The 137,799-nt window shown below is 54.2% G+C and overlaps 6 protein-coding genes across 11 annotated transcripts in view; 5 read left to right on the top strand and 1 right to left on the bottom strand.

Moving 5' to 3' along the window:
* Positions 1 to 4,047, bottom strand: part of LOC100339326 (chymotrypsin-like elastase family member 3B) — a 5,955-nt gene extending 1,908 nt beyond the window's left edge. Inside the window, exons 1-4 of the mRNA XM_051858211.3 lie at positions 3,989 to 4,047; positions 2,693 to 2,778; positions 1,432 to 1,529; positions 1,174 to 1,302 (exon numbers count right to left, since the gene is read on the bottom strand). Of these exons, the coding sequence (XP_051714171.3) occupies positions 1,174 to 1,302; positions 1,432 to 1,529; positions 2,693 to 2,778; positions 3,989 to 4,028 (353 nt within the window). The 5' untranslated portion in view covers positions 4,029 to 4,047. The remainder of the gene's footprint in view (positions 1 to 1,173; positions 1,303 to 1,431; positions 1,530 to 2,692; positions 2,779 to 3,988) is intronic.
* An 8,190-nt stretch (positions 4,048 to 12,237) lies between these two features.
* On the top strand, positions 12,238 to 18,850 carry LOC100339081 (chymotrypsin-like elastase family member 3B). Its single transcript, XM_051858210.3, has 8 exons — positions 12,238 to 12,296; positions 13,503 to 13,588; positions 15,269 to 15,366; positions 15,496 to 15,624; positions 16,910 to 17,046; positions 17,247 to 17,389; positions 17,971 to 18,123; positions 18,774 to 18,850. Exons 1-8 carry the CDS (start codon positions 12,257 to 12,259, stop codon positions 18,804 to 18,806), a joined length of 819 nt encoding a protein of 272 aa, XP_051714170.3. The 5' UTR covers positions 12,238 to 12,256; the 3' UTR covers positions 18,807 to 18,850.
* Positions 18,851 to 43,544: 24,694 nt separating this feature from the next.
* Positions 43,545 to 49,947, top strand: LOC100338830 (chymotrypsin-like elastase family member 3B). The gene is made up of 8 exons (XM_070077018.2): positions 43,545 to 43,602; positions 44,843 to 44,925; positions 46,349 to 46,446; positions 46,576 to 46,701; positions 48,063 to 48,199; positions 48,376 to 48,518; positions 49,076 to 49,228; positions 49,866 to 49,947. The coding sequence occupies exons 1-8, from the start codon at positions 43,563 to 43,565 to the stop codon at positions 49,881 to 49,883; spliced, it is 798 nt and encodes a 265-aa protein (XP_069933119.1). The 5' UTR covers positions 43,545 to 43,562; the 3' UTR covers positions 49,884 to 49,947.
* Positions 49,948 to 88,987: 39,040 nt separating this feature from the next.
* On the top strand, positions 88,988 to 94,659 carry LOC108177618 (chymotrypsin-like elastase family member 3B). 5 transcript variants are annotated; one of them, XM_089299198.1, is made up of 8 exons: positions 88,988 to 89,043; positions 90,285 to 90,370; positions 90,953 to 91,050; positions 91,178 to 91,306; positions 92,666 to 92,802; positions 93,009 to 93,148; positions 93,746 to 93,864; positions 94,512 to 94,659. In XM_089299198.1, exons 1-8 carry the CDS (start codon positions 89,004 to 89,006, stop codon positions 94,642 to 94,644), a joined length of 882 nt encoding a protein of 293 aa, XP_089155324.1. In that variant the 5' UTR covers positions 88,988 to 89,003; the 3' UTR covers positions 94,645 to 94,659. The 5 variants fall into 5 exon arrangements, with proteins under 5 accessions (XP_089155324.1, XP_089155323.1, XP_089155326.1 ...); XM_089299197.1 differs by having other exon boundaries at positions 93,006 to 93,148; XM_089299200.1 differs by having other exon boundaries at positions 93,712 to 93,864; positions 94,512 to 94,583.
* A 14,139-nt stretch (positions 94,660 to 108,798) lies between these two features.
* LOC149125811 (chymotrypsin-like elastase family member 3B) lies at positions 108,799 to 114,817 on the top strand. Of its 2 annotated transcripts, none has more exons than XM_089299202.1 (8): positions 108,799 to 108,855; positions 110,095 to 110,180; positions 111,152 to 111,249; positions 111,377 to 111,505; positions 112,884 to 113,020; positions 113,221 to 113,363; positions 113,942 to 114,094; positions 114,731 to 114,817. In XM_089299202.1, the coding sequence occupies exons 1-8, from the start codon at positions 108,816 to 108,818 to the stop codon at positions 114,746 to 114,748; spliced, it is 804 nt and encodes a 267-aa protein (XP_089155328.1). In that variant the 5' UTR covers positions 108,799 to 108,815; the 3' UTR covers positions 114,749 to 114,817. The 2 variants fall into 2 exon arrangements, with proteins under 2 accessions (XP_089155328.1, XP_089155329.1); XM_089299203.1 differs by having other exon boundaries at positions 108,799 to 108,979.
* Positions 114,818 to 131,498: 16,681 nt separating this feature from the next.
* On the top strand, positions 131,499 to 137,518 carry LOC149125810 (chymotrypsin-like elastase family member 3B). The gene is made up of 8 exons (XM_089299196.1): positions 131,499 to 131,555; positions 132,795 to 132,880; positions 133,853 to 133,950; positions 134,078 to 134,206; positions 135,585 to 135,721; positions 135,922 to 136,064; positions 136,643 to 136,795; positions 137,432 to 137,518. The coding sequence occupies exons 1-8, from the start codon at positions 131,516 to 131,518 to the stop codon at positions 137,447 to 137,449; spliced, it is 804 nt and encodes a 267-aa protein (XP_089155322.1). The 5' UTR covers positions 131,499 to 131,515; the 3' UTR covers positions 137,450 to 137,518.
* Positions 137,519 to 137,799: the final 281 nt, after the last annotated feature.

Here is a 137,799-nt window from a genome sequence, read left to right as displayed (position 1 = left end):
CTGTGCCTTTGTGCCCCAGATCCCTGCGATGGTACAGCAGCCATCAGAGCACCCTGAACCCTTAGGCCCCCACCAGCCCTTGGCCTCCATCATTTTCCCTGTGTGCACCTGCGGTCCTCACACGGCAGGGGCATCTAACACCCTGGAGTCTTATGAGGCACTGCTCGGGTGGGCACACTGGGTAAGACTACGTCCCCATACAGTGCCTGGGTTCAGGTCCCATTCTAGCTTCCTGCTCATGTGCCCCCTGGAACGTAGGTGATGTTCAAGTCCCTGGATTCCTGCCTCTCACGGGGAGACCCAGGTAGAGTTCTAGGATCCTGACGTGGGCCCGGCCCAGGTCTGGTTCTGGCACACATTGCTGCCTTGCTAATAAATAAGTACAAAAGGCTTAAAGCCAACCATGTGTCCCGAAGCTTTCTGTGGTCTGTCTGAGGCCTGAAGTCTGACATTCTAACAGGGTCCCAGGGGAAGCTCCTGCCACTGCCTCTCAGACCACACCTTGGGCACCACGGCTCTGCTGCTGTCACTCGGGACATTTCACCTGGGTCTCCCTGGTCTCCCTATGTCCCCAGGAGCCCCGCCAGGACAGGCCGTGGTCCCCATCACGGTGGCCCCTCCCTCCTGCACTGTTCCCCAGGGTTCTGCCCCCTCCTGTGCTCCTCTCACAGAAGAGGCGGAGCCACCCGGACACAGGGCTGAGCACACAGGTGAGGCTGATCGAGGCCTCCCCGCCCGTCACCACCACTAGGAAGCCCTGCTGCAGGTCACCCTCTCACCCAGGGGAAACTGAAGCCCAGGCAGGGCCGTGACACCCAGGCCACTCAGGGAGTGACTGCCAGAGCCTGACTCTCCACCCAGTGCTCCTCCTTCATCCGAAAGGCCGGGACCCAGCTGTTCCGGATGGACCTGTGCTGACCACAGGAATCCTTGGACTTGCGGAAGGTGCCCGAGGGTTCCTGGGCTCCAGAGCCACAGAGCCCAGCAGCTGTGGGGGCTTCCTGCCTCTCCCTGGCCCTGCTGTCCCCTCTGCAGGGAGGGAGGTTGGTGCTGAAGGTCTCAGTGTGTGGGGGCTGGCCCTAGGTTGCTACGCTCCCCATTGTCCCTGGGAGTCCCTGGCGGTCACTGAGGGATGAGCACAGGAGCCCGGGCCCCGGCTGGGAGCTCACTCACCCGCAGCTGAGACAGCTGGAGTTCCATTGTGGGTGCACGTAGGTAGCAGCGACACTGATGACCTGCTCGGGTCCCTCCGTCACTGTCCGGTCGTGCTCGCCCAGCACCACCCTGTATTTCCGGGAGCTCCTGGCAGGGGAAGGAGGTCATCTGAGCATGGCTGCTTGCCTGTCCCAGCCACCTGCTGGCCTGGGCGGCCTGGGTCCCTCCGCACAGGGCAAAGACCAGGGCAGGCATGGGGACAGCAGGGAAACTCACGAGATGCAGTGGCCGGCAGTGAGAACCCAGTCAGGGTCGATGAGGCTCCCACCGCAGGTGAAGGACCAGCCCCCACTCACCTCGTACTCCAACAGGGCCTGGGGTGGGAGAGAAACCGTCTAGGATTCCTAGCCCCACAGTTAGGATAGCTGTCTAGGGCGTGCACTGCACAACTCAAGGAGCCCCATTCACACTCGAAGCCCTCTGAGTTGGCAGTGCACAACCTGCACAGGGCTGGCCGTGATCCCACCCCTCTTCCACTGGGTCACTGACTCTCCAGTCGCCCACCCCAGGGCCTGTGACCTCCGAGGACTCCAACGTCTGCCCTCTGGGGCCTCCCTGAGCCTCTGTTTCATGAGAGCCCCAAGACCCGCTGGCCTCTCTGACCCCCCGTTCTGCACCTCATCCCTGCAGGCCTCTCGGGTCCCCTGGGGCTCCACTCCCCCGAGTCCTCTCCTCCCGTCCCATCTTCTGCACAGGCAGGGTTTCCCAATCTCCCTGGAGAGCAGGTTGACAGCTATGGCCCCCGGCCCCGTGTGCCCATGGTCTGTGCTGGACGTAAGCGTTCACGCACGCAGGCCGTTCGCGCACACACGGACGGTCTCTGGCTGCTTTCCTGCTGTGATGGCGGGGCTGAGTCCCTGCTGGAGAAACCACGTAGCCCACAAGGCTGCAGCACCCGCTCTCTGTCCCTCACAGAACACGCCTGCTGACCCTGCGCACGGAACCTTCTGGGCTATGGAGCGGTTCTCTGTCTCTGCTGTCCACAGTGGGAACCACTGGCCCCAGGTGGCTCTAGAACACTTGGAATGTGGCTGGCACTGAAGGACTGAAAGTGCATTATTTGATTTGATTAATTTGCTTTTGCATATCCCCGTGTGGCTATGGCAGCTCTGCTCCACAGCACAGCAAGCTTTTGGCTCGGTGCCGCCTCCTCGGCCCTGGTGAGACTCCCCACTCCACCTGCTCCTGACCTTAGGGCCCTGTCCTGTGATCCGAGGCTCTGACAATCAGTGCCCAGCTCTGCCTGCCTCAATTCCTCTGCTCCTACACCAACCCCTTGAGAGAAGCCTTCCCTGGCCCCTGCAAACACCCTTGTGAGATTCGTAGATGGAACTGGAAAACAGCAGGTGAAGCCGACTGCCCAGCGCTCCCAGTTCTGGGCAGCTAAGAGGAGACAGGGAAGGGGGCCATGAGCCCAGGACCGGCGCCTGCAGTCAGCGCCCAGGGTGGGAGTCAGTACTGTTGGCGCTGCTCTCACCTGCCAGGGCCAGCTGTAGGGTTCTGCTTCCTCGCCATTGACCACGCGGCTGGAGGGGTTGTAGAAAGGTAGGGCAGAGCCCGAGGCTGGAGAGGAGAGGAGGGGCATCAGCGAGCCACGGGGCCCCAGCAGGAAGGAGGGCAGGCCCCACCCAGCTGTGCACAAACGGGCTGTGTGACCCCATGCAAGGCGCTTTCCCTCTCTGACCCTCAGTAGCCGCCTATGAACAGTGAGGTCTGGGGATTTTGTCACTAACTACGGTGCCTGGAGCCCCGTGAGCCCTCATGATGGTGGCTACGTCACAGCGCGAGTGAGCATTGCGTGCACACTTGGTGCTGTGGTTTTGGGGCCCCGTGAATCGCCCTCATCAGAACTGGTGTTGCCCGGCTTGCAGTTTGGCTCTGTGATCTGTGTCCACTCCAGTGCGGACCACCAGGGCCAGCAGTAGGACCAAGGACTTGCGTCCTGTGACCCTGTGGCTCCCAACTCAGCCCAGTGGGACCCTGGCTGTGGCAGGCATCTGGGGAGTGAACCGGAGGATAGGCGATACCTGTGGGTCCGTCTGCCCCCTGCACTTTGGAAATAAAATGCTAAGTAGCATAAGCACAGTTTTGGTTTTTTAGTTTTAAGAATGGAGGTTTTGAAGTAAGACTTCCTGGGTTCAAAGCACAGCCCAGCCCCTGGTTGTAGGATGCACTACGTTCCTTCTCTGAGGGTCAGTTTCTCCATCTGTGAAATGGGAACAAGAATAGCACTGACCTCATGGAGCTGGATGAGAACTGCATGGGGTCATAGGAGACGAAGGACTTAGCATTCTGCCTGGCATCCAGTAAGCACTCGGTAAATGTTAACTATCACCATGGCTGTCAGTCAGGGGAGGCTGCTCAGAGGAGGTGGCCCTGAGCTGCAGTGTAACAAGGCAGAGAGGCCAGGAAAGGCTGGGCGGGGACGTGTGAGTGGGGGATTGGAGGGGTCAGCAGAGGTTTGGAAATGCCACCCCACCCAGTCTAAGCACAGAGCCAGACTCTTCACCATGAGGCTGTGTTCACTGCCCCTACTGAGGACACCTGCCCCAGCCCTGGGTGCTGCTCCCAGTCCTCCTGAGCTGCTTCATCCCCTGCTCCGCTCCCCCCTCCTCCCCAGCACCAAGCTAAAGCCCCCACTGCTGTGCCCCAGGTGTGAGCTGAGACCCCTCCTGTGGGGGCAGGGTCTGGGACCACGGGCCCAGGGTGGGGAGCAGATCTCAGGGCTCCTGGCCCAGGCAGCGCAGGGCACAGACGCGGGCTGGGTTCTTACCAAGGGCCACCAGCAGGAGGGCGCTCAGCAGCCGGAGCATCGTGAGTGTGGGGAGAGAGGACGAGCGACAGAGCCCGCGTTCTAATATAGGGCGAGGCAGGCAGGGGGCTGGACTGGGCCCCTTCCCAGCACAGCTGGTGGGACACCAGGTCTCTCCCATGTCCAAGGCCACAGTCCCCAGCCCTGCAGATGGAGGAATCACAGCCAGTGGGAGAACGCCCTGTTCCCCGCCCCATGTGGCTGCACAGGTGGCACTGGGAGCCCAGTGATAACAGGGACCAGCATGGAAAGTTGGCATCAGCACGCGCCACTTCCTTCCGGAAAGGACTCAGGTGCTAGACCTCGCAGCCCCGGGCTCACGGCCGCTGTGCCGCCTCCGGCTCCGGGCCCTCGGGCACGGCTTCTCCTCATCTCAGCTTTCCCTCCCACAGTGGGAGCAACGTTGTCTCCACCTCCTGATGAGACCTTGCTGAGCACCTGCTCTCCACGGGTCAGGCTCTGCTCTGGGGGCTGCAGCCGGGCACCTACTGGGCCCCGACCTCCAGAAGTTGAGTCGAGTTGGGGAGTCCACAGCGAATCGATAGAAATTCCTGAACGCTGTGCCCGGCAGTAGGTCAGGTTCCACAGAGCAGACGAAGCAGCAGTGGCTGGCGGGAGTGGAGTGACTCACTCGGGGGAGGCAGAGACGGTGACACTGGACTGAGGGGCAGTGCGTGGCTGTGCACTCAAGGGAATGTGCACAGCGGTGAAGGTGCCATGTGCAACACCCCAAGCCCATCCGGGGGCGCCTGGGCCCGAGTCCGCTCTCTGTTCTGGGTCCAGCTCCCTGCTGGTGTGTGCCTTAGGAGACAGGACGCGATGGCTCAGGTCCTGGGTCCTGGCTCAGTGCCAGCCGTTGTGAGTATTTCTTGCATGAACCAGTCAAGAGAAGCGCTCCTTCTCTCTCTGCCCCTCAAAATCAAACTAAAACTCTGAAGAAGATTTACGTGCACTTGCGTTCTGGTGTACACCGTGGGCGAAGCTGTGGCCTATGATGTCAGCAACCTGGATGAGTACTGATTTGAGCCCCAGCTGCTGTCTTCCAATCAAGTTCCCTGTTAACGCACCTGGCGAGGCAGCAGAAGGTGGTTTAAGTGCCTGGGTGCCTGCACCCCCATGGGAGACCAGGGTGGGTTTCCCGACTCTGGATTTCAGCCTGACCCAGCCTCAGCCATTGTGGCCATTTGGGGAATCAACCAGTGGGTGGAAGATCTCTCTCTCTCTACTTCTTTTTTTTTTCCCTCTCTCTCCCTCTCTGACTCCTTCTCCCTCCCTCTCTTTTCTTCCTTTCAAACATATAAATAGATCTTTTTTTTATTTGAAAGTCTGAGTTATACAGAATGAGAAGGAGAGGCAGAGAGAAAGAGAGAGAGAGAGAGAAGTCTTCCATCTGCTGGTTCACTCCCCAGATGGCTGCAATGGCTGGAGCTGCGCTGATCCGAAGCCAGGAGCCAGGAGCTTTTTCTAGGTCTCCCACCTGGGTGCAGGTGCCCAAGGACTTGGGCCATCCTCCACTGCTTTCCTAGGTCACAGCAGAGAGCTGGATTGGAAGTGGAGCTTCCGGGACTCAAACTGGCGCCCATATGGGATTGCGGTGCTGCATGTGGCAGCTTTGCCCGCTATGCCACAGCACCAGCCTCCTAAATAGTTCTTTTATAACCTTTTTATTTATTTATTTTTTACTTCAAAGGCAGAGTGACAGAGATGGAGAAATGCTCCATGGGCTGGGTCCCTCCAAAACTGGCTGCGTCACCCAGGGCTGGTCCAGGCGCTCACAGGGTTTATCGGCGGCAGCGCACTCGCCCCATGGACGCTGTGCTCTGCGGGATCTGCTTGGCAGGTGTTTTAGGAAGTGCCCTTGGGAACCCGAGTGCTCCCAGCAGCCACTGCACAGCGGCCTTCCTGGACCGTGGCGCTGCACCACAGTGCTGGCTCTCTTTTATCTATTTCAAAATATTCATTGAATAATTGTTAGCCACAGCTGCCCTAGGTGCTAGAGGACATTAGAAGTTTTTCCTCCCCCCTCCCCAGCTTCTTCACTGTACACACCATTAACCTTCCTCTCGCCTCTCAACCCTTCCCAGCCTCTTGTGCCCAATTCTCCACTCTGCTTCCATAAAATCAGCTATTCCGTGTGAAGGGAGAATGTGCAGTTTGTCTGTGTGTGTCTGGCTTATTTCCCTTCACATCGTGACTTCCAGGGGCACCTGTGTGGCTGCACAGTGTAGCACACTCGGGCAGACTCTCCTGAAGGCCTGGGAGCACCCACAGGATGACGGCGGCCCAGGAGAGAGCACGGCAGTGCTGACTCAGCGCTTCATGTCTCTTGGCCTCCTCTCCTCAGTCCCAGGCCCCTTGCCCTCTCTGTGGTATCCGCCTCCAATCTGGGAGTCCAGACCCAAACCCACAGCGAAGGAGCAGCTGAGCCAGAGAAGCTGAGCAACCTGGGGCTGTTGACCAGAGAGACCAACCTTTCTGGTTCTTTCTGTTCAGCTAAGTGGGTCCTGCCTCCCTTGATGCCCCCCGGGTTGGGGTGATCTCTTTCTCACTCTGTCCCTCTCTCTGTGTCTTCTGGATGTCAAAGAAATAAATAAGCAGATCTTAAAATGAAGGCAGCAGTGGCATGCAGTAGAAAGGGTCCTGGGCTGACTTTGGAGTTGCAGGTTCTGGTTTCATCTGTGCCTCTGAACAACTCTGCATCCCCGAGCAAGCCACAGCCCTGCACTGGGCCACACGGCCAGTCTCTAGCAGCTTTCCAAGTGCCAGAATTCAACTGAATCCTTTTCATTTCTTCAGCCCACACATGCACTGAGCATCCTTTAGGCCCCTCTATTTTCGTGTCTGGTTTCCCCACCAGCAGCCCTGGAGGCCCTGGAGGGGAGGGGCTGTCGCCTCATCCCTGTCTCCCAGGACCCAGCACAGCCCTGGCACATCATGGGCCCAGTGAATGAAGCCCGAGGGATTGGGGGTCTGTAGTTGAGGGTCCTGCTCTGGAGTCTGGCATCGCCCCAGGACTGAAGGATCAGCGGCTCAGAGGCCTCAGCCTCCTGCCCCAGAGACCCCGTCCAAGCCTGGCCACAGCCCTGACCACTGACCACCAGGAGTAGACCCGAAGGCAGGAGGCCTCCCTGGACCTTGGCCCGGGGCCAGGCCTCTCCTAGATATTCACTGAGATCTTGGACCAAGAGGCTGAAGCCCACCCCTCTTGCCCAGTGAGACAGAGCTCAGCTGCCTAGCAACCAGGGCCTCCTCTGCCCCCTAAAAACACCAGGGACAGGTTCACAAGTGCCAAGCAACCTGCTGGGGCCGGGAGGCCAGCTGGGGCCGGGCAACCTGGGCTGTTCCCATCTCTGCTTCTGCAAGGCTGGTAATGGGTGGGCTCCTTTCTCCAGGTCCTGCTTCTGCAAGGCTGGGTAGTGGGGGGCTCCCTTCTCCAGGTCCTGCCTCTGCAAGGCTGGGTAGTGGGGGGCTCCCTTCTCCAGGTCCTGGCCTCTGCTGCTTCCTCCCATTCCATAATTAGGCTTTCTGTGAGGCTTAAAACAAGAAGGTCTCATACGAATTCCCTCTCCCAGCACATTCAAGGACATCAGAAGCTAGCTCAGCTTCCAGACACAGTCCAAGCTGCCTAAACCCCTGCAGCTCCTCTCCCTCCTTTCCTGGGAACAGCATCTCCGATCTCTGTCTGTCTTTGCTGTGCATGTTCATCCTAAACTTCTCAGGGCCGGCACACAGCACAGCGATGACTTGCATGCACGGAAATGTCAGAGGTATTATGGCTTGATGCGGGGTGCATCATCTAGCATTTGCTTTCTTCCAGTCCATATTGACAGGCGGAGTTCAAGTCAGTTGCGTCATCATCACAATTCAGATTGTATAATACAAACATACCATGATTCATTAATTCTATGATAGACATTTATGATCCTCGTTGTGTTTGGTTAATTCAAGCAGCACAGAGATCTGTCTACGTCACACCATGAAGGAAGTGAAGAGGACTGCTAAGGGAGATGACCTCACTGACCAGTGGTGTTCATTCCCCGTGATGCCCATGTTCTAACCCTGGGTTGGGCTGAACAACTTGACAGTGGGAGAGAGCAATCACTGGCCCTCACTGCTCAGTGTTTTCTCTGGCTCAAGTCCTTTGCCAAGTGCTTACTCTGCTTGAATTTTCATAAGAGCCCTGTGAGGGAGGGATTGGTGTTACTACAGCTTAAGAAACTGAGGCTGGAGGCTGGTGCTGTGGCGTAGCGAGTAAAGCCGCCGCCTGCATATGGGTGCCAGTTCCAGTCCCGGCTGCTCCACTTCTGATCCAGCTCTCTGCTATGGCTTGGGAAAGCAGTAGAAGGTGGCCCAAGTCCTTGGGTCCTTGTACCTACATGGAAGACCCAGAAGAAGCTCCTGGCTCCTGGCTTTGGATCAGCGCAGCTCAGACAGTTGTGGCCGTCTGACAACCTCTGGCAGATGCTATTGGAGCCCACTGGGGAGTGAACCAGCAGATGGAGGACCTCTCTCTCTCTCTCTCTCTCTCTCTGCCTCTCTTTCTTTGTGTAACTCAGACTTTCAAATAAATAAGTAAATATTAAAAAAAAAAGAAACTGAGGCTAGGGGCCAGCGCTGTGGTGCAGCAGGTTAAAGCCCTGGCCTGAAGCACTGGCATCCCACATGGGCGCTGGTTCTGGCCCCAGCTGCTCCTTTTTGGATCCAGCTCTCTGCTATGGCCTGGGAAAGCAGTAGAAGGTGGTGCAAGTCCTTGGGCCCCTGCACTCACATTGGAGATCCGGAAGAAGCTCCTGGCTCCTGGCTTTGGATCAACGCATCTCCGTCTGTTGCAACCATCTAGGGGGTAAATCAGCGTACAGAAGACCTCTCTCTCTCTGTCTCTCTCTCTCTCTCTGTCTCTCTCTCTGTCTCCCTCTCTCTAACTCTCTTTCAAATAAATAAAATAAATCTAAAAAAAAAAAAAAAAAAGAAACTGAGGCTAGGTTAGATAGCCTTCCGAGGCCACATGAGTCTGGTTGAGCCGGAATTCAGACAAAACCAGAGTCAGGCTCCCCTGGCCGTAATTCACCTGGCGCCTTGGGCTGCAACAGCATCCGTCAGAGGTTTTGGGAGCAAACGGCAGGAAGAACCGATTCCAACGAGGGCTTGCTGCAGGTAGTGCCAGTCCTAACGGGCTGAGAAATACTGAGAGCTGCAGCAGGTACAGGAGAGGCATCGGGAGGAGAGGCACGGAGGCTGGCAGGTGCAGCTTTCTCGCCTGCTTCACTCACTGGCCCCTTCATCCCTCCTGCCACGGGACTTCCTGGCATTTCTGTTTTCAACTGTCCCTGCCCCCACTCTGTCTGCTGGCCACCTTTTTTTCACATTGCCTCTCTTTTTACAGAATTTGTTTTCATGTGTCCAAAGCCCAGAGTTTTATCCTGGTCTCCCACGTGGATGTCAGGGGTCCAACAACTTGAGCCGCCATCCACAGCCTCCCATGCACACTGACAATGAGTCATCTGGTGGCAGAGGAGCCAGGACTTGAACCAGGCACCAGTACTGGGCAGGATATCGTAAGCTGGCATCTTAACCAGTGTGCCAAATGCCTGCTCTGCCTTCTTACGTCGGGCTCTCTCCTCTCGCTTTCTTTCACTCATCCTTCTTCAGTTGTTCATTATCCTATCACTTATTCATCAACTGATCATTCCACATATCTACTAATTTATCATCCATTTGTTTAACATGAACCAGGCTCCATCTCTGTGCCAGGGCACTGGAGCCCGAGAGAGGCAATGGCTAGAATTGGCAGTGAGTGCATCCACCACACTCAACCGACCCCTAGGAACCGTCGCTGACACCTGTCTGCCCAGTCTGAGAAAGCCTGCAGAGTTACAGAAAGAAAGGGAGAGACAGAGAGTGAGGTCTTCCATCCACTGGCCGATCTGAAGCCAGGAGTCAGGAGCTTCTTCCAGGTCTCCCACACAGGTGCCTGGACCCAAGCACCTGGGCCATCTTCTCCTGCTTTCCCAGGCCATAGCAGAGAGCTAGATCAGAAGTGAAGCTGCCGGGACTTGAACCAGCACCCATATGGGATGCTGGCACTGCAGGTGGTGGCTTTACCCACTGTGCCACAGTGCCAGCCCTGGGAATATTTATTTTTAAATCATTTTACTCTACATATACCATAGCAGCATTTAAGGTGGCAGAAGAGCCCCCAAGTTAAAGACCAGTGATGTGAGGAAAACCTGCGAAGGTTGTTGTGACTTGGGGAGAGCAGTCCCGCGGGAACACGGGGCAGCTGCAGCCACCCACCTAAGCGCACGGTCCGGGAGTGGGCGCGGGGAAGGCCACTGCGCAGTGGCTGCTGGGAGCACTCGGGTTCCCAAGGGCGCTTCCTAAAACACCTGCCAAGCAGATCCCGCACGATACAGCGTCCGTGGGGCGAGTGCGCTGCCGCCGATAAACCCTGTGAGCGCCTGGACCAGCCCTGGGTGACGCAGCAGGTTTTGGAGGGACCCAGCCCATGGAGAATTTCTCCATCTCTGTCACTCTGCCTTTGAAGTAAAAAAAATGCTTATGAAAGAACTATTTAGGAGGCCGGGGCTGTGGCATAGCGAGCTAAACTGCCACCTGCAGTGCTGGCATCCCATATGGGCACCAGTTCGAGTCGTAGCTGTTCTACTTCGAATCCAGCTCTCTGCTATGCCCTGAGAAGGCAGTGGAGGATGGCTCAAGTCCTTGGGCCCTGTACCCACCCGGGAGACCTAGAAGAAGCTCCTGGCTCCTGGCTTCGGATCACCATAGCTCCAGCCATTGTGACCAACTGGGGAGTGAACCAGCAGATGGAAGATCTCTCCCACGCGCACGCGCTCTCTCTTTCTCTCTGCCTCTCCTTCTCATTCTGTATAACTCAGACTTTCAAATAAAAAAAGATCTATTTATATGTTTGAAAGGAAGAAAAGAGAGGGAGGGAGAAGGAGTCAGAGAGGGAGAGAGAGGGAAAAAAAAGGAAGTAGAGAGAGAGAGATCTTCCACCTACTGGTTGATTCCCCAAATGGCCACAATGGCTGAGGCTGGGTCAGGCTGAAATCCAGAGTCGGGAAACCCACCCTGGTCTCCCATGGGGGTGCAGGCACCCAGGCACTTACACCACCTTCTGCTGCCTCGCCAGGTGCGTTAACAGGGAACTTGATTGGAAGACAGCAGCTGGGGCTCAAATCAGTACTCATCCAGGTTGCTGACATCATAGGCCACAGCTTCGCCCACGGTGTACACCAGAACGCAAGTGCACGTAAATCTTCTTCAGAGTTTTAGTTTGATTTTGAGGGGCAGAGAGAGAAGGAGCGCTTCCCTTGACTGGTTCATACGAGAAATACTCACAACGGCTGGCACTGAGCCAGGACCCAGGACCTGTCTCCTGTCTCTCGCGTCCTGTCTCCTAAGGCACACACCAGCAGGGAGCTGGACCCAGAACAGAGAGCGGGCTCGGGCCCAGGTGCCCCCGGATGGGTCGGGGAGGGGGGTTGCACGTGGCACCTTCACCGCTGTGCACATTCCCTTGAGTGCACAGCCACGCACTGCCCCTCAGTCCAGTGTCACCGTCCCTGCCTCCCCCGAGTGAGTCACTCCACTCCCGCCAGCCACTGCTGCTTCGTCTGCTCTGTGGAACCTGACCTACTGCCGGGCACAGCGTTCAGGAATTTCTATCGATTCGCTGTGGACTCCCCAACTCGACTCAACTTCTGGAGGTCGGGGCCCAGTAGGTGCCGGCTGCAGCCCCCAGAGCAGAGCCTGACCCGTGGAGAGCAGGTGCTCAGCAAGGTCTCATCAGGAGGTGGAGACAACGTTGCTCCCACTGGGGGAGGGAAAGCTGAGATGAGGAGAAGCCGTGCCCGAGGGCCCGGAGCCGGAGGCGGCACAGCGGCCGTGAGCCCGGGGCTGCGAGGTCCAGCACCTGAGTCCTTTCCGGAAGGAAGTGGCGCGTGCTGATGCCAACTTTCCATGCTGGTCCCTGTTATCACTGGGCTCCCAGTGCCACCTGTGCGGCCACGTGGGGCAGGGAACAGGGCGTTCTCCCACTGGCTGTGATTCCTCCATCTGCTGGGCATGGGGGCTGTGGCCTTGGACATGGGAGAGACCTGGTGTCCCACCACCTGTGCTGGGAAGGGGCCCAGTCCAGCCCCCTGCCTGCCTCGCCCTATATTAGAACGCGGGCTCTGTCGCTCGTCCTCTCTCTCCGCACTCACGATGCTCCGGCTGCTGAGCGCCCTCCTGCTGGTGGCCCTTGGTAAGAACGCAGCCCGCGTCTGTGCCCTGCGCTGCCTGGGCCAGGAGCCCTGAGATCTGCTCCCCACCCTGGTCCCGGGGTCCCAGCCCCTGCTCCACAGGAGGGGTCTCAGCTCACACCTGGGGCACAGCAGTGGGGGCTTTAGCTTGGTGCAGGGGAGGAGGGGGGAGCGGAGCAGGGGATGGAGCAGCTCAGGAGGACTGGGAGCAGCACCCAGGGCTGGGGCGGGCGTCCCTGGTGGGGGCAGTGAACACAGCCTCATGGTGAAGAGTCTGGCTCTGTGCTTAGCTGGGTGGGGTGGCATTTCCAAACCTCTGCTGACCCTCCAATCCCCCACTCACACGTCCCCGCCCAGCCTTTCCTGGCCTCTCTGCCTTGTTACACTGCAGCTCAGGGCCACCTCCTCTGAGCAGCCTCCCTGACTGACAGCCATGGTGATAGTTAACATTTACCGAGTGCTTACTGGATGCCAGGCAGAATGCTAAGTCCTTCGTCTCCTATGACCCCATGCAGTTCTCATCCAGCTCCATGAGGTCAGTGCTATTCTTGTTCCCATTTCACAGATGGAGAAACTGACCCTCAGAGAAGGAACGTAGTGCATCCTACAACCAGGGGCTGGGCTGTGCTTTGAACCCAGGAAGTCTTACTTCAAAACCTTCATTCTTAAAACTAAAAAACCAAAACTGTGCTTATGCTACTTAGCATTTTATTTCCAAAGTGCAGGGGGCAGACGGAACGACAGATATCGCCTATCCTCAGGGTCACTCCCCAGATGCCTGCTACAGCCAGGGTCCGACTGGGCTGAGTTGGGAGCCACAGGGTCACAGGACGCAAGTCCTTGGGCCTCACTGCTGGCCCTGGTGGTCTGCACTGGAGAGACACAGAGCACAGTGCCAAACTGCAACCCGGGCAACACCAGTTCTGATGAGGGAGATTCACGGGGCCCCAAAACCACAGCACCCAGTGTGCACACAATGCTCACACGCGCTGTGACGTAGCCGCCATCATGAGGGCTCACGGGGCTCCAGGCACCATAGTTAGTGACAAAATCCCCAGACCGCACTGTTCATAGGCGGCTACTGAGGGTCAGAGAAGGAAAGGGGATGGCACGGGGTCACACAGCCCATTTGTGCACAGCTGGGTGGGGCCTGCCCTCCTTCCTGCTGGGGCCCCATGGCTCGCTGATGCCCCTCCTCTCCTCTCCAGCCTCGGGCTCTGCCCTGCCTTTCTACAACCCCTCCAGCCGCGTGGTCAACGGCGAGGAAGCAGAAGCCCACAGCTGGCCCCCACAGGTGAGAGCAGCTCCAACAGTACTGACTCCCACCCTGGGCGCTGACTGCAGGCGCCCGTCCTGGGCCCATGGCCCCCTTCCCTGTCTCCTCTTAGCTGCCCAGGACTGGAAGCTGTGGGGAGCAACTCGGACTAGACTAAGTTACTGGAATTAAGACTTATTCTATGCATCTGCTCTCCCACAATATGGCGCTGAGAAGGGAGAAACAGCTTCTACACAGCTGCCTCCAGTTCAACCAATAAACTGTAGGACCTGCTCCTGATTGGAGGAGAGCAGCATACTCGGCATGTGGGTAGCAGAGTTGGGATTGGTGGAAGAGGACTATAAAGGAGGAGAGAGACAACATGCACCAGGAACATCTAAGGGGAACATCTATCTGAAGGAACACCTGTGCAGCCCCCGAGAGAGCCGGCCGGCGGTGTGCCGCTCCCCGCTCCCCCGCGGAAGTGGGGAAAGTGGCTAGGGGGAACCGCCCTTCCACGGAGGTGGAAGGGACAGTAGCCAACCCGGGAAGAACCAGCAGCAAACCCGGGGAGGGCCGAGCAGACAAAAGAACAGCGCAGGGTCCTGTGTCCTTCCTCCACGAAGACGGGGAGCGAAGGGAGCCCTGGACAGTCGGCTTCACCTGCTGTTTTCCAGTTCCATCTACGAATCTCACAAGGGTGTTTGCAGATAAAAAGCAAGATCAGGGGCCGGGGAAGGCTTATCTCAAGGGGTTGGTGTAGGAGCAGAGGAATTCAGGCAGGCAGAGCTGGGGCACTGATTGTCAGAGCCTCAGATCACAGGACAGGGCCCTAAGGTCAGGAGCAGGTGGAGTGGGGAGTCTCACCAGGGCCGAGGAGGTGGCACCGAGCCCAAAGCTTGCAGTGCTGTGGTGCAGAGCTGCCATAGCCACACGGGGATGTGCAAATGTGAATTAATCAAATCAAATAATGCACTTTCAGTCCTTCAGTGCCAGCCACATTCCAAGTGTTCTAGAGCCACCTGGGCCAGTGGTTCCGACTGTGGATAGCAGAGAGGAGAACTGCTCCATAGCCCAGAACGTTCCGTGGGCAGGGTCAGCAGGCATGTTCTGTGAGGGAGCAGAGAGCAGGTGCTGCAGTCTTGTGGGCCACGTGGTTTCTCCAGCAGGGACTCAGCTCCGCCATCGCAGCAGGAAAGCAGCCAGAGACCATCCATGTGTGTGCGAGCAGCCTGTGTGCGTGAACGCTTCCGTCCAGCACAGACCATGGGCGCCCTGGGCCGGGGGCCATAGCTGTCAATCTTGGTCTCCAGGGAGATCGGGAAACCCTGCATGTGCAGGAACGGGAAGGGAGGAGAGGAGTCAGGGGGAGTGGAGCTCCCAGGGGACCCGAGAGGCCTGCAGAGCTGAGGTGCAGAATGGGGGGTCTGAGAGGCCAGAGGCTCTAGGGGTTCTCAGGAGACAGAGGTTCAGGGAGGCCCCAGAGGGCAGAGAATGTTGGAGTCCGCGGAGGTCACAGGCCCTGGGGTGGGCAACTGGAGAGCCACAGTGACCCAGTGGAAGAGGGATGGGATCACGGCCAGCCCTGTGCAGGTTGTGCACTGCCAACTCAGAGGGGCTTCGTGTGTGAATGGGGCTCCTTGAGTTGTGCAGTGCACGCCCTAGACAGCTATCCTAATGTGGGGCTAGGAATCCTAGACGGTTTCTCTCCCACCCCAGGCCCTGTTGGAGTACCAGGCGAGTGGGGGCTGGTCCTTCACCTGCGGCGGGAGCCTCATCGACCCTGACTGGGTTCTCACTGCCGGCCACTGCATCTCGTGAGTTTCCCTGCTGTCCCCATGCCTGCCCTGGTCTTTGCCCTGTGCGGAGGGACCCAGGCCACCCAGGCCAGCAGGTGGCTGGGACAGGCAGGCAGCCATGCTCAGATGACCTCCTTCCCCTGCCAGGAGCTCCCGGAAATACAGGGTGGTGCTGGGCGAGCACGGCCGGACAGTGACGGAGGGACCCGAGCAGGTCATCAGTGTCGCTGCTACCTTCGTGCACCCACAATGGAACTCCAGCTGTCTCAGCTGCGGGTGAGTGAGCTCCCAGCCGGGGCCCGGGCTCCTGTGCTCCTGCCTCTGTGACCTACAGGGGACTCCCAGGGACAGCGGTGGGGGGGGCAGTGAGCAGCCCGGGCCAATCCCCACAAACTTGTCAGATCCTTAGGGACCCTCAGCACCAACCTCCCTCCTTGCAGAGGTGACAGCAGGGCCAGGGAGAGGCAGGAAGCCACCCATGAGTGCTGGGATCTGTGGCTCTGGAGCCCAGGACCCCTCAGGCACCTGCCCCAAGTCCAAGGATTCCTGTGGTCCGCATTGGTCCATCCGGAGCAGCTGGGTCCTGGCCTTGGGGTTGAAGGAGGAGCACTGGGTGGAGAGTCAGTCCCTGGCAGTCACTCCCTGAGTGGCCTGGGTGTCACGGCCCTGCCTGGGCCTCAGTTTCCCCTTGGTCAGAAGGTGACCTGCAGCAGGGCTTCCTGGAGGTGGTGACGGGCGGGGAGGCTCCGCTCAGCCTCACTGTGTGCTCAACCGTGTGTCTGGGTGGCTCTGCCTTTTCTGAGAGAGGAGCACAGGAGGGGGCGGAACCCTGGGGACCAGTGCAGGAGGGAGGGGCCACCATGATGGGGACCACGGCCTGTCCTGGCGGGGCTCCTGGGGACATAGGGAGACCAGGGAGACCCAGGCGAAATGTCCCGAGTGACAGCAGCAGAGCCGTGGTGCCCAAGGTGTGGTCTGAGGGGCAGTGGCACCAGCTTCCCCTGGGACCCTGTTAGAGGGTCAGACCTCAGGCCTCAGACAGACCACAGAAAGCTTCGGGACACATGGTTGGGTTTAAGCCTTTTGTACTTATTTATTAGCAAGGCAGCAATGTGTGCAGGAGCCATGCCTGGGCCGGGCCCACGTCAGGATCCTAGAACTCTACCTGGGTCTCCCCGTGAGAGGCAGGAATCCAGGAACTTGAACATCACCTACGTTCCAGGGGGCACATGAGCAGGAAGCTAGAATGGGACCTGAACCCAGGCACTGTATGGGGACGTAGTCTTACCCAGTGTGCCCACCCGAGCAGTGCCTCATAAGACTCCAGGGTGTTAGATGCCCCTGCCGTGTGAGGACCGCAGGTGCACGCAAGGACAATGATGGAGGCCAAGAGCTGGTGGGGGCCTAGGGGACCAGGGTGCTTTGATGGCTGGTGTACCATCGCAGGGATCTGGGGCACAAAGGCACAGCCGGGGCCTCCAGAGCTGAACACCTGGAGCACAGGCCGGGGAGGAGTCTGTGCTCCGAGGACCAGGCTCCCTGTGACTCCTCCCTCCCACAGCAATGACATCGCCCTCCTCAAGCTGTCTCACAGCGCCGAACTGACACCTGAAGTCCAGCCCATCTGCCCCCCTCCCCGCGGCTACATCCTGCCCCACGGGACCAAATGCTACGTCATCGGCTGGGGATGTCTCTCCAGTATGTGATGATAGAGACAGTGGCAGAAAGACAGGGCTGGGGGCCAAGGCCGGGGGTGCAGAGGGGCACGGAGCTCGAGGATGGCAGTACTGGAGGGAGGGATGTCCCCACCTGTGCAGGAGAGCTGGGTGCCTCAGTGTCCCACCTCTGGGGGCCCTGCCCTAACCCAAGCACCCCCTCTCTGCTCTCTGTCCCCGTAGCCGGTGGGCAAACGGCCAACAAGCTCCAGCAGGCACTGCTGCCCGTGGTGGACTACGCACACTGCTCCCAGAAGGACTGGTGGGGCTCCTCCGTGAAGGAGACCATGGTGTGCGCCGGCGGCGGGGACAGCTCTGCCTGCAACGTGAGTCCCCTTGCACCGTCCCTGGTGGGCACGGTCCAGGGGTCCCTCTTCTGTCTCCTTGGCGGTGGGGGAGGGGTCTTTCCTGCTGCCTCCAGTCAGGCCCCTGGACAGGCAGGACATGTGGGAGGTCAGTGCCGTGCAGACAGCCCTGACCCTGACCCTGGCCCTGGCTCCAGGCTCACCTGACCTGGGGTGGCCACTGTCCTTCCTGGTGCTCAGGTGGCCCCAGCAGCACTGCAGGGGGCACTGGCACCAGGACCTCCCAAGTCACCCACGCCATGTTCTGAAGGGACCCTGAGCCCCTGTGTCAGAGGCGCACGTGAATGCCACGTCCATGAGTGACTGCGCCACCGGCAGTGGGAGCCGGCGTCTCCCGGGGCTTCCTCTCTGCAGGTGTGGGGCTGAGGTCAGCTCTGTCCCAGCTCATCCCCAGCAGCTCCTGTGGGACAGACCCTGCTCCCGGCTCAGAGGAGGCCTGAGGCTCAGAGGTCAACACTGAGGGTGTGGTTGCAATCCCCAAGTTCAGGATCCATTCCTGACCCTCAGACATGGCTCAACCTTGTCCCCTCTGACTGCTGCAGGGTGACTCTGGGGGACCCCTCATCTGTTCTGGAGTGAACTGCAAATGGGAGGTCTACGGTGTGGTCAGCTTTGGTTCCTCCCTCGGTTGCAACACCCTCAAGAAGCCCATGGTGTTCACCCGAGTGTCGGCCTTCATTGACTGGATTATTGGGGTGAGCACGGGGCACCTGTTAGGTCTGCAGGGTGGGGGCTGTCCTGAGAGGGGCTGGGGCACAGGGAGGAGGGGCAGATCCTGGGAGGGGCTACAGGGGTCCAGCGAGGACAGTGGGGGAGGGGCCTTGGGGACATGGCAGAGGGCAGGGGGAATGAGCTCTGCCCTGTGTGGCCCCAGGAATCCGCAGGCTTTGGGTGGAGTTTGCACCTCCTGACTCAGGAGGGCTTCTCAGGGGTGTGCTCTGGTCGGGTCCTTACTTGTCACAGAGCACAGAGGGCCACGGCGCCCCCTGCTGGGGGAGACGGGAAGTGAGGAATAATGGTGAAGGCTGTGAGAGCCAGGGGAAGCTGAGCCCCTTAGTGTCATCTGGGGACAGCTGGTCAGAGAGGGTCAGTGTTGTCCATGGTGACTGCAGTGAGCACCGTATAGACTGGGTAGATGAGCACCAGGACTGGGCTGGGGCCTTGGTTATGGTTGAATCAGGACCCCACAGGGTGAGTGCTGGGATCACCACTCCCATTAGAGAGGGCAAGTCACTCCCCCAGGGCCACACAGAGTGAGTGGGGGCTGGGAGCTGCTCCAGTTCCATTGACTCCAGAACCTGTGACCCTCACTCCACTGTTCTGTCCCCTCCCTGTCTTTTTCCAGATCATTGGTGGCTACCCCAGATGCCTGTGCTGACCCCACGTCCTGTGTAAAGAATAAAGAGCTCTCTCAAGTCCCGAGTGGATCTGTGTCCGTCAGTGACTTTCCCTGGCCGGGTCCTAAATCTGAGAGCTGATTTGCAGAGGACACCAGAGCCCCCTCTCCTGGGAGGACCAGAACCACACGAGGCCCTGGGAGAAGAAGGAGCATGATGGGAAAGTGAGCCAGTCCCAGTAAAGCTGGGACAAGTAGGTCACCCCAGGATCGAGCCCACAGAGATCAGTGGCTTCTCCATGCAGGCACAAACACAGTGACACCTGCAGAGAAGCTGAGCCTACACCCTCTCTGGAGGCTTGCAATTAAATGAGGAGGACCAGGACTTCCCTGTGTCCACTGACTGGCAGGAAAAGGAGGGCTTGGTCACTCTTCATTCACTATCATTCATTCCTTATTTCAGAGGAGGTCTCCACGAAAGAGGGACAGGTGGGTCCTGTTCTGAGCTGCTTCATTATTTAAAGAGGAATGAGCATGGCAGACGCGTTCAGGATGCAGTGCCTCGGTGCCTGTCCATGGCATGCTGGGAGCTGTAGTCCTCTGGAGCAGGACAAGCAAGGGGGCGCCCTGGCCGTGGAGGGAGGAGACGCACACAGGGCAGGGACACGTGCAGGGCTGCACATGGGTCAGAGCCCAGCACGTGGTCATGGAGGTCAGCACGAGCTCTGATGAGCAATCTGACCTCTAAAACCAGTCGCTGGGCAGGCAAAACACAGACACAGCCCAGTCCCTGCCGTTCCAGTTCTTCCCAAACACCACAGAATTCTTACATGACCCCAGCAAAGCTGGCGCTCAATCTGTTTCAATATTCGTGTGTTGCATTGTTCCCTTTCCTCGCAAGCTATATGTTTTGCATGTGGTCTTTGCTGCAATGATCCAGAAGATGGAAGATTTCTTTCTCTCTCTGTCACTCTGCCTTTCAAATTAGTTGCTGCTTGCAGCACTGGCTCCTCTGTTGGAGCCCCAGTTCAAGTCCTAGCAACTCTGCTTCCATATGGCTCCGTTCTGATGGGCCTGGGAATACAGTGGAGGAGGCACAGGTGTGTGGGCCCCTGCCAGCCATGTGGGAGACCAGGAAGGCATTCCAGGCTCCTGGCTTCTGCCTGGCCCGGCCCTGGCTGGTATGGCCATTTGAGGAATGTTTTTCAAATAAATAAGTCAATCTTTAACAACGACGACGCACGCATGCTTTCATGGAAGCGTGTACTTAGCCTCTTGAGTAAAACATCCATTTTGTACATCAGATTACCTTAGTTTGGCATCATGGGGAGGACAGGTGGGAGTTCTAGAATCATGCAAACATTGGTCATTCTGCCCAAGGCAGACACACAATACCGATGACAAGTAACTGGCTGGATTGTAAGAGCTGAGTTTGGGGCTGGCGCTGTGGCTCAGTGGGTTGACTCCACAGCCTGCGGTGCCAGCATCCCATGTGGGCACCAGTTCTGGTCTTGACTGCTTTACTTCCCATGTAGCTCCCTGCCGATGTGCCCGGGAGGGCAACAGAGGGTGGTCCGGGTGCTTGGGCCCCTGCACCTGCGTGGGGGAGGCTCTTGGATCCTGGCTTTGGATTGATTCAGCTCTAGCCATCGCGGCCATTTGGGGAGTGAACCAGCGGATGGAAGACCTCTCTCTGTCTCTACCTCTCTCTGTAACTCTGACTTTCAAGTAAATATAGGGTGGATCTTTAAAAAAAAGCTGAGTTTCTGGGTTTCCACTTCTTCCTGAGGGTCAGAGAAGGCTTTTTGGAGAGTTTTTCGAAACAGTTGCAGGATAAGGAGAAATGCGGTGCCCAGGTAATCCCCATTGGACCTCCATGTAGCCTCACGTGAGTGGTGGGAAGTGTTGTGACCCATTTTCGCCACACATGGGCAGCAGAGAGTAAGGAAATCTTGCCTAAACAATTGCCAACAATTTTATCAACATTTCAATTTTCCTTTAAAACATCTACAAGTCTCAACAGTTCAAACCTTTAAAATAACATCTAGTCAATAACTTAATTGGGGGTTGGTGCTGTGGTGTAGCAGGTAAAGCTACCACTTGCAGTGACGGCATGCCATATGGGCGCTGGTTTGAGTCTCGGCTGCTCCACTTCCGATCCAGCTCTCTGCTATGGCCTGGGAAAGCAGTAAAAGATGGCCCAAGTCCTTGGGCCCCTGCACCCATATGAGAGACCCGAAAGAAGCTCCTGGCTCCTGGCTTCGGATCAGCACAGCTCCTGCCTTTGTGGCCAATTGGGGAGTGAAACAATGGATGGAAGACCTCTCTCTCTTTCTGCTTCTCCTTCTCTCTCTGTGTTCCTCTGACTTTCAAATAAAGAAATAAGTCTTAAAAAAAAAAAAAGAAAATGTATGAACAATTAAATTCAACAGACATGGCCTGAGCAAATGCTCATGTTCTGTGTCAGGGTGGGGACAAACTAAGCCAAGCCCACAGAGCAACCAGGAGGCTGGCTCCCCTCCACAAGGAATCCTGACTCTGCTTGGTGTCTACTGCAGGCCCGGAGTGATGTGAGCCTAGAAGCTGGGTCACGCTGGGGCAGGGTTGTTGGAGCTCTCCATGGTTGTCACTCATGAGTGAAGCAGGAAGGGATTCCTGCCAAAAGTGAATCCGTCAGGGCCTGGTGTGGGGCTCAGCGGGTTGATCTGCCACCCGTGATGCCCTCATCCCTTGATGGGTCACTGGTGCCAGTCCTGGCTTCTCTGCCTTAGATCCAGCTTCCCTGAATACTGCCAACAGATCACGGCCCAAGCACTTCAGCCCCTGCCCTCATGGGAGAGACCAGGGTTGAGTGCCTGGCCCCTGTGTCTGACCAGGCTCAGATCTGGCCACTGTGGCCGTTTGTGAGTAACACAGTGGGTGGAAGATTCTCTGTCTCTCTCTCCCTGCTCTCTGTAATACGTAAATATGTAAATCTCTGTTTTTAAAGTGAATCTGTAAGAACTTCTGCCAGTGAACACCAGGGACACAGTGCTGAGAATCTGAAATCAGAGACTGCCAAAGACTGCTCTCAGATCTCAGATCCAATGAGTGAGAGCAGGACATCCCACTCTGATCTTCGACTTGGTTCCAGCTTTGAAGCCCCCTGTACTGCCCCTCAAGAGCAGAGCTTCGGACAGGAGATTCTGAACACATTCATCCATACTCATCTGTCATTGGGTGTCCGAGGAGACAGAATTACAAGTCCAACTCTTAGCCCAACCCAGATGTTGACTCTTTTTTTTCAATTTTTTGACAGGCAGAGTGGACAGTGAGAGAGAGAGACAGAGAGAAAAGTCTTCCTTTACCGTTGGTTCACCCTCCAGTGGCCGCTGAGGCTAGCACGCTGTGGTGGGCACACCACGCTGATCCGATGGCAGGAGCCAGGTGTTTCTCCTGGTCTCCCATGGGATGCAGGGCCCAAGCACTTGGGCCATCCTCCACTGCACTCCCTGGCCACAGCAGAGAGCTGGCCTGGAAGAGGGGCAACCGGGACAGAATCCAGCACCCCAACTGGGACTAGAACCTGGGATGCCGGCACCGCAGGCGGAGGATTAGCCTATTGAGCCACGGCGCTGGCCCAGATGTTGACTCTTCACACACATCCAGGCTTGCTTTGAGCCTAACAACACTGCTTCAGTTCAATGTCACCTAAATTCCCTCTGTAAGTCCTCTGGTAATTAATCCTGTTTCTTCCCCCTCTTCGATGAGCACCCCACATTGGGAGGGGGTGCTGTCTCCCTTGCTGGTTGTCCATAAACACAACTTAAACCACAGCTATGTCCTTGGTGGTCTTCATCAGATGGGCTTCATCAAAAATTTCAAGACTTCACTGTTCATTCACTAGTTGAGTCACTCAACAAGTGTTCTCCCAGCTTATGCTCAGTTGTAAGTGCTGGGGACACAGCGACAGGACAGAAAGCTCCTTGGCCTTCTTAAACCTGCCTCTCATGGAGGAAAGAAAGTGGGGGTGGGCGTGTGGCACCACCACTTAGATGCCGCGTGGGATGTGTGCCCAAGCTGTGCTCCTGAGTCCAGCCTCCTGGGGTGAGGACTCAAGTAGCCGTGTCCCAGCCACCCTAGGGGAGAGCTGGCTGAGCTCCTGGCTCCTGGCGCTGACCTGGCCCAGCTCTAGCTGTTGCAGGCATTTGGGCCAGTGAATCAGTGGATGGGCGGGCTCTCTCTGTCCCTATCTCTGTCTTTCACTGGGTTCTACTCTGTCTTTCAAATAAAGAAAAGACAAAAAGTGAATAGATACCACTGAGCATCTCCTAGCTACGGGAAAACTTTGGGCACAGCAGGTGATGCTCTTCTGAAATGAGTGGAATCCCTAGGCAGACAAATGGAGAAGGAAGCGGAATGAAGTTTTATGAGGGCAACTTATACTCGGGGTTCCACACCTGGTGTGGCAGGCGTTCTAGGCACGTCTACAGCAAGGCTATGGCACATAGAATGGTAGAAGAGGGAGAGTTTTAAATCATGATAAAATTGAGGAGCCATGGGCTAGCATTTGTTGTAGAAACATTTCTGTATTACTTTTCAGGAATAGCCCCTTAGGCATCATGTTAAGCTTGTTGACTGTCAGCCGGGCTTGGGACAACACTTAAATGTTATGGCTGTGGGGACGCTGTCTCTAATGGACGAGATAGAAAATAAACAGGTGTAGCCCTGTGTCTCCTACTGCAGGGATTTGTGCTGAGAGATGGCACCAGTGAGGCTGGTAGTTGTTTTTTTGTTAGTTACAAAATGAAAACAAGGGAAGGGAAGATGCCTTTATTATGGTTACAGCGGCACAGTGGGTACAGGAGCTGCCTGCAGTGCCGACACCCAACATGGGCTCCAGTTCAAGTCCCAGCTGCTCCGTTTCCGATCCAGCTCCAGGAAAGCAGCAGAAGTTGGCCCAAGTGCTTGGGCCCCTGCTACCCAGTAAGAATCATGGATGGGTGTCCAGGGTCCTGGAAATCCCAATCTCTCTCTCTCTCAGATAAATAAAATAATCTTTAAAACATGAGGTTTTAATTTACCTCAAATGATCTTACATAGAAACATCTAAACTGAGTCCTGTAACACTCGAGGTGCTCTGGGGCCCGTAGTGCTGTCTCCCCGCTCTAGAAGTTTTCTCTGTATTCCAAAGTTGCGAGAGCTGCCTGGAAGTCCCTGATTCGTGAGACCCTGCCTGTCCTGTCACAGCAAGGCAAGCCAAGAATGAGAGAGGAGGTGTAAGGCGGGAGCCTAGGTGTATGGGTGAGTAGGGAAGGGTGCAGGTTGCTCTGGGAGGAAGGGGTAGGGCCTGGGCCAGGAGTCCTTTTTCTTGAACTCCCAGGTGGAAGTGTTCTAGGTTACAGCCCAGCAGTGGCCGTGTGGACACAGGGCCCATCTCCCCTGCCCCAAGGACATCAGCTCTGGAGCCATCACACAGCAATTTGGCTTTGCCATTTATCTCAATCCTGCAGCCCATCCAATCTGGGGACGCCAGTGGAAATGATGGGGGGAGGAGCCACAGAGGGGTTCTCCCTAAGGGCCCCTTCCCATTCCAGGTAAGAAAATGGGAACAGGACGCCTGAATCATGTCTGTGCTTCCCCCTCCTGGCTGTGCCATTTAACCTGTGTGTCCAGCCTCAGACCGCGTGGTGCGACGGACAGCTCTGTTCTTAGCCATCAGGCGGCAGTGCCTAGGGTGGAAGGTTGTGGGGAGCAACTGGGAGCAACTCGGACTAGACTAAGTTACTGGAATTAAGACTTATTCTATGCATCTGCTCTCCCACAATATGGCGCTGGGAGAGGAGGAAAAAGCTTCTACACAGCTGCCTCCAGTTCAACCAATAAGCAGCAGGAGCTGACTCTGATTGGAGGAGAGCAGCATACTCGGTTTGTGGGTAGCAGAGTTGGGATTGGTGGAAGAGGACTATAAAGGAGAGAGACAACATGCACCAGGAACATCTAAGGGGAACATCTATCTGAAGTAACACCTGTGCAGCCCCCGAGAGAGCCGGCCGGCGGTGTGCCGCTCCCCCGCGGAAGTGGGGAAAGTGGCAGGGGGAACCGCCCTTCCACGGAGGTGGAAGGGTCGGTAGCCAACCCGGGAAGAACCAGCAGCAAACCCGGGGAGGGCCGAGCAGACCAAAGAACAGCGCAGGGTCCTGTGTCGTTCCTCCACGAAGAGGGGGAGCGACAGAAGGTCTTGGGGAAGAGGCGCACAGGGCTAAGAGTCAGCCTCCTGGACAGATTGTATCAATCCCCAAGGATGTCCGCTCACTGCTATCTAAGCACACTTAGGTCTGTGGCCATACCACCCTGAACGTGCCTGATCTCATCTAAGCACACTTAGGCAGGGACTACAGAACAGACAGTGCCCCCTGCCTCATCCTGAGGGTGGCATGGGGCGCCGTGCAGGACCACCAAGTCCAGGCAGCAGCCAGCCAGCCCTCTCTTTCATCTGAGTGCTGCCAAGGCCCAAGGGTGCAAATTCAACGTGTGAGTGCCTGGAGAAACTCAATGTCAACGTCTTCTCCATCCAGTTTATAGTTGGAGAAAACTGTCTCCCAGAATCTAAAAAGCTACCTAGGCTCTTCCCAAGGCTCAATAACGTCGCAAGGATGGGGGCTTAGGATGAATGAAAAAGCATTGATGGGTAAAGTCAAAGAACGGGGGTCACCCCAGCGCCTAGAGAGAGCAGCAGTCTCCTTTCCCTTCCCACCCCGTCAGCTGCTCCTTCGCTTCTGTGCCGTACGTGACTTCTGCTTGGGGCACGCCTCTTGAGTACGTGCCTGGCCTACCAAGAGGTGGCTTAGCCACTGAGCCACAATGTACGCTCCTTATTTGATTTTTACAATGAAGACAACAACTCACCCTGACAGGGCTGCTGTAACATACGCAAAATAATTATTATAGTATCAGAAAAGTATGCAGTCGTGTTTCCATCATCACAAGATATGGACCATTTCCATCCTATGGGAAATCCTTCTCCCTCCTCCTTGGTCGTAATCTCCTATTCTCTCCTCCAGCTCCTGGCAATCAAAGATCTATTTTCTGGGCCAGTGTGGTTCAGCAAAGTAAGCCACCAGTTAGGACACCAGCATTGCAGATCAGAGTGCTTGTTCAGGCCTGGCTGCTCCACTTTAAAAGCAGTATGTGATGGCAGAGAGTTTGGGTTCCTGCTACCCACACAGGAGACCCAGATGGAGTTCCTTGCTCCAGACTTTGACCTAAGGCAGTCCCGGCTGTCAGGCTTTGGGGGAGTGAACCGGCAAACGGAAGGTCTCTTTCCCTGTCTTTCCCTGTCTCTCTGTCACTCTGCCTTTAAAATGTATAAATAAGGGCTGGCACTGTGGTATAGCAGGTAAAGCCACTGCCCACAGTGCCCATATCCCATGTGGGCTCCGGTTCAAGTCCCAGCTGCCCCACTTCTGTTTCAGCTCTCTGCTATGGCCTGAGAAGGCAGCAGAAGATGGCCCACATGCTTGGGCCCCTGCACCCACATGGGAGACCCAGAAGAAATTCCTGGCTCCTGGTTTCGGATCAGCCCAGCTCCAGCCATTGCAGCTATTTGGGGAGTGAACCGGCATATGGAAGACCTCCCTCTGCCTCTGCCTGTCTGTAACTCTGCCATTCAAATAAATTAATTAAATCTTTAAAAAAAAAAAAAAAAAAGAGCGCGTGCTCGGGGATAGTATCCCTCTCTGGCTCCATGGCAGGGGTGAGCATCCTACCCAGGCGCTTCACTGCTACCCAAGTCCCCCGCCGCTAATGCGGCTAAGCACCAGCCGTTGTGACCATTTGAGAAGTGAATCAACAGATGGAAGATCTCTGTCTCTGGGCCTTTGAAATAATTATTTTAAAGTACATGTTTTTTTATAACTGAAAATAACATTTCTTATGTTCATTTGATACAGAAAAAAAATGAAAAAAAAAAAACCTCAAAATGGCCCCGCTATCTCACTGCCCAGGTCATTTTCCCCCAAAGGTTTATTATTTACTCATTTAAATGAGTGACAGAGACAGAGAGAGAGAGAGAGAGAGAGATCTTCTGTCTGCTGGTTTACACCCCAAATGGTAGCAACGGCGAGGGCTGGGTCAGGCCAAAGCCAGGAGATTCCTCCAGGTCTCCCTCATGCGTGCAGGGGCCCAAGCACTTGGGCCTTCTTCTGCTGCTTTACCAGGCCATCAGCAGGGAGCTGGATTGGAAATGAAGCAGCCAGGGCATGAACCACACCCACATGGGATGCCAGCACCGTAGGCAGCAGCTCTACCTGCTATGCTACAACTCTAGCCCAGGACTCTTTTTTAAAGTGAAAGAAATATCACACATGGAAAGAAAACTCCAACAGTACAGAAGGAAAAACTAAGGCTTGTTAACCATTATAATCATTTTCTTATGAATCCTTGTAGAAAAATATGAATTAGACACATGTGAATAGATATATTCCTTTTTTCTTTACACAGACATATTTTATACATTTTAGTATATAATATTTCATTGCCCAAGAAGTGTTAGAAGCCTTTTGCTATCCAGAGAGTTTTACTTTATTATAAAAAGTTTATCATCTCCTGTGTGCCTCTATCCAGTCTTACACCTCGGAGGAAGAGGTGAAAGTTAGAGGACACGAGGGTGGCATCAAACCTCTGGGGGATGAATGAGGTTAGAGAGGTGAGCGACGGCCAGGGCTCCACAGCCACGTCCTGAAACTGCCCCCGTCTCCCAACAACCCCAAGGTCCTTCACCGTTAAGGGAAATTCACACGTGAGATTCTGTTGGCTCCGCGCTCTCCCGCCCGGAAGTGGGGCACACTGGGCTGGGAAGTGGAAGAACACTCAGGACCCGCAGGTCGATGAGACAGACTTTACTCCACAGGCCGCAACAGCCGTGGAGTCAGCAAGCGTTGGCCTCCTGACACGCAGGATTTACACACTAGTGGCCGTCAGTCACGGAGTGACATTACATAGCAGAAGGTGCGTCACCTTACTGCGCCCACTGACCAGACAGTGTGCGTCAGCCCTCAGGTCTCCCCTGCTGCCACGGGGCACAGATAAGAGAACATGGCCACGTGAGACTTGCATGAGACTTCACACTTAGTGTTCAACCTGCTTGTCTGGATTGCCGCCTTGTTGTCCCCGCAGTTGACCCCTTAAACAGGTTGGTTTCTTTGGGCCCGTAGGGTAGCTCCTTGGACCCTCACGCCACAGCAGCAGTAACAGGAACAACAGCAAACCGCCAACCCACCGATGTACAAGATGTCAAGCAAGGGTAATTAGAATCCGTGGCCAGTGGAGAGCGTGTTGCCCGCTCCTCTCCTGGAGAGTCACAGGCTTGCACCCCAGCGCCCACCTCTGTGAGGGCCCACGTGACGTGATGTTGACGCTCAGGCACGAATGTACAGCATCCTACATGGAAGGTCGCACAGGTGTATCCTGGGCTGCAGTTAGGATGCCCAAGGCCACACGGTCTTGGAGAACCACCTCTGCATCTCATTGTCTCATCTTCTTCAAGCTAACGCCTGTCATGTTCGGTTGACAGCCTTGGCAGTGTGTTCTGGGAGGGCAGTTCCTTCTAACTCTAGCTTACCTGCACTCCCTCCAAGAAAGAATACTGCCGTCGGTAAAACCATCCAGGCATCCACTTCCCGTGGTGGTGTAGAGTGTCCCAGGGGTGGGGCATCCCAGGCAGCGATGTAGGAACCCTGTCAGAGGTATAAGGCTACCCCCCAGTGCGTGTGTCAGTCCAGCTAGTGTCTACCCAGAGCTTTAACACAGACGTGTACAGTGTGCCTGCAAAGTGTGAGAACAGGTCACTGCTACATGGCCTGGGTGGCCATAAGCTGCACTCGGGTGTTCTAGCGTCCATACAGCACGTCCTGTAACGGCTGCACAAGGTGGGAAGGCAGAAAGAAGTCCTGTTGCTGTGGCCACAGAAGCTATCACGCACTGAAGTTCCCGTTCCGAGGGTAGAGGTCCTGGGATCTTTTCCACGAAGCACATGGCCAGGTGTGAAACCCAGCCCAAAGCGTGCTGGCTGTGCTGATGCATGCCCTGGGCATCTCCTGACCACCCCAATCGTTTCCCTGGGAGTGATGTCTACACCCCAAGGCTGGGCCACCTGTAACATGGCCCAGGGCCCAGCAGGCCCCAATTTCTGATGTTAACTATGTGGCCTTATCCTCACCATGGATCCAGAGACTACAGACCTGGGCTACTGTATTAGCTTTATCATTTACAGTGGATGGTGCCCAATAATGGGATGGATTGTGACCTCATTTGTGGGACCTCTGTCCCGTAGATCCTTCTACACTGCATGCCCCCATACTGGTCAATGACCTACATCCGTTTGTTGTTCCCACTGAGCCAACCATAAAGTTAATCCCCGGGACACTGTCCCACTGTGCAAAGGCCCTGGTTTACTTACACAACCATCCACTCAGCCTGCAGCGCAGGCCAATGGCTACTTTTCTCAGGACCTTCCCCAAACCAGACGTATCAGCGTCCATCCTTACCGGGATCCACATAGGTAGGCTGCCTCCGCTGGACCCGCTGACGTATCAAGCTGTCAACAGCAAGGGTGTTCTACCTCACAATAGGGACTGTGGATCTCCCAGACAGCCAGAGTGCTCCCACACGTAGGATAACAAATGTTTCTGGGCCCAATAAGGCCTGAAACTCTTGGGAAATGGGGTAGTACTTAAAGCCACCCTCTGATTTAAGCATACCCCACCCCCGGACCTAACTGGGCTTCTGGGACCACAGCCAGCCAGCTGTTGGGTAGGTAGTCTGTACTGGTTTTTCCCCTGGGTAGATCCTACAAAACTGGCCCTCAAAGCAGAATACGTGGTTGCTGTTTCTCAATGAGAGAGTAATACAGTGCAGCTCGCTTCCATAACTGGACCAGAACCCAACAGGAATCCACCTCTTTCCTGCCAGCTGCTACAGCCCCATCTAAAACCAGTGGTAGTCACCGAGACATCCTGCTGGGAAGGTTTTGTGGACTCCATCATTTGGAATACTTGAATACACTTGGTGGCCACAAGGGCCTCCTCCATCTCAGGCGTCCAAACCCATGTGGCCCTCCTTTTGGCACAACTGATTCAAGGGGCAGAGCAATTGTACTAAATAGGGAACCCCAATAATCCCACAGAGGTCTGTAACTGTCTCAATGGTGGGGCATGGAAAAACCCGTATCTTCTCCATCACTGTGTCAGGTATGGGACTTCAGAACAACTCTAAAGAACTTGACCAAGAGGTCAGGTCCTTGCACCTTGTCCTTGCCGCTGGTGGCCACCCGTCCCCACAAATCCAGAGCACATCTTCAACTGTCGGCTGCAGCTTCTAAATCTGCAAGAGAATCCGAGGTTAATGTTATATGATCGACAGAATGGGACAAAAACCCAGGGGAGGATTCTGCCAGCCAGCCGGGTCATGACAAATGGTCCGGTTGTACAGATAGCCTTGGGGAAGAACAACAAATGTCCTTTGTCTCCCTTGCCATATAAATACAAATTGCTCTTGGCTCTCAGAGCTCTGTCAATGGAGAAAACTGCACTGGCCACGTCCATCAACTGTAACCGGCTTTCATACCGGCCATACAGGTGATTCATATGGGCTGCGCATGGGGCACACAGTTCTAGCCTTTTCCAAGTAGAGAACAGTCTGGCCAATCTCTTTATGTCCCCGGACAGGTGGCATTGTTGCATTGCACTGGTCTCAGGGCACTGGCGAAGGCGCTGTCTGGCTGTCTGTGGATCACAGACTCCACGCGCCCTCTTGCAGTTGCAACGTCCTCGTCTGTGAAAACCCCAGGCTCGCACCTGCTGGCCCTGTGGCAGCCCCGGCGCGTGCCGTGGCTCGGGGTCCTTCACTCACAGGCCTCCAGCAGCTTTGCCTGCAGCAGAGCCATGTCTACCTTTATCTTGGTCTTTGGCTCACTTCCCTGGTCTTGGAGCATTTTCCACTTGTTGCCTTATCAGGGCAATCTGAGTCAAGGTCTCTACTGCTGTTTCCACAGCTGTTACGGCTGCTCTCGATCCTCCCACCCCGTCTCCGGGAAGAAGGGGGGGTGGAGCAAGAGGCCTTGGCTGCCGCTCACCATGGCTGCTCTCCAAGTGGCTGTCTTTTGCCCATTTTCTCCTGAGGTTTGTTACAAGCCCTGCTTTCCCTGGACTTCTGCCTGCAACGCAGTTTATGTCCCACCTACAAGGCAGTGAGAAGGACTCCCCTTGCAGCCCCTGCTGTTATCTGGGTGTCTCTCTATTTGGACATCTCTCTGAACCCATGTAATATGGATTTCACAGTCATCTACTCCAGCCCACGTTGCGGGGTGGGGAGGTGAGGGGGGTGTTTCCCAGCTCACGAAGCCACAGCCACCACCAAGCACCACCCATCTGTGGCTCTCCACCTCTAACTTTCATAATGGCCTGAAAAGAGTCCTGCTCACAGCACCAAGCGTGCACCTGTACCCTGGCCTCCAATTGTTCCTCCTCGCACTGCAGTTCTTGAACCTGGCCATCATTGCTGTGTCAACGCCGGAGGGAGGATCCACTCTGAGCAGCACTGGCCCCGTGTTTCTCTGGCTGCATGTCCACCTTTCCAAGGCTTAGACACTTCCATCCCCCTCTCCCTACTCCTCCGAGAGGGCTCAAGACACTAGGATCACTGCCACAGGACGCTGCAGCCTGGTCGGAGGTCACATACCCTCCAGTGGGACACTAGGGCCACTCATTCCCAGTCCTGCTGCTTACATCGGCTCGGCTGCCCAGGACATTGAGGCGTGCAGGGACAGAAACTGGAAGAACTCAAGGAATCATAGGTACACAGGGCGTGTTTTATTCAACCAACAGCAGCAACTAGCCATACGAGAGTTGGCCTCCTGATATACCGGGTTTGCACAATAATGGCTGTCAGCCCAGGAGTTACACTGCAGAAAATGTGTCACCTTTCTGGGCCCACTGACCAGCAGGAAAACGTAGTTGCCATAGAGACACGGATAAGAGAACATAGCCACGTGAGACTTAACACTTAACTATTCAACCTGTTTACCAGGATTTTCTTTTTGTCCCAACAAATTCCTTGCCCTAACAAACCATAGGATTGGGCCCAAGCCCTTCGCACGAGGCCACAGCAGGCACACGTCAGGAGTGGATCAGCTGCCATGTTTGCAGGGCTCTGTGGGGATGGAACCGAGGGCTCTCAGCTTTATTGGCCCGTCTAGAGATGTCACTGGGGCTCTAAACGGTCAGCACCGCCCAGTTCCCACTGTGTCTGTCATTGCCATCTCCTGAGGTGGTCTAGGACATCACTCCACGGAGCACTAAGAACTTTAGTGCCGTGAGTGACCGGGAGGGAGAAGGGCATCGTAGAAACACTTCGGCCCTGCATTTTTTTTTTTTTGACAGGCAGAGTGGACAGTGAGAGAGAGAGACAGAGAGAAAGGTCTTCCTTTTTGCCGTTGGTTCACCCCCCAATGGCCGCCGCGGCTGACTCTCCCCAGTTTTCACAGACATCTCAGTACCAGGCAAACTAGCCTAAGTGTCCCAAACATTTCCTCCATCTGGAAAACGTATTTCTAATTTCTGAAACTGGAAAACATCCTCATGATTGCCGCCTGCTTAAGCAATCCCTCCACTCCCTGCTGAGCCGCCTGTTTCCCCTCTATTTCCCTGCACGCGTCCCTAGTGCAGACTCTGCCTCTAACACGTCGCTCACTGTGGTTTCCTAGCTGAGTTCCCTGACTTTATCGGGTCACATCTGTCAGTCCACCTTGGAATACAGGACAGTATTCATATTCCTGAAGAACTTGATCATAGCCGTGAATGAAATGATAGCTCTCCAGGGGCCGGTGCTGTGGCGTAGCGGGTAAGGCCGCTGCCTGCAGTGCTGGCATCCCATATGGACGCCGGTTTGAGTCCCAGCTGCTCCACTTCCGATCCAGCTCTCTGCTATGGTCTGGGAAAGCAGTAGAAGACAGCCCAAGTCCTTGGGCCCCTGCACTGTGTGGGAGACCTGTAAGAAGCTCCTGGCTCCTGGCTTCGGATTGCCGCAGCTCCGGCCGTTGTGGCCAACTGGGGAGTGAACTAGCGGATGGAAGACCTCTCTCTCTCTCTCTCTCTCTGTAACTCTTTCAAATAAATATACTAAATCTTTATTTAAAAAAAAAAAAAAAAAAAAGGCCGGCGCTGCGGTTCACTAGGTTAATCCTCCGCCTTGCGGTGCCGGCACACCAGGTTCTAGTCCCGGTCGGGACGCCGGATTCTGTCCCGGTTGCCCCTCTTCCAGGCCAGCTCTCTGCTGTGGCCAGGGAGTGCAGTGGAGGATGGCCCAAGTGCTTGGGCCCTGCACCCCATGGGAGACCAGGAGAAGCACCTGGCTCCTGCCTTTGGATCAGCGCGGTGCACCGGCCGCAGCGTGCTGGCCGCGGCGGCCATTGGAGGGTGAACCAACAGCAAAAGGAAGACCTTTCTCTCTGTCTGTCTCTCTCACTGTCCACTCTGCCTGTCAAAAAATAAAAAATAAAAATAAAAAAATTTTAAAAAGAAGAAATGGTGGCTTTCCCTTTCCGTCAGTTTAACGCTCTGCCTAGCTTTCTGGGCCGCATGGCTTGGACCTGTTGAGATTGTTCTTCCTCTCGGCAGCCTCACTAGAACATTTGTCCTGATCCTCCATCAGCTGTGGATTGTTTCTCTCTTTCTTCTGGGCCACTGTCCCACACTAGTCTTGAAAACCTACAGTACTTGCGGTTTATGGTGTAGATTTTTACCAATCCGAGACTGCTCTTGTTAGTATCTTCTGCTTGTAGCTGGTAAAGTGTACAAGATGACACATATTACACTATATGGCAGGGTGTTTGATGCTGTAGGCAACTGGTAAACCATTGAAACCTTCCGAAGGCCTTCAAAGGCAAGGTTGCTCTCCTTCCCCAGTGCGCTGCTGTAGTAGACACGTCAATATACTGCTGGCTTTGCAGTTAATAGAGTTGGTTTCAGATTAACAGCAGCATAATGTAATAAATGTTGTGTGGCATGATTGGATAAGATCTGTATGTGCTTGGGCCTTGTTCTTTTAGTGATACACACACTATCGTAACTATACTTGAAGCGTCTGCATTGTTATTTTACCTTTAGAACAAAAAAATGATTTAACAGCGAGTATGCTTTTAACAACATTATATTATCATGTTGGTAGTCCTCACACTTATTGTAATAGGTAGAACATTTCATCCAGGGGTGTATGGCTCACTTTTTTTTTTTCTGTTGCATCAAATGTTTTTGATGTTTTAGCATTACATTTTTTTCTTGAGAAGGTGTTTTCTTCCTTGGGATAAATGATCTGAAATGGAATTACTGAGACAAAAGATGTGCACGTTTTTGTGACTTTTAGAATATTTGTGGAAGACATTAAAAAGAATGCCCTAGGTCCGGAGACAGAGCAACGGCTTCGTTGAGTCTGGTCTGTTAGGACTTGATCGTGAGAGACGTCATGGTCACTGATGTGGTTTTTCTTAATCATTGAGTGTTTCTTGGAGAGCTTTCCATTTTAGTGTGTTGTTTTTTACAATTGCAGAAAAATACAACATGCAAAGATAAAAATATTAGTACCAAAGGAAACATGACCAAAACAAGCACTTTCATCCCAGACACCCATAATCCCTGCCCAGAAGCAGCGACCCTCCCAGGCTCATCTGTCTCTGCAAACGGTATCTGCATCTGTAAGCTATGTGTTTCTTCATGTAAAAACCCACAGAACTGGCACATTCTACACATTGTTCTGCCGATCACCGTCTTGGAGATCGTTCCTGCTGGCGCTGTGTTGCTTTGCTGAGGCTGTCTTAGCAAAGACATACAGAGGGCGTGACCTAAACTCCAAACACATTGCTTCCTTACCGTTCTGGAGGCAAGAAATCTGCAATCAGGGCATCAGCAGGATTGGTTTCTTCTGAGCGTCTCCTTGGCTTACAGGTCTCTGACTAACTCCTGAGATAGATCCATTAGATGAGAGAGGACGAGATGTCCAGACTCAGGACAGGCCGGGCCTGCGTCCACGGCCAGCACGAAGCAGATACAGAAGGTATGAGGAGTCTGCGTCCCTCAGCATCCCTTAAGAGGAAAGGCCAGGGAGCTCTGAGGGGGGCGACGTGGGGAAACTCAGGGAGACAGGTGGTTCATGAGCTGGAGGCCACCCTCCCCCACTCCCTTGCAATCCTATCAACCACCTGTCAATCAGATGACCCTCCCCAGGATGCACCTGCGACCTGGGCGGGCGGGGGGGGGGCAGTACCATGTAAGCACTCCCTTTTCGGAGTTGATAAGAAGCTTGGTGAAGGGGAGGGGGCTCTCTCCGTCTCCCTCCCCTCGTGGACCCAGGGGAGCAGGATAGGAAGTCCCTCTTTCCCTCCCTGGCCCACTCTCCCTAAATAAAGCCCGCGCGTTCCTGTGTACACTTCTCACTCCGTACCTGACCCTTACTGCGCCGCACGGCCTGTTTGTGCCTGCGCTCAGAATCCTGCTCTGAGTGAGGCCAGAGCCTGGGAGAGGAGCTGGGGCCTGACCTAGCCCAGAACAGTAGGAGGAAGAGGTTGTGGGGGAACCCAGTGACCAGGGAAGGAGTGGGAGCAGTTCCCATGTCGGGCACGGCCAGGGCTTGGTTCACCTCCAGGCTGGGGGCAGGCTGGACAGGTGCCCCGCTGGCGGGCTGGCCTTGGGACATTTGTCCTGCAGGCTCCCAGGCTCCTAGACCCTGGATCTAGGACACGTCTGGTCTGGGCACAGAGCTGCTGGAAGCAGCTCTGGCACAGTTATGTCTGCGGGAATGTGCGTTTCTGCACCATCCCAGAAGATCAGAGAATTTCCTCCCCAGCTTCTGCCTCTGGAGGGCTGCTGGGGGCCACAGAGGCTTTCAGAGCGAGAGGGGCTGGGAGCCGGGTGGAGTCCCCCCACTGCCTGGTGAGGGAAGCAGGTTCGTCCAAGGATCCTGGGGGCTCACGGCCCAGCAGGAATTAGGCAGGGCTGGCTGGTTTTTGGCTCTTGAGGGGGACTCGGGGGAGCTTTCTGACTCACCCCCTGCCAAGGCCCCTCCCCAGAAAGCGCCTACTCTGCGCGTAGACTCTGACATCACTGCTGCCAGGCCCTTTGTACCCCTGTCTCATTCAGTCCTCACAGCACACCTAACAGGCAGGTATTTCACCTTCCAGTGAGGCTCAGAGAGAGCAGGAGACTTGCCCGGTTTAACCAGCGGACAAGTACTGGAACCGTGCCTTCTGTCCCAGGGTCCTCGCAAGCACTAGGCAAGGAAGCCACTTCCCCACCTCCAGCTCCATCCGGTCTGAAGATGAGGGCGGTGAGCGGCTGAAGCCCCACCCTCACCGAGCCCCCCTCCCCCACCTCCCCATCCTGCCCAGCTGTCTCTGCCTCGCTAGCAATGCTTCCCCAGCTCTGCAGTGTCCGGTCTCCGCCTCTTGTGTCTTTGCCAACCCAGCTGCCAATCACCTGCGTTCCAGTGTGCTCTGTTCCGCCCACCCTCCTTTCTCACCTGCTTCCCCTCCCCACAGGGGATTCAGTCCAACCATTGTCCTCTGGCCCTGCTGGTCCATACTCCAGGCACAAATGGTCCAGTGCTACCTCATTCCCCTGGACCCCCACAGAGCGGAAGGAGCAAGCCCCGGCTGCTGAGACCTGGGGACCCAGGCCCATTAGCCTTAGGCTGCTTATTAACCCCTCACTTGCCACTGAGCGGTTTCTCTCCTATTCTGGCCCTGAAACGGTGGGAAGAGGCTCCTCTTGCCCCTTCAGCACATGGCTCTGTGGAGGTAAGCTCGGCTCAGCAGTCACAGGTGCCCATGGTCAGTGCAGGGAACGGCTAGGACCAAGAGCATGAAACCTCAGCTCTCCCACCCTGTCTGAAAGGCATCTGGGTCCAGGCTGAGGCCCCTGTGGCAGTGTCCCTCACCTGAGCCCGTACCTGGCCTTGGGCCGCTTGCACCGGGCTGAAAACCTCCCGAGGCCAGGATTCCGGCCCTCTCCCCAGGGCACCTTCCACCCTCCTCCCACACTGAGCACAACGCTACAACCTCATCCTCACACCTGCACTCACACTCTCCACACTCAGGCTCCCCAAGCCCACAGGTGGCAGGCACAAGCCAGACAAGATCTGAGCTCAGGGGCAGTGGGCAGCAGGTGTGGCCTGGCCGGAGCCCAGCCTCCAGGAGCTTCCTCCTGCCCAGCCACCGTGCGGCTTTTGGGGTCGAGCACAGTGTTCTTGTCGAATAGGAGCTGAGTGAATTAGTGAATTAGTGAATTAGATTAGTGAAACGTGGAGAGGCCCTCACTGCCCGGTGCTGCTGTCCACTCCCTGTGCTGCCAGAAGTTCTGATTCCAAATTGGGGAGAGCAACTTGATCGTGGGCTAGACCAGGGTGGGGTTTTCTGGATTCCATTGTCCCCCTCTGCTCAGTGCTCCCTATGGCCAAGTCCTGTGCTAAGTGCTTACTCTGCATGAATTTTCTCAAAACCTGTGCAAGGGAGGGCCTGGTGCTACCCAACTTGTGTTAACTGAGGCAGAGAGGGGTTAGGCCCCCTGCCCGGGGCCACAACCATTCTGGTTGAGTCAGAATTTAAACAAAACCCTGGTCTGACTCCGCTGCCCCTGGCAGCAACTCCTAGGGCGAGGAGTCAGATGGGTTACTAGGTAGTTGGGCGATCCCAATGCAATTTGAGGTGTAAAATATTACCTGCCTTCCCCTAAACATTATCTTTAGCAAGAACAAGGAGGTCACGTTCCTTCGTCTGAATCTCCAGATTTACTATAGCAAGGGAGCTCTCCCGGAGCTCACAGCTGTTTGTGAAAACAAGTTACCTCTGCCACCCTTAGCAGGCCAGACAGGATGGAGGGCTGTATATCCGGTCTTTGATGGCTTTTGTCCCCACCTGGTAACTGAATGCCAAGCTGAAGTGTTTTTTTTTTTTTTCTCCTTCGAAATTGTCCTTAAAAAGTCCACTGCCACCAGTCCCTTTGGGTTATTCCTCTCTTGGAAGCCGCCCCCCCCCCCCCCGCCCCATGCCACTCTGACTGGAGGCCTTTGACCCTAATAAATACTTTTAAATCTCTTTGCTGTCCGCTTGGAAACTCCTCTTCCATGTGAGACAGAGAACTGAGGTAACAATGATTTCTCCACCGCCGTTTTCCCCCAACACTAGAGATGTGGGAGCAAAAATGTGGGAAAGACAGGTCCCAGTGAGGACCTCCTGATGGAGGTGCCAGTCCCAAGTGGCCTAGAAATATTGAGAGCAGGGGGCCGCTGCTGTGGTGTAGCAGGTAAAGCCGCCGCCTGCAGTGCCAGCATCCCATGTGGGCACCAGCTGCTCCACTTTCGAGTGGAAGATGGCACAAACCCTTGGGCCCCCGCACCCACGTGGGAGACCTGGAAGAAGCTCCTGGCTCCTGGCTTCGGATTGGCGCAGCTCCAGCCCTTGCGGCCATCTGGGAAGTGAATCAGCGCATGGACAACCTCTCTTTCTCTCTCTTGCTCTCTCTTTCTCTCTCTCTCTCTCTTGCTCTCTCTTTCTCTCTCTCTCTCTCTCTTGCTCTCTCTCTGCTCTCTGTAACTCTGACTTTCAAATAAATAAATAAGTCTTAAAAAATATGTATTGGGAGCCATCAGCAGGCAGCAGGGAGGCCTGGCAGGAGGAGGCCTGTGGAGTTGGGCACCGTGGCTGGCAGATGCGGCTCTGTCCCTGCTTCACCTGACCACCGCTTCCCTGCCCCCACCCCGGGGCTGCCTGGCCTCCTCTTCTCAACTCTCTCCCCCCATCTGCCTGCTGCCTACCTTTCTCACTACCTCCCCTCTTTTTTCCTTCATCTTTCAAAAAATGTAAAATTTATTTTCACTCACCTGAAGGCAGAGAGAGCTTCCCTCTGCTGGCTCACTCACCAAATACCCACCGTAGCCAGGGCAGGGCCAGGCTGCAGCCAGGAGCCCAGAATTTCATCCCATGGGGTGACAGGGAACCAAAGAGGGTGCCGACACCTGCATCTCCCAGACGCACGGCCACAGGAAGTGGGTCTGGAGCAGAGGAGGCAGGACGTGAACCAGGAACTCCGCTATTGGACGCTGGTGCCCTGGGTGGCATCGTAACTGATGTGCCAGTGCCTGTCCTACCGTCTTTCTATTGGGCTCTCCACTCTCTGTGTTCCCCAGTTCCTCACCCATCCATCCATTCACATACTCATCAACTGATCATTCCTGGATGATGTGGCCAACCCAAGAGGGATTGTAATGGGACGGTGGCTCTGAAGGTCCTTCTGCCTTGAGCCCAAAAAGACAGCCAGGGCCCCAGTGGGACTGCACGAGGCCATGTGGATAATGGCAGATGACACCTTCTTTGGAGTTGGGGAGGATCGAACCCCTCTGTGACTGTGGGTTACCCCTGTCAGGCCAAGCAACACCAAAGCCAGCCCTGGGTTTTTCTGGGGCAGGAGCTCCCCACGAGTCCCCTAGATCGCATGGTGTTTGGGACCCTGTCTGGGCTCAGGCATTGTCTTACTTGTCTCTCTCTCCTGAGCCCCATCCTGGGCCCCGCCCTCCTGGGGGTGTGGTCTGTGGGTGCAAAGTTGAGCAAATACACACGGCCAGGCCCAGAGGGAATGGGCAGGGGGAGCAGGGCTGTGTTATCACCGTGTGAAGTTTTTCACAGCTGCTCCACCTGTGACCACAGCGGCCCAGACAGACCTGTGTCTGGAGCAGCAGATGTTGCTGTCTGCCCCACGCCTGATCTTCCACCGCTGGGGCCCTAAGCATTGCCCTCCTCCTGGGCTTGCGACACAGGGGAGCCCCAGCGAAGGCTGTGCACGGCCAGGGACACTTGCGGGAAGAAGCCTGGCACACAGAGCAGGGTGGGGAGGGCGGCGGGGAGTCTCGGCGGCTGCCCGCCTCATTCAGAACCAGTCCTCGAGCCCCTCCAACCCGGGCCAGACGCTGTCTCCAGCAGCAGCCAGGGAGGAGCCGAGTCTGATCTACGAATCCATCGGAATCACACTCACTGCACTCAGACCAGGCACGCACTTCCCGTGGCGCAGGGATGGCCGCACGCGTTGTTCCGGCTGCAGATCCACTCTGACCCACCTGGCTCTGCACATCCACCTCCACCATCCCAGGCCACGCCCCTCCCTCCCCCACTCCTCGTGAACCCAGGCTCTGCCCAGGTGGCCAAACTCAGCTGCTCCCTCTCACTGTCACCCCTCCATCCTCCCTGCAGTGCCCAGGAAGAGAATTTGGAAAATGTAAACGAGACCCCAGCTCCTTCTCGGCTTAGGTTCCCCACCGTCATCGCCCAGGCTGAAGCCCAGGGCTGTCTCCTTGTGCTTAGAGCGCACAGAGTGGCCTTGGTGCAGCGGCTAAGCTGCTTCCACTGATGCATCTCACACTGGAGAACCGGTGTGCAGGGACGGCGCATTCCACCAGGCGTTCCACTGCTGTGACGGAATCCCTTGTTAATAAGCCCTCTGGCTAAACCAGTCAGGGCATAGTCACCAGTTCCTTCACCAGTGCTGTGGAGTAGAGGGCTAGGTCTCCACCTGCGGTGCTGGCATCCCATAAAGTGTCGGCTCGCACGTCCTCTGCTGCTGTTCTAATTCAGCTCTCTGCTTATGGCTTGGGGGGAGGGGGCAGTGGAGGATGGGTCAAGTCTTTGAGCCCCTGCACCCCATGGGAGACCCCAAAGAAGTTCCTGGTTCCTGGCTTTGGATCAGCTCAGCTCCGGCCATTGTGATCAATTGGGGAGTGAACCAGTGGATGGAAGACACTCTCTCTCTCTCTCTCTCTCCCCCTCCCTCCCTTTCCCCCTCCCTTTTTCTCTCCCTCTCCCTATCTCATTCTCCCTCTCTCTCTCTCCATCTGCAACTCTACCTCTCAAATAAATAAAATCTAAAAAAGAAAAAAGCACCTGCCACATTACACTTCTTTGCCGGAATCTCCCCGGGGCTTGATTTCACTGGGTAACTGGTGCTGAGGTCTCTGCCGTGAGCGTGGCCCTGCGGGTGAAAACACAGCTCCTGCCCTCACTCCCCAGCCACACTGCCGTCTCCCACCTTCATGGGGTTTGCAGAACCCGGAGCAAGGAGGCATCAGAGTTCCCTGCAGGACCCCACAGCTGTCTGCGCTCCATCAGGACGGTGTGTGCGGGCCAGGGGGAGAGTTCCCGGGGGCTGTGCCCGCCATGCTGACGGCGACTGCTGGGCGATCGTGGCCCAGCAGCCCCAGGGCTGGCCGCTGCAGGGCCTCCCTGTCTGTCTCCCTTCACACTGCGCTGCCCACCTGTCTGTGGTCCAGAAAATACATCTCCACGTTGCGTTTTTATTCTTTAATCAGGAGTGGGAGTGTTTATCCTAGCAGATAGGACATTGCAGTTGCTGGTTGGATTCTCAGTTCTGGATCCTCACTAGCCCCTGGCCAGGCAGGAGATCCCGGGTGGCAGGAGCGATGGATCAAATGATTGGGTTCTTGCCACCCATGTGGGAGAGCGGGCTTGCATCCCTGGATGCTGGCTCCAGCCCCAGCCCAGCCTTGGTCATGTGGGTGTTTGGGGAATGAACTAGTGAATGGGAGATAGCGCTTTCTCTCTCTCTCTCTCTGCCTGTGCCTTTCAATTTAAAAAAGTGTGTGGGTGGCGATTTAGTGAAACAGTGAAGACGCTCTTTGAGGGGCTGGCACTATGGCACAGCAGGTAACGCTATAGCCTGTGGTGCCAGCATCCCACATGGGCTCTGATTTGAGTTCTGGCTGCCCCACTTCTGAACCTGAGCCTGCTACTGCTCCTGGGAAGGCAGAGGAAGAGGTCCCTGGGCCCCTGTCACCCACATGGGACCCGGAAGCAGCTCCTGGATCCTGGCTTGCAACCGGCCTAGCCCTGGTCATTTGCAGCCACTCGGGGAGTGAGACAGCAGATGGACGTCAGCTGTGAGTCCAGCAGCAGGAGTCACCTCTGCGTTGACCTCAGCCCCCTCCCCCTCCACGTGGACTGCGGAGCTCTACCCCTCTTTTTTTATGACAAGCCCCGCCCTCTAGAACCTGCACCTGCTGTCGCTTCCTCCTGCAGTGTGTTTCAGTCAGGATTTCCCTCGGCTGGATTATTTTTAAAATATTTTCTGGCCCGTTGGTGGCATAGCAGGTTATGGGACCAACTGAAATTCTAGCATCCAATATCCAAGTGCCGTTATCAGTCTGGGCTGTTCCACATCCAATCCATCAGCCTGTTTATTTGCTTGGGATTACTGTGGATGATATCCCAGGGGCTGGGGCCCCTGCCCAGGAGACCTAGATGGACTTCTTGGCTCCTGCCTTTGTCATGGGCCAGTCCCAGAAAATGAAGCCATTTTTGGGGTGACCCAGCACATGGAAGAATTCTCTCTCTGTCACTCTGCCTTTCAAATAAACAAAATAAATGTTTCTTAAAAGATCAATTAATTTATTTGAAAGGTAGAGTGGGAAAGAGAGAGAGAGATCTTCCATCTTCTGATTCACTCCCAAATGGCTGCAACAACCAGGATTAGACGAGCTTGAAGTCCGGAGCCAGGAACTCCTTCCAGGTCTCCCGCATGTGTGCAAGGCCCCAACTCTTGGGCCATCCTCAGCTGCCTTCCCAGACGTATTCGCAGAACTGGACTGGAAGCAGAGAAGCTAGGCCTCAAGCCACGACTCTTATGGGATGCCGGCGTTGCAGGCCGTAACTTAAATTCTGCGGCACAGCACTGGCCCCAAATAAAACTTTAACAAAATTTTATTTTCATTTTATTTGAAAAGCAAATAGAGAAGGAGCTGTTGCACTGACTGGTTCATTCCCCAAATGCCGGCTACAGCTGGGACGGAGCCAGAACCAAAGCCCGAGCCAGGGACGCAGTAGCAGTCTGTGGGTGGCAGGGACCCAAGTCCTCGAGCCCTCGTCTGCTGGCTGCTAAGGTGTGCGCTAGCAGGAAGCTGGGTCAGGAGCAGAGTTGGGGCCCACACACAGGCACTCTTGTTTGGAGCAGGGTTGTTGCAAGTGGCACCTTTACTATGCCAAGCACCTGCCCCTCCCATAGCTGGCTTTGCCTCTCCTTTACGACTCAATCAAATCCTGAACCCCCTGCCCCAAGGGCGCTTTCCCTCGCCTCCCCTCTGAATGACCACCCACTCCCACCTGGGCTCCCACACTTCCTCTGCTCCACAGCCTTGCCCTTGGGGTGCCCACAGCCTTTGCAGATCAGGGTTGATCTGAGGTTGTCTCCCCCGCGGCACTCGGCCTGCAGAAGGAGGAGGACGGCGCTGTGTCAGCCGCAGCCCCCGAGCAGGGCCTGCTCTGCGTACAGCAGGTGCTCAACCAGATCTCGTCCTTGAGGTGGACACGAATACCGACCCCGGGTTAGGGTTGGAAAACTGAGCCGCAAAGAAGAGAAGCCAGGTGCCAAGGTCTCAGAGCTGGGAGGTGGCACGGGCAGGGTGGGAATCCAGGTTGAGGGGTTCCAGCGCCCGTGTTCCTTCCCGTAAGAGGTGGCTTGTTCTGACGCCAACTTTGCAATCTGGTGGCTGATTGATAACAGGGCACCAGGTGTCACCTGTGGAGTCACTTCATTCAGGGGACCCTAGGTCTTTCTGTTGACTCTCAACTCCTCCATCTGCAGGGGGTGGGGGGCTGTGACCTTGGACATGGGAGAGACCTGGTGTACCACCACCTGTGCTGGGAAGGGGGCCCTGCTTGTCCTATATTAGAGCCCAAGCTCGGTGTCTCCTCCTGTTATCGCTAAGCTCACGATGCTCCGGCTGCTGAGTTCCCTCCTGCTGGTGGCCCTTGGTAAGAACCCAGCCCGCGTCTGTGCCCTGTGCTGCCTGGGCCAGGAGCCCTGAGATCTGCTCCCCACCCTGGCCCCGTGGTCCCAGCCCCTGCTCCACAGGAGGGGTCTCAGCTCACACCTGGGGCACAGCAGTGGGGGCTTTAGCTTGGTGCTGGGAGGAGGGGGAGGGGAAGCAGGGGATGGAGCAGCTCAGGAGGACTGGGAGCAGCACCCAGGGCTGGGCGGGCGTCCCTGGTGGGGGCAGTGAACACAGCCGGGTGGTGAAGAGTCGGGCTCTGTGCTCAGACTGCGTGGGGTGGGATTCCCACTCCCTGCTGGACGCTCCAGTTCTCTAATTCCCCACTCACACACCCCCCACCCGCCCCATGGCCTGTGGCACAGCCTTTCCTGGTCTCTCTGCTGCATGACATTGGAGCTCAGGGCCACCTCCTCCGAGCAGCCTCCCTGACTGGCAGTCATGGTACAGACGTTTACTGAGTGTTGACTGTGCCAGCCAGAATGCTAAGACTTTGTCTGCTATGATCTCTTGTAATTTTCATTCCAGCTCCATGTGGTCAGTACTATTGTCCCCATAATACAGATGTGCAAACTGACCTTCAGAGAAGTAAAGTAGCTCATCCCAGAACGAGGGGCCATGCTGTGCTTTGAACCCAGGAAGTTTTATTTCAAAGCCTACACTGTTTTTAAAAATTTACATATGTATTTTATTTCAGAGGTGGAGAGAGCCAGATAGACAGATTGACAGATCTCTCCCATCCTCTGGTTCACTCTGCAAATGCCTGGCTCTGGCCAGCAGCCAGTGGGTGGCAGGGACCCGAGTCCTTAGGCTGTCACTGCTGCCTGCTGGGGTGTCAAGAGCAGGGAGCTGGAATTGGAAACAGAGCCAAACTCAAACCCAGGCACTTCGAAACGGGACCTGGGTGTTTCGTGGGGTTCATAACCACAGCACCAAATGCCCTCGCCAAAGCCTGCACTCTGGGGACAGCAGCCATCACCTTGACGAGGCTCATTGTCACCAGGCACTGTTAGTGACAGCCTCCTGAGTGCTCCCACTGGCGAGGCTGCGGGTTTTCTCCATCCCGGGACCCCTGCCGCGGTGCCAGTGCTCTCTGCTCGTGGGCGCCCCCTGAAGGCGCAGAGAGGGAGCGGCCGACACAGGCTCACCGGCAGCTTTGTGGCACAGCGCTTTCCCGCTGGGGACCCTGGGTGGCTGATGCCCCTCCTCTCTCTCCTCTCCAGCCTCGGGCTCTGGCCAACCTTGCCCCACCTCCAGCCGCGTGGTCAACGGTGAGGACGCGGTCCCCTACAGCTGGCCCTGGCAGGTGAGAGCGGCGCCAGCGGCTCTGATTCCCGCTGGATGCCGGGTTCTGACCCCGCGGCCCCCTTCCTGTCCCCACCGCAGCTGCCCAGGGCCAGGAGCCCTGGAACTGCCTGCTTCCCACGGAGGTTTTTTCTACTACCCTCACTGGGCTGCTTGCAAATTAAAAGCAGGATCTAGGGCTAGGGGAAGGCTTCACTGAGCTGCAGTGAGAGAGGAAGCCAGGCACTGCGTCAGGGAGGCATAGTCTGGGCAGTGATTTCCAGAGCCTTGGGTCACAGGACAGGGCCCTGAGGTCGGGAGCAGCAGGGAGTGAGGAGTCTCACCAGGGCCAAGGAGGCAGCACCAAGGGTGAGGGCGAAGGCGAGGGCGAGGGGGGCGGGGCCGGGGCCGGGGGCGGGGCCAGGGGGCCAGGGCGAGAGCCAGGGTGAAGCTAGCTGTGCTGGGCAGATAGAAATACAGAACGTTTCCAATTTTAAATTTTTTATTTATATGAAAATCCTAGGTAAACAGAGAGAGGAAGAGACACGGAGATCATCCTTCCTCTGTTCACTCCCCAAACGGCCGCAATGGCCAGGGCAGGGCCAGCAGATGCGAGGAGTCAGGAGTTTCTCCTGGATCTCCTATGTGGGTGCCGGGGCCCAAGCTCTTGGGATCAGAAGTGGAGCAGCCGGGACAGAAGCCAACGCCCATATGGGATGCTGGTGTGGCAGGGCAGCTGAACCCACAACAGCACAGCACAGACCCAGAGAGAGAACAGTTCCAGAACCTTCTGTGGGCAGGGTCAGCAGGCGTGTTCTGTGAGGGGGCAGAGAGCAGGTGCTGCAGTCTTGTGGGCCACGTGGTTTCTCCAGCAGGGACTCAGCCCCGCCATCGCAGCAGGAAAGCAGCCAGAGACCGCCCGTGTGTGTGCGAGCGGCCTGTGTGCGTGAATGCTTACGTCCAGCACAGACCATGGGCGCACTGGGCCGGGGGCCATAGCTGTCACCCTTGGTCTCCAGGGAGATCGGGAAACCCGGCATGTGCAGGAAAACCTGAATGTGAAGGGAGGAGAGGACTCGGGGGAGTGGAGCTTCAGGGGACCCGAGAGGCCTGCAGGGCTGGGGTGCAGAATGGGGGGTCTGAGAGGTCAGAGGGTCTTGGGGGCTCTCAGGGGACAGAAGGTTTGGGGAAGCCCTAGAGAGCAGAGAACGTTGGAGTCTCCAGGAGAACAAGGGCCTGGGGTGGGGGACTGCGCAGCCACAGTGACCCCAGTGGAGAAGTGACAGGGCCACCATGAGCAGTGGTGCAGGTCACACACTGCACATTTCAGAGCCAGCTCCTGTTTCCTGTGTGAATGGCACCCTCTTGATCGTGCAGGTCACAACCTACAGAGCTCACTCGCTGTGAGTCTGGCCCTCTCAGCGTGTTTCTTTCTGGGTCTGCAGGCCATGGTGCTGTTTGAGGAGGACGGGGCCCTGTACTTCATCTGTGGCGGGACCCTCATCGACCCTGACTGGGTTATGACTGCCGGCCACTGCTTCCCGTGAGTTCCCCTGCTGCCCCCTGCCCTGCCCTGGTCCCTGTCCCTGTGGGGGACCCAGGCAGCCTGGGCCACTTGCTGGCTATGGGAAGTGGGCGTCAGGCCCAGACTGACCTCCCCTCCCCCTGGCAGCTACACCGGGACCTACTGGGTGCTGCTGGGTGAGCACGACATTACTGTCTCCGAGGGACCTGAGCAGTTCATCCCCGGGGAGAAGATCATCGTGCACCCAGACTATGATGACGACGCGTCCAAGGGGTGAGTGAGCTCCCAGCTGGGGCCTGCTCGTCCCTCTGTGACCCCCCAGCTGCATCTGGGGTGCTCCTAGGGACAACTGGGTGGGGTGGGCAGCCTGGGCCCAGCCCCCACACACTGAGACCCTCAGCACCACCTCCCTCCCAGCAGAGGGGACACCAGGGCCAGGGAGAGGCAGGAAGCCCCCCACGGCTGCTGGGCTCCGTGGCTCTGCAGCCCAGGACCCCTCAGGCACCACCCCAAGTCCAAGGTTTTCTGTGGTCAGCAGAGGTCCATCCGACACAGCTGAGTTCCTGGCCCTGGGGATGAAGGAGGAGCACTGGGTGGAGAGTCAGGCCCCGGCAGTCACTCCCTGAGTGGCCTGGGCGTCACGGCCCTGTCTGGGCCTCAGTTTCCCCTTGGTCAGAGGGTGACCTGCAGCAGGGCTTCCTGGTGGTGGTGACGGGCGGGGAGGCCCCGCTCAGCCTCACCTGTGTGCTCACCTGTGTGTCCGCAAGGCTCAGCCTTTTCCGTGAGAGGAGCACAGGAGGGGGCGGAACCCTGGGAACCACAGTGCAGGAGGGAGGGGCCACTGTGATGGAGACCCCGGCCCGTCCTGGCGGGGCTCCTGGGGCCTAGGGAGACCAGGGAGACCCAGGCGAAATGTCCCGAGTGACAGCAGCAGAGCCGTGGTGCCCAAGGTGTGGTCTGAGGGGCAGCGGCACCAGCATTCCCTGGACCCTGTTAGAATGTCAGACCTCGGGCCTCAGAGAGAACATGGCCTCAGAAAGCCTGGAGTGCACTACAGAATTCTGTGTGATTTCAAGATTTTTATACTAATTTATTTTTATTTACTGAAAAGCAGGGAGGGGGAGAAGAGGGAGAGAGAGAGAATCTTGCATCTACTGGTACCTCCCCAGTGCCAGCAACAGTTAGGGCTGAGCCACGCAAACAGGAGGTGGGAACTCTGCCAGTCGCCCACGTGGCGGCTGAACTCCAAGCACCTGACCACTACCTGCTAACCCAGGGTGCGCGTGGGCAGGAGGCTGGAATGGAGCCGAGCCTGGATGGGAACCCAGGCACTGTGCGTGGGTGCAGCCGCTTAAGCCCTGTGCTGAGTGCCGCCCCACACTGTGCTCATGGCCCCCCAGGGCGTCCTGATGCAGCCAGTGTGAGGGGCACAGGTGGACACAGGACAACTATGAAGGCCAAGGGCTGGCGGGGCCAGGGGGCCGGGGCTGGGAAGTCTGCTCTGCCCTGAGAGTGGATTTTGGGGACAGTGGAGCCGTAGGGGAACCCCAGATGTGAACCCCAGGAGCAAAAGGCAAAGCAGGGACCTGGTGCAGTCAGAGCGCCAGGCTCTGCGTGACTCTTCCCTCCCACAGCAATGACATCGCCCTCATCAAGCTGTTACACAGCGCAGAGGTGACAGAGGAAGTCCAGCCCGCCTGCCTTGCCCCCCGTGACTACCTCCTGCCCCACGGGACGGAATGCTACATCACCGGCTGGGGCACCACCTCCAGTACGTGCTGACTGGGACAGGGGCAGAGAGGCAGGGCCTGGGGGCACAAAGGACCAAGGGTGGTGGAATGGAGGGAGGGATGTCCCCACCTGGCCAGGAGGGCTGTGTGTATCCGATGTCCCACCTCTCAGCGTAGCACTGCCCCAGCCCCCACTCATTGCTCTCTGTCCCCACAGCTGGAGGGTCAACCCCAAACATTCTACAGCAGGGGCTGCTGCCTGTGGTGGACTACGAACACTGCTCCAAGCCAGATTGGTGGGGCTCCACTGTGAAAGAGATCCATGTGTGTGCCGGTGGCGACGAAGTCGCTGGCTGTAATGTGAGTCAGCCCACACCTGTCCCAGCCCTGGGGCCCCTCTACCATCTCTGTGGAGGTGGGAGAAGGGTCTTTCCCGCTGCCTCCTGGTACCAACAGGACATGGGGGAATTCAGTGCCATGCAGACAGCCCTGACCCTGGACCCGGCCCCAGGCTCACCTGACCTGGGGCAGCCACCGTCCCTCCTGGTGCTAAGGCGGCCCCAGCAGCACAGCAGGGGGGCACTGGCCCAGGACCTCCCAAGTCACCCACGCTGTGTTCTGAAGGGACCCTGAGTCCCTGTTTTAGAGGCGCGCGTGAGCATCACATCCATGAGTGACTGCGCCACAGGCAGTGGGAGCCGGCGTCTCCCGGGGCTTCCTCTCTGCAGGTGTGGGGCTGAGGTCAGCTCTATCCCAGCTCATCCCCAGCAGCTCCTGTGGGACAGACCCTGCTCCCAGCACAGAGGAGCCCCTGAGGCTCAGAGGTCAACACTGAGGGTGTGATTGCAGTCCCTAAGTTCAGGATCCATTCCTGACCCTCAGACGCAGCTCAGCCCTGTCCCCTCTGACTGCTGCAGGGTGACTCCGGGGGACCCCTCAACTGCCCCACAGAAGATAGCTCCTGGCAGGTGCACGGCTTGGCCAGTTTCGTCTCCTCCCGAGGCTGTGACACCCTCCAGAAGCCCACGGTGTTCACCCGAGTGTCGGCCTTCATTCCCTGGATCGAGGAGGTGAGGACAGGGCAGCCTGAGGGCTGCAGGGCGGGGGCTGTCCTGAGAGGGGCTGGGGCACAGGGAGGAGGGGCACATCCTGGGAGGGGCTGCAGGGGTCCTGGGAGGGCAGGGGGGAGGGGCCTTGGGGAAATTGCAGAGGGCAGGGGGATGAGCTCTGCTCTGCGTGGCCCCAGGAATTCGCAGGCTCTGGGTGGAGTTTGCACCTCCTGACTCAGGAGGGCTTCTCAGGGGTGTGCTCTGGTCAGGTCCTTACTTGTCACAGAGCACAGAGGGCCACGGCGCCCCCTGCTGGGGGAGACGGGAAATGAGCCATAATGGTGAAGGCTGGGAGAGCCAGGGGAAGCTGAGCCCCTTGGTGTCATCTGGGGACAGCTGTTCAGAGAGGGTCGGTGTTGTCCATGGTGACCGCAGTGAGCACCGTATAGACTGGGTAGATGAGCACCAGGACTGGGCTGGGGCCTTGGTTATGGTTGAATCAGGACCCCACAGGCTGAGTGCTGGGATCACCACTCCCATTAGAGAGGGCAAGTCACTCCCCCAGGGCCACACGGAGCGTGAGTGGGGGCTGGGAACTGCCCCAGTTCCACGGACTCCACAACCTGTCATCCTCACTCCACTGTTCTGTCTTTTCCAGACCATTGCAAACAACTAGGACCAAGGCCTGGCTGCCCATGCTGACCCCACGTCCTGTGTAAAGAATAAAGAGCTCTCTCAAGTCCCGAGTGGATCTGTGTCTGTCAGTGACTTCCCCTTTCCGGGTCCTAAACCTGAGAGCTGATTTGTGGACGAGACCAGAGCCCCCTCTCCTGGGAGGACCAGGACCACACGAGGCCCTGGGAGAAGAAGGAGTCATGATATTGGGAGACTGACCCTCTTGGTGTGCCTGGGGCCAGGGGTTCTCAGACCCAGGACTTCCAGTGTGGAAACCGAGGCAGTCCCAGGACACAGGGCCGCGTGGGTCACCCCAGGAAAGAGCCCCACTAAGCAGTGGCTTCTCCACGCAGGAGAGAGACAGTCAGACCTGCGAGCACCTGAGCCTGTGCCCTCTCGGGAGGCTCGCGGTGGAGAGGAAACCAGGGGTTTCTGCCTCCGCTGTCTGGCAGGAGGAGGAGGGCTTGGTCATTCATTCATTTGGTATCATTCATTCCTGGTTTCCAAGCACGGCTGAAGCGGGGGGGGGGGGGGCAGGCGGATGCTCCTCTGAAGTGTGTGCTCATTAAAGAGAAGCGGGAGAGTCGGAGGCATCCACGAAGCTCTGGCTTGAGTCTGCTGTGCAGGAGGAGCAACTCCGACACAGCCCAGCGCCTGAGGCTTCGCTCCTCTGGACCTCCGCAGCCGGAGGCTTGGCCCAGCTGGTCCCGGAGGGGTCCCTGCACTGTGGGCGTGTTCCCTTGTTCCCTGTTTACAACAAGGTCCCAGAGGGATCCCTGCATGGTGGGTGTGTTCCCTTGTTCCCTGTTTACAACAAGGTCTGGTAGGGATCCCTGCATGGTGGGTGTGTTCCCTGTTCCGGTCCTCTAAAACGACACTCCCTGTTTCTTCTCTCTGCACAGCAGAGCTCATTCTGACCCCAGGACCACTTGCAAGCTCCGGCCTGTGGGCAGCCCTGCACGCGTCCCGGTACTGCGTGTGGTCTCCCCGCCCTCCAGCCAGGGCTGTCCTCAGGTGTCCCACTCCCCTGTGGACAACCAGCCCTGAGCCTACAGGTTTTACTGTGCTTTGTGCCTGCATGGAAAAGCCCCTGCTTTCCTGGGGCTCTGCCCTGGGTGACCTACTTGTCGCAGAAGCAGAATTGAGGAGTTGATTAGGGCAGTGTACCTGCGGCTTCCGCACCTGGAGGGGTAGGCGTTCCAGGCATAGCCGCAGCAAGGCCTTCTTCACAGAGCCTGGCCGAAGACGGAGGCTTTAAATCACCATCAAGTGCTGAGGAGCGGGGGGCTGGCGTCTGCTAACAGCCGCCCTGTGTTGTTCTCTGGGAAGAGCCCATGGGGCCACTTGCTGATCGGGCTGACCGTCAGCCAGGCTTGCTGACGCCTCAGCGTCATGGCCGTGTGGACCCTGTCTCTAACGGACCAGACAGAAAATGACCAGGTGTAGCCCCAAGTCTCTTAACTGCAGGTGTGTTCTGAGAGATGGCACCAGTGAGGCCCGTGGGTGGCTTTTATCAGTTACAACGTGAAAAGAAGGGGAGGGAACGTGAATGTACTGTGGGGGGAGTGCGCCGTGGGTTGAGTTGCTGCCTGCAGTGCCGACACCAAAAAGACTGACCCCTCCCCGGCTGTCCCTGGGCTTTTGCTGGTGTCTGGGCCGGGCACGGCTTCCAGTTCCCAGTGAGCGCCCGGGGGTGCCATTCCTCTCCTGGATTCTCCCGAGGCGCTGAGCACCGTGCCCCAGCCCTCCTCCCACCTCCTGTGTACCTGCCCGCCCACGTGCTCCAGCGCTGGCCCTGTGGCCGAGTGAGGACTGAACCAGATTTATTATTGACTTATTTGAAAGAGTGGCAAGCAAATAAGATAATGACAGGTTACAACCGTTCTGTCGAGGAAACACACAGGCGAACATCAGAGGGTGTGATGGGCGGGTGGGGAGCTGTTATTTTGGATCTTTTGGTGAGAGGAGCACTTTCTGAGGAGATGAGATCTGCAGGGTGAGAGACCAACAGCTCTAAGAGCAAGGGCAGGCAGGCCCGGTGCTGTGGCGCAGTAGGCTATGACTCTGCCTACAGTGCTGGAATCGCGTATGAGCACCAGTTCAAGTCCCGCTGCTCCACTTCCAATCCAGCTCTCTGCTATGATCTGAGAAAGCAGTAGAAGATGGCCCAAGTCCGTGGGCCCCTGCACCCATGTGGGAGACCTAGAAGAAGCTCCTGGCTCCTGGCTCCTGATCAGCACAGCTCTGGCCGTTGCAGCCATCTGGGGAGTGAACCAGTGGATGGAAGACCTCTCTCTTTCTCTGCCTTTGCCTCTGCCTCTCTGTAACTCTTCTTTGCAAATAAATAAACAAATCTTTAAAAAAGCAAGGGGGAAAGAGTGTGAGAGTACTTCCAAAAATTAATGGAAAGTAGAATTAATTTTAAGTTTATATTGGTACAAAAATTTTGAAATCCATGCATTGTTTTTATAACACATTCCTTTGGCCATTTTGAAGCCCCCTCATATATACAATTTGAATTTTTGCAGCAAAATAAAATTTTCCTTTAATTCCACGTTCCATGAACTTTTGACATTTCCAAGCGTTGTGGGCAGAGGACCTGAAGGCAAGACAGAGTCAGGCATGGCTGAGGTTATAGGGAGACGCGTAGCTGCAGCCTGGGAGTGACGGGGAGAAGACAGGAGAGAGGCGATGGGACAGCTAGCCGGCTCTTGCCGGGGACTGGTCTCAGTCCGTCCTGTGGAAACAAAACACCAGGACTGGTGCCTCATCACCAACAAAGCTACTCCTTACAGTTCTTCGGGCTCGGACGTCCGAGAGCAAGGCACTGGCAGGTTTCATGTGTCATCGGTGCCTTCCCACTGCGTCCTCAGTGCCGGGGGCGAGGGGGCTCTTAGGATCCGCACTGCTGGGGCCTGACCCAGGTCAGCCCTCGTGTCCTACCCACCTTCCCAAAGTCCTGCTTCTGGGCTGAGATTTCTATATATGTATTTAGGGGAACAGTGTTGCTCAGACATGGCAGGAGACCATATCGTTGGCTGGTGATTGGTAGTTAGAAGAGCAAGGGAAGTTGACTCAGAAGGCGAGATTGGGGTAGGAAATCAGAGCAGAAATAGGGTCGTGGGGAAGGCCGGGCCTCCAGGGTTCAGGGCGAGTGTGTGGATAAAGATCCAGATTTTGCGCAGATACAGGTGTTTATGTTCCTAGGGCCCTTCATAAGTAAATTCCTACAGGCCCCATCTCCTGAAAACATACGGCGCATTCTTAGGTCTTCAATCTCTGAGACACGAGACCGTGAAAGGAGCCAAGCAGCTCTCCCCACAGAAGCTGGGTGCCTGTGAATGCAGTCCCTACGATGTGCGCCTGTGGGAAAAACTTGGAGCAGCTCACCAAACAACGAAATGCTGTTACTTTTTTTTTACCACTAAATAAAGGATTTTCTTTCCTTTAAAAACCACACATGTTTAGAAGAAGCATCAAGCAATTTTGGATAATTTGCACACTGTGAGTGATTAGTAGGTGACTGGACAGGTAAAATACGATGCATGGACCCGGCTGAGCAACGTCAGTCCTATTTACCCCACAGTGTCCTAACCTCCGAGAGCTGTGGTAAACCGAGACTTGAGACTTGGGATAAGCCAGATGCTCTTTTTTTTTTTTTATTTGACAGATAGAGTTAGACAGTGAGAGAGAGAGAGACAGAGACAAAGGTCTTCCTTCCCTTGGTTCACCCCCAAAATGGCCACTATGGCTGGCACTGTGCCAATCCGAAGCCAGGAGCCAGGTGCTTCTTCCTGGTCTCCCAGGTGCGTGCAGGGCACCAAGCACTTGGGCCATCTTCTACTGCTTTCCCAGGCCATAGCAGAGAGCTGGACTGGAAGAGGAGTAACCAGGACTAGAACCTGACGGCCAGATGGGATGCTGGCACTGCAGGCGGAGGATTAACCAAATGAGTAACGGTGCCAGCCCCGATATCTTAAGAGAAAAGTCTTAGCCTACTACACCCTGCAAAGCTCTCATTTATGACAAAGGTGAAATAAAGACCTACCATAACAAAGGAAATTGAAAGAATTTGTCACCACCCTTCTGGCCCTGCAGAAGATGCTTAAGGATGTGCATCACACAGAAACACAGAAACATGGTCATCACTATGAAAGAAGGTACAGGAAGAAAATCTCCCAGTAAAAGTACAAAGGAAATCCAAAGTGAAAAATAGGAATATTTTTGGGAAAATGGCAGGGCAAAGTCATTACTTGTCAATAGTCACCTTGAATGTAAATGACCTCAACTCTCCAGTGAAAAGACAAAGACTGGCTGAGTGGATTAAAAGGCAAAATATGTCTATTTGCTGCCTAAAAGAAACACATCTCACCAACAAAGATGCATGCAGACCGAAAGTGAAAGGATGGAAAAAGATAGTCCATGCTACCAGAAACCAAAAGAGAGCTGGTGCAGTGAAGAGGCCAAGGCAACTTGGCTGTCTGACAAGGGCACAACAGGAGGTCTGTCTCTGCAGGGTGTGAGAACCACAAGCTGCGGTCCTCCTGGTGGGTTTAGATTTATTGATAGAAAAAAGTTGGAGTTTCCTGGGGATCTCACTGATGATCACTATATTCTTGGAAATCTCTGAGGAATGACCTCTGCACAAAATGACCTCATGGATGGCTGAGCTGTTGGATGGACTGGAGCCCCCTGGAGTAACCCAACCCCTTCTGAGGCTCCAGTTCCTGCAATAAAAGCCTAGAGGGGACTCCACACTGTGGGGTATGTGGTAAGCAGTGAGACCTGATTTAGGGATGGGAGGGTCCTTGGGGAAGGTCTCAGTCTCCCGCTATAATCCACCTGCGAGGATGTCTTATTACAGACTACTGACTTGTAAATGAGAGTTAACAATTTAAGTGGCTGAGAGAAATACAAACAGTGGTAAATACCTTAGTTTGTGTGGCCTGGTGGAAAGAACATAAAGTAATTACCAAAATCAGGGAGCAAGTCTTAGATGATCTACTAGAGCTAAATAGTAATGAAGGGTTATGGGAAGGACATTTGTAATGAATGGGTTTGTTTGTGCAGGGTGTTAATGGTTACTAGTATAGTTAATCTAAAAGGTAAATGTTCTAATCTTCATAATCAATTGTTATAAGTAGATATTCTGATTCTTTGCAAATAACCATTATTTTTGTCATCGAATATTGTATAATTTAGCATCACTTTGAGTCTCTATTCTATTCTATATCAAATATCAAGTAAATATTTAAAATCAATGAAAATTTTTTTTGACAGGCAGAGTGGACAGTGAGAGAGAGAGACAGAGAGAAAGGTCTTACTTTTGCCATTGGTTCACCCTCCAATGGCCACCGCGGCCGGCATGCTGCGGCTGGCACACCGCTCTGATCCAATGGCAGGAGCCAGGTGCTTCTCCTGGTCTCCCATGGGGTGCAGGGCCCAAGCACTTGGGCCATCCTCCACTGTACTTCCTGGCCACAGCAGAAAGCTGGCCTGTAAGAGCGGCAACCGGGACAGAATCTGGTGCCCTGACCAGGACTAGAACCCAGTGTGCTGGTGCCGCAAGGCGGAGGATTAGCCTAGTGAGCCGCAGCGCCAGCCTAAAATCAAAGAAATTGTTACACAGCTATGGAAATCAGGATTAGGGAGGTGTTACCCATCATATGAGGTCAATGGTTTAAAGTGGATGGGAAACAGACTTTGTTATCATAAGGAAGAATCATTCACTCTTGTAAGGATCACTAATGAGTAGACATTTGCAGAATTTATGAGAACAGCAAAGAATGTGTAAAATGAACAGCGGCTGTAACTTAGGGTATAAAAATGAAGTCTGGTGTCTCACATCAGAGCCAGCAGCCTTGCTGTGAGCGTGTCTCTCATTCCTCCCCACACTGACACCTCCCACACCTTCAGGAACCCCTGGACCTTCTCGTGCTGACTCCGGCAGTGCAGCCAACCTAATATCAGACAAAATAGATTTTAACACAAAAACTGTTAAAAGAGACAAAGAAGGGCACTATGTAATGAATAAGGGATCAATTCAACAGGAAGACGTAACTATTATAAATGTAAATGTACCTATTAAAGGGCACCTGGTCATTTAAAAGAAAAGTAAAGAGAGACATACGTGTAAAGGAAGACATAGACTCCCACGCAATAGTAATGGGGGACTTCAAATACCCCACTTTCAGCAATGGGCAGATCAACCAGACAGAAACTCAGCAAGGAAACAGCAGAGTTAATCGACACTACAGACCAAATGGACCTAACACATATCTACAGAACTTATACTCCTACAGGTACAGAGCACACATTCTTCTCTGCAGTGCATGGAACTTTTTTTAGGACTGACCACAAACTAGGCCATAAAGCAAGTCTCAGCAATCTCAAAAAAAATGAGATCGTACCACACATCTTCTCAGAACACAATGCAGTGAGGCTGGAATCAGCAACTCAGGAATCTCTGGAGCATACGCAAACACATGGAGCCTGAACTACATGCTCCGGAATGAACACTGGGTCACAGAAGAAATCAAAAGAGAAATCAAAAGATTTCTGGAAACAAATGAAGACCACAGCACAACATATCAAAACGTATGGGATACAGCAAAAGCAGTGTTAAGAGGAAAGTTTATAGAAATTGTACCTACATTCAGAAATTGGAAAGGCACCAAATAAATGAGATTTCAATGCATCTCAAGGATCTAGAAAAACAACAGCAAACAAAACCTAAAACTGGTAGGAGAAAAGAAATAATTAAAATTAGAGAAGAAATCAACAAAATTGATTCACGAAACATACAAAATATCAGCAAAATGAAGAGTTGGTTTTTTGAAAAAAAAAAAAAAAACTGACACACCATTGGCCCAACTAACCAGAAAAAGGAGAGAGAAGACCCAAATCAATAAAATTAGAGAAAATACAGGAAATGTAACAACAGATGTAACAGAAATAAAAAGAATCATCAGAAATTACTACAAGAGCTGTATGCTAACAAACTGGAAACCTAGCAGAAATAAATAGATTACTGACACACACAACCTACCTAAATTGAGCTATGAAGGCATAGAAAACCTAAACAGATCATAACCAAGACAAAATTGAATCAAGATTGAATTGGCAAACTCTAGCTATTGTGATGAGTTCAGCCTTCTGAGTTGAAGTTCCTTGGCAATGCCTGAGCTGCTGTTACCGGGGTAAGATCTACGATGGCATTATCTGCCTTCCTGACTCCTTCCTTCACGTAACTACTGCCATCAGCAAGCCACCCAACATCTGGGTTCTCTAGAGATCCGTCTCTCAGGTCAGGTGTACTGAATACACTTTTTCTATGGTTTCCACAGAGTGAGTTAGCTCTTCAGTGCCCTCTGGTGGCAAAAGAGTAACTGGGTTAGGACTTGGCACACCTTGAGTTATTTCAGTCTAAAAATAGTAGTTATTAACAATATATAATATTATTATATATTATAATAATATATTATTATATATTATGTTTATTATAATTATATGTTATTATATATTATTACATATTATAATATATAATATTAGCTATATTTTATATATTGTATATATAATATATCTATAAACAATAGTAGTTATTAACTCAATAACAATAGTTATGGAGTCTAACAATAGTGCCTGATATTTTGTGAGACAGCCTCCTGTTAGCTATTGATGTCCTTTAATTAATAAATAAATCTTTAAAAAGAAAGAAAGCAAAAAAGAGGGCATTGCTGAGGCCGAAACCACTTGAGCTCCGTTAAGTACATGGTGGTTTCTGAACCGTGTGTTGTCAAGGCAGAAACCACATAAACTCCACTACCTACACTGTGGTTTTTGAATGAATTTTTCTCCTGCTGGCTCCTCCAATATGTTGCGAGCTAGGCTGGGCCTAAATTTCTATCCATGCTCTTGCCTTTGATGCAGAGAGGGATTCTGAGAACAGGCACAAACACGACGTGTGATGGGACTGTTCATTTACAAAGTGGAGAGAATGCACAAGCACGTGTGGGCTCTGTTTAGCGAGAGTGGACGGGGAAGGGCCAAGAGGGATTTTACTCCCTGCTCGCTCTGGGTCCACGAGAGAGCGAGCTTCTGCTCTACCTGGCTTCTTAGGAGCTAGGAAATGGAAGTGTTGGTACCACCCCCAGGTTCCGGGTAAGGGGACGTACTTCCTGGGGAAGGGGTCATCCGATGGACAGGAAGCTGAATGTGGTGACATGGAGCAGGCAATGTGTGGCTTCCAGCTTGTGAGCTTAAGCTATCGATCTGACTTAGCCCGTATCAGTTTGGGCCCCAGAGCCTGTGATATGTTGAGAGGCTGGGGGCACCTCCCAGTCCTACAGGACTGTGTATGCACTTCGTCCACTTTTTTTCTGCCTTTTCCCCTCACCTAAAGCAGTATGTCTTCCTAGTATTCAGACATCTCTGAACCCCAAGGATTCTTTCTTCTGCATCTCAAACCCCAAATCTAGAACGGGGATACAGAGTCCCTCCCCAGCCTCTGTCTCTGCAAGGCCTCCAGGGTTCTTGGGGGTCTAGGAGGCTTTCAGAGCAATCAGGAGTCTCCCATTTCCCGATAAGGAAAGCAGGTTTGTCCAAAGATCCTGGGCTCTCAGGGCCCAGCAGGAATTAGGCTAGACCAGCTGGTTTTCGGCTCATGAGGGGGACTCGGGGAAGCTTTCTGACTCACCTCCAGCCAAGGCCTCGCCCCAGAAACCTCACATCTGGAAAGCACCACCGTGTGCAGAGACTCTGACGTCCTGGCTGCCAGGGCCTTGGCACCCACTGTCTCATTCAACCCTCACGGCACACCTAACAGGCAGTATTTCACCTGCCGCTGAGGCTCAGAGAGCGCAAGAGACTTGCCCCGCCAGCGGGCCAGAACTGAAACCTTGCCTTCTGACCCAGAGTCGATATAAGTAATAATTGAAGAAGCATGTGCTGCTTCCCCACCCTCAGCTCCAGCGCAGCTGCCTCTCCCTCCCTAGCAGTGCTCCCCCACACCTGCAGCCTCCGAGCTCCCTGGCTCCTGGCCAACCCAGCTGCCAATCACATGATGTCTAGCATGCTTTGCCCCTCCCATTCTCATTGGTCACTTGAATGTCCCTCCCCCCCCACCAGGGGACATGGTCTTACCATTGTCCTCCAGCCCTGCTGGTCCATACCCCAGGCACAAAGAGTTCAAAATGATCTCATTTCTCTGGATTCCCACAGAGTGGAAAGAACAAATCCCTGCTGCTTAGACCTTAGGATGCTGGCCCATTAGCCATCGGCTGCTCATTAGCCCCTTCCTCGCCCCTACTCTTGCCCTGAAACAGTGGGAAGAAGGTCCTCTTTTCCCCTCAGCAACATGGCTCTTGAAACCTCAGTGGGCCCGGTTCTCCGGCGCACCGCCTATTGATGCCGCCACTCCTGCCCGCGCAGTTGCTCTGCACGGCTCCGACCTGTAGACTCCCGCCCATGGCCCCTGGTCAGCCCTCAGATTCTGGCATGGAATTTCCTGTTTACCCTTCTTACGCCTCTCTCCTTTAATAAAGTCCTCACGTTCCTGTGTGTTTCTCTCACTTTTTTTTTTTTAAGAAAACATTTATTTAATAAATATAATTTTCGAGAGTACAAGTTTTGCATTATAGTGGTTTTTCCCCCCATAACCTCCCTCCCACCCACAAACTATCCCAAATCCTACTACCTCTCCCATCCCATTCTTCATTAAGATTCATTTTTAATTATCTTTATATACAGAAGATCAACTTAGTATATACTATGTAAAGATTTCAACAGATTGCACCCACACAGACATACAAAGTATAGGGTACTGTTTGAATACTAGTTTTACCATTAATTCGCATAGTACAAACATTAAGGACAGAGATCCTCCATGGGGAGAACATGCACAGTGACTCCTGTTGTTGATTTAACAATTGACACTCTTAATTATGACATCAGTAATCAGCCGAGGCTCTTGTCATGAGCTGCCAAGGCTATGGAAGCCTCTTGAGTTCACAAACTCTGACCTTATTTAGACAAGGCCATAATCAAAGTGGACGTTCTCTCCTCCCTTCAGAGAAAGGTACCTCCTCCTTTGATGGCCTGTTCTTTCCACTGGGATCTCACTCACAGAGATCTTTCATTTAGGTCATTTTTTGCCAGTGTCTTGGCTTTCCATGCCTGCCTGAGAACCTCTCATGGGCTTTTTAGCCAGATCTGAATGCCTTAAGGGCTGATTCTGAGGCCAGAGTGCTATTTAGGGCATTTGCCATTTATGAATCTGCTGTGTATCCCACTTCCCATGTTGGGTCATTCTCTCCTTTTTAATTCGATCAATTATTACTAGCGGACACTGGTCTTATTTATGTGATCCCTTTGACACTTAATCCTATCTTTATGATCAACTATGAACTTAAACTCATCACTTTAACTAGTAAGGTGGCTTTGGTACATGCCAACTTGATGGAATTTGCAGTCCCGTGACATTTTTTTATTTATTTGACAGATAGAATTATAGGCAGTGAGAGAGAGACAGAGAGTAAGGAATTCCTTCCATTGGTTCACTCCTCAAATGGCCGCCACGGCCGGTACTGTGCCAATCCAAGCCAGGAGCCAGGTGTTTCTTCCTGGTCTCCCATGAGGGTGCAGGGACCCAAGCACTTGGGCCATCCTCTACTGCCCTCCCAGGCCACAGCAGAGACCTGGACAGGAAGAGGAGCAACCGGGACTAGAACCTGGCGCCCACACGGGATGCTGGCACAGCAGGCAGATGATTAACCAAGTGAGCCACGGCGCCGGCCCCCCCATGGCGTTTTTAGCCCTACCATTAGGGATAAGTCCGAGGGAGCATGTGCCAAACTGGATGTCTCCTCTCTCTCTTATTTCCACTCTTATTTTTAACAGGGATCAATTTTCAGTTAAATTTAAACACCAAAGAATAATTGTGTGTTAATTAAAGAGTTCAACCAATGGTATTAAGTAGAAAAAGAAAATAACAAAAAGAATAAAATAGTAAGCTGTTCCTCAACAGTCAGGACAAGGGCCGATCAAGTCATTGTTTCTCATAGTGTCAGTTACATTTCTATAATTTTCCTTTTAGGTGCTCAGTTAGTTGTCACAGATCGGGGAGAACATATGATATTTATCCCTTTGGGACTGGCTTATTTCACTCAGCATTCTTCCATTTTGTTGCAAATGACCAGATTTCATTTTTTTTAACCACTGTGTAGTATTCTATAGAATACATATCCCATAATTTCTTTATCCAGTCTTCTGTTGATGGGCATTTAGGTTGATTCCACGTCTTAGCTATTGTGAATTGAGCTGCAATAAACATCGAGGTGCAGACAGCTCTTATATTTCCCAGTTTAATTTCCCTTGGGTAGATTCCGAGGAGCAGGACAGCTGGGTCATGTGATATTCATGTTTCTGAGGAACCTCCAAACTGTCTTCCATAGTGGCTTCACCAGTTTGCATTCCCACCAACAGTGGGTTAGTGTCCCTTTTTCCCCCACATCCTCGCCAGCATCTGGGTAGATTTCTGTATGTGAGCCATTCTAACCAGGGTGAGATGAAACCTCATTGTGGTTTTGATTTGCATTTCCCTGATGGCTAGTGAACCTGAACATTTTTTCATGTGTCTGTTGGCCAGTTGGATTTCCTCTTTTAAAAAATGTCTATTTAGGTCCTTGGTCCTTCTCTTATGTGGGTTGTTTTGCTATTGTGGAGTTTCTTGATCACTTTGTAGATTCTGGTTGTTAATCCTTTATTAGTTGCATAATTTGCAACTATTTTCTTCCATTCTGTCAGTTGCCTCTTCAATTTCCTGTTTCTTTTGCAGTACAGAAACTTCTCAACTTCATGTAATCCCAATTGTTAATTTTGGCTTTGCCTGCCTGTGCCTCTGGGATATTTTCCAAGAAGTCTTTGCCTGTGCCTATATCTTGCAGGGTTTCTCTGGTGTTCTCTGATAATTTGATGGTGTCAGGTCATAGATTTGGATCTTTAATCCATGTTGAGTTGATTTTTGTGTAAGGTAGGGGTCTTGCTTCATATTCTGCATGTGGAAATCCAATTTTCCCAGCACCATTTGTTGAATAGACTGTCCTTGCTCCAGGAATTGGCTTTAGCTCCTTCATCAAATAGAAGTTGGCTGTAGATGCTTGGACTGATTTCTGGTGTTTCTATTCTGTTCCATGGGTCTATTCATCTGTTTCTGTACCACTACCATGCTGTCTTGTTTATCACTGCACTGTAGTATGTCTTGATTCTGGCATTGTGATGCCTCCTGCTCTGTTTTTGTTGTACAAGATTGCTTTAGCTATTCAAGGTCTGCTATGCCTCTATATGAATTTCAGCATCATTTTTGCCAGATCTGAGAAGAATGTCTTTGGTATTTTGATTGGTATCACATTGAATCTATAAATTGCTTTTGGGAGAATGGGCATTTTGATGATATTGATTCTTCCAATCCATGAGCATGGAAGATTTTTCCATTTTTTGGTATCCTCTTCTATTTCTTTCTTTCAAGTTTTGTAATTCTTATCATGTCATCTTTGACATCTTTGGTTAAGTTTATTCCAAGGTATTTGTGTGTGTGTGTGTTTTTTTTTTGTAGCTATTGTGAAAGGGATGATCTTAGAACTTCTTTCTCAGCCATGGCAATGTTTGTGTATACAAAAACTGTTTATTTTTTGCATTGATTTTATATCCTGCTACTTTGCCAAACTCTTCTATGAGTTCCAATAGTCTCTTAGTGGAGTTCTTTGGATCCCCTAAATAAAGAATTATATCATCTGCAAAGAGGGATAGTCTGACTTCTTCCTTCCCAATCTGTATACCTTTACTTTCTTTTTCTTGCCCAATGGCTCTGGCTAAAACTTCCAGAACTATATTGAATTGCAGTGGTGAGAATGGGAATCCCTTTCTGACACTAGATCTCAGTAGAAATGCTTCCAACTTTGCCCCACTCAGTATGATGCTGGCCATGGGTTTTTCATAAATTGTCTTGATTGTGTTGAGGAATGTTCCTTCTATACCCAATATGCTTAGAGTTTTCATCATGAAAGGGTGTTGTATTTTATCAAATGCTTTCTCTGCATCTATTGAAATAATCATATGGTTTTTCTTCTGCAGTTTGTTTATGTGGTGTATCACATTGACTGATATGTGAACATTGAACCATCCCTGCACACCAGGGATAAATCCCACTTGGTCTGGTTGGATGATCTTTCTGATGTGTTGTTGAATTCTATTGGCCAGAATCTTATTGAGGATTTTTGCGTCTATGTTCATAAGAGAAATTGGTCTGTAATTCTCCTTCTCTGCTGCATCTTTTTCAGGTTTAGGAATTAATGTGATGCTGGCTTCGTGGAAAGAATTTGGGGGCCGGCGCCGCTGCTCACTAGGCTAGTCCTCTGCCTTGTGGCGCCGGCATACTGGGTTCTAGTCCCAGTCGGGGCGCCAGATTCTGTCCCAGTTGCCCCTCTTCCAGACCAGCTCTCTGCTGTGGCCAGGGAGTGCAGTGGAGGATGGCCCAAGGGCTTGGGCCCTGTACCCCATGGGAGACCAGGAGAAGCACCTGGCTCCTGCCTTTGGATCAGCGCGGTGTGCTGGCTGCAGCGCGCCGGCCACGGCGGCCATTGGAGGGTGAACCAACGGCAAAAGGAAGACCTTTCTCTCTGTCTCTCTTTCTCACCATCCACTCTGCCTGTCAAAAAATTAAAAAGAAAAAAAAAAAGAAAGAATTTGGGAGGATCCCCTCTCTTTCAATTGTTCTGAAAAGTTTGAGAAGAATTGGAGTTAGTTCTTTAAATTTCTGGTAGAAGTCTGCTCTGACTCATTGGACATCCTCTGAGAGCAATCTGGCATTTCTCTCTTGCACATTTTAGAATCTTGTAATTATGTTTGACTGTGGTGAGTTTGATTACAAGGTGTCATGGCGAGGATCTTTTCTGGTCATGTCTATTGGGAGTTCTGTGTGCTTCCTGTACTTGGAGGTCTCTTTCTTTCTCCAAACCCGGAAAGTTTTCTGCTAGTATCTCACTAAAAAGGCCTTCTAATCCTTTCTCTCTCTCCATGCCTTCAGGAACTGCTAGAACCCGAATGTTGGGTTTTTAAAAGGTATCCTGTAGATTCCCAACAATATTTTTTAGATTTCTAATTTCCTCTTCTTGTCTTTGGTTTGACTGTATACTTTCCTGTGCTCTGTCTTCTAAGTCCAATATTCTCTCTTCTGCCTCACTGCTTCTGTTTTTAAGGCTCTCCACTGTGTTTTTTATTTGTTCTATTAAATTCTTCATTTCATTTTGATTCTTCCTTAAGATTTCATTTTGGGCCAGTGCTGTGGCTCACTAAGCTAATCCTCCGCCTGCGGCGCTGGCACCCCAGGTTCTACTCCTGGTCGAGGCACTGGATTCTGTCCAGGTTGCTCCTCTTCCAGTCCAGCTCTCTGCTGTGGCCTGGGAAGGCAGTGGAGGATGGCCCAGGTGCTTGGGCCCTGCACCCACATGGGAGACCAGGAGGAAGCACCTGGCTCCTGGCTCTGGATGAGGATCTTTCTAACTGCCTGTCCAAAAAAAATTTCATTTTCATGAGAGAGATCTTCTTTCATGTCCTGCATGGATTTCAGTAGTTTGAACATTTGTTTTTGATTACTTCCAAGTATTCTTACCATCAATATTTTGAGTTCCATTTCTTGCATTTCTTCTATCTCATTGTCTTCATAATCTTTGCATTGAAGTGTCATGTTTTTTGGGAGCATCAAGTTGTCTTCCTTATTCTTGTTTCTTGGGTTGTTGTGTTTGTTGTTCGGCATTTGTGGAGAATCTCGTTGGTTTCTTTTTTTTTCTGCTGTGGTGGTTTTTTCATGGTACTATGACTCTGTAGATAAGTGGACCTTCAGCTTTCAGAGGATATTTAGAGACTTGTGGTGGGTGTGGCCAGCGAGCTCTGTTCAGTTCTTCAGTGTTAAGGCCAAGGCCGTGCCTAAAGTGACACCCAGGGTTGGTGTGGTAAATCTCTCTCTCTCTCTCTCTCTCTCTCTCTCTCTCTCTCTTAATCAGAAGGGAAGTAATTCCACTCAGCTGAGTTCTGCTCTATGGTGATCAGTGCCTGAGCACTAGCCCCAGTGGGTATAATATTCGTCTGCTCTGTCCCAAGGACCACACAAAGGATCTGTGCACTCCTCGGTGTAAGCTCAGATTCCCCTGAGTGTCTCTTACCGGGTAGCCAGGGCCGCCTGAGCTTGTGGTGCCTCCCCCAAGACTACTCAAAGTCTCAGCCACACACCCTCAGTTTTGTTTTGTTTTGTTTTTTTCTCACGGTCCTGGTTCAGAAGCTCCACACACTCACTAGGTCTTGGCCGCCTATTATTACTCCCCACCAGAGTCAGGTTTCTCTGCTCGGCTGATTGCCAGGTGCAGCCCCAAGATAGCACAGCTATTGTGTATGTCCAAAACGGTGCCCGCTCTATTGGCTCGTACACTTTTGTAAGGTGATTGGAGAGAGAGAATTGTGTCCCTACCATCCCTTTCATTTTTTTTCTCCTCTAGCTAGGTGGTGCACTTTCCCCCATGGGGCTTCAAGCCTCGTTCCCTCTAGGCTCCTCCTGCCACTTTTCCACCAGTGTCTCGGGCTACTGCAGTTTCGTCTCACCTCCCTTTCCAGCACTGGTGGGGAGACTCTCGGCAGCTGGGGTCCCGAGCCGCAGGCGCCCATGCCCTCCACGTAGATCCACCGTGTCCCTCTAATTACGGAAGAGTTTCCTCTAGTGTTTTACCCCTAACTCTTCCCTGAGACTACACTATCTCTACTTTTATCAAACTATCTTCTGGACTAGATCAGCAAGCTCCCTCTTTATGCTGCCATATTGGAACCATGCCTCGCACATTCTAAATCTTAAACAAGAAAGAATGAAGAGGCCAAGGCAAATTTGGCTGTCTGACAAGGGCACAACAGGAGGTCTTTCTCCGCAGGGCATGAGAACCACAAGCTGCGGTCCCCTTGGTGGGTTTAGATTTATTGATAGAAAAAAGTTGGAGTTTCCTGGGGATCTCACTGATGATCACTATATTCTTGGAAATCTCTGAGGAATGACCTCTGCACAAAATGACCTCATGGACGGCTGAGCTGTTGGATGGACTGGAGCCTCCTGGAGTAACCCAACCCCTTCTGAGGCTTCAGTTCCTGCAATAAAAGCCTAGAGGGGACTCCACACTGTGGGGTATGTGGTAAGCAGTGAGACCTGATTTAGGGATGGGAGGGTCCTTGGGGAAGGTCTTCAGTCTCCCGCTATAATCCACCTGCGAGGATGTCTTATTACAGACTACTGACTTGTAAATGAGAGTTAACAATTTAAGTGGCTGAGAGAAATACAAACAGTGGTAAATGCCTTAGCTTGTGTGGCCTGGTGGAAAGAACATAAAGTAATTACCAAACTCAGGGAGCAAGTCTTAGATGATCTACTAGAGCTAAATAGTAATGAAGGGTTATGGGAAGGACATTTGTAATGAATGGGTTTGTTTGTGCAGGGTGTTAATGGTTACTAGTAGAGTTAATCTAAAAGGTAAATGTTCTAATCTTCATAATCAATTGTTATAAATAGATATTCTGATTCTTTGCAAATAACCATTATTTTTGTCATCGAATATTGTATAATTTAGCATCACGTTGAGTCTCTATTCTATTCTATATCAAATATCAAGTAAATATTTAAAATCAATGAAAATTTTTTTTGACAGGCAGAGTGGACAGTGAGAGAGAGAGACAGAGAGAAAGGTCTTACTTTTGCCATTGGTTCACCCTCCAATGGCCACCGCGGCCGGCATGCTGCGGCTGGCACACCGCTCTGATCCAATGGCAGGAGCCAGGTGCTTCTCCTGGTCTCCCATGGGGTACAGGGCCCAAGCACTTGGGCCATCCTCCACTGTACTTCCTGGCCACAGCAGAGAGCTGGCCTGTAAGAGCGGCAACCGGGACAGAATCTGGTGCCCCGACCAGGACTAGAACCCAGTGTGCTGGTGCCGCAAGGCGGAGGATTAGCCTAGTGAGCCGCAGCGCCAGCCTAAAATCAAAGAAATTGTTACACAGCTATGGAAATCAGGATTAGGGAGGTGTTACCCATCATATGAGGTCAATGGTTTAAAGTGGATGGGAAACAGACTTTGTTATCATAAGGAAGAATCATTCACTCTTGTAAGGATCACTAATGAGTGGACATTTACAGAATTTATGAGAACAGCAAAGAATGTGTAAAATGAACAGAGGCTGTAACTTAGGGTATAAAAATGAAGTCTGGTGTCTCACATCAGAGCCAGCAGCCTTGCTGTGAGCGTGTCTCTCATTCCTCCCCACACTGACACCTCCCACACCTTCAGGAACCCCTGGACCTTCTTGTGCTGACTCCGGCGGTGCAGCCAACCTAATATCAGACAAAATAGATTTTAACACAAAAACTGTTAAAAGAGACAAAGAAGGGCACTATGTAATGAATAAGGGATCAATTCAACAGGAAGACATAACTATTATAAATGTAAATGTACCTATTAAAGGGCACCTGGTTATTTAAAAGAAAAGTAAAGAGAGACATACGTGTAAAGGAAGACATAGACTCCCACGCAATAGTAATGGGGGACTTCAAATACCCCACTTTCAGCAATGGGCAGATCAACCAGACAGAAACTCAGCAAGGAAACAGCAGAGTTAATCGACACTACAGACCAAATGGACCTAACACATATCTACAGAACTTATACTCCTACAGGTACAGAGCACACATTCTTCTCTGCAGTGCATGGAACTTTTTTTAGGACTGACCACAAACTAGGCCATAAAGCAAGTCTCAGCAATCTCAAAAAAAATGAGATCGTACCACACATCTTCTCAGAACACAATGCAGTGAGGCTGGAATCAGCAACTCAGGAATCTCTGGAGCATACGCAAACACATGGAGCCTGAACTACATGCTCCGGAATGAACACTGGGTCACAGAAGAAATCAAAAGAGAAATCAAAAGATTTCTGGAAACAAATGAAGACCACAGCACAACATATCAAAACGTATGGGATACAGCAAAAGCAGTGTTAAGAGGAAAGTTTATAGAAATTGTACCTACATTCAGAAATTGGAAAGGCACCAAATAAATGAGATTTCATTGCACCTCAAGGATCTAGAAAAATAACAGCAAACGAAACCTAAAACTGGTAGGAGAAAAGAAATAATTAAAATTAGAGAAGAAGTCAACAAAATTGATTCACAAAAAATACAAAATATCAGCAAAATGAAGAGTTGGTTTTTAAAACAAACAAACAAACAAACAAAACTGACACACCATTGGCCCAACTAACCAGAAAAAGGAGAGAGAAGACCCAAATCAATAAAATTAGAGAAAATACAGGAAATGTAACAACAGATGCCACAGAAATAAAAAGAATCATAAGAAATTACTACAAGAGCTGTATGCCAACAAACTGGGAAGCCTAGCAGAAATGAATAGATTACTGACACACACAACCTACCTAAATTGAGCTATGAAGGCATAGAAAACCTAAACAGATCATAACCAAGACAAAATTGAATCAAGATTGAATTGGCAAACTCTAGCTATTGTGATGAGTTCAGCCTTCTGAGTTGAAGTTCCTTGGCAATGCCTGAGCTGCTGTTACCGGGGTAAGATCTACGATGGCATTATCTGCCTTCCTGACTCCTTCCTTCACGTAACTACTGCCATCAGCAAGCCACCCAATATCTGGGTTCTCTAGAGATCCGTCTCTCAGGTCAGGTGTACTGAATACACTTTTTCTATGGTTTCCACAGAGTGAGTTAGCTCTTCAGTGCCCTCTGGTGGCAAAAGAGTAACTGGGTTAGGACTTGGCACACTTTGAGTTATTTCAGTCTAACAATAGTAGTTATTAACAATATATAATATTATTATATATTATAATAATATATTATTATGTATTAGGTTTATTATAATTATATATTATTATATATTATAATGTATAATATTAGCTATATTTTATATATTGTATATATAATATATCTATCAACAATAATAGTTATTAACTCAATAACAATAGTTATTGAGTCTAACAATAGTGCCTGATATTTTGTGAGACAGCCTCCTGTTAGCTATTGATGTCCTTTAATTTTTTTTTTCATTTGACAGATAGAGTTAGACAGTGAGAGAGAGAGACAGAGACAAAGGTCGTCCTTCCCTTGGTTCACCCCCCAAATGGCCACTATGGCTTGCACTGTGCCAATCCGAAGCCAGGAGCCAGGTGCTTCTTCCTGGTCTCCCAGGTACGTGCAGGGCACCAAGCACTTGGGCAATCTTCTACTGCTTTCCCAGGCCATAGCAGAGAGCTGGACTGGAAGAGGAGTAACCAGGACTAGAACCTGGTGGCCATATGGGATGCTGGCACTGCATGCGGAGGATTAACCAAATGAGCCACGGTGCCAGCCCCGATATCCTTTATTTTTAAAGACAATTTGCACCTGGGATAGGTAGGAACTTCAAGTGGCTGGCCTAAATTCAATTTGGTGGCTTCTTCTACCAACTGCCCTTCACCATGCAGGCTGTCCTGTAGCCACGGAATCTAGCTGTTTAAAAAATAGGCCACTGGTCAGGGAAGTGGACCAGATTTCTGAGTCGGTGAACCTAGAGCAACCCCCTGCTTTTTGGCTACAAGCAAGCTGAACGGGTTACTCAGGTAGGGTTTCCTAATGCTGGCACATCGATTAAAATTTCTTTAGTTTGTTGGAATGCCTTTTGTAGTTCCCCTGTCCAGCAAAGTGGCTCTGTGTCAGGGACTTTTAAAACTTCATACAAAAGTTTGGTTATTAACCCAAATCCTGGAATCCATATTCTACAGAATCCTGCCACTTGCAGAAATGTCCTTAGCTGCTTTTTTGTCTGAGGTGGCCCTATACGTAGAACAGCTTCCTTTCTCTTGACTAAAAGAGTATACTTTCCTGGGGTCAGACTACACCCCTATACCTCTTTTTTGAAACCTGAGCTTTTGTTGGGTAAACTCTGTATCCTCCTTATGCTAGGTTCCTGGTTTGATGGGATACAGAATAAAGCATCCTTTAGGTAAAGATTTAGCAGAATTGGATGCATTGAAACAACTGTCTCATTAACAGCCCTGAGGTCTTGAACCATTTTATACTCTCCATTTGACTTTAAATCAGTCAAGATAGGGAGACTGACATGGAACCAAGAATCCATGTTTGAGAAACTTGATTACAAGGAAGTACCTAAGATGGTAACAAATCTCTTTCAAGCAAAGGAGTTGGGCACTCAGAAAAAACTAAAACTCTGGAGAGATCAGAATATTCTCTACATTACACACCAAAAGTAAATCTTTGAGAGCAAGTTTTACCCTTCACTCTAGTCATTCAGCTCTTGGAGGACAGAGGTCCGGCGTGGGAACTTAGTACACAGTGACTCCTGTTAATCTAAGAACACTTCTGTGTAGGATGTCAGTGACCACCCGAGGCTCTTGACGTGTGATGTCCAGACTGTGGAAGCCTCTGGAATCCACAAGCCCCATCAGTCTTTAGAAAGGCCAGGAGCAAAGTGGAAGTTCTCCCCGCCCTCTGAGAGTAGTACATCCTTCTTTGATGACCACTTCTTTCCACGGAGCCCTGGACCACAGAGGTCCTTCATGGAGGGCCTCTCCTTGTTCCAGTGGCCTGGATGTCCACACTGGGAATTTCTTGGTGTGCTTTCAGCCAGACCAGAATGCACTGTGGGCTGATCCTGAGGCTACCGAGTGTTACTTACAGCAACTGCCATTCTATGCGTCTGCTTCATGGACTGCTTTCCATGTTGGAGTGCTCTCTCTTCTTCAACCCTATCTGTATTATCTTTCTTCTGCATCTCAAACCCCAAATCTAGAACGGGGATACAGAGTCCCTCCCCAGCCTCTGTCTCTGCAAGGCCTCCAGGGTTCTTGGGGGCCTAGGAGGCTTTCAGAGCAATCAGGAGTCTCCCATTTCCCGATAAGGGAAGCAGGTTTGTCCAAAGATCCTGGGCTCTCAGGGCCCAGCAGGAATTAGGCTAGACCAGCTGGTTTTCAGCTCATGAGGAGGACTCGGGGAAGCTTTCTGACTCACCTCCAGCCAAGGCCTCTCCCCAGAAACCTCACATCTGGAAAGCACCCACCGTGTGCAGAGACTCTGACGTCCTGGCTGCCAGGCCCTTGGCACCCACTGTCTCATTCAACCCTCACGGCACACCTAACAGGCAGTATTTCACCTGCCGCTGAGGCTCAGAGAGCGCAAGAGACTTGCCCCGCCAGCGGGCCAGAACTGAAACCTTGCCTTCTGACCCAGAGTCGATTTGAGTAATAATTGAAGAAGCAGGTGCTGCTTCCCCACCCTCAGCTCCAGCGCAGCTGCCTCTCCCTCCCTAGCAGTGCTCCCCCACACCTGCAGCCTCCGAGCTCCCTGGCTCCTGGCCAACCCAGCTGCCAATCACATGATGTCTAGCATGCTTTGCCCCTCCCATTCTCATTGGTCACTTGAATGCCCCTCCCCCCAGGAGACATGGTCTTACCATTGTCCTCCAGCCCTGCTGGTCCATACCCCAGGCACAAAGAGTTCAAAATGATCTCATTTCTCTGGATTCCCACAGAGTGGAAAGAACAAATCCCTGCTGCTTAGACCTTAGGATGCTGGCCCATTAGCCATCGGCTGCTCATTAGCCCCTTCCTCGCCCCTACTCTTGCCCTGAAATGGTAGGAAAAGGGTCCTCTTTTCCCCTCAGCAACATGGCTCTTGAAGCCTCAGTGGGCCCGGTTCTCTGGCGCACCGCCTATTGATGCCGCCACTCCTGCCCGCGCAGTTGCTCTGCACGGCTCCGACCTGTAGACTCCCGCCCATGGCCCCTGGTCAGCCCTCAGATTCTGGCATGGAATTTCCTGTTTACCCTTCTTACGCCTCTCTCCTTTAATAAAGTCCTTACGTTCCTGTGTGTTTCTCTCACTTTTTTTTTTTTTTTAAGAAAACTTTTATTTAATAAATATAATTTTCGAAAGTACAATTTTTGGATTATAGCGGCTTTTCCCCCATAACCTCCCTCCCACCCACAAACTATCCCAAATCCTACTCCCTCTCCCACCCCATTCTTCATTAAGATTCATTTTTAATTATCTTTATATACAGAAGATCAACTTAGTATATACTATGTAAAGATTTCAACAGATTGCACCCACACAGACATACAAAGTATAGGGTACTGTTTGAATACTAGTTTTACCATTAATTCGCATAGTACAAACATTAAGGACAGAGATCCTCCATGGGGAGAACATGCACAGTGACTCCTGTTGTTGATTTAACAATTGACACTCTTAATTATGACATCAGTAATCAGCCGAGGCTCTTGTCATGAGCTGCCAAGGCTATGGAAGCCTCTTGAGTTCACAAACTCTGACCTTATTTAGACAAGGCCATAATCAAAGTGGACGTTCTCTCCTCCCTTCAGAGAAAGGTACCTCCTCCTTTGATGGCCTGTTCTTTCCACTGGGATCTCACTCACAGAGATCTTTCATTTAGGTCATTTTTTGCCAGTGTCTTGGCTTTCCATGCCTGCCTGAGAACCTCTCATGGGCTTTTTAGCCAGATCTGAATGCCTTAAGGGCTGATTCTGAGGCCAGAGTGCTATTTAGGGCATTTGCCATTTATGAATCTGCTGTGTATCCCACTTCCCATGTTGGGTCATTCTCTCCTTTTTAATTCGATCAATTATTACTAGCGGACACTGGTCTTATTTATGTGATCCCTTTGACACTTAATCCTATCTTTATGATCAACTATGAACTTAAACTCATCACTTTAACTAGTAAGGTGGCTTTGGTACATGCCAACTTGATGGAATTTGCAGTCCCGTGACATTTTTTTATTTATTTGACAGATAGAATTATAGGCAGTGAGAGAGAGACAGAGAGTAAGGAATTCCTTCCATTGGTTCACTCCTCAAATGGCCGCCACGGCCGGTACTGTGCCAATCCAAGCCAGGAGCCAGGTGTTTCTTCCTGGTCTCCCATGAGGGTGCAGGGACCCAAGCACTTGGGCCATCCTCTACTGCCCTCCCAGGCCACAGCAGAGACCTGGACAGGAAGAGGAGCAACCGGGACTAGAACCTGGCGCCCACACGGGATGCTGGCACAGCAGGCAGATGATTAACCAAGTGAGCCACGGCGCCGGCCCCCCCATGGCGTTTTTAGCCCTACCATTAGGGATAAGTCCGAGGGAGCATGTGCCAAACTGGATGTCTCCTCTCTCTCTTATTTCCACTCTTATTTTTAACAGGGATCAATTTTCAGTTAAATTTAAACACCAAAGAATAATTGTGTGTTAATTAAAGAGTTCAACCAATGGTATTAAGTAGAAAAAGAAAATAACAAAAAGAATAAAATAGTAAGCTGTTCCTCAACAGTCAGGACAAGGGCCGATCAAGTCATTGTTTCTCATAGTGTCAGTTACATTTCTATAATTTTCCTTTTAGGTGCTCAGTTAGTTGTCACAGATCGGGGAGAACATATGATATTTATCCCTTTGGGACTGGCTTATTTCACTCAGCATTCTTCCATTTTGTTGCAAATGACCAGATTTCATTTTTTTTAACCACTGTGTAGTATTCTATAGAATACATATCCCATAATTTCTTTATCCAGTCTTCTGTTGATGGGCATTTAGGTTGATTCCACGTCTTAGCTATTGTGAATTGAGCTGCAATAAACATCGAGGTGCAGACAGCTCTTATATTTCCCAGTTTAATTTCCCTTGGGTAGATTCCGAGGAGCAGGACAGCTGGGTCATGTGATATTCATGTTTCTGAGGAACCTCCAAACTGTCTTCCATAGTGGCTTCACCAGTTTGCATTCCCACCAACAGTGGGTTAGTGTCCCTTTTTCCCCCACATCCTCGCCAGCATCTGGGTAGATTTCTGTATGTGAGCCATTCTAACCAGGGTGAGATGAAACCTCATTGTGGTTTTGATTTGCATTTCCCTGATGGCTAGTGAACCTGAACATTTTTTCATGTGTCTGTTGGCCAGTTGGATTTCCTCTTTTAAAAAATGTCTATTTAGGTCCTTGGTCCTTCTCTTATGTGGGTTGTTTTGCTATTGTGGAGTTTCTTGATCACTTTGTAGATTCTGGTTGTTAATCCTTTATTAGTTGCATAATTTGCAACTATTTTCTTCCATTCTGTCAGTTGCCTCTTCAATTTTCTGTTTCTTTTGCAGTACAGAAACTTCTCAACTTCATGTAATCCCAATTGTTAATTTTGGCTTTGCCTGCCTGTGCCTCTGGGATATTTTCCAAGAAGTCTTTGCCTGTGCCTATATCTTGCAGGGTTTCTCTGGTGTTCTCTGATAATTTGATGGTGTCAGGTCATAGATTTGGATCTTTAATCCATGTTGAGTTGATTTTTGTGTAAGGTAGGGGTCTTGCTTCATATTCTGCATGTGGAAATCCAATTTTCCCAGCACCATTTGTTGAATAGACAGTCCTTGCTCCAGGAATTGGCTTTAGCTCCTTCATCAAATAGAAGTTGGCTGTAGATGCTTGGACTGATTTCTGGTGTTTCTATTCTGTTCCATGGGTCTATTCATCTGTTTCTGTACCACTACCATGCTGTCTTGTTTATCACTGCACTGTAGTATGTCTTGATTCTGGCATTGTGATGCCTCCTGCTCTGTTTTTGTTGTACAAGATTGCTTTAGCTATTCAAGGTCTGCTATGCCTCTATATGAATTTCAGCATCATTTTTGCCAGATCTGAGAAGAATGTCTTTGGTATTTTGATTGGTATCACATTGAATCTATAAATTGCTTTTGGGAGAATGGGCATTTTGATGATATTGATTCTTCCAATCCATGAGCATGGAAGATTTTTCCATTTTTTGGTATCCTCTTCTATTTCTTTCTTTCAAGTTTTGTAATTCTTATCATGTCATCTTTGACATCTTTGGTTAAGTTTATTCCAAGGTATTTGTGTTTTTTTTTTTGTAGCTATTGTGAAAGGGATGATCTTAGAACTTCTTTCTCAGCCATGGCAATGTTTGTGTATACAAAAACTGTTTATTTTTTGCATTGATTTTATATCCTGCTACTTTGCCTAACTCTTCTATGAGTTCCAATAGTCTCTTAGTGGAATTCTTTGGATCCCCTAAATAAAGAATTATATCATCTGCAAAGAGGGATAGTTTGACTTCTTCCTTCCCAATCTGTATCCCTTTACTTTCTTTTTCTTGCCCAATGGCTCTGGCTAAAACTTCCAGAACTATATTGAATTGCAGTGGTGAGAATGGCATCCCTTTCTGACACTAGATCTCAGTAGAAATGCTTCCAACTTTGCCCCACTCAGTATGATGCTGGCCATGGGTTTTTCATAAATTGTCTTGATTGTGTTGAGGAATGTTCCTTCTATACCCAATATGCTTAGAGTTTTCATCATGAAAGGGTGTTGTATTTTATCAAATGCTTTCTCTGCATCTATTGAAATAATCATATGGTTTTTCTTCTGCAGTTTGTTTATGTGGTGTATCACATTGACTGATATGTGAACATTGAACCATCCCTGCACACCAGGGATAAATCCCACTTGGTCTGGTTGGATGATCTTTCTGATGTGTTGTTGAATTCTATTGGCCAGAATCTTATTGAGGATTTTTGCGTCTATGTTCATAAGAGAAATTGGTCTGTAATTCTCCTTCTCTGCTGCATCTTTTTCAGGTTTAGGAATTAATGTGATGCTGGCTTCGTGGAAAGAATTTGGGGGCCGGCGCCGCTGCTCACTAGGCTAGTCCTCTGCCTTGTGGCGCCGGCATACTGGGTTCTAGTCCCAGTCGGGGCGCCAGATTCTGTCCCAGTTGCCCCTCTTCCAGACCAGCTCTCTGCTGTGGCCAGGGAGTGCAGTGGAGGATGGCCCAAGGGCTTGGGCCCTGTACCCCATGGGAGACCAGGAGAAGCACCTGGCTCCTGCCTTTGGATCAGCGCGGTGTGCTGGCTGCAGCGCGCCGGCCACGGCAGCCATTGGAGGGTGAACCAACGGCAAAAGGAAGACCTTTCTCTCTGTCTCTCTTTCTCACCATCCACTCTGCCTGTCAAAAAATTAAAAAGAAAAAAAAAAAGAAAGAATTTGGGAGGATCCCCTCTCTTTCAATTGTTCTGAAAAGTTTGAGAAGAATTGGAGTTAGTTCTTTAAATTTCTGGTAGAAGTCTGCTCTGACTCATTGGACATCCTCTGAGAGCAATCTGGCATTTCTCTCTTGCACATTTTAGAATCTTGTAATTATGTTTGACTGTGGTGAGTTTGATTACAAGGTGTCATGGCGAGGATCTTTTCTGGTCATGTCTATTGGGAGTTCTGTGTGCTTCCTGTACTTGGAGGTCTCTTTCTTTCTCCAAACCCGGAAAGTTTTCTGCTAGTATCTCACTAAAAAGGCCTTCTAATCCTTTCTCTCTCTCCATGCCTTCAGGAACTGCTAGAACCCGAATGTTGGGTTTTTAAAAGGTATCCTGTAGATTCCCAACAATATTTTTTAGATTTCTAATTTCCTCTTCTTGTCTTTGGTTTGACTGTATACTTTCCTGTGCTCTGTCTTCTAAGTCCAATATTCTCTCTTCTGCCTCACTGCTTCTGTTTTTAAGGCTCTCCACTGTGTTTTTTATTTGTTCTATTAAATTCTTCATTTCATTTTGATTCTTCCTTAAGATTTCATTTTGGGCCAGTGCTGTGGCTCACTAAGCTAATCCTCCGCCTGCGGCGCTGGCACCCCAGGTTCTACTCCTGGTCGAGGCACTGGATTCTGTCCAGGTTGCTCCTCTTCCAGTCCAGCTCTCTGCTGTGGCCTGGGAAGGCAGTGGAGGATGGCCCAGGTGCTTGGGCCCTGCACCCACATGGGAGACCAGGAGGAAGCACCTGGCTCCTGGCTCTGGATGAGGATCTTTCTAACTGCCTGTCCAAAAAAAATTTCATTTTCATGAGAGAGATCTTCTTTCATGTCCTGCATGGATTTCAGTAGTTTGAACATTTGTTTTTGATTACTTCCAAGTATTCTTACCATCAATATTTTGAGTTCCATTTCTTGCATTTCTTCTATCTCATTGTCTTCATAATCTTTGCATTGAAGTGTCATGTTTTTTGGGAGCATCAAGTTGTCTTCCTTATTCTTGTTTCTTGGGTTGTTGTGTTTGTTGTTCGGCATTTGTGGAGAATCTCGTTGGTTTCTTTTTTTTTCTGCTGTGGTGGTTTTTTCATGGTACTATGACTCTGTAGATAAGTAGACCTTCAGCTTTCAGAGGATATTTAGAGACTTGTGGTGGGTGTGGCCAGCGAGCTCTGTTCAGTTCTTCAGTGTTAAGGCCAAGGCCGTGCCTAAAGTGACACCCAGGGTTGGTGTGGTAAATCTCTCTCTCTCTCTCTCTCTCTCTCTCTTAATCAGAAGGGAAGTAATTCCACTCAGCTGAGTTCTGCTCTATGGTGATCAGTGCCTGAGCACTAGCCCCAGTGGGTATAATATTCGTCTGCTCTGTCCCAAGGACCACACAAAGGATCTGTGCACTCCTCGGTGTAAGCTCAGATTCCCCTGAGTGTCTCTTACCGGGTAGCCAGGGCCGCCTGAGCTTGTGGTGCCTCCCCCAAGACTACTCAAAGTCTCAGCCACACACCCTCAGTTTTGTTTTGTTTTGTTTTTTCTCACGGTCCTGGTTCAGAAGCTCCACACACTCACTAGGTCTTGGCCGCCTATTATTACTCCCCACCAGAGTCAGGTTTCTCTGCTCGGCTGATTGCCAGGTGCAGCCCCAAGATAGCACAGCTATTGTGTATGTCCAAAACGGTGCCTGCTCTATTGGCTCGTACACTTTTGTAAGGTGATTGGAGAGAGAGAATTGTGTCCCTACCATCCTTTTATTTTTTTTCTCCTCTAGCTAGGTGGTGCACTTTCCCCCATGGGGCTTCAAGCCTCGTTCCCTCTAGGCTCCTCCTGCCACTTGTCCGCCAGTGTCTCGGGCTACTGCAGTTTCGTCTCACCTCCCTTTCCAGCACTGGTGGGGAGACTCTCGGCAGCTGGGGTCCCGAGCCGCAGGCGCCCATGCCCTCCACGTAGATCCACCGTGTCCCTCTAATTACGGAAGAGTTTCCTCTGCTGTTTTACCCCTAACTCTTCCCTGAGACTACACTATCTCCACTTTTATCAAACTATCTCCTGGGCTAGATCAGCAAGCTCCCTCTTTATGCTGCCATATTGGAACCATGTCTCTCACTTTCTAAATCTTAAACAAGAAAGAATGAAGAGGCCAAGGCAACTTCGGCTGTCTGACAAGGGCACAACAGGAGGTCTTTCTCCGCAGGGCATGAGAACCACAAGCTGCGGTCCCCTTGGTGGGTTTAGATTTATTGATAGAAAAAAGTTGGAGTTTCCTGGGGATCTCACTGATGATCACTATATTCTTGGAAATCTCTGAGGAATGACCTCTGCACAAAATGACCTCATGGATGGCTGAGCTGTTGGATGGACTGGAGCCCCCTGGAGTAACCCAACCCCTTCTGAGGCTCCAGTTCCTGCAATAAAAGCCTAGAGGGGACTCCACACTGTGGGGTATGTGGTAAGCAGTGAGACCTGATTTAGGGATGGGAGGGTCCTTGGGGAAGGTCTCAGTCTCCCGCTATAATCCACCTGCGAGGATGTCTTATTACAGACTACTGACTTGTAAATGAGAGTTAACAATTTAAGTGGCTGAGAGAAATACAAACAGTGGTAAATGCCTTAGCTTGTGTGGCCTGGTGGAAAGAACATAAAGTAATTACCAAACTCAGGGAGCAAGTCTTAGATGAGCTACTAGAGCTAAATAGTAATGAAGGGTTATGGGAAGGACATGTGTAATGAATGGGTTGTTTGTGCAGGGTGTTAATGGTTACTAGTAGAGTTAAATTAAAATGAAGGTAAATGCTCCAATCTTCGTAACTGATTTTTATAAGTAGATATTCTGATTCTTTGCAAAATAACCGCCATGTTTTTTTGTAATCGAATATTTTATAATTTAGCATCACTTTGAGTCTCTGTTCTATTCTATCTAAAATATCAAGTAAATATTTAAAATCAAAGAAATTGTTACACAGCTATGGAAATCAGGATTAGGGAGGTCAATAGTTTAAAGAGGATGGGAAACAGACTTTGTTATCATAAGGAAGAATCATTAACTCTGTAAGGATCACTAATGAGTGGACATTTGCAGAATTTATGAGAACAGCAAAGAATGTGTAAAATGAACAGTGGCTGTAACTTAGGGTATAAAAATGAAGTCTGGTGTCTCTCATCAGAGCCAGCAGCCTTGCTGTGAGCATGTCTCTTATTCCTCCCCACAATGACACCTCCCACACCTTCAGGAACCCCTAGATCTGCTGGAGCTGGACTCCAGCAAAAAGAAAGAAGAAAGAGAGAGAAAGAAAGAGGGAGAGGGAGAGAGAGAGGGAGGAAGAGAGAGGGAGAGAGGAAAAGAGGAAGAGAGGGAGAAGGAAGGAAGGAAGGAAGGAAGGAAGGAAGGAAGGAAGGAGAGAGAGAGAGAGAGAGAGAGACCTCATGTGGAAGCAAGCTCAGCTCAGCAGTCATACGGCAGTGACACCCGCATCAGTCAGGGAACAGCTAGGACCAAGAGCCATGAAACCTCCCGAGCTCTCCCACCCCACCTGAAGGGCTTCCGTGCCCAGGCTGAGGCCCCTGTGGCAACGCCACTCTCCTGGGTCCGTACCTGGCCTTGAACCGCTTGCATGCAGGGCTGAAAATCTCCCCTGAGGCCAGAATGCTGGCCACTAAACCCATGCTGCTTTTCCCCTGCTCCCCCATGGAGCACAATGTGCCACACCCGCATCCTCACACCTTCACCCACTCCTACGAGCAGGCTTCCCAAGCCCACATGCGGCAGGCACAACCCAGGTCTGATCTGAGCTCAGGAGCAGTGGGCAGGTGTTGCCTGGCAGGAGTCCCAGACACCAGGAGCTTCCCTGCCGCCCAGAAACCTTGGAGCCTTTAGATAGAGCACAATCCTGGTGGAGACAGGAATCCCATCCTTATGGGGGCCTAAGTGAGGGTCATCTGTAGGCCAAGTCCAGCCATGCTGAGAGAGACAGGACTCAAGGGTAGTGGGAGAGCTCGTGACTGGCCGTGCTGTGACCTGGGCTACATAGCTGAATTGCTCTCAGCCTCAGTCTCCTGTCCTGGGAGACATGGTTAGGAAAGGCTGCTGCTATGACTGCCCTGCATCAGTAGGGAACGTCTGCATAGTGCTCCCTGGGTTCCAGGTGTGGCCCTAACTGCTCCACCCACATGCACCTGCTGTGGCGATGTGATGGAGCCAGCCGCTGCCCACTGTTGAGTACTCTGGAATGTGGCAGGCTGGTTGTTAGCCAGGGGCAGCTTATAATCAGCTGTGGTGTGTTTACAGCACGGGAACTGACCTAGGTGACAAATCCAGACTTCTTTTGTTTACTTTAAGACCTGGTTCCCAGAACACCAGAGAAGCTGAGTGATTGATGACGAATGTTAACATGTTTAACCTGGATCCTCTCCTAGAAGGCGTCATAACAGCTGGGTGCCGAGGACGGTCTCATGTACTCCTAAGTACTACCACAGGAGATGGTAACAGCATCCCCGTTTATCCAACGAGAACCTGAATGGTGGGAGGAAGCAAGCTGCCTAACATGTAGGGCTCAAATATAATCTTTAGCAACTTGACACACGACTTCCAGCTGCACTCTACAGCCTCAGTAGCGATCAACACAAGTGACAACTGTTTAGCATTTACTGAGTGGTGACACTGTCTTAAAGATTTCACCACCTAACAGGTGCACCCCAAACCCTCCAGCCCCCTGGGGCCATTTCTCCTTGAAAGGCTCCATCCTGATACCATGGGAAGTTCCAAGTGTCACCTGCTAGCTCCAGGGAATCCCAGGGGACTGCTGCTGCCTCTTGTCACCCCTCAGTGTGAGTCCCAGCTCTGTCCAGCACAGTGTGTCTTGCTGGCTGACCTCTAGCAGGTGTCACAGTAAGATCAGCATAATCCACCACCTGGAACAGGTGTAACTTCTTTGTGTTGGGAACATACAAAGTCCTTTCTCTTAGCGCTTTTGAACTATTGAGTGCATAACTGCCAACCATCATCCTACAGGGACCTATAAAACATTGGTAGTGACTCCTCCCATCCAGCTGCACCCTGCACTCACCAAGTGACCAACCCCCCCGCCTCAATCCTTCCCAGCCGCTACTCTCCCTTTATAGAATAAGCGATTTTAACTTCGTATAGCAGGGAGAGGGAGCAATGCTGGTCTGTGTGTGTCTGGCTTATTTCACTTCACAAAGGGACCTCCGGGTGGACGTGTGTCAGGGCAGTGACAGGACCTCATTCTTGGGAGAGGCTCCTGAAAGCTCGGAGCAACCACGTGGGCCCAGCACTGCGGAGTCACAGCGGTGCCAACTCACTTCCCAGTGTCTCTTGGTCTCCTCCCCTCAGCCCCAGGCCTCCCACCATGTAGGGCATGGGAGACCCTTCTCTGTCATACCTGCCTCCCTGGGACCCCCACACCCACAGCCCCCACAGACTGCTGACCCTGACAAATTGAGCAGCTTCAGGTTGTGGACCAGAGAGGCCAACATTGCTGGTTCTCTCTTGTACTCAGCTAAGCAGCTCCTAATTGCCCAGAGTGGGGGTGAGCTCGTTCTCACTCGTTACCTCTCTCTCTGTCACCCTAACTTTCAAATAAATAAATAAGTTAATCTTTTACAAATAAAGAAAGGCAGGAGTGGGATGCAGCAGGAAGGGCCCTGGGCTGAATCTGGGGTGCCGTGTCCTGAACAGCTCTGGGCCCTTGAGCGAGCACTAGCCCTTCTCCCGGCCACACGAGCAGGTCTCTAGCAGGCTTCCTCTGATAGAATTCTATGGAATTCTATCACTTTAACCCACACGTGCACTTAGCATCTGTTTGGTACCTGCTTATGTTTGTGTCTAATCTTCCCCGGCAGGAGCCCCAGAAGCCCTGGCTTGGAGGAGCCGCCTCCTCACCCCTGCCTTCCAGGATCCAGCCCAGCCCTGGCACTTAGCAGGCTCACTGCATGAGTCTGTGCTTGAGGTTCAAGGTCAGGACGTCTGGCATCTGCCTGGGGCTGGAGGCTCGGCAGCCTCCCCTTCCTGTAACAGAGGCCCTGTCCAAGACTGCCATCGCCCTGACCACTGACTCCACGAGGAGAACGCCAGGGAACAGAACCAAAGGCAGAGGCCTCCCTCACCCTGGCCTGGACCCGGGCTTCTCCCACGCAGAGGCTGAGCCTTGGGCCCAGTGGGGAAAGCCCTCTCTTGCTGAGTGTGGCAGAGCTTAGCTGCTCTAAGCCAGCAATTCGGGCACCTGTTTGCTTCTGAAAGCACCAGCCACAGCCCAGAGACGCATGGGCAGGGAGGGCAGCTGGGGTGGGGAGCCCTGGCCATTCCCACCTCTTCTTCTCAAGGTCTGGATGATGGTAGCTCCTTCCTCCCCACCCCAGGCCTCTGCATTTTCAGCCTAGGTCATTGCTAGTTTGCTCTGGGGATTAACGAGAAGATCTCCTGTTCCGTGCCCACACGGTATTCAGGGAACTCAAAGACAGGCTCAGCTGCAGGACACAGTTGGAGCTGCCTGAAGCCGTGGTCAGCTTGACCCCTACCTTCATCAAGGGTGGCACCTGCATCTCTGACCACTTTGCCGTGCAGGTTGGTCTGAACCCTCCCCATGACCACACCTGGCACAGCATCCACAGGCATTCGTTCAAATGTCACCCCTATTATGGCTGCACACTGAAATAATCTTTCGTCTTGCTTTTCGACTCCGTGCTGATCCATGTACCTCAGGCTCCATCGTGTCGCTGGTGTTTCATTCTACAGGCGCACCACGATCCACTCACTCTCCTGTGATACACGTGTTAACTTAGGGCTTCTGCGTCGTTATTTCGAGCAGTGTTGATGTTGCGTCCACGTCAGGGCATGAGTGAAACATTGAGGAGCATTCCAGGGAGAGGCCGTGCAGAGCAGTGGCGCTCACTGTTCCCTGTGATCCACAAGTTCTGATTCCTATTTGGGGTGAGCAACTTGACCATGGGCTAGACCAGGTGAGCGTGGGAGTTTCTGGATCCCATTGTCCCCCTGGGCTCTGTGCTCCCCGTGGCCAAGTCCTGTGCTGACTGCTTACTCTGCTTGAATTCTCACACAACCTGTGCAAGGGAGGGCCTGGTGCTGTCCCCCTTGTGTTAACTGAGGCAGAGAGAGGTTAGGTCACCTGCCAGGGCCTCAAATGTTCTGTGGAGCCAGAATTCAAACAAACCCGGCTCTGATCCCATCACCCGCATTGAACTCAGAGCAGAGGGGCCCCGGTACCCTCTACTGAGATGTGGGAGCAAGAAGGCAAGAAGGACTGGTCCCAGCGAGGACTCCTGATGGAGGTGCCGGGCCCAGGGGCCCAGGAATGTTGGGAGCCGTCATCAGGCAGCAGGGAGGCCTGGCAGGAGGAGGCCTGTGGAGTTGGGCAACGAGGCTGGCGGACGCGGCTCTGTCCCTGCTTCACCTGCCCACCGCTTCCCTGCCCCACCCCGGGGCTGCCTGGCCTCCTCTTCTTACTCCCTTCCCCCCCATCAGTCTGCTGCCCACCTTTCTCCCTACCTCCCCTCTTTTTTCCTTCATCTTTTTTTTTCTTTTTTTGACCGGCAGAGTGGACAGTGAGAGAGAGAGACAGAAAGAAAGGTCTTCCTTTGCCTTTGGTTCACCCTCCAATGGCCACCGTGGCCGGCGCGCTGCGGCCAGTGCACCACACTGATCCAAAGCCAGATGCCAGGTGTTTCTCCTGGTCTCCCATGAAGGTGCAGGGCACAAGCACTTGGGCCATCCTCCACTGCACTCCCTGGTCACAGCAGAGAGCTGGCCTGGAAGAAAGGCAAGCGGGACAGAATCCGGCGCCCTGACCAGGACTAGAACAAGGTGTGCCGGCGCCGCAAGGCGGAGGATTAGCCTAGTGAGCAACGGCACTGGCTCCTTCATCTTTCAAAAGATGTAAAATTTATTTTCATTTACCTGAAGGCAGAGAGAGCTTCACTCTGCTGGCTCACTCACCAAATACCCACGACAGCCAGGGCAGGGCCAGGCTGCAGCCAGGAGCCCAGAATTTCATCCCATGTGGTGACAGGGACCCAAAGACGGGGCCGTCTGCATCTCCCAGACGCATGGCCACAGGAAGGGGGTCTGGAGCAGAGGAGGCAGGACGTGAACTAGGAACTCCGCTACTAAGCTGGTGTCCTGGGTGGCATCGTAACTGATGTCCCAATGCCTGCCCTACTGTCTTTATATCAGGGTCTCCACTCTTTGTGTTCCCCCAGTTCCTCATCCATGCATGCATGCATCCATCCATTCACTTACTGATCAACTCATCAGTCCATCATCCATTCATATATCATTCATTCATCTAACAAGAACCAAGATCCACCTCCCTGCCAGGACACTGGAGTCTCAGAGATGCATTGCCTGCAATTGGCGGTGAGTGCATCCGCCCCACTGAGCTCCCCCCCTATGGAGGGGGTAGAGCCTCTGACACTTGTCCTCCCACCCAGAGAGAGCCTGGAGTGACCACCGTGGAGACCACATCAGGGCTGAGAGTCCCGGGACTGTGGGAGGGGCCGCGGGGACTGCCCTCACCTCCTGCCTGCAAATTAGGTTGTCAATTCCATTTAGGATCTTCCAGTTTGGGGTTCTCGTCAGACACGTTTAACGTCCTGGCCTCTTCCAGGCCCCAGTCACAAGGCTGCGGTAGGCAGCAGGGAGAGAGAAATTTGCTTTATGGTGGGAGGGGGGAGGATGGACAGTGGGGTAATGTGGATGTGGCTCATGTGGGGGAGGGATGTGTGGAGTGTGTACAGGCAGGTGCCAGGGTGTGAGTTCTGGGTGTGAGCTCATGCCCTGTGTTCTGGGCGTGGGGAGAGGAGCAAGGCACGAGCCTCATCTGGACACAGCAGGTGCTCGGGGGAAAGTGTGGGAAGGTGAGCAGCAGCCTCTCACACTGGGACGGGGCATCTCTGAGACGGGTGGGTGGGGCCCTCTGTCCGTGACCCACCCTGCCTTGCTGCCTTTCCCTCCTGGTCTAACTCCCTGCTGTCCTTCTTCCTGGTCACCAAGCAGTTAAACACAGTCCAGTCCCAGGTCAGTGAAGGCAACCGCCCGGGAGCAGAGGCCAGCACACCAAGGCCAACAGAACCCAGGGGTGGCAAGAGGCCGGGTTGGTGGCAAAAGCTCTGAGCAGCTGAACTAACCAACCAGTGGCTGCTCCTCCTTCCAGCTCGCAAAGAAAAGCTTTGGCGCATGTGGCTGTGTGAACGTGGTCATCTGTTTGTGGCCAAAGCTCTACCCATACAGCCCTCTCCAAGGACAGGTTCCTTGGGAAGGACAGATGGAGAGCCAGATGTGGCCAAGCCATGTAGTGCACAGTGCTGGTGTGTGAGAGTGTGTGTGTGTGTGACAGAGAGACAGTGAGAGAGAGAGAGAGAGAGAGAGAGAGAGAGAGAGAGAGAGGCGGTGTGCATTGAGCCCACCAGGTGCCAGCCACAGGTGCCAGCCATGCAGAGCTGCCTTGTGTCAGGTTTGTGAGCTTGCACGTTTCTCACGTCCCACTCGGTCCCTCCATCAGGTCCTGCATTGACAGAACCAAACCAGTGAGCAGGGAGAGCACCAGGCAGAGGGGTCAGGCAGGTGGAGGATGCCCTGTGCCACTGCTGCTGCGCCCGCGGGCTGTGAGCTCCCAGGGGAGAGGGCCTCGCCTGTCTTCTCCGTGGAATCTCGCAGGGACCAGGAGTGTGCCCGGGATCTCGGAGGTGTTCAGTAACTCTTGGCTGAGTGTGTGTGTGTTGGCAGGGCCACAGAATATGAGCAGGGAAGAGGGGGCTTCCACCTGCAGCGCCCCCATAGGGTTGGACAGTGGCACAGCTGAGTGTCTACCCACAAGGCCTTGAAGAGGAGGCCAACGAGAGGGACTGAGATGGCACGGTGGCTTCCGAAGGTCCTTCTGCCTCAGCCCAAGCAGAGGGCCAGGACCCACTGGGACTACACAAGGGTAAGGGTGGGAGACATCTTATTCAGTTTTGTCTGGAGTTGGGGGGTTGAGCTCCCCTGTGATCATGGGTGACCCCCGTCAGCCCTGGGTTTTCTGGGCAGGAGCTCCCCTCGGGTCCCCTTGATCACATGGTGTTTGGGACCCTGTCTGACCCAGATGCGCCACAGTGGGCTCAGCCGTTGTCTGACCCGCCCCTCTCCTCGGGAGCCCCATCCTGGGCCCCGCCCCCTTCTTGCTCAGTGCAGGGCCTGGGGAAGGTCTCTGGGTGCAAAGCTGAGCAAATAAACCCGCCCAGGCCCAGAGGGAGTGAGGCCAGGGAGGGCAGGGCTGTGCTATCACCGTGTGGAGGTTTCCCCACACTGTGCCTGTGAGCACACGCTGTCCTCAGCCCGCGTAGATTGTGTCTTGAGGGGTAGACATAGCTGTCCACCCCATGCATGATCTAAAACAGCAAAAGCACCTGCTACATTACCCTTCTTTGCAAGAATCTCCCCCAGGGCTTGATTTCATTGGCAACTGGTGCTGAGGACTCTGCCGTGGCCCTGCGGGTGAAAACACAGCTCCTGCCCTCACTCCCCAGCCACACTGCCGTCTCCCACCTTCGTGGGGTTTGCAGAACCCGGAGCAAGGAGGCCTCGGAGTTTCCCTGCAGGCGGCCGCAGCTGTCTGCGCTCCATCAGGACGGTGTGTGCGGGCCAGGGGGAGAGTTCCCGGGGGCTGTACCGGCCATGCTGATGGCGACCGCTGGGCGATCTTAGCCCAGCAGCCCCAGGGCTGGGCGCCGCAGGGCCTCCCTCCCTGTCTCCCTTCACACTGCGCTGCCCACCAGTCAGTGGTCCAGAAAATACATCTCCACGTTGTATTGTTTGAACACACTGGAGTGTGCTTCATTTGGGGCTTCCTTTGGCTGGCATAATTTTTTTTTTTTGACAGGCAGAGTGGACAGTGAGAGAGAGAGACAGAGAGAAAGGTCTTCCTTTTGCCGTTGGTTCACCCTCCAATGGCCGCCGCGGCCGGCGTGCTGCGGCCGGCGCACCGCGCTGATCCGATGGCAGGAGCCAGGAGCCAGGTGCTTTTCCTGGTCTCCCATGGGGTGCAGGGCCCAAGAACCTGGGCCATCCTCCACTGCACTCCCTGGCCACAGCATAGAGCTGGCCTGGAAGAGGGGCAACCGGGACAGAATCCGGCGCCCCGACCGGGACTAGAACCCGGTGTGCCGGCGCCGCAAGGCGGAGGATTGGCCTAGTGAGCCGCGGCACCGGCCCTGGCATAATTTTTTAAAGATTTTATTTATTTATTTGACAGAGTTACATACAGTGAGAGAGAGACAGAGAGAAAGGTCTTCTTCCTTCCACTGGTTCACTCCCCAAATGGCCGCAACGGTTGGCGCTGTGCTGATCTGAAGCCAGGAGCCAGGTGCTTATTCCTGGTCTTCCATGTGGTTACAGGGGCCCAAAGCCTTGGGCCATCCTCTACTTCCCTCCCAGGCCACAGCTGAGAGCTGAACTGGAAGAGGAGCAGCCGGGATTAGAACCCAGTGCCCATATGGGATGCCGGCGCCACAGCAGAGGATTAACCAAGTGAGACACAGAGTCGGCCCTGCTGACATTTTTTAAACATTTATTTTCAGGCCAGGTTTGTGGCAAGGCAAATTAAGCCACCGACTGAAATCCCAGCATCCAATATTTGAGTGCCAGTACCAGACTGACTGATCAGTTTCCAATCCAGCCGCCTACTAATGTGCTTGGGAATGCAGTAGAAGATGTCCCAAGTGCTTGGGTCCCTGGCCAGGAGACCTGGATGGAATTCTTGGTTCCAGCCATTGTAATGGACCAGCCCTGGCCATGAAGCCATTTTTGGAATGAGCCATCATGGAAGCAGAGAGCTGGGCCTGAAACCAGTACCCATATGCGATGCCGCATTGCTGGCTGCAACTTAAACCACTGCATCACAACAAATAAATCTTTTGAACACTTTTAATTTCAATTTATTGGAAAATCAGAGAGAGAAGGCACTCTTTGATTGACTGGTTCATTCCCCAAATGGCAGCTACAGCTGGGACTCAGCCAGACCAAAAGCCCAAGCCAGGAACTCAGTAGCAGTCTGTGGGTAGCAGGGACCCAAGTCCTCCAGCCGTCCTCTGCTGGCTGCTAAGGTGTGCGTTAGCAGGAAGCTGGATCAGCAGCAGAGTTGGGGCCCACACCCAGGCACTCACGTTTGGAGCAGGGTTGTTGCAAGTGGCACCTTTACTTTGCCAAATACCTGCCTCTCCCACAGCTGGCTTTGCCTTTCCTTTAGGACTCAACCAAATCCTGAACCCCCAGCCCCAAGGGCACTTTCCCTCCCCTCCCCTCTGAATGACCACCCACTCCCACCTGGGCTCCCACACTTCCTCTGCTCCACGGCCCCACCCTCGGGGTGCCCACAGCCTTTGCTGATCTCGGTTGATCTGAGGTTGTCTCCCCCGTGGCACTCGGCCAGCAGAAGGAGGAGGACGGCGCTGTGTCAGCCGAAACCCTGGAGCAGGGCCTGCTCTGCGTACAGCAGGTGCTCAACCAGATCTCGTCCTTGAGGTGGACACGAATACCGACCCTGGGTTAGAGTGGGAAAACTGAGCTGCAGAAAAGAGAAGCCAGGTGCCAAGGTCTCGGAGCTGGGAGGTGGCACGGGCAGGGTGGGAATCCAGGAAGAGGGGTTCCAATGGCCGTGTTCCTTCCGGAAAGAGGTGGCTTGTCTGACGCCAACTTTCCATCCTGGTCCTGTTATCAATCAGCTACCTGGTGTCACCTGTGGAGCCACCTGGTTCAGGAAACCCTGGGTCTATCTGTTGACTCTCAACTCCTCCATCTGCGGGGGGTGGGGGGCTGTGACCTTGGACATGGGAGAGACCTGGTGTTCCACCACCTGTGCTGGGAATGGGCCCAGTCCAGCCCCGCTGCCCACCTCTGCCCTATATTAGAGCCCAGGCTCTGTGTCCGCTCCTGTCAAGACGAGACGAAATGCTCCGGCTGCTGAGCGCCCTCCTGCTGGTGGCCCTTGGTAAGAACCCAGCCCGCGTCTGTGCCCTGCGCTGCCTGGGCCAGGAGCCCTGAGATCTGCTCCCACCCTGGTCCCGGGGTCCCAGGCCCTGCTCCACAGGAGGGGTCTCAGCTCACACCTGGGGCACAGCAGTGGGGGCTTCAGCTTGGTGCTGGGGAGGAGGGGGAGAGGGAGCAGGGGATGGAGCAGCTCAGGAGGACTGGGAGCAGCACCCAGGGCTGGGCGGGCGTCCCTGGTGGGGGCAGTGAACGCAGCCGGGTGGTGAAGAGTCGGGCTCTGTGCTCAGAGTGCGTGGGATAGGATTCCCACTCCTCTGATGAACGGTCCAATTCTCCATCCATCACTCTCCCCCACCCAGCTCCATGGCCTGTGCCCAGCCTTGTCCTGTTCTCTCTGCCTTGTTACACTGCAGCTCAGGGCTACTGTTTCCGAGCCTCCTCCCCTAACTGACAGGCATGCAAACAGATCACATTTATGGAGCACTTTCTAAATGCCAGGCAGAATTCTTAGACATTTGCCTTATATGATATCATGTAATGTTCATCCCAGCTCTGTGAGGTCAGTACTGTTATTGGCCCCATTTTACTGACCAGCAAAATGACTCAAAAAAATTGAAGCAGCTCATCCCAGAACAAGGGACCATGCTGTGTTCTGAACCCAGGAAGTTCTATTTCAAAGCCTCCACTCTGTTAAAAAAAAAAAAGTTATTACTCATGTGTTTTATTGCAGGTAGAGACAGACCAACAATGATCCCCCTTCCTCTGGTTCACTCTCAAATTCCTAAGTGAAACCAGTAGGCAGTAGCCAGTGGGTGGCAGGGACCCGAATCCTTGGGCTCTCACCTCTGCCTGCTGGGTGCCCATGAGCAGGGAGTTGGAACTGGCAACGGAGCCAAAACACAAACCCAGGCCATGGGTGTTCCATGGAGTTCATTACACAGCACGAGACCAGCCTCCACTCTCACAGCAGCCATCACCTTGGTGAGGCTCGTGGTCACCAGGCTCTGTTAGAGTCACACCCCGTCCTCCCGTCGACGGAGGTGCGTTTTCATCTCCATCCTGGGGCTCCTGGGACTCTGGAAGCCCCTGCTCTAGTCCCCGTGCTCGCTGTTCCCAGTGGCTGCTGAGTTCAGAGAGGCACAGTGACTCGCATGGGTCACACAGCCTGTCAGTGGCACAGCCTATTCCCTTGGGGTCCATCTGGCTCAGTGATTGATGCCTGTCCTCTCCTCTCCTCTCCAGCCTCAGCCTCTGGCCAACCTTCCTTCCGCCTGTCCATCCAGGTTGTCAATTGCTCTGAGGCAGACCCCCACAGCTGGCCCTGGCAGGTGAGAGCAACACGCACTGCACAGACCCCCGCCCTGGGCTCTGGACGCCGAGTCTGACTGCAAGGCCTCCAGTCCTGACCCCAGGGCTCCCTCTCCAGCCCCCACTTCAGCGTCCCAAGGCCGGGAACCCTGGAACAGTCTGCGTCATGTATAGGTCTTCAGGTCCTACCTACAGCCCTCACTGGGCTAAGAATGAAACTCAATCTGGGGCCAGGGGAGGGCTTCACTTGGGGGGTGGTGCAGCCTGCAGGGCTGAGGTGCAGAACAGGGGGGGGGTCTGAGAGGCCAGAGGGTCTTGGGGGCTCTCGGGGGACAGAGGTTCAGGGAGGCCCTAGAGAGAAGAGAACTTTGGAGTCTCCAGGAGTTCACAGGGCCTGAGGTGGGGGACTGCGCAGCCACAGTGACCCCAGTGGAGAAGTGACAGGGCCACCAGGAGCAGTGGTGCAGGTCGCACACTGCACATTGCAGAGCCAGCTCCTGTTTCCTGTGTGAATGGCGCCCTCTTGATTGTGCAGGGCACAACATACACAGCTCACTCGCTGTGGCCTGGCCCTCTCAGCGTGTTTCTTTCTGGGTCTGCAGGCCATGGTGCTGTATGAGGAGGACGGGAACCTGTACTTCATTTGTGGCGGGACCCTCATCGACCCTGACTGGGTTATGACTGCCGGCCACTGCTTCCCGTGAGTTCCCCTGCTGCCCCCGCCCTGCCCTGGTCCTCGTCCCTGTGGGAGACCCAGGCACCCTGCACCACCTTCTGGCTATGGGAAGTGGGCGTCAGGCCCAGACTGACCTCCCCTCCTCTGACAGCTACACCAGGACCTACTGGGTGCTGCTGGGCGCGCACGACATAACTAACCTAGGGGACAAGGAGCAGATCATCCCCGGGGAGAAGATCATTGTGCACCCAGACTATGATGACAACGATGTATCCAAGGGGTGAGTGAGCTCCCAGCAGTGGCCTGGGCTCCTGTGCTCGTCCCTCCGTGACCCCCAACTGCATCTAGGTGACTCCAGGTACAGCGGGGAGGGTGGGCAGCCCAGGCACAGACACCATACACTGAGCAGAGCCTCAGAGATCTCAGTACCACCTCCCTCCCTGCAGAGGGGACAGCAGGCCCAGGGAGAGGCAGGAAGCCCCCCACGGCTGCTGGGTTCTGCGGCTCTGCAGCCCAGGACCCCTCGGGCACCACCCCAAGTCCAAGGTTTCCTGTGGTCAGCAGAGGTCCATCCGGCACAGCTGGATTCCTGGCCCTGGGGACGAAGGAGGAGCACTGGGCAGAGAGTCAGGCCCCGGCAGTCACTCCCTGCATGGCCTGGGCCTCAGTTTCCCCTTGGTCAGAGGGTGACCTGCAGCAGGGCTTCCTGGTGGTGGTGACGGGCGGGGAGGCCCCGCTCAGCCTCACCTGTGTGCTCACCTGTGTGTCCGGGTGGCTCCGCCTTTTCTGTGAGAGGAGCACAGGAGGGGGCGGAACCCTGGGAACCACAGTGCAGGAGGGAGGGGCCACCATGATGGAAACCCAGGCCGTTCTGGGGGGCACCTGAGGCCTAGGGACACCAGTGAGATCCAGGCAAAATGTCCCGAGTGACAGCAAGAGAGCCGTGGTGCCCAAGGTGTGGTCTGAGGGGCAGCGGCACCAGCATCCCCTGGGACCCTGATAGAATGTCAGACCTCGGGCCTCAGAGAGAGCACGGCCTTAGAAAGCCTCAGGTGGGCCCTGAAATATGTGTGGTTTTAAATTTTTTTACTAATTTATTTACTGAAAATCGGGAGTGGGAGGCGAGAGGGGAAGAGGGTGAAAGAGAAAGATCTTCCATCTATCTACTGGTTCCCTTCCCAAATGCCTGCTACAGCCGTGGCTGGGTTAAGCAAACACAGGAGGCGGGAACTCTATTCGTCTCTCCCACGTGGTCGCTGAAATCCAAGCTCCTGACCACCACCTGCTAACCCAGGGTGCACGTGGGCAGGAGGTTGGAATGGAGCCGAGCCTGGATGGGAACCCAGGCACTGTGTGTGGGTGCAGCCGCTTAAGCCCTGTGCCGAGTGCCCGCCCCCCACTGTGCTCATGGCCCCCCAGGGCGTCCTGATGCACCTGCAGTGTGAGGGGCACAGGTGGACACAGGACAACTATGAAGGCCAAGGGCTGGCGGGGGCCAGGAGGCCTGGGCTGGGAAGTCTACTCTGCCTTGAGTAGACAAAGGGGGGGACAAAGGAGCCTCGAACCCCTGGAGCAAATGCCAAGGAGGGACCTGGTCCAATTGGAGCGCCAGGCTCTGCGTGACTCTTCCCTCCCACAGCAATGACATTGCCCTCATCAAGCTGTCACACAGCGCCGAGGTGACAGAGGAAGTCCAGCCCGCCTGCCTTGCCCCCCGTGACTACATCCTGCCCAACGGGACGCAATGCTACATCACTGGCTGGGGCACCACCTCCAGTACGTGCTGACCGGGACAGGGGCAGAAAGACAGGGTCTGGGTCAAGGCCAGGGCAGGGCTGTAGAGGTTCCCAAATAATGCAGGGCCCTGGAATTGGTGGGAGGACAGTGCCCTTCTGGTCAGGAGAGCAGTGTGCCTCATATGTCCCACCTCTGGGAAAGTAACACTGCCCCCAGCCCCCACTCATTGCTCTCTGTCCCAGCAGCTAGAGGGTCAGTCTCAAACGTTCTACACCAGTGTCTTATGAAGGTGGTGGACTACGCACACTGCTCCCAGCCGGACTGGTGGGGCTCCACTGTGAAGGAGACCATGATGTGCTCCTGCTGTGACATCGCTGGTTGCATCGTGAGTCAGCCCACACCTGTCCCAGCCCTGGGCCCCTCTACCATCTCTGTGGAGGTGGGGGAGTCGTCTTTCCCGCTGCCTCCTGGGAGGGTCCAGGCCAGGCAGGATGCAGAGGAAGTCAGCCCCGAGCAGACAGCCCTGACCATGTGCCCGGCTCCAAGCGCACCTGACCTGGGGCGGCCTCCGTCCTTCCTGGTGCTCAGGCGGCCCCACAGCAAAGCAGGGGGCGCTGGCACCAGGACCTCCCAAGTCACCCACGCTGTGTTCTGAAGGGACCCTGAGCCCCTGTGTCAGAGGTGCCCGTGAGCATCACGTCCATGAGTGACTGCGCCACGGGCAGTGGGAGCCGGCGTCTCCCGGGGCTTCCTCTCTGCAGGTGTGGGGCTGAGGTCAGCTCTGTCCCAGCTCATCCCAGCAGCTCCTGTGGGACAGACCCTGCTCCCGGCTCAGAGGAGCCCCTGAGGCTCAGAGGTCAACACTGAGGGTGTGATTGCAGTCCCCAAGTTCAGAATCCATTCCTGACCTCGGACGTGGCTCAGCCCTGTCCCCTCTGACTGCTGCAGTGTGACTCTGGGGCACCCCTCATCTGCCGCATAGGAAAAGGCGTTTGGAAAGTCTATGGTGTGGCCAGCTTTGTCTCCGCCAATGGCTGTGTCACCCCCCAGAAACCCACGGTGTTCACCCGAGTGTCGGCCTTCATTCCCTGGATTATTGGGGTGAGGATGGGGCAGCAGGGAGGGCTGCAGGGTGGGGGCTATCCTGAGAGGGGCTGGGGCACAGGAAAGAGGGGCAGATCCTGGGAGGGGCTGCAGGGGTCCCAGGAGGGCAGGGGTGGAGGGGCCTTGGGGACATGGCAGAGGGCAGGGGGATGAGCTCTGCCCTGCATGGCCCCAGGAATTCGCAGGCTCTGGGTGGAGTTTGCACCTCCTGACTCAGGAGGGATTCTCAGGGGTGTGCTCTGGTCAGGTCCTTACTTGTCACAGAGCACAGAGGGCCACGGCGCCCCCTGCTGGGGGAGACTGAAGTGAGCCATAATGGTGAAGGCTGTGAGAGCCAGGGGAAGCTGAGCCCCTTAGTGTCATCTGGGGACAGCTGGTCAGAGGGGGTCATTTTGTCCATGGTGACCGCAGTGAGCACCGTATAGACTGGGTAGATGAGCACCAGGACTGGGATGGGGCCTTGTTGATGGTTTAATCAGGACCCCAAGGGTGAGTGCTGGGATCACCACTCCCATTAGAGAGGGCAAGTCACTCCCCAGGGCCACACGGAGAGTGAGTGGGGGCTGGGAGCTGCTCCAGTTCCACGGACTCCAGAACCTGTGACCCTCACTCCACTGTTCTGTCCCCTCCCTGTCTTTTTTCAGACCATTTGTAGCAGCCTCAAGTGCCCATGCTGACCCCACGTCCTGTGTAAAGAATAAAGAGCTCTCTCAAGTCCCGAGTGGATCTGTGTCCATCAGTGACTTCCCCCTTCCAGGTCCTAAACCTGAGAGCTGATTTGCAGACGAGGCCAGAGCCCCCTCTCCTGGGAGGACCAGGACCCCAGGAGAGAATTTGGAATCCCGGTAGGAGAACAACCCTCTTGTTTGTCCTCGGCTGGGGGTTCTCAGTGTGGAAACTGAGGCAGTTCCAGGAAATTGGGACAAGTAGGTCACCCCAGAACAGAGCCCCCAGAGAGAATGGCTTCTCCATGCAGACCTAACACAGTGACCCCTGCGGGAGACTGAGCGTGCACCCTCTGCCTTGTGGTAGACTGGAAGGACCGGGGGTTTTCTGCTTTCATTGACTGGGAGGAGAATGAGGCTGTGGTCATTCACTCATTCAGTATCATTCATTCCTTACTTCAGAGGCGGGTTCTGAGAGGGAGGGGCATGTGGATGTTTCTCTAAAGTTGTTGATTATTAATCAGAAGCGAGTGGTCAGGGGCATTCAGTGAACACTGACTGGCTGCCTGGCAATGACAGGCTCAGGGCTGGGTGCCCACGGGGGAGGGGGACTATCCTAGTGAGAGCCCTGGCTGCAGGGCGAGGAGGCACCCACACAGGCACGGGGATGCAGGCGCAGCAAGCAGTCCTGGAGGTCAGAGCGCCCTCTGCTGTGCAGGCGGAAGAAACACACACGGGCCGGCGCCGCGGCTCACTAGGCTAATCCTCCGCCTAGCGGCGCCGGCACACCGGGTTCTAGTCCCGGTCAGGGCGCCGGATTCTGTCCCAGTTGCCCCTCTTCCAGGCCAGCTCTCTGCTGTGGCCAGGGAGTGCAGTGGAGGATGGCCCAGGTGCTTGGGCCCTGCACCCCATGGGAGACCAGGAAAAGCACCTGGCTCCTGGCTCCTGCCATCGGATCAGCGCGGTGCGCCGGCCGCAGCGCAGCGGCCGCGGCGGCCATTGGAGTGTGAACCAACGGCAAAGGAAGACCTTCCTCTCTGTCTCTCTCTCTCACTGTCCACTCTGCCTGTCAAAAAAAAAAAAAAAAAAAAAGAAACACACACGGCCCAGTCCCTGCAGCTCCTGTTCCTCCTGTGCTCCCAGAATGAAGAATGAAGCTCCCCAGCAAGGACACGGTCAGTCCCTGTCAGTGTGAGCGTGTTCCCTTCCTCTAACGGGTACACTCTTGCATCCAGTGTTTGGTGAAGCAGGTTAAGCCACGGCTTGCAGCACTGAGCTCCCAAATAGGCACCAGTTTGAATCCTGGCTACTCCGCGTCAGATCCATTTCCCTTTTAAGGGGCCTGGGAAACAGGGGTAAATGGCACAGGTTCACGGCCCTGTCAGCCATGTGAGAGACCAGTGTGGAGTGCGAGTCTCCTGGCTTCTGCGCTGGACAGCCCTGGCTGTTGTGGTCTTATGGGGAGGCACTAATGGATGGAATATCCTCTCTCTCTCTCTCTCTCTCTCCCCCCCCTCCCCTCTTCTGTCATTGTTTTGCAAGTCAATAAATTAATCTTTAACAAGAACAACTGTCTATCACTCTGTAGCTGTATCTATATCTATCTATATGTGTTTATATACTATTTTCAGAGGAAATGGTGTTTGATCTGGTAATACACCCGTGTCCTACACTGTAGTTAGTGCCTGGGTTCCGCATCATGGGGAGAACGTGTGGGGCTTCTGGAACCACAAGACACTGGTCTCTCCGACCGAGGGAGACACACAGGACTGGTGACCAGTAACCGGCAAGCGTGGCCAACCAGAGCAGGGCTGTGAAGGCTCAGGGTCCCCTTCCTCCTGAGGGTCGGAGAAGGGCCCTTGGAGGATTTTCCAAAACAGCTTCAGGATGAAGGGCAGGGAGCTGTGGTGGGCAGGGGCGGGCCCTCCATGGGACCTGGGTGCAGACTCAGGGGAGGGCGGGGAACTGCTGTGACCCCTTCTCACCACACATGGGCAGCAGAGAGTCAGGAAACCTTGGCCAAAAACTGCCAAGGATTTGACACACATCACTTTTCCTTTTAAAAATTCTTCAAGGGGCCGGCATTGTGGCATAACGGGTAAAGCCACTGCCTGCGATGCCTGCATCCTGTATGGGCGCTGGTTCAACTCCTGGCTGCTCCACTTCCAATCCAGCTCCCTGGAAGCTGGATAGGAAGCAGCAGAGGGTGGCCCAGGTCCTTAGTACCTTGCACCCACATGGGAGAACTGGATGAAGCTCCTGGCCCCTAGCTTCCATGTGGCCTGTACCTAGCCATTGTGGCCATTTGGAAGTGAAGCAGCAGATAAAAGATTGCTCACTTTCTTTTTCCTCCCTCTTTCTGTAAATCTTTCAAATAAATCAAATGATTTCAATAAAAAATCTTCAAGTGTCATGAATTCAAATCTTTTAAATAACATCTAGTTAATAACTTAGTTTTCTGGGTACAGCATTTGGGCACAGTGAATTAAGCCACCTGCTGTGGATCAAGTATCCATTGTTCAAGGTCTCCACTCAGCAGCTGCAGACTCCCTAGGAAAACCAAGCCGGATCTTGTTCTCTGGTTGAAAACACTACCAGGGCTCCCTGTGGGCCTGGGCGCCTGCCCTGCAGGGGTCTCTGCCCCGTCTCTGCCCCACCTCCACAGAAGCCCCCAGCGCTAGGAGTGCCCCTCACTGTGTTGTGCTTGGGCTGGAGCAGGTTGGATTTCCAGGTGCCCAGATCAGCAGGTTTGCTGGGGGGGGGGGGGGTGAAAGAGGAAGAGGTGAGCCAGAGCGGAGCCGCAGGCCCAGCGTGGGGTTGGGATTGAAGGGGAACAAACTTCTCTCTACGGATGCACTGTGATTGGGTGTCTGCGACCTCAGCCACACCTGTGTCATCAGGACCGGAGGGAACAGATGTCAGCCTGGAGTGGGAACTGGGGAATATCTGATAAAATGGGGGCACAGCTGGAGAAACACACAGGGGTTGGGGACCTCTGGGTCCAGCAGCAGCAGAGCTGAGGCTGCCCTCGGCCTGGAGGGACCTCGGAGGAAGCAGTCACGGGAGCCCTGGGAAGGGCGCTGGGTAGCAATGAGGGCCTGTGGGGGAGGATGCACCTGCTGCACACCTAGGGCCTGCAGGGAGGCAGCCGGGGATCAGGGACCCCGTGAGTGATACCCACTGAACTCTGGTTTCTTAAAGGATCTGAGAAGTCCTGCGGGCAGGAACGATTTGACCTTTGTTGCCCTTGTGTTTCCCTCTCCCTTCTAACCATTGGTTGTATATTGGGTCTCCCTGGGTCTTCTTCTGAGTGCGAGGCCCCAGCACGAACAGAGCAGATAGAAACCTGCTCAGTGGGCTACCCCCAGGGGGGCATTCATCCCGGGACGCCCTCTCCTGGGGAACCCAGCTATCCTGGCCCCACCCCAGGCAGTGCCGCTTATCACCATGAAATAGTATCCACCCAGGCCAGCGCCATGGCTCAGTAGGTTAATCCTCCAGCTTGCGATGCCAGCACACGGGTTCTAGTCCTGGTCGGGGAGCTGGATTCTGTCCCGGTTGCCCCTCTTCCAGGCCAGCTCTCTGCTATGGCCTGGGAGTGCAGTGGAGGATGGCCCAGGGCCCTGCACCCCATGGGAGACCAGAGGAGGCACCTGGCTCCTGGCTTTGGATCAGCACAGTGCGCCGGCCGCGGTGGCCATTGGAGGGTGAACCAACGGCAAAGGAAGACCTTTCTCTCTATCTCTCTCTCACTGTCCACTCTGCCTGTCAAACATAAAAAAATAAAAAACAAAATAGTATCCACCCACGTAGTCAACCAGTTGTCGTCCAGATTCAATCATGACAACACAGTGAAACACAATCTCTCCTAAACAATCTGAATTTATTTAATTTTTTAATTCATTTTTTATTTAAGAGTTAGAGTTACAGACAGTGAGAGGGAGAGACAGAGAAAAAGGTCTTCCTTCCGTTGTTTCACTCCCCAAATGGCCGCCACAGCCAGTGCTGCACTAATCTGAAGCCAGGAGCCAGGGGCTTCTGAATCCCCATGCAGGTGCAGGGCCCAGACACTTGGGCCATCTCCACTGCCTTCCCAGGCCACCGCAGACAGCTAGATTGGAAGAGGTGCAGCCAGAACTAGAACCGGTGCCCATATGGGATGCTGGCGTCGCAGGCAGAGGATTAACCAAGTAGGCTACGACACTAGCCCGAGGGCCGGCCTTGAATTTAATTTATAGAGTCCAATCTAGACAGAAATCAGCCTGGAAGCACAATTTTAGAAGCGGGAGAGGTTTTAGATCTTTGTATAAACACAACAGGAACTCATCCCAAAGAGTTATTATTGTTCTCAATTGAGAATCTCATCTGTTGGGAGTTCCACGGATCCAACTGGAAGCCCCAAGGCCCAAGACTCAATTTAGAACTGTATCAGATGACCAACACAGAACATTAGCCTATTTAACCTATTCTTTTGATTTACTCAGAGTTAAAATAGTCATTTTGTAGGGCAACTCGCTGAAGGTTCCATTCTCTCTCTCTCTCTCTCTCTCTCTCTCTCTCTCTCTCTCTGCATTGAATCCTTTTATCTCAAGAAGGAGGAACTAGGGAAGAGGAAGGGGCTGTTCTGCCAGCCTGGCCTCAGCGCAGGTTAAGGCTGAGGTTTGTGTGACGAGGGAAGTGTTCTAATGGGTCCCAAATGACCTGAGAGCCTAACCCGCCTTATGAGTCCCACTGCTGCAGGAGGCACTTCCTGGCGCTTCCTGGCAGGCTGGGACTCCACAGTGGGTCACCTTGTGGAATGAAAGGATGCAGAGACCAGGGTGCACCCCACGAGTCTCCACCTCTGCTTGGCTTGGCACACTTCAAGCCCTCAGGCTGGGTCGTCACCTGCTCACAGTTTACCAAGTGTGTTCACAACACAAGACTTCTTTGTCTCTTCCCCAGCTCCTCACCTCTGCCTAGAATGAGAGATGCTGAGACAAGGGTGTGCGTGAACCCAGTGCACAGTGTGGGATGTACCCAAATGTCCCTGCTGCCACTCCAATCTAAGTCCCAGATGGCACCTCTGCTTGCACAAATCAGGTTAGTAAAATGAAGGCATCCATGGGGAGTGGTCTGAGATAGCAACATATCATGACGTTAAGTAGAGAAAGAGGCTGGGTCGATTACCCAGTTAAGGTTAGGCTTTCCTGAGAGAAGAGAGGAATTTCAGATTGGAGAAGAAGACAAAAAGCAAGCCATGGCGGTGCACAGGGGCAGGCACCTGAGGTCAGCAGCAGGGGACACCCGGTTGGGTGCCTGAGGGAGTGGGAGGGGCGGGAAGGGAGCAGAGACGTGGGCGGTCCAGGGCAGAGCCTGTACGCCTCCGGCCCTGCCCACGCCTTGCGCACGCGCAGTCCTGCGTGCCCCCCAGCTCAGGGCTGTGCTCTGCACGCGGCTTTCCCGTGGTTTCCCTGGCGGTGATGCCATGAGCAGCAGTGAGCAGAGTGCTTCCGCTAGGATTCCTTGGGTCTCCCTGTTTTCGCAGAGAACACAGAAGCTTTTTCACCAGGGGCCTGCGCGAGGGCACCCTGCCAGCCTGGGTCAAGGAGCTGCAGGCTGCTTTACTCTGTCTACACCGCGGTGTCCCTGCTGCAGCTTCTTGGGCCTCCCCGTGCCTCCGAGATTCCCTCCACACCACGGGCCTTGTGTCTCCTGCTTGCCCCTCTCGCCCAGACCTGTGGGTGGCTCGCAGCCCTCAGGTGTTGCCGCTGCCCTGGGCCATCCTGCTGTCACCGCACCTGCTCCTCTGCTCCCTTCTGGTGCGCGAGCCTCGGGAGAACAGGGCGCTCCTCGGTTATTCTCAGATGTCCCCCAGTGCTGGAGAAACATCGCTGATCTCAGGAAGGATTCCCTTACTGACCCACCAGGAAAACGCGTGATTTAGTAGCTCCATAGGCGTACTTTTTTTGCGTTTTTACGCATGAAGACGACACTTTGAGGGTCTGCTGTAGGCCTGGTGCCCAGACAGTGAGAGGAAGAGACAGAGAGAGAGGTCATCCATCCGCTGGTTCACTCCCCAAATGGCCACAACAGCTGGAGCTGCACCAATCTGAAGCCAGGAGCCAGGAGCTTCTTCCAGGTCTCCCATGTAGGTACAGGGACCCAAGGACTTGGGCAAATTCTGCTGCTTTCCCAGGCCACAGCAGAGAGCTGGGTCAGAAGAGGAGCAGCCGGGACTTGAACCCGTGCCCTATGGTACGCTGGCGCTTCAGGGCAGGACTTTAAACCGCTGCGCCACAGCACTGGCCCCAATAAGAGCATGTCTTACTATAGACTAGTGACTTCTAAAGGAGAATTAATAATTTAAGTGGCTGAGAGAAATACAAACAGTTTGTGTGGCCTGGTGGAAAGAACATAAAGTAGTTAGCAAAATCAGGGAGCGAGTCTTAGATGAGCTACTAGAGCTAATAGTAATAAAGGGTTATGGGAAGGACATGTGCAATCAATGGGTTTCTTTGAGCAGGGTGGTAATGGTTACTAGCAGAGTTAAATCAAAAGGTAGATGTTCCAAGCTTCATTATCGATTGTTATCAGTAGATATTCTGATTCTTTAAAAATAACCAGCACGTTTTTTGTAATCGATTTTGATATAGTTGAGCATCACTTTGAGTCTCTGTTCTTGTATCTCAACTATCAAGTAAATCTTTAAAATCAAAGAAATTGTTACACAGCTATGGAAATCGGGATTAGGGAGAGGTTACCGGGGTTACGAGGTCAATGGTTTGAAGTGGATGGGAAACAGACTTTGTTATCGTAAGGAAGAACCATTAACTCTGTAAGGATCACTAATGAGTGGACATTTGCAGAATTTATGAGAACAGCAAAGAATGTGTAAAATGAACTTCGGGTGTAACTTAGGGTATAAGAATGAAGTCTGGTGTCTCTCATGGGAGCCATCAGCCTTGCTGTGAACGTGTCTCTCATTCCTCCCCACGCTGAGGCCTCCCAACCTTCAGGAACCCCTAGACCTGCTCTACGTGGACTCTGGCAAAAAGAAAGAAGAAAAGAGAGAGAGAGAGAGAGAGAGAGAGAGAGAGAGAGAGAGAGAGAGAGAGGAAGGAAGGAAGGAAGGAAGGAAGGAAGGAAGGAAGGAAGGAAGGAAGGAAGGAAGGAAGGAAGAAGGAAGGAGACAGAGAGAAACCTCATGTGGAAGCAAGCTCAGCTCAGCAGTCATATGGCAGTGACACCCACATCGGCAGTGACACCCACGTCGGCAGTGACACCCGCATCAGTCAGGGAACAGCGAGGACCAAGAGTGTGAAACCTCCCGAGCTCTCCCACCCTGCCTGAAGGGCTTCCATGCCCAGGCTGAGGCCCCTGTGGCAGTGCCACTCACCTGAGCCCGTACCTGGCCTTGAACCAGCTTGCATGCAGGGCTGAAAATCTCCCTGGAGCCAGGGTGCTGGACACCAAACCCATGCTGCCATTCCCCTGCTTCCCCATGGAGCACAATGTGCTACACCCTCATCCTCACACCTTCACCCACTCCTACGAGCAGGATTCTTCCCAAGCCCACATGCAGCAAATCAACCCAGGACTGATCTGAGCTCAGGAGCAGTGGGCAGGTGTTGCCTGGCAGGAGTCCCAGACACCAGGAGCTTCCCTGCCGCCCAGAAACCTTGGAGCCTTTAGATAGAGCACAATCCTGGTGGAGACAGGAATCCCGTCCTTATGGGGGCCCAAGTGAAGGCCATCTGTAGGCCAAGTCTGGCCATGCTGAGAGAGACAGGACTCAGGGGCGGTAGGAGAGCTCAAGACTGGCCGTGCTGTGACCTGGGCTAAGTAGCTGAACTGCTCTCAGCCTCAGTCTCCTGTCCTGGGAGACAGGGGTAAGGAAGGCTGCTGCTGTGACCGCCCTGCATCAGTAGGGCACGTCTACATAGTGCTCCCTGGGTTCCAGGTGTGGCCCTAACTGCTCCATCCACATGCACCTGCTGTGGCGATGTGATGGACCCAGCCGCTACCCACTCTTGAGTACTCTGGAATGTGGCAGGCTGGTTGTTAGCCAGGGGCAGCTTATAATCAGCTGTGGTGTGTTTACAGCACGGGAACTGACCTGGGTGACAAATCCAGACTTCTTTTGTTTAATTTAAGACCTGGTTCCCAGAACACCAGAGAAGCTGAGTGATTGATGACAAATGTTAACATGTTTAACCTTCACCTGGTGACCACTTCTCTGCCCCGCCCCGGGGCTGCCTGGCCTCCTCTTCTCAATTCCCTCCCCCATCAGTCTGCTGCCCACCTTTCTCCCAAATTCCCCTCTTTTTTCCTTCATCTATCAAAAGGTGTAAAATTTGTTTTCACTTACCTGAAGACAGAGAGAGCTTCCCTCTGCTGGCTCACTCACCAAATACCCACGATAGCCAGGGCAGGGCCAGGCTGTAGCCAGGAGCCCAGAATTTCATCCCATGTGGTGACAGGGACCCAAAGAGGGGTCCGACACCTGCATCTCCCAGACTCACGGCCGCAGGGAGGGGGTCTGGAGCAGAGGAGGCAGGATGTGAACCAGAAATTCCACTACTATGCTGGTGTCCTGGGTGGCATCGTAACTGATGTGCCAAAGCCTGCCCTACAGTCTTTCTATTGGGCTCTCCACTCTCTGTGTTCCCCAGTTCCCCATCCATCCATCCATGCATTTACTCATCGACTCAGCAGTCCATCATCCATTCATATATCATTCATTCATCTAACAAGAATCAAGATCAACCCCCGTGCCAGGACACTGGAGTCTCAGAGATGCATTGCCTGCAATTGGCGGTGAGTGCATCCGTCCCACTGAGCTCCACCCTATGGAGGGGGTGGAGCCTCTGACACTTGTCCTCCCACCCAGAGAGAGCCTGGAGTGACCACCGTGGAGACCACATCAGGGTTGAGAGTCCCGGGACTGTGGGAAGGGGCCGCGGGGACTGCCCTCAGCTCCTGCCTGCAAATTAGGTTGGCAATTCCATTTAGGATCTTCCAGTTTGGGGTTCTCGTCAGACACATTTAATGTCCTGGCCTCTTCCAGGCCCCAGTCACAAGGCTGCTGTAGGCAGCAGGGAGAGAGAAATTTGCTTTATGGTGGGAGGGGGGAGGATGGACAGTGGGGTAATGTGGATGTGGCTCATGTGGGGGAGGGATGTGTGGAGTGTGTACAGGCAGGTGCCAGGGTGTGAGTTCTGAGTATGAGCTTGTGCACTGTGTTCTGGGCGTGGGGAGAGGAGCAAGGCACGAGCCTCATCTGGACACAGCAGGTGCTCGGGGGAAAGTGTGGGAAGGTGAGCAGCAGCCTCTCACACTGGGACGGGGCATCTCTGAGACGGGTGGGTGGGGCCCTCTGTCCGTGACCCACTCTGTCTTGCTGCCTTTCCCTCCTGGTCTAACTCCCTGCTGTCCTTCTTCCTGGTCACCAAGCAGTTAAACACAGTCCACTCCCAGGTCAGTGAAGGCAGCCGCCCGGGAGCAAAGGCCAGCACACCGAGGCCAACAGAACCCAGGGGTGGCAAGAGGCCGGGTTGGTGGTGACGGCGCCCAGCAGCTGAACTAACCAACCAGTGGCTGACCCTCCTTCCAGCTCACAGAGAAAAGCTGTAGCGCATGTGGCTGTGTGACCGTGGTCATCTCTTTCTGAGGACAAAGCTCACTACGCATACAGCCCTCTCCAAGGACAGGTCCCTTGGGAAGGACAGAAGGAGAACCAGATGTGGCCAAGCCATGTAGTGCACAGTGCTGGTGTGTGAGAGTGTGTGTGTGTGACAGAGAGAGAGATGGAGCGACAGAGAGAGACATTGAGAGAGAGGTGGTGTGCATTGAGCCCACCAGGTGCCAGCCATGCAGAGCTGCCTTGTGTCAGGTTTGTGAGCTTGCACGTTTCTCACGTCCCACTCGGTCCCTCCATCAGGTCCTGCATTGACAGAACCAAACCAGTGAGCAGGGAGAGCACCAGGCAGAGGGGTCAGGCAGGTGGAGGATGCCCTGTGCCACTGCTGCTGCGCCCGCGGGCTGTGAGCTCCCAGGGGAGAGGGCCTCGCCTGTCTTCTCCGTGGAATCTCGCAGGGACCAGGAGTGTGCCCGGGATCTCGGAGGTGTTCAGTAACTCTTGGCTGAGTGTGTGTGTTGGCAGGGCCACAGAATATGAGCAGGGAAGAGGGGGCTTCCACCAGCAGCACCCCCATAGGGTTGGACAGTGGCACAGCTGAGTGTCTACCCACAAGGCCTTGAAGAGGAGGCCAACGAGAGGGACTGAGATGGCACGGTGGCTTCCGAAGGTCCTTCTGCCTGAGCCCAAGCAGAGGGCCAGGACCACTGGGACTACACAAGGGTAAGGGCGGGAGACATCTTACTCAGTTTTGTCTGGAGTTGGGGGGTTGAGTCCCCTGTGATCATGGGTGACCCCCGTCAGCCCTGGGTTTTCTGGGCAGGAGCTCCCCTCGGGTCCCCTTGATCACATGGTGTTTGGGACCTGTCTGACCCAGATGCGCCACAGTGGGCTCAGCCGTTGTCTGACCCGCCCCTCTCCTCGGGAGCCCCATCCTGGGCCCCGCCCCCTTCTTGCTCAGTGCAGGGCCTGGGGAAGGTCTCTGGGTGCAAAGCTGAGCAAATAAACCCGCCCAGGCCCAGAGGGAGTGCAGCCAGGGAGCGCAGGGCTGTGCTATCACCATGTGGAGGTTTCCCCACAATGTGCCTGTGAGCACACGCTGTCCTCGGCCTGCGTAGATTGTGTCTTGAGGGGTAGACATAGCTGTCCACCCCATGCCTGATCTAAAACAGAAAAAAACACCTGCTACATTACCCTTCTTTGCCGGAATCTCCCCCAGGGCTTGATTTCATTGGGAACTGGTGCTGAGGACTCTGCCATGGCCCTGCGGGTGAAAACACAGCTCCTGCCATCACTCCCCAGCCACACTGCCGTCTCCCACCTTCATGGGGTTTGCAGAACCCGGAGCAAGGAGGCCTCAGAGTTCCCTGCAGGCGGCCGCAGCTGTCTGCGCTCCATCAGGACGGTGTGTGCGGGCCAGGGGGAGAGTTCCCGGGGGCTGTGCCCGCCATGCTGACGGCGACCGCTGGGCGATGGTGGCCCAGCAGCCCCAGGGCTGGCCGCCGCAGGGCCTCCCTCTCTGTCTCCCTTCACACTGCGCTGCCCACCTGTCTGTGGTCCAGAAAATACATCTCCACATTGCGTTGCTTGAATTCTTTAACAGGAAATTGTGTGAGTGGGACTGTTTATCCTAGCAGACAGGACAATGGAGATCCTGGGTTAGATTCTCAGTTCTGGATCCTCACTAGCCCCTGGCCAGGCAGGAGACCCCGGTTGCAGGAGCGATGGCACAAATGATAGGGTTCCTGCCACCCATGGGGGAGAGCGGGCTTGGGTTCCTTGATGCTGGCTACAGCCACAGCCCAGCCTCGGTCATGTAGGCGTTTGCAGACACAGCAGTGGATGGGATTTGTGCTTGCTCTCTCTTGCTCTCTCTCTCTCTCTCTCTCTCTGCCTGTGCCTCTCAAATTAAAAAGTGTGTTTGTGGAGGTTTAGTGAAGCAGTTAGATATCTCTTGAGGGGCCGGCATTGTGGCACAGCAGGTTAAGCTGCAGCCTGCGGCACCAGCGTCCCACATGGGCACTAGTTCAAGTCCCAGCTGCCTGACTTCTGAACCAGCTCCCTGCTAATGCACCTGGGAAAGCAGCAGAAGATAGTCCAGTTCCCTGGGCCCCTGCCACCCACATAGGAGACCAGATGGGGCTCCAGGCTTCTGGCTTCAGATCGGTGCAGCCCTGGTATCAGCTCTTTGCATAGTGAACCAGATGATGGAAGGTCTCTCCTCCCCATGTCTATCAAATAAATAAATATTTTTTGAAACATACAGACCCCTGAGTCTCATATTACAGTGCACGTGGGTCTCAGTAGGCTCCCAGTTCCAGCTCCCTGCTGATGCGCACTCTGGGAGCAGTGGGTGATGGTTCAAGCCCTTGGGTCCACACGGGAGCCCCAGATTAAGGTGCAGTCTTCAGGTCTCAACCTGTTACAGCCTCAGCTGTTGCAGGCATTTGGGGAGTGAACCAGCGTAGGGGAGACCTTTTTGTCTGTTTCTGTCTCCCTGCCTTTCAAATAAATAAACACATTTTAAAAGGGTGTTAAACTTCATACAATTCTCTGGACCATCCTTCCTATTCTCCCTCATCTGTGTTTGTAGGAAATGTCCACACGTCACTGGGACTCACTCTTGGCTGATCCATCTTCCACCACGAACTACACACACGCCTCCATTACATTGGTGGACACCTGAGTGGCTTCTAGGTCCTCACTGTTGAAGATCGAGGATGGCGTCTCTGAGGGCACAGGTGCAAGAGCTGCTCACAGGTACAGACGGGGAAGTGCGACTGTGACACCAGCTGTGAGTTCAACACCAGGAACCACCTCTGTGTTGAAGTCAACTCTCTCAACCCCGCCTGGACTACTAAGCTCCAATCTCTCATTATAATAAGACAAACCCAGGCCTCAGGACTTTGTATTTGCCATCCCTTCTACCTGTAGTGTGTTTCATGTGGACTTCCTTTGGCTGGCATTTTTTAAAGATTTTATTTATTTATTTGTCAGATTTACAAACAGTAAGAGAGGGAGAGAGAAAGGTCTTCCTTCATTTGGTTCACACCCCAAATGGCCACCATGGTTGACGCTGTGCCAATCCAAAGTCAGGAGCCAGGTGCTTCTTCCTGGTCTCCCATGTGGGTGCAGGGCCCAAACACTTGGGCCACCCTCCACTGCCCTCCGGGGCCACAGCAGAGAGCTGGACTGGAAGAGGAACAGCTGGGGCTAGAACCCGGCACCCATATGGGATGCTGGCACCACAGGAGGAGGATTAACCAAGTGAGCCATGGCGCTGGCCCTGGCTGGCATTTTTTAAAAATTTAGTTTCAGGCCAGGGTTGTGGCAAGGCAGATTAAGCCACCGACTGACATCCCAGCATCCAATATTTGAGTGCCAGTACCAGACTGAATGATCAGTTTCCAATCCAGCCGCCTGCTAATGTGCTTGGGAATGCAGTAGAAGATGTCCCAAGTGCTTGGGTCCCTGGCCAGGAGACCTGGATGGAATTCCTGGACAAGCCCTGGCGGATGAAGCCATTTTTGGAATGAGCCATCATGGAAGCAGAGAGCTGGGCCTGAAACCAGTACTCATATGGGATGCCGCATTGCTGGCTGCAACTTAAACCACTGCATCACAACAAATAAATCTTTTGAACACTTTTAATTTCAATTTATTGGAAAATCAGAGAGAGAAGGGACTCTCCCTTTGACTGGTTCATTCCCCAAATGGCAGCTACAGCTGGGACTCAGCCAGACCAAAAGCCCAAGCCAGGAACTCAGTAGAGTCTGTGGGTAGCAGGGACCCAAGTCCTCCAGCCGTCCTCTGCTGGCTGCTAAGGTGTGCGCTAGCAGGAAGCTGGATCAGGAGCAGAGTTGGGGCCCACACCCAGGCACTCCTATTTGCAGCGGGGTTGTTGCAAGTGGCACCTTTACTATGCCAAACACCTGCCCCTCCCATAGCTGGCTTTGCCTCTCCTTTACGACTCAACCAAATCCTGAACCCCCAGCCCCAAGGGCACTTTCCCTCGCCTCCCCTCTGAATGACCACCCACTCCCACCCGGGCTCCCACGCTTCCTCTGCTCCACAGCCCCGCCCTCGGGGTGCCCACAGCCTTTGCAGATCAGGGTTGATCTGAGGTTGTCTCCCCGCGGCACTCGGCCAGCAGAAGGAGGAGGACGGTGCTGTGTCAGCCACAGCACTGGAGCAGGGCCTGCTCTGCGTACAGCAGGTGCTCAACCAGATCTTGTCCTTGAGGTGGACACGAATACCGACCCCGGGATAGAGTTGGAAAACTGAGCTGCAGAGAAGAGAAGCCAGGTGCCAAGGTCTCAGAGCTGGGAGGTGGCATGGGCAGAGTCGGAATCCAGGTTGAGGGGTTCCAGCGCCCGTGTTCCTTCCTGGAGGAGGTGGCTTGTTCTGACGCCAACTTTCCATCCTGGTCCTGTTATCAATCAGCCACCTGGTGTCACCTGTGGAGCCACCTGGTTCAGAAAACCCTGGTTCTCTCTGTTGGTTCTCACTCCTCCATCTGCGGGGGGTGGAGGGCTGTGGCCTTGGACATGGGAGAGACCTGGTGTCCCACCACCTGTGCTGGGAAGGGGCCCAGTCCAGCCCCCTGCCTGCTTGCACTATATTAGAGCGCGGGCTCTGTCGCTCGTCCTCTCTCCACACTCGCGATGCTCCGGCTGCTGAGCGCCCTCCTGCTGGTGGCCCTTGGTAAGAACCCAGCCCGGTCTGTGCCCTGCGCTGCCTGGGCCAGGAGCCCTGAGATCTGCTCCCCACCCTGGGCCCGTAGTCCCAGGCCCTGCTTCCATAGGAGGGGTCTCAGCACGTACCTAGGGTATGACAGTGGGGGCTTTAGCTTGGTGCTGGGGAGGAGAGGGAGGGGAAGCAGGGGATGGAGCAGCTCAGGAGGACTGGGAGCAGCACCCAAGGGGGTGGTGGGCATCCTTGGTGGGGGCAGTGATCAAACCTAAGTGGAGAAGAGCCTGGCTCTGTGCTCAGACTGCGAGGGATGGAATTCCCACTCCTCTGATGAATGCTCCAATTCTCCATCCATCACTCTCCCCCACCCAGCGCCATGGCCTGTGCCCAGCCTTATCTCTCTGCCTTGTTACACTGCAGCTCAAGGCCACCTCCTCTGAGCAGCCTCCCCAGACTGACAGTCATGGGAACAGATCACATTTATGGAATCCTTACTAAACGCCAGGCAGAATTCTTAGACATTTCTCTTATACGACATCATGCAATGTTCCTCCCAGCTCCATGAGATCAGTACTATTATTGGCCCCATTTTACTGACCAGCAAAATGACCTAAAAACATTAAAGCAGCTCATCCCAGAACAAGGGACCATGCTGTGTTCTGAACCCAGGAAGTTCTATTTCAAAGCCTCCACTCTGTTAAAAAAAAAAAAGTTATTACTCATGTGTTTTATTGCAGGTAGAGACAGACCGGCAATGATCCCCCTTCCTCTGGTTCACTCTCCAAATTCCTAAGTGAAACCAGTAGGCAGTAGCCAGTGGGTGGCAGGGACCCGAGTCCTTGGGCTGTCACTGCTGCCTGCTGGGTGCCCATGAGCAGGGAGTTGGAACTGGCAACGGAACCAAAACAGAAACCCAGGCCATGGGTGTTCCGTGGAGTTCATTACACAGCACCAGGCCAGCCTCCACTCTCACAGCAGCCATCACCTTGGTGAGGCTCGTGGTCACCAGGCTCTGTTAGAGTCACACCCCGTCCTCCCGTCGACGGAGGTGGGTTTTCATCTCCATCCTGGGGCTCCTGGGACTCTGGAAGCCCCTGCTCTAGTCCCAGTGCTCGCTGTTCCCAGTGGCTGCTGAGGTCAGAGAGGCACAGTGACTCGCATGGGTCACACAGCCTGTCAGTGGCACAGCCTATTCCCTTGGGATCCATCTGGCTAAGTGATGCCTGTCCTCTCCTCTCCTCTCCTCTCCAGCCTCAGCCTCTGGCCAACCTTCCTTCCGCCTGTCCATCCGGGTTGTCAATGGCACCGAGGTAGACCCCCACAGCAAGCCCTGGCAGGTAAGAACAACACGAACTGCACGGACCCCCACCCTGGGCTCTGGACGCCAAGTCTGACTGCAAGGCCTCCAGTCCTGACCCCAGGGATCCCTCTCCAGCCTCCACTTCAGCGTCCCAAGGCCGGGAACCCTGGAACAGTCTGCGTCATGTACAGGTCTTCAGGTCCTACCTACAGCCCTCACTGGGCTGTCTACGAATGAAACTCAATCTGGGGCCAGGGGAGGGTTTCACTTGGGGTGGTGCAGCCTGCAGGGCTGAGGTGCAGAACAGGGAGGGGTCTGAGAGGACAGAGGGTCTTGGGGGCTCTCAGGAGACAGAGGTTCAGGGAGGCCCTAGAGGACAGAAAATGTTGGAGTCTCCAGGAGATCACAGGGCCTGGGGTAGGGGACTGGAGAGCCACAGTGACCCCAGTGGAGAAGTGACAGGGCCACCAGGAGCAGTGGTGCAGGTCGCACACTGCACATTGCAGAGCCAGCTCCTGTTTCCTGTGTGAATGGCACCCTCTTGATTGTGCAGTGCACAACCTACACAGCTCACTCACTGTGGGTCTGGCCCTCTCAGTGTGGTTTTTTTTTGTTTTTTGTTTTTTGTTTTTTGTTTTTTTTTTTTTTTTGACAGGCAGAGTGGACAGTGAGAGAGAGAGACAGAGAGAAAGGTCTTCCTTTTGCCGTTGGTTCACCCTCCAATGGCCGCCACAGCCGGCGCACTGCAGCCGGCGCAACGCGCTGATCCGATGGCAGGAGCCAGGTGCTTCTCCTGGTCTCCCATGGGGTGCAGGGCCCAAGCACTTGGGCCTTCCTCCACTGCACTCCCGGGCCTCAGCAGAGAGCTGGCCTGGAAGAGGGGCAACCGGGACAGAATCCGGCACCCCGACCGGGACTAGAACCCGGTGTGCCGGCGCCGCAAGGCGGAGGATTAGCCTATTGAGCCACAGCGCTGGCCTCTCAGCGTGTTTCTTTCTGGGTCTGCAGGCCATGGTGCTGTATGAGGAGGACGGGGCCCTGTACTTCATCTGTGGCGGGACCCTCATCGACCCTCTCTGGGTTATGACTGCCGGCCACTGCTTCCCGTGAGTTCCCCTGCTGCCCCTGTCTTGCCCTGCTACTTGTCCCTGTGGGAGACCCAGGCAGCTTGGGTCACTTGCTGGCTATGGGAAGTGGGCGTCAGGCCCAGACTGACCTCCCCTCCCCTGGCAGCTACACCGGGAACTACTGGGTGCTGCTGGGCGCGCATGACATAACTAACCTAGGGGACGAGGAGCAGATCATCCCCGGGGAGAAGATCATCGTGCACCCAGACTATGATGACAACGATGTATCCAAGGGGTGAGTGAGCTCCCAGCCGGGGCCTGGGCTCCTGTGCTCATCCCTCCGTGACCCCCAGCTGCATCTAGGGGACTCCAGGGACAGCTGGGAGGGTGGGCATCCCAGACCCAGGCCCCAACACTGAGCAGAGCCTCAGAGACCCTCAGCACAAACCTCCTTCCATGCAGGGGGTCACCAGGGCCAGGGAGAGGCAGGAAGCCCCCCACCGCTGCTGGGCTCCATGGCTCTGCAGCCCAGGAACCCTCAAGCACCTGCCCCAAGTCCAAGGTTTCCTGTGGTCAGCAGAGGTCCATCCGGCACAGCTGGGTTCCCGGCCCTGGGGATGAAGGAGGAGCACTGGGTGGAGAGTCAGGCCCCAGCAGTCACTCCCTGCATGGCCTGGGCTTCAGTTTCCCCTTGGTCAGAGGGTGACCTGCAGCAGGGCTTCCTGGTGGTGGTGACGGGCGGGGAGGCCCCGCTCAGCCTCACCTGTGTGCTCACCTGTGTGTCCGCAAGGCTCAGCCTTTTCCGTGAGAGGAGCACAGGAGGGGGCGGAACCCTGGGAACCACAGTGCAGGAGGGAGGGGCCACTGTGATGGAGACCCCGGCCCGTCCTGGCAGGGCTCCTGGGGCCTAGGGAGACCAGGGAGACCCAGGCGAAATGTCCTAAGAGACAGTAGTGCTGTGGTTCCCGAGTTGTGGTCTTGGGGCAGCGGCACCAGCATCCGCTGGGACCCTGATAGAATGTCAGACCTCAGGCCTCAGACAGACCATGGACTCAGAAAGCCTCGGGCGGGCCCAAAAATTTGTGTGGATTTAAAATTGTTTTTACTAATTTATTTTCTGAAAAGCGAAAGTGGGGGGCGAGAGGGGAAGAGGGAGAAAGAAAGAGAGAGATCTTCCATCTATCTACTGGTTCCCTTCCCAAATGCCTGCTACAGCCATTGCTGGGTTAAGCAAACACAGGAGACAGGAACTCTATTCGTCTCTCCCACCTGGTGGCTGAAATCCAAGCACCTGACCACTACCTGCTAAGCCAGGGTGCACGTGGGCAGGAGGCTGGAATGGAGCCGAGCCTGGACAGGAACCCAGGCACTGTGTGTGGGTGCAGCCGCTTAAGCCCTGTGCCGAGTGCCCGCCCCACACTGTGCTCACGGTCCCCCAGGGCGTCCTGATGCACCTGCAGTATGAAGGGCACAGGTGGACACAAGGACAACTATGAAGGCCAAGGGCTGGCGGGGGCCAGGAGGCCTGGGCTGGGAAGTCTACTCTGCCTTGAGTAGACAAAGGGGGGGACAAAGGAGCCTCGGGACCCCAGAGGTGAACCCCTGGAGCAAATGCCAGGGTGGACCTGGTCCAATTGGAGCTCCAGGCTCTGTGTGACTCTTCCCTCCCACAGCAATGACATCGCCCTCATCAAGCTGTCACGCAGCGCCGAGGTAACACCCGAAGTCCAGCCCGCCTGCCTTGCCCCCCGTGACTACATCCTGCCCCACGGGACGGAATGCTACATCACTGGCTGGGGCACCACCTCCAGTACGTGCTGACCGGGACAGGGGCAGAGAGACAGGGCCTGGGGGACAAGGCCAGGGTTGTATAGGTTCAAATAATGCAGGGCCCTGGAATTGGTGGGAGGACAGCGCCCTTCTGGTCAGGAGCGCAGTGTGCCTCAAATGTCCCACCTCTGGGAAAGTAACCCTGCCCCAGCCCCCACTCATTGCTCTCTGTCCCCACAGCTGGAGGGTCAGTCTCAAATGTTCTACTGAAGGGGCTGCTGCCCGTGGTGGACTATGAACACTGCTCCCAGTCCGACTGGTGGGGCTCCACTGTGAAGGAGACCATGGTGTGTGCCGGCGGCGAAAACGTCGCTGGCTGCAACGTGAGTCAGCCCACACCTGCTCTGGGTGGGCAGGGTCCTGGGGCCCCTCTACCATCTCTATGGAGGTGGGGGAGAGGTCTATCCTGCTGCTTCCTGGGAGGGTCCAGGCCAGGCAGGAGGTGGAAGAAAGTCAGCGCCGTGTAGACAACCCTGACCCTGGCCCCGGCCCCTGGCTCACCTGACCTGGGGCAGCCACCGTCCCTCATGGTGCTCAGGCGGCCCTGGCAGCACAGCATGGGGCACTGGCACCAGGACCTCCCAAGTCACCCACTCTGTGTTCTGAAGGGACCCTGAGCCCCTGTGTCAGAGGCGCGCGTGAGCGTCACGTCCATGAGTGACTGCGCCACCGGCAGTGGGAGCCGGCGTCTCCCGGGGCTTCCTCTCTGCAGGTCTGGGGCTGAGGTCAGCTCTGTCCCAGCTCATCCCCAGCAGCTCCTGTGGGACAGACCCTGCTCCCGGCTCAGAGCAGGCCCTGAGGCCCGGAGGTCAACACTGAGGGTGTGGTTTGCAGTCCCCAGTTCAGGTTCCATTCCTGACCCTCGGACGTGGCTCAGCCCCGCCCCCTCTGACTGCTGCAGGGTGACTCTGGGGGACCCCTCGTCTGCCGCATAGGAAAAGGCTGTTGCAAAGTCTATGGCGTGGCCAGCTTTGTCTCCGCCGATGGCTGTGACACCCCCAAGAAACCCACGGTGTTCACCCGAGTGTCGGCCTTCATTGACTGGATTATTGGGGTGAGGACAGGGCAGCAGGGAGGGCTGCGGATGAGGGCTGTCCTGAGAGGGGCTGGGGCACAGGGAGGAGGGGCACATCCTGGGAGGGGCTGCAGGGGTCCCGGGAGGGCAGGGGGGTGGGGCCTTGGGGACATGGCAGAGGGCAGGGGATGAGCTCTGCCCTGCATGGTCCCAGGAATCAGCAGGCTCTGGGTGGAGTTTGCACCTCCTGACTCAGGAGGGCTTCTCAGGGGTGTGCTCTGGTCAGGTCCTTACTTGTCACAGAGCACAGAGGGCCACGGCGCCCCCTGCTGGGGGAGACTGAAGTGAGCCATAATGGTGAAGGCTGTGAGAGCCAGGGGAAGCTGAGCCCCTTAGTGTCATCTGGGGACAGCTGGTCAGAGAGGGTCAGTGTTGTCCATGGTGACCGCAGTGAGCACCGTATAGACTGGGAGGATGAGCACCAGGACTGGGCTGGGGCCTTGGTGATGGTTGAATCAGGACCCCACAGGGTGAGTGCTGGGATCACCACTCCCATTAGAGAAGGCAAGTGACTCCCCCAGGGCCACATGGAGAGTAAGTGGGGGCTGGGAGCTACCCCAGTTCCACGGACTCGAGATCCTGCCACCCTCACTCCACTCTTCTGTCTTTTCCCAGACCATTGCAAACAACTAGCACCAAGGCCCGGCTACCCGTGCTGACCCCCGTCCTATGTAAAGAATAAAGTGCTCTCTCAAGTCCCGAGTGGATCTGTGTCCGTCAGTGACTTCCCCCTGGCCGGGTCCTAAACCTGAGAGCTGATTTGCAGAGGAGACCAGAGCCCCCTCTCCTGGGAGGACCAGGACCGCAGGAGAGAATTTGGAATCCTGATGGGAGAACAACCCTCTTGTTTGTCCTCGGCTGGGGGTTCTCATTGTGGAAACTGAGGCAGGAAAGCTGGGACAAGGAGGTCACCCCAGCACAGAGTCTCACAGAGAGCAGTGGCTTCTCCATGCAGACCTAACACAGTGACACCTGTGGGAGACTGAGCCTGCGCCCTCTTGCCTTGTGGTAGACTGGAAGGACCGGGGATTTTCTGCTTTCATTGAGTGGGAGGAGAATGAGGCTTTGGTCATTCACTCATTCAGTATCATTCATTCCTTACTTCAGAGGCCGGCTCTGAGAGGGAGGGGCATGTGGATGTTTCTCTAAAGTTGTTGATTATTAAACAGAAGCGAGCAGTCAGGGGCATTCAGTGAACACTGACTGCCTGCCTGGCAATGACAGGCTCAGGGCTGGGTGTCCACGGGGGAGTGGGACTATCCTAGTGAGAGCCCTGGCTGCAGGGCGAGGAGGCACCCACACAGGCACGGGGACTCGGTTTCCGCAAGCAGTCCTGGAGGTCAGAGCGCCCTCTGCTGTGCAGGCGGAAGAAACACACACGGCCCAGTCCCTGCAGCTCCTGTTCCTCCTGAGCTCCCAGAATGAAGAATGAAGCTCCCCAGCAAGGACACGGTCAGTCCCTGTCAGTGTGAGCGTGTTCCCTTCCTCTAACGGGTACACTCTTGCATCCAGTGTTTGGTGAAGCAGGTTACGCCACGGCTTGCAGCACTGAGCTCCCAAATAGGCACCAGTTTGCATCCTGGCTACTCCGCGTCAGATCCATTTCCCTTTTAATGGGCCTGGGAAACAGGGGTAAATGGCACAGGTTCACGGCCCTGTCAGCCATGTGAGAGACCAGTGTGGAGTGCGAGTCTCCTGGCTTCTGCGCTGGACAGCCCTGGCTGTTGTGGTCTTATGGGGAGGCACTAATGGATGGAATATCCTCTCTCTCTCTCTCTCTCCCTCCCCCCTCATCTTTTACCCCTCTTCTGTCATTGTTTTGCAAGTCAATAAATTAATCTTTAATAAGAACAACTGTCTATCACTCTGTAGCTGTATCTATATCTATCTATATGTGTATATATACTATTTTCAGAGGAACTGGTGTTTGATCCCGTGAGTAATACACCCGTGTCCTACACTGTAGTTAGTGCCTGGGTTCCGCATGATGGGGAGAACATGTGGGGCTTCTGGAACCAAACAGACACTGCTCTCTCCGACCGAGGCAGACACACAGGACTGGTGACCAGTAACCGGCAAGCGTGGCCAAGCCAGAGCAGGGCTGTGAAGGCTCAGGGTCCCCTTCCTCCTGAGGGTCGGAGAAGGGCCCTTGGAGGATTTTCCAAAACAGCTTCAGGATGAAGGGCAGGGAGCTGTGGTGGGCAGGGGCGGGCCCTCCAGGGGACCTGGGTTCAGCCTCAGGGGAGGGCGGGGAACTGCTGTGACCCCTTCTCACCACACATGGGCAGCAGAAAGTCAGGAAACCATGGCCAAAAACTACCAAGGATTTGACAAACACTTCACTTTTCCTTTTAGAAATTCTTCAAGGGGCTGGCATTGTTGCATAACAGGTAAAGCCGCTGCCTGCGATGCCTGCATCCTGTATGGGTGCCTGTTCAAGTCCTGGCTGCTCCACTTCCGATCCAGCTCCCAGGAAGCTGGATAGGAAGCAGCAGAAGATGGCCCAGGTCCTTAGTACCTTGCACACACGTGGGAGACCTGGATGAAGCTCCTGGCTCCTAGCTTCCATGTGGCCTGGACCTAGCCACATGGAAGTGAACCAGCAGATAAAAGATTTCTCACTTTCTTTTTCCTCCCTCTTTCTGTAAGTCTTTCAAATAAATAAAATAATTTCAATAAAAAAATCTTCAAGTCTCATGAATTCAAATCTTTTAAATAACATCTAGTTAATAACTTAGTTTTCTGGGTACGGCATTTGGGCACAGTGACTTAAGCCACCTGCTGTGGATCAAGTATCCATTGTTCAAGGTCTCCACTCAGCAGCTGCAGACTCGCTAGGAAAACCAAGCCGGATCTTGTTCTCTGGTTGAAAACACTACCAGGACTCCCTGTGGGCCTGGGCGCCTGCCCTTCAGGGTTCTCTGCTCCGTCTCTGCCCCACCTCCACAGAAGCCCCAGCCCTAGGAGTGCCCCTCACTGGGTTGTGCATGGGCAGGAGCAGGTTGGATTAACAGGTGCCCAGATCAGCAGGTGTGGGGGGGGGGGTGAAAGAGGAAGAGGTGAGCCAGAGCGGAGCCACAGGCCCAGCTTTGGGTTGGGATTGAAGGGGAACGGCCTGGAGGGACCTCGGAGGAAGCAGTCACGGGAGCCCTGGGGAAGGGCGCTGGGTAGCAGTGAGAGCCTGTGGGGGAAGGATGCACCTGCTGCACACCTGGGGCCTGCAGGGAGGCAGCTGGGGAACAGGGACCCCGTGGGTGATACCCACTGAACTCTGGTTTCTTAAAGGATCTGAGAAGTCCTACGGGCAGGAACGATTTGACCTTTGTTGACCTTGTGTTTCCCTCTCCCTCTGACCATTGGTTGTATATTGGGTCTCCCTGGGTCTTCTTCTGAGCGCGAGGTCCCAGCATGAACCGAACAGATAGAAACCTGCTCAGTGGGCTACCCCCAGGGGGGCATTCATCCCGGGACGCCCTCTCCTGGGGAACCCAGCTATCCTGGCCCCACCCCAGGCAGTGCCGCTTATCACCATGAAATAGTATCCACCCAGGCCGGCGCCTTGCGCAATAGGCTAATCCTCCACCTCGCGGCGCCAGCACACCAGGTTCTAGTCCCGGTTGGGGTGCCGGATTCTGTCCCGGTTGCCCCTCTTCCAGGCCAGTTCTCTGCTGTGGCCAGGGAGTGCAGTGGAGGATGGCCCAGGGCCCTGCACCCGCATGGGAGACCAGAGGGGTCACCTGGCGCCTGACTTTGGATCAGCGCAGTGCGCCGGCTGCGGCGGCCATTGAAGGGTGAACCAATGGCAAAAAGGAAGACCTTTCTCTCTGTCTCTTTCTCTCTCACTGTCCACTCTTCCTGTCAAACATAAAAAAATAAAAAACAAAATAGTATCCACCCACATAGTCAACCAGTTGTAGTCCAGATTCAATCATGACAACACAGTGAAAAACAATCTCTCCTAAACAATCTGAATTTATTTAAATTTTTAATTCATTTTTTATTTAAGAGTTAGAGTTACAGACAGTGAGAGGGAGAGACAGAGAAAAAGGTCTTCCTTCCGTTGGTTCACTCCCCAAATGGCCGCAACAGCCAGAGCTGCACTAATCTGAAGCCAGGAGCTTCTGAATCCCACATGTTGGGTGCAGGGGCCCAGACACTTGGGCCATCTCCACTGCCTTCCCAGGCCACCACAGAGAGCTAGATTGAAGAGAAGCAGCCGGAACTAGAACCGGTGCCCATACGGGATGCTGGCGCCGCAGGCAGAGGATTAACCAAGTAGGCTACAACACTAGCCCAAGGGTAGGCCTTGAATTTAATTTATAGAATCCAATCTAGACAGAAATCACCCTGAACCACAATTTTAGAAGGGGGAGAGGTTTCAGATCTTTGTATAAGCACAACAGGAACTCATCCCAAAGAGTTATTATTGTTCTCAATTGAGAATCTCATCTGTTGGGAGTTCCATGGATCCAACTGGAAGTCCCAAGGTCCAAGACTCAATTTAGAACTGTATCAGATGACCAACACAGAACATTAGCCTACTTAATCTATTCCTTTGATTTACTCAGTTAAAATAGTTATTTTGTATGGCAACTCCCTGAAGGTTCCATTCTCTCTCTCTCTCTCTCTCTCTCTCTCTCTGAATTGAATCCTTTTATCTCAAGAAGGAGGAACCAGGGAAGAGGAAGGGGCTGTTCTGCCAGCCTGGCCTCAGCGCAGGTTAAGGCTGAGGTCTGCGTGATGAGGGAAGTGTTCTAATGGGTCCCAAATGGCCTGAGAGCCTAACCCGCCTTACGAGTCCCACAGCTGCAGGAGGCGCTTCCTGGCAGGCTGGGACTCCACAGTGGGTCACCTTGTGGAATGAAAGGATGCGGAGACCAGGGTGCACCCCACAAGTCTCCACCTCTGCTTGGCTTGGCACACTTCAAGCCCTCAGGCTGGGTCGTCACCTGCTCACAGTTTACCAAGTGTGTTCACAACACAAGACTTCTTTGTCTCTTCCCCAGCTCCTCACCTCTGCCTAGAATGAGAGATGCTGAGACAAGGGTGCGGGTGAACCCAGTGCACAGTGTGGGATGTACCCAAACGTCCCTGCTGCCACTCCACATCTAAGTCCCAGATGGCACCTCTGCTTGCACAAATCAGGTTAGTAAAATGAAGGCATCCCTGGGGAGTGGTCTGAGATAGCAACATATCATGACGTTAAGTAGAGAAAGAGGCTGGGTGGATTACCCAGTCAAGGCTAGGCCTCCCCGTGCCTCAGAGACTCCCTCCCCACCACGGGCCTTGTGTCTCCTGCTTGCCCCTCTTGCCCAGACCTGTGGGTGGCTCGCAGCCCTCAGGTGTTGCCGCTGCCCTGGGCCATCCTGCTGTCACCGCCCCTGCTCCTCTGCTCCCTTCTGGTGCGCGAGCCTCGGGAGAACAGGGCGCTCCCTCGGTTATTCTCAGATATCCCCCAGTGCTGGAGAAACGTCGCTGATCTCAGGAAGGATTCCCTTACTGACCCACTAGGAAAACGCGTGATTTAGTAGCTGCATAGGCGTACTTTTTTTGCGTTTTTACGCATGAAGACGACACTTTGAGGGTCTGCTGTAGGCCTGGTGCCCAGACAGTGAGAGGAAGAGACAGAGAGAGAGGTCGTCCATCTGCTGGTTCACTCCCCAAATGGCCACAACAGCTGGAGCTGCACCAATCTGAAGCCAGGAGCCAGGAGCTTCTTCCAGGTCTCCCATGTAGGTACAGGGGCCCAAGGACTTGGGCAAATTCTACTGCTTTCCCAGGCCACAGCAGAGAGCTGGGTCAGAAGAGGAGCAGCCGGGACGAGAACCAGTGCCCTGTGGTACGCTGGCGCTTCAGGGCAGGACTTTGAACCGCTGCGCCACAGCACTGGCCCCAATAAGAGCATGTCTTATTGTAGACTAATGACTTCTAAAGGAGAATTAATAATTTAAGTGGCTGAGAGAAATACAAACAGTTTGTGTGGCCTGGTGGAAAGAACATAAAGTAGTTCCAAAATCAGGGAGCGAGTCTTAGATGAGCTACTAGAGCTAATAGTAATAAAGGGTATGGGAAGGACATGTGCAATCAATGGGTTTCTTTGAGCAGGGTGGTAATGGTTACTAGCAGAGTTAAATCAAAAGGTAGATGTTCCAAGCTTCATTATCGATTGTTATAAGTAGATATTCTGATTCTTTGCAAAATAACCACCACGTTTTTTGTAATCGATTTTGATATAGTTGAGCATCACTTTGAGTCTCTGTTCTTGTATCTCAACTATCAAGTAAATCTTTAAAATCAAAGAAATTGTTACACAGCTATGGAAATCGGGATTAGGGAGAGGTTACCCGGGTTACGAGGTCAATGGTTTGAAGTGGATGGGAAACAGACTTTGTTATCATAAGGAAGAATCATTAACTCTGTAAGGATCACTAATGAGTGGACATTTGCAGAATTTATGAGAACAGCAAAGAATGTGTAAAATGAACTTCGGGTGTAACTTAGGGTATAAGAATGAAGTCTGGTGTCTCTCATGGGAGCCATCAGCCTTGCTGTGAACGTGTCTCTCATTCCTCCCCAGGCTGAGGCCTCCCACACCTTCAGGAACCCCTAGACCTGCTCTACGTGGACTCTGGCAAAAAGAAAGAATAAAAGAGAGAGAGAGAGAGAGAGAGAGAGAGAGAGAGAGAGAGAGAGAAAGGAAGGAAGGAAGAAGGAAGGAGACAGAGAGAAACCTCATGTGGAAGCAAGCTCAGCTCAGCAGTCATATGGCAGTGACACCCACATCGGCAGTGACACCCATGTCGGCAGTGACACCCGCATCAGTCAGGGAACAGCGAGGACCAAGATCATGAAACCTCCCGAGGTCTCCCACCTTGCCTGAAGGGCTTCCATGCCCAGGCTGAGGCCCCTGTGGCAGTGCCACTCACCTGAGCCCGTACCTGGCCTTGAACCAGCTTGCATGCAGGGCTGAAAATCTCCCTGGAGCCAGGGTGCTGGACACCAAACTCATGCTGCCATTCCCCTGCTTCCCCACGGAGCACAGTGTGCCACACCCTCATCTTCTCACCTTCACCCACTCCTACGAGCAGGCTTCCCAAGCCCACATGCGGCAGGCACAACCCAGGACTGATCTGAGCTCAAGAGCAGAGGGCAGGTGTTGCCTGGCAGGAGTCCCAGCCACCAGGAGCTTCCCTGCCGCCCAGAAACCTTGGAGCCAGTGAGGTAGAGCACAATCCTGGTGGAGACAGGGATCCCATCCTTATGGAGGGCCCAGGTGAGGGTCATCTTAGGCCAAGTCTGGCCATGCTGAGAGAGACAGGACTCAGGGGCGGTAGGAGAGCTCAAGACTGGCCGTGCTGTGACCTGGGCTAAGTAGCTGAACTGCTCTCAGCCTCAGTCTCCTGTCCTGGGAGACAGGGGTAAGGAAGGCTGCTGCTGTGACCGCCCTGCATCAGTAGGGCACGTCTGCATAGTGCTCCCTGGGGTCCAGGTGTGGCCCTAACTGCTCCATCCACATGCACCTGCTGTGGCGATGTGATGGACCCAGCCGCTACCCACTGTTGAGTACTCTGGAACGTGGTGGGCTGGTTGTTAGCCAGGGGCAGCTTATAATCAGCTGTGGAGTGTTTACAGCACGGGAACTGACATAGGTGACAAATCCAGACTTCTTTTGTTTAATTTAAGACCTGGTTCCCAGAACACCAGAGAAGCTGAGTGATTGATGACAAATGTTAACATGTTTAACCTGTATCCTCTCCTAGAAGGCGTCATAACAGCTGGATGCCGAGGACGGTCTCATGTACTCCTAAGTACAACCACAGTCGATGGTAACAGCATCCCCGTTTATCCAACGAGAAACTGAATGGTGGGAGGAAGCAAGATGCCTAACAAAAAGGACTAAAATATAATCTTTAGCAACTTGACACACGACTTCCAGCTGTACTCTACTGTGGGGAGCAACTCGGACTAGACTGTTTCTCGAATTAAGACTTATTCTATGCATCTGCTCTCCCACAATATGGCGCTGGGAGAGGAGTAAACAGCTTCTACGCAGCTGCCTCTCGCCAACTTGAGTGATGACCTGCAGGAGCTGATCCTGCTCCTGATTGGAGGAGAGCAGCGTACTTGGCGTGTGGGTAGCAGAGTTGGGATTGGTGGAAGAGGACTATAAAGGAGGAGAGAGACAACATGCACCAGGAACATCTATCTGAAGGAACACCTGTGCAGCCCTCGAGAGAGCCGGCCAGCGGTGTGCCGCTCCCCCGCGGAAGTGGGGAAAGTGGCAGGGGGAACCGCCCTTCCATGGAGGTGGAAGGGACGGTAGCCAACCCGGGAAGAACCAGCAGCGAACCCGGGGAGGGCCGAGCAGACAAAAGAACAGCGCAGGGTCCTGTGTCGTTCCTCCACGAGGACGGGGAGCGACATAATGGTGCCGTGACTCGGATATGAAGCCTAGGCAGGGTTTAGTGTCGTTCCTCCACGAAGAGGGGGAGCGACACTCTACCAGCTCAGTAGCGATCATCACACGTGACAAATATTAAGCATTTACTTAGTGGTGACACTGTCTTAAAGATTTTGATACCTAACATGTGCACCCCAAACCCTCCAGCCCCCTGGGGCCATTTCTCCTTGAAAGGCTCCATCCTGATACCATGGGAAGTTCCAAGTGTCACCTGCTAGTTCTAAGGAATCCCAGGGGACTGCTGCTGCCTCTTGTCACCCCTCAGTGTGAGTCCCAGCTCTGTCCAGCGTCAGTGTGTCTTGCTGGCTGACCTCTAGCAGGTGTCACAATAAGATCAGCATAATCCACCACCTGAAATAGGTATAATTTCTTTGTGTTGGGAACATACAAAGTCCTTTCTCTTAGCGCTTTTGAACTATTGAGTGCATAACTGCTAACCATCATATTTCAGGGAGCTATAAAACATTGGTAGTGACTGTTCCCATCCAGCTGCACCCTGGACTCACCAAGTAACCAACTCCCTCCCCTCAATCCTTCCCAGCCTCTACTCTCCCTCTATAGAATAAGTGATTTTAACTTCGTAGAACAGGGGGAAGGAGCAATGCTGGTCTGTGGGTGTCTGGCTTATTCCACTTCACATAGGGACCTCTGGGTGGACGTGTGTCAGGGCAGTGACAGGACCTCATTCTCAGGAGAGGCTCCTGAAAGCCCTGGAGAAACCACGTGGACCCAGCACTGCGGAGTCACAGCGGTGCCGACTCACTTCCCAGTCTCTTGTTCTCCTCCCCTCAGCCACAGGCCTCCCACCATGTAGGGCATGGGAGACCCTTCTCTGTCATACCTGCCTCCCTGGGACCCCCACACCCACAGCCCCCACAGACTGCTGACCCTGACAAATTGAGCAGCTTCAGGCTGTGGACCAGAGAGGCCAACATTGCTGGTTCTCTCTTGTACTCAGCCAAGCGGCTCCTGATTGCCCAGCTGGGGGTGAGCTCATTCTCACTCATTCCCTCTCTTTGTGTCACCCTGACTTTCAAATAAATAAATAAGTTAATCTTTTACAAATAAAGAAAAGGCAGGAGTGGGATGCAGCAGGAAGGGCCCTGGGCTGAGTCTGGGGTGCCGTGCCCCTGAACAGCTCTGGGCCCTTGAGCAAGCAATGGCCCTTCTCCCGGCCACACGAGCAGGTCTCTAGCAGGCTTCCTCTCATAGAATTCTATCACTTCAACCCACACGCGCACTTAGCATCTGTTCGGCACCTGCTTATGTTTGTGTCTAATCTTCCCCGGCAGGAGCCCCAGAAGCCCTGGCTTGGAGGGGCCGCCTCCTCACCCCTGCCTTCCAGGATCCAGCACAGCCCTGGCACTTAGCAGGCTCACTGCATGAGTCTGTGCTTGAGGTTCAAGGTCAGGACGTCTGGCATCTGCCTGGGGCTGGAGGCTCGGCAGCCTCCCCTTCCTGTAACAGAGGCCCTGTCCAAGACTGCCATCGCCCTGACCACTGACTCCACGAGGAGAAGGCCAGGGAACAGAACCAAAGGCAGAGGCCTCCCTCACCCTGGCCTGGACCCGGGCTTCTCCCACGCAGAGGCTGAGCCTTGGGCCCAGCGGGGAAAGCCCTCTTTTCCTGAGTGTGGCAGAGCTTAGCTGCTCTAAGCCAGCAATTCGGGCACCTGTTTGCTTCTGAAAGCACCAGCCACAGCCCAGAGACGCATGGGCAGGGAGGGCAGCTGGGGTGGGGAGCCCTGGCCATTCCCACCTCTTCTTCTCAAGGTCTGGATGATGGTAGCTCCTTCCTCCCCACCCCAGGCCTCTGCATTTTCAGCCTAGGTCATTGCTAGTTTGCTCTGGGGATTAACGAGAAGATCTCCTGTTCCGTGCCCACACGGTATTCAGGGAACTCAAAGACAGGCTCAGCTGCAGGACACAGTTGGAGCTGCCTGAAGCCGTGGTCAGCTTGACCCCTACCTTCATCAAGGGTGGCACCTGCATCTCTGACCACTTTGCCGTGCAGGTTGGTCTGAACCCTCCCCATGACCACACCTGGCACAGCATCCACAGGCATTCGTTCAAATGTCACCCCTATTGTGGCTGCACACTGAAGTAATCTTTCGTCTTGCTTTTCGACTCCGTGCTGATCCATGTAGCTCAGGTTCCATCGTGTCGCTGGTGTTTCATTCTACAGGCGCACCACGATCCACTCATTCTCCTGTGATACACGTATTAACTTACGGCTTCTGCGTCGTTATTTCGAGCAGTGTTGATGTTGCGTCCACGTCAGGGCATGAGTGAAACATTGAGGAGCGTTCCAGGGAGAGGCCGCGCAGAGCAGTGGCGCTCACTGTTCCCTGTGATCCACAAGTTCTGATTCCGATTTGGGGTGAGCAACTTGACCATGGGCTAGACCAGGTGAGCGTGGGAGTTTCTGGATCCCATTGTCCCCCTCAGCTCTGTGCTCCCCGTGGCCAAGTCCTGTGCTGACTGCTTACTCTGCTTGAATTCTCACACAACCTGAGCAAGGGAGGGCCTGGTGCTGTCCCCCTTGTGTTAACTGAGGCAGGGAGAGGTTAGGTCACCTGCCAGGGCCTCAAATGTTCTGTGGAGCCAGAATTCAAACAAACCCGGCTCTGATCCCATCACCCGCATTGAACTCAGAGCAGAGGGGCCCCGGTACCCTCTACTGAGATGTGGGAGCAAGAAGGCAAGAAGGACTGGTCCCAGCGAGGACTCCTGATGGAGGTGCCCGGCCCAGGGGTCCAGGAATGTTGGGAGCCGTCATCAGGCAGCAGGGAGCCTGGCAGGAGGAGGCCTGTGGAGTTGGGCACCGAGGCTGGCGGATGCGGCTCTGTTCCTCCTTCACCTGGTGACCACTTCTCTGCCCCGCCCCGGGGCTGCCTGGCCTCCTCTTCTCAATTCCCTCCCCCATCAGTCTGCTGCCCACCTTTCTCCCAAATTCCCCTCTTTTTTCCTTCATCTATCAAAAGGTGTAAAATTTGTTTTCACTTACCTGAAGACAGAGAGAGCTTCCCTCTGCTGGCTCACTCACCAAATACCCACGATAGCCAGGGCAGGGCCAGGCTGTAGCCAGGAGCCCAGAATTTCATCCCATGTGGTGACAGGGACCCAAAGAGGGGTCCGACACCTGCATCTCCCAGACTCACGGCCGCAGGGAGGGGGTCTGGAGCAGAGGAGGCAGGATGTGAACCAGAAATTCCACTACTATGCTGGTGTCCTGGGTGGCATCGTAACTGATGTGCCAAAGCCTGCCCTACAGTCTTTCTATTGGGCTCTCCACTCTCTGTGTTCCCCAGTTCCCCATCCATCCATCCATGCATTTACTCATCGACTCAGCAGTCCATCATCCATTCATATATCATTCATTCATCTAACAAGAATCAAGATCAACCCCCGTGCCAGGACACTGGAGTCTCAGAGATGCATTGCCTGCAATTGGCGGTGAGTGCATCCGTCCCACTGAGCTCCACCCTATGGAGGGGGTGGAGCCTCTGACACTTGTCCTCCCACCCAGAGAGAGCCTGGAGTGACCACCGTGGAGACCACATCAGGGCTGAGAGTCCCGGGACTGTGGGAAGGGGCCGCGGGGACTGCCCTCAGCTCCTGCCTGCAAATTAGGTTGGCAATTCCATTTAGGATCTTCCAGTTTGGGGTTCTCGTCAGACACATTTAATGTCCTGGCCTCTTCCAGGCCCCAGTCACAAGGCTGCTGTAGGCAGCAGGGAGAGAGAAATTTGCTTTATGGTGGGAGGGGGGAGGATGGACAGTGGGGTAATGTGGATGTGGCTCATGTGGGGGAGGGATGTGTGGAGTGTGTACAGGCAGGTGCCAGGGTGTGAGTTCTGAGTATGAGCTTGTGCACTGTGTTCTGGGCGTGGGGAGAGGAGCAAGGCACGAGCCTCATCTGGACACAGCAGGTGCTCGGGGGAAAGTGTGGGAAGGTGAGCAGCAGCCTCTCACACTGGGACGGGGCATCTCTGAGACGGGTGGGTGGGGCCCTCTGTCCGTGACCCACTCTGTCTTGCTGCCTTTCCCTCCTGGTCTAACTCCCTGCTGTCCTTCTTCCTGGTCACCAAGCAGTTAAACACAGTCCACTCCCAGGTCAGTGAAGGCAGCCGCCCGGGAGCAAAGGCCAGCACACCGAGGCCAACAGAACCCAGGGGTGGCAAGAGGCCGGGTTGGTGGTGACGGCGCCCAGCAGCTGAACTAACCAACCAGTGGCTGACCCTCCTTCCAGCTCACAGAGAAAAGCTGTAGCGCATGTGGCTGTGTGACCGTGGTCATCTCTTTCTGAGGACAAAGCTCACTACGCATACAGCCCTCTCCAAGGACAGGTCCCTTGGGAAGGACAGAAGGAGAACCAGATGTGGCCAAGCCATGTAGTGCACAGTGCTGGTGTGTGAGAGTGTGTGTGTGTGACAGAGAGAGAGATGGAGCGACAGAGAGAGACATTGAGAGAGAGGTGGTGTGCATTGAGCCCACCAGGTGCCAGCCATGCAGAGCTGCCTTGTGTCAGGTTTGTGAGCTTGCACGTTTCTCACGTCCCACTCGGTCCCTCCATCAGGTCCTGCATTGACAGAACCAAACCAGTGAGCAGGGAGAGCACCAGGCAGAGGGGTCAGGCAGGTGGAGGATGCCCTGTGCCACTGCTGCTGCGCCCGCGGGCTGTGAGCTCCCAGGGGAGAGGGCCTCGCCTGTCTTCTCCGTGGAATCTCGCAGGGACCAGGAGTGTGCCCGGGATCTCGGAGGTGTTCAGTAACTCTTGGCTGAGTGTGTGTGTTGGCAGGGCCACAGAATATGAGCAGGGAAGAGGGGGCTTCCACCAGCAGCACCCCCATAGGGTTGGACAGTGGCACAGCTGAGTGTCTACCCACAAGGCCTTGAAGAGGAGGCCAACGAGAGGGACTGAGATGGCACGGTGGCTTCCGAAGGTCCTTCTGCCTGAGCCCAAGCAGAGGGCCAGGACCACTGGGACTACACAAGGGTAAGGGCGGGAGACATCTTACTCAGTTTTGTCTGGAGTTGGGGGGTTGAGTCCCCTGTGATCATGGGTGACCCCCGTCAGCCCTGGGTTTTCTGGGCAGGAGCTCCCCTCGGGTCCCCTTGATCACATGGTGTTTGGGACCTGTCTGACCCAGATGCGCCACAGTGGGCTCAGCCGTTGTCTGACCCGCCCCTCTCCTCGGGAGCCCCATCCTGGGCCCCGCCCCCTTCTTGCTCAGTGCAGGGCCTGGGGAAGGTCTCTGGGTGCAAAGCTGAGCAAATAAACCCGCCCAGGCCCAGAGGGAGTGCAGCCAGGGAGCGCAGGGCTGTGCTATCACCATGTGGAGGTTTCCCCACAATGTGCCTGTGAGCACACGCTGTCCTCGGCCTGCGTAGATTGTGTCTTGAGGGGTAGACATAGCTGTCCACCCCATGCCTGATCTAAAACAGAAAAAAACACCTGCTACATTACCCTTCTTTGCCGGAATCTCCCCCAGGGCTTGATTTCATTGGGAACTGGTGCTGAGGACTCTGCCATGGCCCTGCGGGTGAAAACACAGCTCCTGCCATCACTCCCCAGCCACACTGCCGTCTCCCACCTTCATGGGGTTTGCAGAACCCGGAGCAAGGAGGCCTCAGAGTTCCCTGCAGGCGGCCGCAGCTGTCTGCGCTCCATCAGGACGGTGTGTGCGGGCCAGGGGGAGAGTTCCCGGGGGCTGTGCCCGCCATGCTGACGGCGACCGCTGGGCGATGGTGGCCCAGCAGCCCCAGGGCTGGCCGCCGCAGGGCCTCCCTCTCTGTCTCCCTTCACACTGCGCTGCCCACCTGTCTGTGGTCCAGAAAATACATCTCCACATTGCGTTGCTTGAATTCTTTAACAGGAAATTGTGTGAGTGGGACTGTTTATCCTAGCAGACAGGACAATGGAGATCCTGGGTTAGATTCTCAGTTCTGGATCCTCACTAGCCCCTGGCCAGGCAGGAGACCCCGGTTGCAGGAGCGATGGCACAAATGATAGGGTTCCTGCCACCCATGGGGGAGAGCGGGCTTGGGTTCCTTGATGCTGGCTACAGCCACAGCCCAGCCTCGGTCATGTAGGCGTTTGCAGACACAGCAGTGGATGGGATTTGTGCTTGCTCTCTCTTGCTCTCTCTCTCTCTCTCTCTCTCTGCCTGTGCCTCTCAAATTAAAAAGTGTGTTTGTGGAGGTTTAGTGAAGCAGTTAGATATCTCTTGAGGGGCCGGCATTGTGGCACAGCAGGTTAAGCTGCAGCCTGCGGCACCAGCGTCCCACATGGGCACTAGTTCAAGTCCCAGCTGCCTGACTTCTGAACCAGCTCCCTGCTAATGCACCTGGGAAAGCAGCAGAAGATAGTCCAGTTCCCTGGGCCCCTGCCACCCACATAGGAGACCAGATGGGGCTCCAGGCTTCTGGCTTCAGATCGGTGCAGCCCTGGTATCAGCTCTTTGCATAGTGAACCAGATGATGGAAGGTCTCTCCTCCCCATGTCTATCAAATAAATAAATATTTTTTGAAACATACAGACCCCTGAGTCTCATATTACAGTGCACGTGGGTCTCAGTAGGCTCCCAGTTCCAGCTCCCTGCTGATGCGCACTCTGGGAGCAGTGGGTGATGGTTCAAGCCCTTGGGTCCACACGGGAGCCCCAGATTAAGGTGCAGTCTTCAGGTCTCAACCTGTTACAGCCTCAGCTGTTGCAGGCATTTGGGGAGTGAACCAGCGTAGGGGAGACCTTTTTGTCTGTTTCTGTCTCCCTGCCTTTCAAATAAATAAACACATTTTAAAAGGGTGTTAAACTTCATACAATTCTCTGGACCATCCTTCCTATTCTCCCTCATCTGTGTTTGTAGGAAATGTCCACACGTCACTGGGACTCACTCTTGGCTGATCCATCTTCCACCACGAACTACACACACGCCTCCATTACATTGGTGGACACCTGAGTGGCTTCTAGGTCCTCACTGTTGAAGATCGAGGATGGCGTCTCTGAGGGCACAGGTGCAAGAGCTGCTCACAGGTACAGACGGGGAAGTGCGACTGTGACACCAGCTGTGAGTTCAACACCAGGAACCACCTCTGTGTTGAAGTCAACTCTCTCAACCCCGCCTGGACTACTAAGCTCCAATCTCTCATTATAATAAGACAAACCCAGGCCTCAGGACTTTGTATTTGCCATCCCTTCTACCTGTAGTGTGTTTCATGTGGACTTCCTTTGGCTGGCATTTTTTAAAGATTTTATTTATTTATTTGTCAGATTTACAAACAGTAAGAGAGGGAGAGAGAAAGGTCTTCCTTCATTTGGTTCACACCCCAAATGGCCACCATGGTTGACGCTGTGCCAATCCAAAGTCAGGAGCCAGGTGCTTCTTCCTGGTCTCCCATGTGGGTGCAGGGCCCAAACACTTGGGCCACCCTCCACTGCCCTCCGGGGCCACAGCAGAGAGCTGGACTGGAAGAGGAACAGCTGGGGCTAGAACCCGGCACCCATATGGGATGCTGGCACCACAGGAGGAGGATTAACCAAGTGAGCCATGGCGCTGGCCCTGGCTGGCATTTTTTAAAAATTTAGTTTCAGGCCAGGGTTGTGGCAAGGCAGATTAAGCCACCGACTGACATCCCAGCATCCAATATTTGAGTGCCAGTACCAGACTGAATGATCAGTTTCCAATCCAGCCGCCTGCTAATGTGCTTGGGAATGCAGTAGAAGATGTCCCAAGTGCTTGGGTCCCTGGCCAGGAGACCTGGATGGAATTCCTGGACAAGCCCTGGCGGATGAAGCCATTTTTGGAATGAGCCATCATGGAAGCAGAGAGCTGGGCCTGAAACCAGTACTCATATGGGATGCCGCATTGCTGGCTGCAACTTAAACCACTGCATCACAACAAATAAATCTTTTGAACACTTTTAATTTCAATTTATTGGAAAATCAGAGAGAGAAGGGACTCTCCCTTTGACTGGTTCATTCCCCAAATGGCAGCTACAGCTGGGACTCAGCCAGACCAAAAGCCCAAGCCAGGAACTCAGTAGAGTCTGTGGGTAGCAGGGACCCAAGTCCTCCAGCCGTCCTCTGCTGGCTGCTAAGGTGTGCGCTAGCAGGAAGCTGGATCAGGAGCAGAGTTGGGGCCCACACCCAGGCACTCCTATTTGCAGCGGGGTTGTTGCAAGTGGCACCTTTACTATGCCAAACACCTGCCCCTCCCATAGCTGGCTTTGCCTCTCCTTTACGACTCAACCAAATCCTGAACCCCCAGCCCCAAGGGCACTTTCCCTCGCCTCCCCTCTGAATGACCACCCACTCCCACCCGGGCTCCCACGCTTCCTCTGCTCCACAGCCCCGCCCTCGGGGTGCCCACAGCCTTTGCAGATCAGGGTTGATCTGAGGTTGTCTCCCCGCGGCACTCGGCCAGCAGAAGGAGGAGGACGGTGCTGTGTCAGCCACAGCACTGGAGCAGGGCCTGCTCTGCGTACAGCAGGTGCTCAACCAGATCTTGTCCTTGAGGTGGACACGAATACCGACCCCGGGATAGAGTTGGAAAACTGAGCTGCAGAGAAGAGAAGCCAGGTGCCAAGGTCTCAGAGCTGGGAGGTGGCATGGGCAGAGTCGGAATCCAGGTTGAGGGGTTCCAGCGCCCGTGTTCCTTCCTGGAGGAGGTGGCTTGTTCTGACGCCAACTTTCCATCCTGGTCCTGTTATCAATCAGCCACCTGGTGTCACCTGTGGAGCCACCTGGTTCAGAAAACCCTGGTTCTCTCTGTTGGTTCTCACTCCTCCATCTGCGGGGGGTGGAGGGCTGTGGCCTTGGACATGGGAGAGACCTGGTGTCCCACCACCTGTGCTGGGAAGGGGCCCAGTCCAGCCCCCTGCCTGCTTGCACTATATTAGAGCGCGGGCTCTGTCGCTCGTCCTCTCTCCACACTCGCGATGCTCCGGCTGCTGAGCGCCCTCCTGCTGGTGGCCCTTGGTAAGAACCCAGCCCGGTCTGTGCCCTGCGCTGCCTGGGCCAGGAGCCCTGAGATCTGCTCCCCACCCTGGGCCCGTAGTCCCAGGCCCTGCTTCCATAGGAGGGGTCTCAGCACGTACCTAGGGTATGACAGTGGGGGCTTTAGCTTGGTGCTGGGGAGGAGAGGGAGGGGAAGCAGGGGATGGAGCAGCTCAGGAGGACTGGGAGCAGCACCCAAGGGGGTGGTGGGCATCCTTGGTGGGGGCAGTGATCAAACCTAAGTGGAGAAGAGCCTGGCTCTGTGCTCAGACTGCGAGGGATGGAATTCCCACTCCTCTGATGAATGCTCCAATTCTCCATCCATCACTCTCCCCCACCCAGCGCCATGGCCTGTGCCCAGCCTTATCTCTCTGCCTTGTTACACTGCAGCTCAAGGCCACCTCCTCTGAGCAGCCTCCCCAGACTGACAGTCATGGGAACAGATCACATTTATGGAATCCTTACTAAACGCCAGGCAGAATTCTTAGACATTTCTCTTATACGACATCATGCAATGTTCCTCCCAGCTCCATGAGATCAGTACTATTATTGGCCCCATTTTACTGACCAGCAAAATGACCTAAAAACATTAAAGCAGCTCATCCCAGAACAAGGGACCATGCTGTGTTCTGAACCCAGGAAGTTCTATTTCAAAGCCTCCACTCTGTTAAAAAAAAAAAAGTTATTACTCATGTGTTTTATTGCAGGTAGAGACAGACCGGCAATGATCCCCCTTCCTCTGGTTCACTCTCCAAATTCCTAAGTGAAACCAGTAGGCAGTAGCCAGTGGGTGGCAGGGACCCGAGTCCTTGGGCTGTCACTGCTGCCTGCTGGGTGCCCATGAGCAGGGAGTTGGAACTGGCAACGGAACCAAAACAGAAACCCAGGCCATGGGTGTTCCGTGGAGTTCATTACACAGCACCAGGCCAGCCTCCACTCTCACAGCAGCCATCACCTTGGTGAGGCTCGTGGTCACCAGGCTCTGTTAGAGTCACACTCCGTCCTCCCGTCGACGGAGGTGGGTTTTCATCTCCATCCTGGGGCTCCTGGGACTCTGGAAGCCCCTGCTCTAGTCCCAGTGCTCGCTGTTCCCAGTGGCTGCTGAGGTCAGAGAGGCACAGTGACTCGCATGGGTCACACAGCCTGTCAGTGGCACAGCCTATTCCCTTGGGATCCATCTGGCTAAGTGATGCCTGTCCTCTCCTCTCCTCTCCTCTCCAGCCTCAGCCTCTGGCCAACCTTCCTTCCGCCTGTCCATCCGGGTTGTCAATGGCACCGAGGTAGACCCCCACAGCAAGCCCTGGCAGGTAAGAACAACACGAACTGCACGGACCCCCACCCTGGGCTCTGGACGCCAAGTCTGACTGCAAGGCCTCCAGTCCTGACCCCAGGGATCCCTCTCCAGCCTCCACTTCAGCGTCCCAAGGCCGGGAACCCTGGAACAGTCTGCGTCATGTACAGGTCTTCAGGTCCTACCTACAGCCCTCACTGGGCTGTCTACGAATGAAACTCAATCTGGGGCCAGGGGAGGGTTTCACTTGGGGTGGTGCAGCCTGCAGGGCTGAGGTGCAGAACAGGGAGGGGTCTGAGAGGACAGAGGGTCTTGGGGGCTCTCAGGAGACAGAGGTTCAGGGAGGCCCTAGAGGACAGAAAATGTTGGAGTCTCCAGGAGATCACAGGGCCTGGGGTAGGGGACTGGAGAGCCACAGTGACCCCAGTGGAGAAGTGACAGGGCCACCAGGAGCAGTGGTGCAGGTCGCACACTGCACATTGCAGAGCCAGCTCCTGTTTCCTGTGTGAATGGCACCCTCTTGATTGTGCAGTGCACAACCTACACAGCTCACTCACTGTGGGTCTGGCCCTCTCAGTGTGGTTTTTTTTTGTTTTTTGTTTTTTGTTTTTTGTTTTTTTTTTTTTTTTTGACAGGCAGAGTGGACAGTGAGAGAGAGAGACAGAGAGAAAGGTCTTCCTTTTGCCGTTGGTTCACCCTCCAATGGCCGCCACAGCCGGCGCACTGCAGCCGGCGCAACGCGCTGATCCGATGGCAGGAGCCAGGTGCTTCTCCTGGTCTCCCATGGGGTGCAGGGCCCAAGCACTTGGGCCTTCCTCCACTGCACTCCCGGGCCTCAGCAGAGAGCTGGCCTGGAAGAGGGGCAACCGGGACAGAATCCGGCACCCCGACCGGGACTAGAACCCGGTGTGCCGGCGCCGCAAGGCGGAGGATTAGCCTATTGAGCCACAGCGCTGGCCTCTCAGCGTGTTTCTTTCTGGGTCTGCAGGCCATGGTGCTGTATGAGGAGGACGGGGCCCTGTACTTCATCTGTGGCGGGACCCTCATCGACCCTCTCTGGGTTATGACTGCCGGCCACTGCTTCCCGTGAGTTCCCCTGCTGCCCCTGTCTTGCCCTGCTACTTGTCCCTGTGGGAGACCCAGGCAGCTTGGGTCACTTGCTGGCTATGGGAAGTGGGCGTCAGGCCCAGACTGACCTCCCCTCCCCTGGCAGCTACACCGGGAACTACTGGGTGCTGCTGGGCGCGCATGACATAACTAACCTAGGGGACGAGGAGCAGATCATCCCCGGGGAGAAGATCATCGTGCACCCAGACTATGATGACAACGATGTATCCAAGGGGTGAGTGAGCTCCCAGCCGGGGCCTGGGCTCCTGTGCTCATCCCTCCGTGACCCCCAGCTGCATCTAGGGGACTCCAGGGACAGCTGGGAGGGTGGGCATCCCAGACCCAGGCCCCAACACTGAGCAGAGCCTCAGAGACCCTCAGCACAAACCTCCTTCCATGCAGGGGGTCACCAGGGCCAGGGAGAGGCAGGAAGCCCCCCACCGCTGCTGGGCTCCATGGCTCTGCAGCCCAGGAACCCTCAAGCACCTGCCCCAAGTCCAAGGTTTCCTGTGGTCAGCAGAGGTCCATCCGGCACAGCTGGGTTCCCGGCCCTGGGGATGAAGGAGGAGCACTGGGTGGAGAGTCAGGCCCCAGCAGTCACTCCCTGCATGGCCTGGGCTTCAGTTTCCCCTTGGTCAGAGGGTGACCTGCAGCAGGGCTTCCTGGTGGTGGTGACGGGCGGGGAGGCCCCGCTCAGCCTCACCTGTGTGCTCACCTGTGTGTCCGCAAGGCTCAGCCTTTTCCGTGAGAGGAGCACAGGAGGGGGCGGAACCCTGGGAACCACAGTGCAGGAGGGAGGGGCCACTGTGATGGAGACCCCGGCCCGTCCTGGCAGGGCTCCTGGGGCCTAGGGAGACCAGGGAGACCCAGGCGAAATGTCCTAAGAGACAGTAGTGCTGTGGTTCCCGAGTTGTGGTCTTGGGGCAGCGGCACCAGCATCCGCTGGGACCCTGATAGAATGTCAGACCTCAGGCCTCAGACAGACCATGGACTCAGAAAGCCTCGGGCGGGCCCAAAAATTTGTGTGGATTTAAAATTGTTTTTACTAATTTATTTTCTGAAAAGCGAAAGTGGGGGGCGAGAGGGGAAGAGGGAGAAAGAAAGAGAGAGATCTTCCATCTATCTACTGGTTCCCTTCCCAAATGCCTGCTACAGCCATTGCTGGGTTAAGCAAACACAGGAGACAGGAACTCTATTCGTCTCTCCCACCTGGTGGCTGAAATCCAAGCACCTGACCACCACCTGCTAAGCCAGGGTGCACGTGGGCAGGAGGCTGGAATGGAGCCGAGCCTGGACAGGAACCCAGGCACTGTGTGTGGGTGCAGCCGCTTAAGCCCTGTGCCGAGTGCCCGCCCCACACTGTGCTCACGGTCCCCCAGGGCGTCCTGATGCACCTGCAGTATGAAGGGCACAGGTGGACACAAGGACAACTATGAAGGCCAAGGGCTGGCGGGGGCCAGGAGGCCTGGGCTGGGAAGTCTACTCTGCCTTGAGTAGACAAAGGGGGGGACAAAGGAGCCTCGGGACCCCAGAGGTGAACCCCTGGAGCAAATGCCAGGGTGGACCTGGTCCAATTGGAGCTCCAGGCTCTGTGTGACTCTTCCCTCCCACAGCAATGACATCGCCCTCATCAAGCTGTCACGCAGCGCCGAGGTAACACCCGAAGTCCAGCCCGCCTGCCTTGCCCCCCGTGACTACATCCTGCCCCACGGGACGGAATGCTACATCACTGGCTGGGGCACCACCTCCAGTACGTGCTGACCGGGACAGGGGCAGAGAGACAGGGCCTGGGGGACAAGGCCAGGGTTGTATAGGTTCAAATAATGCAGGGCCCTGGAATTGGTGGGAGGACAGCGCCCTTCTGGTCAGGAGCGCAGTGTGCCTCAAATGTCCCACCTCTGGGAAAGTAACCCTGCCCCAGCCCCCACTCATTGCTCTCTGTCCCCACAGCTGGAGGGTCAGTCTCAAATGTTCTACTGAAGGGGCTGCTGCCCGTGGTGGACTATGAACACTGCTCCCAGTCCGACTGGTGGGGCTCCACTGTGAAGGAGACCATGGTGTGTGCCGGCGGCGAAAACGTCGCTGGCTGCAACGTGAGTCAGCCCACACCTGCTCTGGGTGGGCAGGGTCCTGGGGCCCCTCTACCATCTCTATGGAGGTGGGGGAGAGGTCTATCCTGCTGCTTCCTGGGAGGGTCCAGGCCAGGCAGGAGGTGGAAGAAAGTCAGCGCCGTGTAGACAACCCTGACCCTGGCCCCGGCCCCTGGCTCACCTGACCTGGGGCAGCCACCGTCCCTCATGGTGCTCAGGCGGCCCTGGCAGCACAGCATGGGGCACTGGCACCAGGACCTCCCAAGTCACCCACTCTGTGTTCTGAAGGGACCCTGAGCCCCTGTGTCAGAGGCGCGCGTGAGCGTCACGTCCATGAGTGACTGCGCCACCGGCAGTGGGAGCCGGCGTCTCCCGGGGCTTCCTCTCTGCAGGTCTGGGGCTGAGGTCAGCTCTGTCCCAGCTCATCCCCAGCAGCTCCTGTGGGACAGACCCTGCTCCCGGCTCAGAGCAGGCCCTGAGGCCCGGAGGTCAACACTGAGGGTGTGGTTTGCAGTCCCCAGTTCAGGTTCCATTCCTGACCCTCGGACGTGGCTCAGCCCTGTCCCCTCTGACTGCTGCAGGGTGACTCTGGGGGACCCCTCGTCTGCCGCATAGGAAAAGGCTGTTGCAAAGTCTATGGCGTGGCCAGCTTTGTCTCCGCCGATGGCTGTGACACCCCCAAGAAACCCACGGTGTTCACCCGAGTGTCGGCCTTCATTGACTGGATTATTGGGGTGAGGACAGGGCAGCAGGGAGGGCTGCGGATGAGGGCTGTCCTGAGAGGGGCTGGGGCACAGGGAGGAGGGGCACATCCTGGGAGGGGCTGCAGGGGTCCCGGGAGGGCAGGGGGGTGGGGCCTTGGGGACATGGCAGAGGGCAGGGGATGAGCTCTGCCCTGCATGGTCCCAGGAATCAGCAGGCTCTGGGTGGAGTTTGCACCTCCTGACTCAGGAGGGCTTCTCAGGGGTGTGCTCTGGTCAGGTCCTTACTTGTCACAGAGCACAGAGGGCCACGGCGCCCCCTGCTGGGGGAGACTGAAGTGAGCCATAATGGTGAAGGCTGTGAGAGCCAGGGGAAGCTGAGCCCCTTAGTGTCATCTGGGGACAGCTGGTCAGAGAGGGTCAGTGTTGTCCATGGTGACCGCAGTGAGCACCGTATAGACTGGGAGGATGAGCACCAGGACTGGGCTGGGGCCTTGGTGATGGTTGAATCAGGACCCCACAGGGTGAGTGCTGGGATCACCACTCCCATTAGAGAAGGCAAGTGACTCCCCCAGGGCCACATGGAGAGTAAGTGGGGGCTGGGAGCTACCCCAGTTCCACGGACTCGAGATCCTGCCACCCTCACTCCACTCTTCTGTCTTTTCCCAGACCATTGCAAACAACTAGCACCAAGGCCCGGCTACCCGTGCTGACCCCCGTCCTATGTAAAGAATAAAGTGCTCTCTCAAGTCCCGAGTGGATCTGTGTCCGTCAGTGACTTCCCCCTGGCCGGGTCCTAAACCTGAGAGCTGATTTGCAGAGGAGACCAGAGCCCCCTCTCCTGGGAGGACCAGGACCGCAGGAGAGAATTTGGAATCCTGATGGGAGAACAACCCTCTTGTTTGTCCTCGGCTGGGGGTTCTCATTGTGGAAACTGAGGCAGGAAAGCTGGGACAAGGAGGTCACCCCAGCACAGAGTCTCACAGAGAGCAGTGGCTTCTCCATGCAGACCTAACACAGTGACACCTGTGGGAGAC

This window comes from Oryctolagus cuniculus, chromosome 7 (assembly GCF_051225735.1).
Source record: "Oryctolagus cuniculus isolate XC-2025 breed Fujian yellow rabbit chromosome 7, ASM5122573v1, whole genome shotgun sequence".
In the NCBI taxonomy this organism is placed as follows: domain Eukaryota; kingdom Metazoa; phylum Chordata; class Mammalia; order Lagomorpha; family Leporidae; genus Oryctolagus; species Oryctolagus cuniculus.
The sequence above is the reverse complement of the archived record's forward strand: the minus strand, read 5'-3'. Positions and strand labels throughout refer to the sequence as shown.

Bases quoted from the DNA above. Each gene is read 5' to 3' on its own strand.
- LOC100339081 (XM_051858210.3), top strand. From the start codon at position 12,257: ATGCTCCGGCTGCTGAGCGCCCTCCTGCTGGTGGCCCTTG. The intron at 15,625-16,909 runs GTGAGTGAGCTC...TCCCTCCCACAG, and splicing joins TCCAGCTGTCTCAGCTGCGG to CAATGACATCGCCCTCCTCA. The intron at 17,047-17,246 runs GTATGTGATGAT...CTGTCCCCGTAG, and splicing joins CGGCTGGGGATGTCTCTCCA to CCGGTGGGCAAACGGCCAAC.
- LOC100338830 (XM_070077018.2), top strand. From the start codon at position 43,563: ATGCTCCGGCTGCTGAGTTCCCTCCTGCTGGTGGCCCTTG. The intron at 46,702-48,062 runs GTGAGTGAGCTC...TCCCTCCCACAG, and splicing joins GATGACGACGCGTCCAAGGG to CAATGACATCGCCCTCATCA. The intron at 48,519-49,075 runs GTGAGTCAGCCC...TGACTGCTGCAG, and splicing joins ACGAAGTCGCTGGCTGTAAT to GGTGACTCCGGGGGACCCCT.
- LOC108177618 (XM_089299197.1), top strand. From the start codon at position 89,004: ATGCTCCGGCTGCTGAGCGCCCTCCTGCTGGTGGCCCTTG. The intron at 92,803-93,005 runs GTACGTGCTGAC...TCTCTGTCCCAG, and splicing joins TGGCTGGGGCACCACCTCCA to CAGCTAGAGGGTCAGTCTCA. The intron at 93,149-93,745 runs GTGAGTCAGCCC...TCTGCCGCATAG, and splicing joins GTGACATCGCTGGTTGCATC to GAAAAGGCGTTTGGAAAGTC.
- LOC149125811 (XM_089299202.1), top strand. From the start codon at position 108,816: ATGCTCCGGCTGCTGAGCGCCCTCCTGCTGGTGGCCCTTG. The intron at 111,506-112,883 runs GTGAGTGAGCTC...TCCCTCCCACAG, and splicing joins GACAACGATGTATCCAAGGG to CAATGACATCGCCCTCATCA. The intron at 113,021-113,220 runs GTACGTGCTGAC...CTGTCCCCACAG, and splicing joins TGGCTGGGGCACCACCTCCA to CTGGAGGGTCAGTCTCAAAT.
- LOC149125810 (XM_089299196.1), top strand. From the start codon at position 131,516: ATGCTCCGGCTGCTGAGCGCCCTCCTGCTGGTGGCCCTTG. The intron at 131,556-132,794 runs GTAAGAACCCAG...TCTCCTCTCCAG, and splicing joins CCTCCTGCTGGTGGCCCTTG to CCTCAGCCTCTGGCCAACCT. The intron at 133,951-134,077 runs GTGAGTTCCCCT...CTCCCCTGGCAG, and splicing joins ACTGCCGGCCACTGCTTCCC to CTACACCGGGAACTACTGGG.